This window comes from Cibotium barometz, chromosome 38 (assembly GCF_041138505.1).
Source record: "Cibotium barometz isolate CiBa-2024 chromosome 38, ASM4113850v1, whole genome shotgun sequence".
In the NCBI taxonomy this organism is placed as follows: Eukaryota; Viridiplantae; Streptophyta; class Polypodiopsida; order Cyatheales; family Cibotiaceae; genus Cibotium; species Cibotium barometz.
The window spans coordinates 35,953,047-36,054,677 of NC_141083.1; the positions used below are offsets into that span (position 1 = coordinate 35,953,047).

The 101,631-nt window shown below is 42.8% G+C and overlaps 1 protein-coding gene and 1 pseudogene across 2 annotated transcripts; both read left to right on the forward strand.

Moving 5' to 3' along the window:
• Positions 1-31,320: 31,320 nt before the first annotated feature.
• On the forward strand, positions 31,321-96,371 carry RSH1 (RELA/SPOT homolog 1). 2 transcript variants are annotated; one of them, XM_086777716.1, is made up of 25 exons: positions 31,321-31,355; positions 31,519-31,887; positions 32,494-32,636; positions 32,904-33,074; positions 61,184-61,249; positions 67,069-67,161; positions 67,333-67,464; positions 67,639-67,740; positions 67,979-68,056; positions 68,687-68,758; positions 71,967-72,074; positions 72,200-72,297; positions 73,391-73,451; positions 73,584-73,646; positions 73,741-73,797; positions 73,887-73,988; positions 74,066-74,212; positions 74,315-74,446; positions 74,588-74,674; positions 74,820-74,891; positions 94,540-94,626; positions 94,787-95,276; positions 95,392-95,453; positions 95,549-95,617; positions 95,703-96,371. In XM_086777716.1, the coding sequence occupies exons 2-25, from the start codon at positions 31,863-31,865 to the stop codon at positions 95,799-95,801; spliced, it is 2,616 nt and encodes an 871-aa protein (XP_086633842.1). In that variant the 5' UTR covers positions 31,321-31,355; positions 31,519-31,862; the 3' UTR covers positions 95,802-96,371. The 2 variants fall into 2 exon arrangements, with proteins under 2 accessions (XP_086633842.1, XP_086633843.1); XM_086777717.1 differs by having other exon boundaries at positions 31,355-31,423.
• On the forward strand, positions 52,530-53,448 carry LOC147616653 (uncharacterized; annotated as a pseudogene).
• Positions 96,372-101,631: the final 5,260 nt, after the last annotated feature.

Consider the following 101,631-nt stretch of genomic DNA (forward strand, 5'->3'; position numbering starts at 1 on the left):
ATGCTATTGTCGTCAGAGGGCAAAGAAGAATATGTTGGGAAAGGGGTCATATTGTTGGCCTTTCCATATGAGGCCGTTAGTTAAAAAAATTAAGTACTTTTCTTTCAAAATTTGTGGATCTTCTCCTAGCATTATTTTAGCTTAAATTTAGTGAAATTACCAGTCATCGAAATTACCAAAATTAATTTTTTTCTTGTTGGACACGATCCAGATCTGGAGCTGGTTTGGACACACTTCTCTTAGGTTTTCTAGATATGGATTTGGACACACTTTTCCTTTAGGAGGACATGCTTGTCTTGCTAGTTCTGGCATTTTTTGTAATAAGGCTTCAACCCGTACCCATTCACCAGTTTTCTTAAGCTTTCTCCATCTAGACTTGTCATGTCAAATGTTTCTCTCCCCTTTTCCTAACAATTTTGAATGGGCATGTCCGTCTCATTTTCAATTTTCCTCGATGGGGTCCCATTCTTGATGAGAATAGCAAGACTGCATCTCCTTCTTCAAAGATCTTGAATTTCATGTTCCTATCCACCTACAACTTTCTTCTTTTCTACACGATCTCGATTGTCCATGCACTGTTCAATCTCCTTTCATCCAACTTAAGGAGTTGTTTGATCCTGTGCATCTCTGATTCTTCCAGAGAGAGTCTTTCTGCCACATCTATCCTAAGACTCTATGTTAGGAACTCCATGGGCACCAGGCCATACACCATGTTGAAAGATGTAAGTCATGTTGCATTCTTATATGCTGTTCGAAATACCCACAATGCTAAGTGCAGCTTTGTGTCCCAATCGGTCCTATTCTCATTCACTGTCTTGACCACTATTCCCTTCAGGATTTTATTTGTGGATTCTGCTTGCCCATTTGCTTGTGGCTACGTAGACTGTTGTCTTTCTATGTCTTATCATGTGCTACTCTATTAGTTTCTTGATCACTTCATTAATGAAGTGGGTCCCTTGGTCACTGACTATCTCAATTGCGCATCCAAATCTTGTCATAATAGTCTCCTAGAGAAACTTCGCCACTAATGATGCCTTACAGTCTTTCAGGGCCTTGGCCTCTACCCATTTGATGTAGTAATCTGTGGCCACTAGGATGTATTTGTTTCATGTTCTTTGAGCTACTGGCTTGAATGGGCCGACAAAATCCATACCCCACTTCTGGAGCGGCTCTAGGGGTAACACTAGGGTGTGCGGCATTCTATCAACATCGTTCAGTTGCCTCAGCCTATGGCACATATCACATTTCTTTGCGAACTTATACACATCTTTTAATGCAGTCAGCCACCACAAACCTGCCTGGAACACCTTCTGCCTTGTGACTTCTTCGAAAAAGTGTCCACTGCTTATCCCTTGGTGCGCTTCTGCCAGCACATCATGTTGCTCATGTTCGGGGACGCATCTTCTCAATATCTGATCAATGCCCATCTTGTAGAGCTGTCCAACCCTACCACCATGAATGACTTCCTTCGGAGAGTAAGCTTCTTTCTCTGATCCCTAGACATGTACTCCAAAAAGGACAAGTCAGACATGAATTGCAGCATTTTGTCACAAGCTAGGTTTTTCTCGTTTTGTGAGAGGAAGAGCTGCGCATACGGGAAATCATCTTCCACCCCCTCTAGTTCCTCTCCTAACTCCAAAATTGATAAGAAGTCTATTGCGTGCTCGTTCCTGGGGGTGTGCCTTATGTTGAACTCAAAATCTTGTAACAAAAGCATCTATTTGGCTAATCTTCCTGCTAGGTCTGGTTTGTTTATTAGGTACAAGAGAGCTTTGTGATCTACATTAAATTCAAACATTTTTCCCAATAGGTAGTGCATGAACTTCTTGATGGATTATATCATTCCAAGTGACTCCTTTTCTACCTCATGAATCTGCTATGCCACTTGATTAGCCCTAGGAATCTTGTAAGTTCTTTGGCGTTCTTGGCAGCTAGAGCTTTACAATGATTGCGACCTTGGCCGAATCCACAATTAGCCCTTTTGCCAGACACTATATGCCCTAAGAGGGATCCACTTGTTACAGCAAAGGCACACTTGGCTGGATTCAGGCTCAATCTGGCTGGATTCACGCTCAATCTGGCTGGATTCACGCTCAATCTAGCCTTCCTACACTTCTCCAGGCACATTGTGAGGTGTGTTATATGGTCTTCTTTCTTTCTAAACACACTAAAACCATCCACAAACACCCTCATGAAGGTGCTCATATATTCATAGAATATTTCCTAAACCATCCTTGGGAATGTAGCAGGAGAATTTTTCAGCTCAAACGTCATTACATTAGAGGAAAATTTCCCCCATTCTGTTACGAAGGCTGTTTTTCTTTATCTTCTGGGACCATCCATACCTGGTGGTACCCGTTGAACCCATCCAGGAAAAAGTATGTCTCGTGCCCGGCTACCGCATCCAGCAATGAATCTATGAATGGTAGCGAAAACGGATCCAATATGGCGAAGGTGTTCAGCTTGCAAAGACCCCCTCAGCTTCCCATTTTTCTTTGGAATAATGACTATTGGTGAAAGCCATTCTACCCTATCCACACTGGATAGATGAACCCAACTCTCAGCAGCTTGTCAATTCTACCCTATCCACACTGGATAGATGAACCCAACTCTCAGCAGCTTGTCAATTTTCACCTTCACTTGTTTTACGTAGTTGGGGTTCATTCTATATCTTCTCTACCATAATAGGGGTTGCATCCTCTTTTAAGTTGATCTTGTGTTGGTAGAAGCTAGGATCAATCCCCTTCATGTCTGAGTAATTCTAGGTGAACACATCTTTGTAGGACTTCAACAATTCAAGGAGCCTTTCTCTGAATTCCTAATTCAGCTGGGCATTGATTTCGACTGTTTTTGTCTCTTGGTCGTCTCCCAAGTTTTCTTCTTCCAATTCGTCTTCCTGGACTCTGATGTTCTACTTCCTAAGTTGGGCTTCCTCTTGCTTGAGGACCATTATTGCTTTTTCCTACTCAACTTGTAGTTATGCCACATTGTCCTAAGTGTCCTCCTCCTCTTCCTGTGCACTTTCTTCATTTAGTAGCACTTCAGGATGAGCCACTAGGACTTATGGATCGTATCTTTATACAATCCTTTCTATCTCCACCTTAAATAGCAACAACAGATCTGGATTTTCCTTCATGATCTTCTCTTCATCGTCATCTTCTACCCCTTCCAAGTAGTTTAGGCCCTCTGCATGCATCGGTTGGCTAGCCGGGCTTAGCTTGTCTTTTCCTACGAGACTCGAATAATGTAGACTTTATTTTTCCCTCTCCTGATTGTGATCTTGTCCATATCCTAGTTGTGCTTTATCCTTCCACTCCTAAGCCACGGTTTTCCCAACAAGAGCATGGGATATGCACCCACTATCTCAGTCGTTTTGAGAACTATGAACATGGCAATGGACATGCATCCTACCACTTCTATTTGTTCTCGTCTAATTATTCCAACTAGTCAGACCCTTCTCTGGTCAACCATGTAGATCTGGAACGGATCTGGCTGCATGTTAGTATTTCCTAGCTTTTTAGCCATGCAAATCTAGAATGGATCTGGCTACATGTCAGTACTTGCTAGCTTTTTAGCCAAACTATCTAATATTATGTTTACTCCTAACCCTCCATCCAGAATCACCCTTGTCACTATCTTTCCTCTGATCTTAATGGTCACTTTCGAAACAAACGTGTCACAGTCCTAGACTGTTTCCACATTCCTGCATTTTGCTGCTGAGTTTTTCGGTTCCTGCTACAAGGGCATCAACACACCAGATTCTCATTTGGCACTATGGCTTGAAGCAGCTTTTGCTTGTAAATTGGGAACCAGATTCAGCAATTGATCCTATGTGATGTTCAATTTCATCTTGTTGAGATCCTCCCACAGGTCATATTCCTTCACAGGGTTACTGCTTTTCTCCTTATTAGTTGGCATGCCTTAGTTTCTGTACATCCTTCCTTCTTCCTCTTTTGCTTCCCTTTCCTTTTCCTGACTGTCCCTTGTCAGTTTTTCAATCTGGATTCCTTTCAGATTTCCTTTCTTTTCTTCTCTCAAGATGCTTCTACTACTTTATGCTATAATTGGCTCCAATTGGCACTTTAGCATTAGCTTCTTTCTTGCAGCAATCTCTTCTCTTTTCTTGACCATGTTTTTCCTGTCCAGATTTCCCTCTCCCAAGGGCAAGCTTTCTTGAATTGTCCTCACCATCCCTTATAATCTCTACAGGGTGATTTATTCACGGACTCTGTAAGATTCCTCCCCAGCCTCTCAAAATGTCCAGCATATTCCCCTGTAATCAATTTCCTTTTCTGAAATATAAGAGATCTTGTCTCTGCCTGTTTTGGCATAGAGAGAGAGAGAGAGAAAATATTCTAGAGAGAGAATATTCAGGTTATGAATATTTTTGGATAAAAAAATAACTCATCTTATTAAAATAAGTTCCCCTGAAACAGAAATTCAAAAAGAACTTTCCAATGTGCAATTAGAATTAATTGAAAATGGATATGAAGGACCTTAGCCTAAGGGTCTAGATTTTCAGAAATTTTTGGATTATGGTCCAATTAAGGTTCCTATGGGCCAATAGCATCAATCCATGTGTAGGGAGGAGATAAATCCTATTTGTAAAAGAAGATACCCAAAAATGAGTAAATGCTCACATAAGATGAAGAGTTGAATATGTACAAGGTTTATTAGTAAAAAACTATGAGTAATATCAAAAAAATGAGATAAATTGAGTATCCAAAAATGAGTAAATGCTCACATAAGATGAAGAGTTGAATATGTACAAGGTTTATTAGTAAAAAACTATGAGTAATATAAAAAAATGAGATAAATTGAGTATCCAAAAATGAGTAAATGCTCACATAAGATGAAGAGTTGAAAATGTACAAGGTTTATTAGTAAAAAAACTATGAGCAATATTAAAAATATGAGATATTTTGGGTATAATCATTCCATTTTGACACATATGTAAGGAAGGGGAGTCCATTAAAGGAGGTGCATATTTCACATGCTTGAATGAGTTTTAAACTCAAAAATAATGTGATATTTTTATCTCTCCTCTCTCTTAAACCAAACCAAATCAAAAGGGAACCAAACCGAATCAAAAAGGAACCAAACTAGGTCCAAATCTAGTCCAAATTCAACCAAACTGAAATTGGAAAATTCTAGAAAATCAGTTAGCTTTGGTTAGAGCCTCCCTCTCCTATAAATAGAACATGAATCCTTTGAAAAAAAGGAGGAGAATTTTACTATTCTAGAACTATGCTGAAATAATGCTAATATTTACTATTCTCTAAAATTCTCTCCAATTTGTAAGAAATTGGAGCTTCCCTCTTTCTTCAATCTCCATTGGTAGCTCCTTCAACATACTAAACCAATTGATTGGTTGGGGGCCTCTACCGTGAACAAAGAATCAAGCAATTTGTAAAGTAAGTGGTGAATTTTGATCTTTTCTATAATTTCTCAATGTTTCTCTCTTCTCAACCCCTCTCAAGCTTGAGAAGCTTAATTGGAATGGTTTTTGAATGCTATTGAAGTAATTAATGAATGATAGAAAAGAATTACATAAATTTACATTTATGCTTAATTCTAATGGTTTTTATGTAATATCTCTCTCTCACTAAAGAAATGGTCATACTCATGACCTATTCTCAATCCAAATGAAGCTTTTCATAAAGCTTTTCCTTAATCCAAGATTAATCTATGCTTAAGACCAAATTAATGGCTTTCCCTATGCTTTTAGTTTATGAATATTGATGATTCAATCCATTATGGGTTAATGATCCAATTAGGAATCATTCTAATCATTCTCTTAAGGATAAGCTTTATCTTTTAAAATAATTGAGATTTATCAGTCATAGTAGCAGAGCTATGGCAAAGTTTTTATAAAAATTACTCATAAAATAATTTCATTCAAAGCATGAAAAGAGGACTTCCTACCATATTCTAGGAACTATCATCCTAGATTAATTAAAAGAATTTTATTATGCATGGAGATGTGGATGTATGCATGTAGATGTAGATGTATGGATGTGTGTGAATGTGGATGTGGATGTATGCATGGAGATGTGGATGTATGCATGTAGACGTAGATGTATGGATGTGAATGTGAATGTGGATGTGGATGTATGCATGGAGATGTGGATGTATGCATGTAGATGTAGATGTATGGATGTGAGTGTGAATGTGGATGTGGATGTATGCATGGAGATGTGGATGTATGCATGTAGATGTAGATGTAAAGATGTGAATGTGGAGGTGGATATATGCATGTAGATGTAGATGTATGGATGTGAATGTGAATGTGGAGGTGGATGTATGCATGTAGATGTAGATGTATAGATATGGATGTGAATGGAGATGTGGATGTATGCATGTAGATGTAGATGTATAGATGTGGATGTGAATGGAGATGTGGATGTATGCATGTAGATGTAGATGTATAGATGTGGATGTGAATGTGGAGGTGGATGTATGCATGTAGACGTAGATGTATGGATGTGAATGTGAATGTGGATGTGGATGTATGCATAGAGATGTGGATGTATGCATGTAGATGTATAGATGTGGATGTGAATGGAGATGTGGATGTATGCATGTAGATGTAGATGTATATGTGAATGTGAATGTGGATGTGGATGTATGCATAGAGATGTGAATGTGAATGTGGATGTGGATGTATGCATAGAGATGTGGATGTATGCATGTAGATGTATAGATGTGGATGTGAATGGAGATGTGGATGTATGCATGTAGATGTAGATGTGAATGTGAATGTGGATGTGGATGTATGCATAGAGATGTGGATGTATGCATGTAGATGTATAGATGTGGATGTGAATGGAGATGTGGATGTATGCATGTAGATGTAGATGTATAGATGTGGATGTGAATGTGGAGGTGGATGTATGCATGTAGATGTAGATGTATGGATGTGAATGTGAATGTGGATGTGGATGTATGCATAGAGATGTGGATGTATGCATGTAGATGTAGATGTATGGATGTGAGTGTGAATGTGAATGTGGATGTGGATGTATGCATGGAGATGTGGATGTATACATGTAGATGTAGATGTATGGATGTGAGTGTGAATGTGAATGTGGATGTGGATGTATGCATGGAGATGTGGATGTATGCATGTGGATGTAGATGTAAAGATGTGGATGTGAATGTGGAGGTGGATGTATGCATGTAGATGTAGATGTATGGATGTGAATGTGAATGTGGAGGTGGATGTATGCATGGAGATGTGGATGTATGCATGTAGATGTAGATGTATAGATGTGGATGTGAATGGAGATGTGGATGGATGCATGTAGATGTAGATGTATAGATGTGGATGTGAATGGAGATGTGGATGTATGCATGTAGATGTAGATGTATAGATGTGGATGTGAATGTGGAGGTGGATGTATGCATGTAGATGTGAATGTACGCATATAGATGTGGATGTATGGATGTGAATGTGCATGTAGATGTGGATGTATGGATGTGGATGCATGAATGTGCATGTAGATGTGGATGTGAAAATAGATGTATGGATGTAGATGTGGATGTATGGATGTGAATGTGGATGTGGATATATGTGTGGATGTGGATGTGGATGCATGAATGTGCATGTAGATGTGGATGTGAAAATAGATGTATGGATGTAGATGTGGATGTATGGATGTGGATGTGGATGTGGATATATGTATGGATGTGAATATATGATATGTGATGTGAAGGAATCTGAAGTGATGAGATGGAAAATGATGTGATGGGATGAGTATACATATAAATGGGATGAGTATACATATAAATGGAATATGGAATAAGTAATGTGGATTGATGAGGGATAATGTGGAAAAATGAAGGTTAATATAGAAACTGTATTGTAAACTGTTTGTAAATGCTGTTTGTAAATGACTGTTTTATGTCAAGAATGCTGGGAAAGCATTTTGACCATCTTGTGATTAAGGTCGTGGAGACCTAACTGATAAAGTTGCAACTGCTGACGGAGAGTCAATGGAGGACGTCTCGTGTAGCAAGGTCGACCGAGGTCTTGACCAGCCTCGGTTCGATTAAAATGGTGAGCTTCCGGTACAGTGGATGAGGGACCAAGGAAGCGGCCTATGAGTGAAGCGCTAGGTCACCTGCGAAGGATCCTAGAGGGTGCTGACCATACGGTGCTCGGACTCTGGGTTGCCTAGGATACCCACGCATGCGTCGAGGAATATATTGGAACAAGGAGTAAGAGTTGTTTTGTGAAACCGGGCATGGATCTGGTTGATTGACCTTGCTGGTCTTCAATGGATGAGTCCATGGCTCTTTATATGGATTTGTTGGTTGATCTTGCTGATCTTCAACGAGAGTCCATCTGGATTTTTATAAGTGATTATATTGTCGAGTATTATGGACTAGGAACTATTGAAAAGGCCCCTGAGTGGACAGGTGGTGAGCGTTCTAGTTGCCAATGATGCCATAGATACTCTGATGAAGGAATGATAGGAAATTAAGAATCAACCGGATAATTTGGAAGATTGTGATCAGTGATACTATGGTTTCATTAAAGGATTATTTTAAAACTGATTGAATCTGTGAAAAAGGCAATTTCATATTGGGTGTGTAAGTGATGTGACTAGTTTTATTTTTGCATGAATATCCGGCTAGGGGGCCTGGGAACTCTTTTCCTTGGTACCCGAGACAAAACCTAACCAAATTCCTAATTGGATCCCATCACTACAGTGGTTGGGCGGTTGGCTAACCCATGGGACTGGATGGGGTTAGGCTGGACTGATGGATCCGTAAATCGAGACTCAATTTCTGTTATTACGATAGATAAAGTAAATCCCGGATAGTAATTGTTCTATGGATAGGAATCAACGGGTGTGCCTCTTGATGGGGAAAAAAGCGTCGATCCCAATGATCCAAGTGCAAGTTTCTTCCTTGATCTGACCGAGTATCTTTATAGGTATAATCGGATCAGCTTGATCAGTAATGGTCTTGACTACGTGAGAGAAAAAAGTTATCCTGGTGGAATCGCCCGTGCTTTTCGGGTAAGAGAAGTTTTTCCGAGTCCGATTTTTGGAAAAATCGACGGATTAGTCTCTTGTCCGGATATCCGTGGACGAGGCCCCGAATGTGGGACCCCTGTCCCGCACGAGAAGTGCTACTTCCGCTGCTAGTATCCCGAATCTGTTGCTCGGTGGGAACAAGGATCTCACAGTTGGTATCAGAGCAATTTGGCTAATAAAGATCAACTAAGAAGACAAATATGTCAAAAATTTATCAAGAAACACAAAAAGGTTGTAATTGTGTGATATAAGTCATACAATTTGATATTCAAACTGAAATTCGTAATTTGGTGATTGGGTCTTCAGATGGAAGTACCGCAATTATATAGAATCCCTGACTTGCTTGAGGCCTAGACATGATAGTATTTACCTTATAGTTCCAAGTACCATGACTACCCGTATATACCGAGGGTATAACTGCAGCTCTTTACCGGCAGTATATACGAGTAAATCTAAGACTTGAAATTATAAGCGTTAATGCTATCCAGATGATGATTTTGAATGTGGTTGATATGATTTTTAATTTTGTTTGAGAATTGATGGATGCTGATTGAAAAATGATGATTTCTGAAATTTAGTTGAAATATAATAACCTGAACGAAACCACAATGAGGGTGAATGGGACGAGTCCCTGTGATGATATTCATAACTGGAATGATGATAATGAATTCAGCAAATCACTATGAGATTAGTGGGTTGTGCTATCAAATTATTACCGTTAACACTTGACCGGTAGATCAAGTTAAGGGATGACAAATTGAGAACTTGCTTGACTGAAATTCCCGTGGAGGAATGTTCAGAAGGAAATTTTTCGGTCTAATGGACCATTATCATGTTAAAGATATGAATGATATGATCTGAATGAATTGTTATTTAATGATGAGTTCTATATAAGGGATATTTATCCCAGTGTTCTGTTGGGTTGACCAAAATATAAGGAACCCCAGAATAAAATTGGATCTTAAGAAAAAGAGTTGTCCTCTACCTTGCGAGATGAGGACATCTCGCACTTTTTAAGTGGGGTAGAATGTAAGATTCCTCCCAGCCTTCGAGGTATACAGGAGTAAGAATCTCCCTTTCTAATCTTATAATTATTCCCTCTCTAAAATAAAAGAAAAATTTTATTTTTTTTAAAAAAAAGGAAAACCCTTTCCCTAGAATACTTCTCAGGAGTCCCACCTGTTTTAAGGATTCAGAACAATGAGTTCAGAAGTAAAAATCGGTGTTTTAGATACCAAGGTTTTGGTCTTCATTCGAGTACGGCCCAAAAGGAGTTCTTTATCTCTTGGGGAGTATAAGTAGTTATCCCCCAGATATTGTGGACCAAAGAAAGTAAGTGACTTAGCCTACGAACTTCTTTTACCTCCTCATCTCAAAGTTCTTAATGTATTTCATAGAAATATGTGCCAAACCCAAATCATGGAAAGACGGTAAAACTTCAGTGACAAGATACCGTTAGCTTCTAAGTTACGCTAGCTCCTTCCTTTATATAAGCCGTAACTTTTACCTGTCACTCACAGTAATCTTACTTCCATCGATCTCCCTTCTTCTTAATCTCCTTCATGGCTTGGCAACAGGAATTAGTTTTATCCATGATGATTTCTCACCTTCAAGACGCAAGCGAGTCTGTGAAGAAAGATTGTATAGAACAGTATGAGCGCTCACTTTTTCCTCACTTGGGAACTTCTGTAGCTCAAACCAAATGGCGGACCTATCAAGACATAACTAGGGTAACACCCTGGGGCAGCAGCACTTTCGTAACAATGTCCGCTTGGCCATGGTTATTGAAGCTTTGGGTTTGGGTCCCCGATACTACTGCGTCATGAGATCAAGGCATCTTGGGTTTTCTGAGCGAGTCTTCTTACTGGCGTGTTTTCTTCCTCATCAGAAGATATGCCTTTACCCCGTTTTTGGCTTGCCTCTCAGAGGTCCCTTGTTAGATCACCTCATACCACTGAGATAGGTGCGGCAATAACCAACAGAATTATTCCCATAGATGAGTTACCTTATACGTGCGCAGCTTGTGAGTGCTGCTTTTGTGATCATATGATGGACGGGCTTATGGAAGTGTAAAGAGTTCTTCTATCTTTACTGTATATGTTTCAAGAATGAATAAAGTTTAAATCTTGTTCTTATCTCGAATCTTACTCTCTTTGAGACTTTTTTTTGTGGTTAATCTTAATTAATTTTTCTCTAAGTCTCATATTCGTGCATCTTGCGAAATTATCCCAAGTTTGCGAGATGAGGACATCTCGCGTTTTTCAAGTGGGAGTGAATGTAAGATTCCTCCCTAGCCTCTCAAAATGTCCAGCATATTCCCCTGTAATCAATTCCCTTTTCTGAGATGAGGACATCTCGCGTTTTTCAAGTGGGAGTGAATGTAAGATTCCTCCCTAGCCTCTCAAAATGTCCAGCATATTCCCCTGTAATCAATTCCCTTTTCTGAAATATAAGAGATCTTGTCTCTGCCTGTTTTGGCATAGAGAGAGAAAATATTCTAGAGAGAGAATATTCATGTTATGAATATTTTTGGATAGAAAAATAACTCATCTTATTAAAATAAGTTCCCCTAAACCAGAAATTCAAAAAGAACTTTCCAATGTGCAATTAGAATTAATTGAAAATGGATATGAAGGACCTTAGCCTAAGGGTCTAGATTTTCAGAAATTTTTGGATTATGGTCCAATTAAGGTTCCTATGGGCCAATAGCATCAATCCATGTGTAGGGAGGAGATAAATCCTATTTGTAAAAGAAGATACCCAAAAATGAGTAAATGCTCACATAAGATGAAGAGTTGAATATGTACAAGGTTTATTAGTAAAAACTATGAGTAATATCAAAAAAATGAGATAAATTGAGTATCCAAAAATGAGTAAATGCTCACATAAGATGAAGAGTTGAATATGTACAAGGTTTATTAGTAAAAAACTATGAGATAAGAATACAAGAACTCTTAGCCTTAGAGAAGAAAGGCAAATTAGCTCTCTAAATGCAGAGATAGTGCAACGAAGAAGAAAGGCTTGGACTGATAGGTATCTCAAGCACAGGATTTTTGAGAAAGGAGATCTTGTATTGGTCTACAATTCCAAGCTGGGAGCTCACCCACCCAAAAAATTCAAAATTTGTTGGATCGAACCATTTATAGTGAAAAACCCGATCAACCAAAATGCCTTTACCTTAAAAAACTTGGATGGTACACCTTTTCCAAAGATAATAAACGGCTTCATATAAAAAAATGAGATAAATTGAGTATCCAAAAATGAGTAAATGCTCACATAAGATGAAGAGTTGAAAATGTACAAGGTTTATTAGTAAAAAACTATGAGCAATATTAAAAATATGAGATATTTTGGGTATAATCATTCCATTTTGACACATATGTAAGGAAGGGGAGTCCATTAAAGGAGGTGCATATTTCACATTCTTGAATGAGTTTTAAACTCAAAAATAATGTGATATTTTTATATCTCCTCTCTCTTGAACCAAACCAAATCAAAAGGGAACCAAACCGAATCAAAAAGGAACCAAACTAGGTCCAAATCTAGTCCAAATTCAACCAAACTGAAATTGAAAAATTCTAGAAAATCAGTTAGCTTTGGTTAGAGCCTCCCTCTCCTATAAATAGAACATGAATCCTTTGAAAAAAAGGAGGAGAATTTTACTATTCTAGAACTGAAATAATGCTAATATTTACTATTCTCTAAAATTCTCTCCAATTTGTAAGAAATTGGAGCTTCCCTCTTTCTTCAATCTCCATTGGTAGCTCCTTCAACATACTAAACCAATTGATTGGTTGGGGGCCTCTACCGTGAACAAAGAATCAAGCAATTTGTAAAGTAAGTGGTGAATTTTGATCTTTTCTATAATTTCTCAATGTTTCTCTCTTCTCAACCCCTCTCAAGCTTGAGAAGCTTAATTGGAATGGTTTTTGAATGCTATTGAAGTAATTAATGAATGATAGAAAAGAATTACATAAATTTACATTTATGCTTAATTCTAATGGTTTTTATGTAATATCTCTCTCTCACTAAAGAAATGGTCATACTCATGACCTATTCTCAATCCAAATGAAGCTTTTCATAAAGCTTTTTCTTAATCCAAGATTAATCTATGCTTAAGACCAAATTAATGGCTTTCCCTATGCTTTTAGTTTATGAATATTGATGATTCAATCCATTATGGGTTAATGATCCAATTAGGGATCATTCTAATCATTCCCTTAAGGATAAGCTTTATCTTTTAAAATAATTGAGATTTATCAATCGTAGTAGCGGAGCTATGGCAAAATTTTTATAAAAATTACTCATAAAATAATTTCATTCAAAGTATGAAAAGAGGACTTCCTACCATATTCTAGGAACTATCATCCTAGATTAATTAAAAGAATTTTATTATGCATGGAGATGTGGATGTATGCATGTAGATGTAGTTGTATGGATGTGAGTGTGAATGTGGATGTGGATGTATGCATGGAGATGTGGATGTATGCATGTAGACGTAGATGTATGGATGTGAATGTGAATGTGGATGTGGATGTATGCATGGAGATGTGGATGTATGCATGTAGATGTAGATGTATGGATGTGAGTGTGAATGTGGATGTGGATGTATGCATGGAGATGTGGATGTATGCATGTAGATGTAGATGTAAAGATGTGGATGTGAACGTGGAGGTGGATGTATGCATGTAGATGTAGATGTATGGATGTGAATGTGAATGTGAAGGTGGATGTATGCATGTAGATGTAGATGTATAGATATAGATGTGAATGGAGATGTGGATGTATGCATGTAGATGTAGATGTATAGATGTGGATGTGAATGGAGATGTGGATGTATGCATATAGACGTAGATGTATGGATGTGGATGTGAATGTGGAGGTGGATGTATGCATGTAGACGTAGATGTATGGATGTGAATGTGAATGTGGATGTGGATGTATGCATGTAGATGTAGATGTATGGATGTGAGTGTGAATGTGGATGTGGATGTATGCATGGAGATGTGGATGTATGCATGTAGATGTAGATGTAAAGATGTGGATGTGAATGTGGAGGTGGATGTATGCATGTAGATGTAGATGTATGGATGTGAATGTGAATGTGGAGGTGGATGTATGCATGGAGATGTGGATGTATGCATGTAGATGTAGATGTATAGATGTGGATGTGAATGGAGATGTGGATGGATGCATGTAGATGTAGATGTATAGATGTGGATGTGGATGTATGCATGTAGATGTAGATGTATAGATGTGGATGTGAATGTGGAGGTGGATGTATGCATGTAGATGTAGATGTATAGATGTGGATGTGAATGTGGAGGTGGATATATGCATGTAGATGTAGATGTATGGAGGTGAATGTGAATGTGGATGTGGATGTATGCATAAAGATGTGGATGTATGCATGTAGATGTGAATGTACGCATATAGATGTGGATGTATGGATGTGAATATGCATGTAGATGTGGATGTATGGATGTGGATGCATGAATGTGCATGTAGATGTGGATGTGAAAATAGATGTATGGATGTAGATGTGGATGTATGGATGTGAATGTGGATGTGGATGTGGATATATGTATGGATGTGAATATATGATATGTGATGTGAAGGAATCTGAAGTGATGAGATGGAAAATGATGTGATAGGATGAGTATACATATAAATGGAATATGGAATAAGTAATGTGGATTGATGAGGCATAATGTGGAAAAATGAAAGTTAATATAGAAACTGTTTGTAAATGCTGTTTGTAAATGACTGTTTTATGTCAAGAATGCTGGGAAAGCATTTTGACCATCTTGTGATTAAGGTCGTGGAGACCTAACTAATAAAGTTGCAACTGCTGAGACGGAGAGTCAATGCAGGACGTCTCGCGTAGCAAGGTCGACCGAGGTCTTGACCAGCCTCGGTTCGATTAAAATGGTGAGCTTCCGGTACGGTGGATGAGGGACCAAGGAAGCGGCCTATGAGTGAAGCGCTAGGTCACCTGCGAAGGATCCTAGAGGGTGCTGACCATACGGTGCTCGGGCTCTGGGTTGCCTAGGATACCCACGCGTGCGTCGAGGAAGATATTGGAACAAGGAGTAAGAGTTGTTTTGTGAAACCGGGCATGGATCTGGTTGATTGACCTTGCTGGTCTTCAATGGATGAGTCCATGGCTCTTTATATGGATCTGTTGGTTGATCTTGCTGATCTTCAACGAGAGTCCATCTGGATTTTTATAAGTGATTATATTGCCGAGTATTATGGGGTAGGAACTATTGAAAAGGCCCCTGAGTGGACAGGTGGTGAGCGTTCTAGTTGCCAATGATGCCATAGATACTCTGATGAAGGAATGATGGGAAATTAAGAATCAACCGGATAATTTGGAAGATTGTGATCAGTGATACTATGGTTTCATTAAAGGATTGTTTTAAAACTGATTGAATCTGTGAAAAAGGCAATTTCATATTGGGTGTGCAAGTGGTGTGACTAGTTTTATTTTTGCATGAATATCCGGCTAGGGGACCTAGGAACTCTTTTCCTTGGTACCCGGGACAAAACCTAACCAAATTCCTAATTGGATCCCATCACTACAGTGGTTGGGCGGTTGGCTAACCCATGGGACTGGATGGGGTTAGGCTGGACTGATGGATCCGTAAATCGAGACTCAATTTCTGTTATTACGATAGATAAAGTAAATCCCGGATAGTAATTGTTCTATGGATAGGAATCAACGGCTGTGCCTCTTTGATGGGGAAAAAAGCGTCGATCCCAATGATCCAAGTGCAAGTTTCTTCCTTGATCTGACCGAGTATCTTTATAGGTACAATCGGATCAGCTTGATCAGTAATGGTCTTGACTACGTTAGAGAAAAAAGTTATCCTGGTGGAATCGCCCGTGCTTTCCGGGTAAGAGAAGTTTTTCCGAGTTCGGTTTTTGAAAAAAATCGACGGATTAGTCTCTTGTCCGGATATCCGTGGACGAGGCCCCGAATGTGGGACCCCTGTCCCACGCGAGAAGTGCTACTTCCGCTGCTAGTATCCCGAATCTGTTGCTCGGTGAGAACAGGGATCTCACAAACTCTCTACTGCCTTGCCCACCATTCTGGCTTTTGTTTTTGTTTTGGCTCGGCATTCCTACCTATCAACGTCTTGACAAGTCCTTGTGATCTTGTCACATCCATCACCCTTGGTGGCTTTTCTTGTTCTTTTCCTGCCCCATGGTCCACTTTTACCATGTTCAAACCTTCATCAGCTCCTACCGGGCTCGCCTTCCTTTGTGACCTCGCCTCTTACAGTTCCTCCTGATGGGGCTGAAATATGGGGCAACCATTTTGTCCATGTCCTAGACCATTGCAATAGAAGCATGCTCCCCTTGGTCCAAATCTACCACCTCCTCTTCCATAAGGTCCTATGGTGACCTAGTTAATAGCCTGATGCTGCCTTTCCATCACCTTGGATTCCTATTCCGAGTATTATAAGGTCATGTGGTGACCTAGTTAACAACTTTGCTGCCTTTCCATCACCTTGGATTCCTATTCCGAGTATTATAGTAACATGTTTATGTAGTGTGATTGTTCCTCCCGCATATAGTGCATATCTGCTGAGTGTTCCTTAATTGTCACTCCTCCTTCCTGTGCCCTTGATTGTTACATCTTATGCACCAAACGTCTAGTCTAAGTCCAAATCCTGCATATCCTCTGGCACTCTTGGCTAGGGTGGCATTTAGTTCTTCATGATTATTTACTGCATGGTTCTTGCCTTTCTTTTTCCGGTGCTTTCACTCTTCGGCATCTGACTCATGACTGGATTCTAATTCTAAGGTGTCTTCTCCGAAATCTAATTTTGAAGTTTCTTCCTCCTTCTTCTTCCTTTTGTCCTTCTTCTTCTTGTTTGCTTCAGGATCCCTTCAGCTTTGGTAGCTCCTGCCAACCACATATTAAAAGATAAGGGCATCCAAGTCATATAAGCTACTGCTATTTGGAGCTTTTTCCTCAATCCTCTCACAAACCACTAGCTCAACGTGGCTGCAAGCAGGTGGGTTGGTTGATCCAAGTGCATCAGCATTGCTTGGAATTTAGGTACATAGTCTTCTGTTGGCCTCTTTTTGTTAATATCGTGCACCGATGAAACTATGCAAAACAAAATGGGTTAGGAAAATACAAAGTGCATTATTCCTCAAGGAATGACTCGGATAGTGACATCATTAATTGGTTATCTACATATAAAGAATGGACAACTGACTGGTTAATGATAGAAAGTGTCATGGAATATAGAGTGTTTGGGAGAATTTAGAAATTGACGATAGAGAGTGTGAGAGAGAGGAGAAGGAGGAAGTGATAGTGCATGTGAAAGATGTTAGGAGTCCATTCGACAGCTATGGGGAGAATCATGAAGTGTTGGAAGAGGAAATCCTAGAGGAAATGATGTTCACATGAAGAGTGAAGGTAGTGAAGATCTTAGTAAAAAACGATGCATGGATGATAAGAGTCAAAAAGTTAATTTAGATAACGACTAAGGTGAAATCGAAAACTATACTGTAAGCGAGTTAGGGAGTTTTGTGTTGAGTTAGGAGAAGAAAAGATAGCAGTCGAAGAGGAATGAAGGAGACCGAGAGTGGTAATCTCATGTCTAGGAATAGATAGAGCGTAAGCTTTGCGAGAGTTACACCAGAGCAATGAATTACAAGTGATGGTAGATGTCTATCACAAAGCAAAAATTGCCTCGTTGGACATGACACTAGAAGAGAAAAATCTAATTATAGAAGAATGCAAGCTACTTATACACCAACTTTCAAAATAAGGAATATGCCCTTATTCAACAATTCGAGGAAGAGAAACAAGAGGCTATATAGGCTTTAAAGAAGGCAGTAGCCCTTAATGAGAGTTATGTTCACACTTTGAAGGATGAAGTGAGTTTCTATAGATGGGAAAAAGAACATTTGGAAGCTAAACCCATTAACGTAGGGCATAAGAGACAAAAAAAATTAGACATAAACAAGTAGCTAGGGGTTTGAAATCACATGAGTTTGTATGTAAGAAGAGGAGTTTTGATGTCGCATAGAGGGAAGTGATAGTAAAAAGCAAGAAACTGAACTTAGTTGTTTTATGGTTGAATTATTGGATATAGAGGAAGAAGAATTTTACGAACGTCTTAAGATTGTGCCATATGTACCAATGACTATTGTAAACAAAAGATAAAGATACAGAAATAGCTAAGTCAAATTGACACAGTCTTCTAGAACCTAGATAAAGTAGTTATGGTCACATGAGCTCTATTCCTTTATGGATGGTTTTAGTGGTTATAAAACCAAGTGTTAATCCATCCTAGATCAACCTAAAATAACCTTTACTATTGAGTGGGGAACCTTTGCTTATAAAGTTATGCCATTCAAGTTATGCAATGCCCTATCTACTTTCCAACGTGTCATGATTGTGGCTTATCGAGATTTTCTTAGGCATTGGATGGAGGTTTTTCTAGATGATTTTTGCATCTTTGGCACTCTTGGATATGCCTGATAAGTTTGAACAAGTATTCAATCAAAGTATTAAGGTCATGATATCCTTGAACCCAAAGAAATGTGTCTTTGGTGTGGAAAGTGATACATTGTTTAGCCATGTAGTCTCCAAGGAAGGGATAGCTATGGATGAAGCAAAGATTAGAAAGATTAGTGAGTTACCTTCTCCTACTAGTAATCTTAAACAAATACGAGGATTTCTAGCCATATGAACTACTATTGATGTTTTATCGTCGCAAATTTTACCATTATCACTTTACCTTTAACTACATTGCTGTGAGGAAAGATTATCCTTTTATCTGGACGAAGGAATGTCAAAGAACTTGTGAGCTCCTTAAATAGATATTAGTGAAAGCTCCAATTTTGGTACCTCCAAATTGGACTAAAGAATTCCATATTCACAATGATGCTTCGATTATGGTAGTTGGCTCAGTTAAATTTGCAGCAAAGTGATGAGCTATGATGGATCAAATGCAAGAATCAACATCATTAGTGAGTGATTAGATGATGATAAGGATGAGATTAGTGAGCAATTAACTGATATCTTAATGTAGGCATGGATACTCAAAAATACTCATTAGGCCAATGCCTCAATTTATAGTGTTTACATCCATGATCTGCTCCTTGATTTGTGCCACCTCCCCTACATCTGGGGGGACCTCATCCTTGATTCACTCCACCTCTTTTGCCTGATTCTCTCCACCTCTTCACTTTTTCCTAGAATATCTCCACACATCCTAGATCTTCTCATGCTACCCTTTATTCTCTCCCAGTAGATTCCACCCATCTTTTCATTGCTACCCACTCATTTACAAACTCTCTTTTACAACCTCTTGCTAAGGGCTTATTCCCACACACACACCCATTCACTTGTATATTTTAACACCTCCCCTCAAGTGAATAATCCTAGCACACCTAGACCCTATACCAAGTTTCCCTCTTACTTGGTAACCCGCAATCATTGCCTCGAGTCCCTAACTCATAGTCCTTGACACTCTCTCTCTCTATGTGTCCAAGGCTTACTAAACAAGTGCCCCGTGACATTGACTAAAGTGGTCACACATACATCTACCACATGGCCTACATCATCGATAGCTCAAAGGTGGTCTTACTCTGTTGGGGCAGGTTACATTGGTGGGTTGTGAGGTTTCTCTCTCTTTCTCTCTCAGAAAAGATGATCTCACTCCACTTCCTTAAGAGTCTCCATGAAGTTTGCCGATGTCGATCCTTCTTCATTGGGTTTACTGTAGCAGTCTCTTGCCATGTGTCCTAGCTTTCCACAGTTGTGGCAAGTGAAGGTCCTTCCTCCTCCCCTGCCTCTTCCTCGTTCTCATCCTTATGAGAATCCTCCTCAGGTGAAGAATGTTTTTTCCTCTCCAGTTGTTGGGTCCACCCCTTTCTTCTCTTTGACCTTGATCTCTTGCTCTAGTAGAGCTCCTTCTATCTCATGTAGCTTCAATTTTGGTACATTATTTAAGGTTGCCATGATGTTTTCATATTCTCCTTTGTCCACACTCTTTTGTCCACACTCTTTAGAAGCACTGCTAGTGCCTTATCATCCTATACCTTCTTACCAATGGCTGCCAGTTGTTACTTAATGCTTTTATATTTGTTCAAGTGTGTGGTTAGAGGTTCACTTTCCTTCATGTCAAGTTTGTATAATTGCATTAGTAGATTTATCTTTGATTTTTTTGCTTAAGTGCCAATAATTTATTGAGTTCATCCCATGCATCTTTAGCCCGTTGTATCCTTGTTGTGATGTGGTGAATGATTTCATCATTTAAATGATTTCATCATTTAAACTGAGTGCAATGAGTCCTAATGCTTTCTCATTCCTGATCTTCCACTCAATCTCCCCAATCACCTTTGGGCATTCATCTCTTCCCTCATGAGCAAATACATGGTCTTTGTTTGCCATGTATAAAACCGCTCCCTATTAAATTTGGTTATTTCTTGTTTGCCATGTATAAAACCGCTCCCTATTAAATTTGGTTATTTCTTGTGCCATGCTCATGATGATGTGAAGGGATTCTTACCTCTTGATCCAATTCAAGATTCAAGGGCAGTGTCTACCCTTTTACAACTCAAATTTGGTGTTAAATGATGATTACAACATATTTATCAGCATAAATTTACCAAAAATTATATAAAGCCAAGTGTAGCTTATCTCTGTACTGAATGGTTGGAGTATCAAACCATCTTATAAAACCGCTCCCTATTAAATTTGGTTATTTCTTGTTTGCCATGTATAAAACCGCTCCCTATTAAATTTGGTTATTTCTTGTGCCATGCTCATGATGATGTGAAGGGATTCTTACCTCTTGATCCAATTCAAGATTCAAGGGCAGTGTCTACCCTTTTACAACTCAAATTTGGTGTTAAATGATGATTACAACATATTTATCAGCATAAATTTACCAAAAATTATATAAAGCCAAGTGTAGCTTATCTCTGTACTGAATGGTTGGAGTATCAAACCATCTTCGAATTGCAATATGAAGTGATAGGGATCTATATCAGATACCCAATGGTAAATTTGAACCCTCAATTGCACCAAAATACAGTGGTTAATGCTGATTAAAATGAAATAATCTCATGTTTTGTGTGTGCAAAAAATACACTGATTTGGAGGGATTAATCGGGGTAGTGATTGTGATGGAAAAATCAATTTGAACACATAAACATGTGTAGCACCTTCCCAATGTCGGATTAGATCCACTAATGCCTAATTAACACCTTGATTAGGTGGATTAATTAAGCAATTTGCGAAGATACTCACTGTTCATGTGCAGAAGATTGTCCCAACTTGGAGTCTTCAATTGATCCACTTGCACAAATCTAATCTCAAAATTCTTCAATACAATAGTAGATAAATGTATCTAGATATGTTTTAAGCCCGCAAACATCAAGATTGAAGCTTTAATGAAGAATTAATCAAGTGATTAGCAAAGGTACTTCCCTGACCGTGCACAGTGCTGGATCTCACTGTAGACTTTATGAAATCAAAAACCACCTTTACCAGCTTGTAAAGCATGCTTGAAAACCCCCAGGCCTAGTTGAAATTAGGCAAATTCAAAGCGGACGCGTTGCTTGAAGCTTTTTTCCCAAATTTTCTAGCGCCTGAAATTCACGCCGCCACCACCTTTCTACGCTGAAATCGCCCGATTCCTTTGAGTTGTGTGTAGGCCCTTGAGTCTAGTATGAGCCTCTAAAAGGGCTCGGCAAATGGGTGTGTGTGAAGGGAGAGAGAGCTCCTCCACCAGTTGGGGGTAGAGTGGCTAGTTGAAAAAGAGCTAAAAATTGGATTATCTCATAATTATAATTAGTAGAATTATTAGTAGGGTACTTAGGCTTAGAAACCAGATGAATCCTAAGCTTGGCTCTAATACTAAGTTAAATTTTCAGCAAAGCGATGAGCTATGGTGGATCAAATGCAAGAATCAACATCATTAGTGAGTGATTAGATGATGATTAGGATGAGATTAGTGAGTAATTAATTGATAGCTTAATGTAGGCGGCATGGATACTCAAAAACCAGCAAACACTCATTAGGCCAATGCCTTAATTTATAGTGTTTACATCCATGATCTGCTCCTTGATTTGTGCCACCTCCCCTACATCTAGGGGGACACCTCATCCTTCATTCACTCCACTTCTTTTGCCTGATTCTCTCCACCTCTTCACTTTTCCCATAATATCTCCACACATCCTAGATCTTCTCATGCTACCCTTTATTCTCTCCGAGTAGATTCCACTCATCTTTTCATTGCTACCCACTCATTTACAGACTCTCTTTTACAGCCTCTTGCTAAGGGCTTGTTCTCGCACACACACCCATTCACTTGTATATTTCAATAGGCTCAATATTATGCCAAGTAGATAATAATAAAGTGGATCATCCTACATATTATGTGGAGCTTAAGCGATGTGGAACGAAACTATACGACAAAAAAGGAATGTCTCTCAATGTCTCTCAATGGTATTCTCTGTCGAGAAGTTTCATCATTATCTTCTGGGAATACCTCTTGACTAAGACAGAATTATCAGGACATTAGATTGATGATTTTATTTGAATAGTTTGATTTTCAAGCCAGAAAGTCGCATGTACTAGCCAATCATTTATTTAGGTTATTGACTGTCAAGATATTTGGGATAAATAATGATCTACTAGACTCTCAGTTATTTTTAATAGAAACACAAGTGCCATGGTATGCTCACATTGCTTAGTTTTTTAGCATGGCTCAATATCCACCTATGACCAAATAGGAGGGAGAAGAAAACGATTTTGTTTCAATCAAGCTTTTATAGTTTATTTGGTGGATATCTTTATAAGTAATTCTCTCATTAAGGAATTTATCACCATTGTATGCATGAAGATGAAATTCCTCCTATTTTAAAAGCTTTACACGATGAACCGTGTGGTGGAAATTTTTGTAAAGATTTAATAGCTTGCAAGGTTCTCCTTTTATTGGTTATTATTTATTTAAAGGCTAACATTTTTATTGTCATAAATGTGATAAATGTCAGCGATTTTGCAAACCATCTAAAAGTTTTGCAAGACCATGCCTATCTTAGCGTTGAAACCATTTGAGAAGTGGGGAATCGATTTTATAGGGCTGATAGATCTCCCATCACGTTATAGATCCAATTGATGCATTTTGGTATGTACAAATTATGTGACTAAATGGGTAGATGAAAAACCTATAAATAAGGACAGAGTGGTGGATGTGGCCAAGTTTCTTTATGAGAACATAATTACACGGTTTGGTTGTCCATTAAAGCTAGTAAGCGATCGGGGTTCTCATTATTAAATGAGACCATTAATGAATTAAAAAAAGTTTTATAAGATTAAACATTGTATTATCCTTGAGCGAATGGTCAAGTGGAGGTTACCAAAGAATTATATGTGGACTATTAGCCAAGACAGTAGCAAAAAATTGAAGAGATTAGGATGAGCGGTTATATAAAGCGTTATTATGGACTTATCACAGAGCTTATAAAGTCACTACACAAAATACTCCATTCACTTTAGTGATTGGAATAGATGCAATATTTCCCATTGAACACAAAATTCCTACTTTGAGGGTAGCGTTAGCTATGCGATTAGGTGACAGTGTTGCATTGAATGATTGGTTGTTGAAATTAGTAAACTTGGATGAGGAGAGGTTTTCGGCTACTCAAAGTTTGGAGGATATGTAAAAGCATAGAAAGGCTTGGCATGACCCGAATAACAAAGTGTGAAATTTTAAAGAGAGTGACTTAGTGTTAGTCTACAATAGTAGGTACGATAAGTTTCCTAGTAAGTTACGAATTAGGTGGTTAGGACCTTTGAAGGTATTAAAAGTGTAATGATTCTTTGAGTATACAAGATTTACAATATTTACAATAGGAGAATGAACCATTTAGGTAAATGGATTAACGAGTGAAACATTATGTTACTTGAGTATGAAGTAGTTAGTGTATTTGAAGGTATAGTTGCTATAAGGTATAAGAGTTGTTGTTTGTAACTTATGGTGTTGTTGTCATGTTTAATTCGGGATGAACAACTATTTTAGATGGACTTTATATGGACTAATACGAGTACACCAGTTGTGGACGAGAGTAGGACGGATATTCGCCATCAGGGTCCCTATAGCATTCCTTCACTTCAAACTCGTTCTCGCTACTTGTATGCATATAGGGGTGAGTTATGTTGTGCTTCTCATTTTGTCCATTTGTTTCTTCTTTAGTTCCACCTTATTACATCATGTAGATGTTGTGAGAATCACTCTCTCTCTCCATTGTTCCCTCTCTCTCTCTCTCTCTCTCTATGTAATCTCAACACTCGCGTGGGTATTTAAATTGATTATAGTGAAATTAGACCCTTGAAGCCAATAATAGCCTTCTCCTGGAAAATCAGGTCAATAACCGTAGTCTTAGAAACGTTACATTGCTACTTTACATAAGATAAATTTAAGTGTCCATACAAATGTGAACTATGCGACATTGCTCGACAAATACATATAAGACAAAATGGGCTATAAATCAAAGCCATAATATATCTAAATACTTGCTGGAATACCTCAATGAGTCCCCTCCATTCATTAATCCTCAATTGCGCCTTAATCGAGCGATTCCTCACACTATTCCAACCTAGTCACCTATGCTTATTAACTGTATTAGTTATCACAATTATGTAAAGCCAAAATGGGACATAAATCAAAGCCAAAATATATCTAAATACTCCTCGAAACACCTTAATCCATTCATTAATCCTCCTCAATCGAGCGATACCTTAGTTGATAAACCTTGCACTATTCCACCCTAGTCACCCATGCTCATTAAGTGTATTAGTTATCAGGATTAACTGAAATCATCAATTAATCCTAATATGAATGCTCATCCAGTGCATGAGTTATCTCAATTAAGTGAAATCCATCAATTAATCGCAATGATCGAACATAAATAGCCAATAACACTAGTGACATCAATATATGAACATGGAAATAACCCACGATCCTAGCATGGCATACTACCAATAACACAATAATCATACTATAATGGTAACTAATAACCCTAGTGTCGCAAGTATTTATTATGGCATCACCCATGATACCCATTACTAACTATCATGGTACACACAGAGTCTTGCTAAGCATCTCCAACTAAACCAAATAAGTATCACACCATTGATGAGAGAGAGAGAGAGAGAGAGAGAGAGAGAGAGAGAGAGAGAGAGAGAGAGAGAGAGAGAGAGAGAGAGAAGAAGAAGAAGCAACTTTCTTTAATGCCGTAGGAATGATCCCAAGAGACCAAATATGATCTATCTGACGAGAGTGAGATTTGGAGAGAGAGAGAGAGAGAGAGAGAGAGAGAGAGAGAGAGAGAGGTTTAAAAAAATATGCTTGTCATAATATAAGAACTTGCCAGGACTTGCTCGCCTTAGTACTTCTTAGTACAATTGGCATATAAATATAAATTATCACAAAGAAGCCCTTCTTTATACAACACATATAATGCTAGCATATGAATATACATGACAAAAAAGGAACTTGAAGGGACATGACAACTTCTTTGTGCATCTCAATATTCATGTAGAATGTGTATCACCTCCCTTGACTAATATGATTACCTTGGGATCAAAAAATAATGTTTGTTTATATAACTTGTTATCACACTAAAAGTTTTTGAAAAGCAAGATCATACTGACATTTACACCTATAAATATTGTATTTTGGGGAATATCTAGTTTAAAGATGCTAGGATTTCAATCATTAGATGCATCAATGTGGACTCTAAGAGAAAAATCATTAAACTTGCATATGTTTAGTTTGTTGTTTCATGCCTTGGATTTGCTTTGTGATTTGTGATCGTGAGGCATGGTTGACATATATTCAAGGGGTGGTTGGAGTTATCCATGGTTAAAAGAGTATAAGAGCATGTAGTTTTTACGATCTTATGAAAATTGAAGGATATAATAAGGTTCAATGTTATCTCTCTATGATATTTTGATGTAGTGTATGATTTGATTTCTTTAGCTTAACATGTCTTCTAATTTGCCATTTTTAATGTAATGACCTATTTAGATTGTGGAAATCTTATAACAGTTTGCAAGTTTGATGTTGCTTATTAACACTTTCTGATAGTTAGTGGTTGTCATGAAATCATAGTTTATATTGGTTCAAATTCAAACATACTATGACATGTCATCACATTCTCCCTTAAGTTGAAAATAAAGGTCCACTTATACTTTCATAAGACACGTGCTATCGGAAAGACACTAATCATGGTCACCAATTATTAAGATCTTTAGGAGAATAAATCAATTAGGTCACGTATATTAGTTGAACAAAAGCGTAGACTTTCCACAAATTAACAAGACAAACATAGCATAAAACAAATTGCAAGAAGGAAAGATAAACATCACCCGTCGATGCCAATTGGGTCAATCCCCCCCCCTCATACGCATATCTCCGGAAAGATAAACATCACCCGTGATACCAATTGGGTCAAATTTTCCCCCCTTCACGATATCAATATTTTAATATTGTATTACAAAATTAGCCATTGAGCTAATATAATAGATGGTTCGTACAAAATTGGGCTTTGCTTTTCCACTTTAACAAAAATAACAAGCACTAAGAGCTTGTTCACACAAAACTAAAAATCCACTATCGCATGCACTAATAAAATAGTAATGTCACACATAAGCACGAATAAATAATATGTACAATCATTTGGCTCAAGGCCAACCTTCTCCTTGCCCTTGATTTAAATCCTTGATCCAACGGTGAATAAAATTCATCAAAGTCCTTTGTCTTAAGGTCTTCACCTCTTTGCCTTCTTTAACCTTTGGGTAATAGTGAACTTTCCCTTTTCTCCCATGCATGTACCCTAGCTTTGATATCATTGTCAAGACCTCTTTTACACTTAGGAGAATAAAACAATTAGCTATGATACCATTGTCAAGATCTCTTGTACACTTAGGAGAATAAATCAATTAGCTCTGATACCACTATCAATATCTACTGTACACTTAGGAGAATAAATCAATTAGTTCACATATATTACTTGAACATATTAGTTGAATAAAATCTTAGAATTTCTGCAAATTAACAAGACAAACATAGCATAAAACAAATTGCAAGAAGGAAAGATAAACATCACTGTCGACATCAACTAGGTCAAATCTTCCTCCTCATCTACGTAGCTTCCTTTACAATACGAGTATTTTAATATTATATTGCAAAAATTAACCCTAGAGCTAAAAATAATAGATGATTCATACGAAATCGGGCTTTGCTTTTTCACTTTAACAAAAATAGCAAGCACTAAGAGCTTGTTCACACACAATGTATAAAACTAGAAATCCACTATCGCATCCACTTTAACAAAAATAACAGCACTAAGAGCTTGTTCACACACAGTGTATAAAACTAGAAATCCACTCTCGCACACGCTAATAAAATAGCGATGCCATGCGTAAGTGTGAATAAATAATATGCATAATCATGTGGCTTAAGACCAACAAAAAATAATAGTGTTCACGTGTGGGAAATACCCGCACTGTCAAAATCCATACGTCATCTCAATCGCTGACCATCGTATAGTGTAACATCTTATTTGGTATCCTTGCACTACTCATGGTTAGTGTAACATCTTAGTTAGTATCCTCAATTGCTGACTATCGTACATTGCAACATCTTAGTTGGTTTCCTTGCACTACTCATCATAACCCATGTGACACCTTAGTAACTTTGCACACGTGCGACACCTCCATTGGTATCCTCACACATATCACCTGAATCCATAATAACAATTAGGTGATAAGGCACAAACAAAATGCACCAAAATACACTAGCATAGAATCAACACGAAAAATATCACCCGCAATACATAGTCACTAGTTTGGCCCCGCTAAGTATATGTCAACAACCCTAACAGATTCAGTACTTTTATTGGTGAAATCACTCACAATACTAATAAGTTAGCATGATACAATGTCTTCTCAGGTATCCCCAATTAGCCATAGAGGATGTTGGCTAACACCAAATAGTCATCATTAATGATGAAAGTGTTTATAATATTGAATGGGACTCATTAAAGTAGGTAGTCACACAAGGTAAAGATTCATCTTCATCATGCAAGGCACAATAGTGTTGAGTGTCATTTAAAGCTTGCAAAAAGGCGATTACCTACAAGTATTCACCCCCGTAACATTGTACTCACTTGTGCATGGCCACAATATTTGACCCTCGATAAGACAAACAACCAACATTTTATTCACAATTCATAAGTAGCCTTGTTTTGGAAATTAAACCACCAAAGCTTACATGAAAATGGCCATGTGAGATTACTTGAATAAGGAATGTTTCATATGCATCCATTTTCAAGACATCATTTGTTAAATAGTTGTCCTCTCCAAAAGTATCATATCTAATGGTGACCTTTTCAAGACATCATTCACTAAATAGTTGTCCTCCAAAAATATTATATATCATGGTGACCTTTTGAGCTGTGCACACTTGCCATCATGTGAAGAATTTCCATTATGAAAAAATTGTAAACCGAATAATCAACACGACAACATCTATGTTTTTCTTTTTCAAACGATAGCATGTTAACTAATTATTGGCTATCTTTATGAAGTGTATATACTTGGAATATTTTCTCATAGGTTCATACATAGTGAGTTAAACTTATGTTGTAGATCATCTCTTTACCATTTCACGACTATCTTAAGCTAATGAGACAATTATGATAAAGTTAATTGCCATACCATGAACAATTGTGTTGTGCATTGTCTATGATATGATAATATTCCACATGCATCGTGGATGGTACTCTATACAAAGGTGGTCATTCCTCGTCATTCTTTCTCGCTTGTGTTCCCTCTTTTGAAGGAGCCATGCCATGATCATGTGATTTTGGGGATGGGGAGCCAATATCTAGAGGCTAGTTTGTCTTCTAGTTTGTGTAGGTCCCTCCATGCACAAGCACTCGTCATAAAATTTTTCATGTGGTATCAAAGCCCATGTTTAGCTTGCCCTCCTCAATGCTTGGTGCAAGGGTAATGTTGGAGATGTCAAGTGTGCATTGGCTCTATCATATGGGAGCTATCCCACATGGATGCGAAGCATTATGGATGGGACCTTATATAAGAGAGGATATGTATAATCATTGCTTCATTCCCCCAGGCACCCCTTGTGACTATGTGACACACCATGTTTCAAGAGGGATCTATGGTTGGAAAGAGGCATTGCGATCGGTATTGAATCTCCACCGTCGAATTCTAAAGTGAACTCAGGGTGAACTAGGGTTAAGTGAACTAAGATGAAAATTATCCAACAAAAAAATGAACTAGGAGTGATGAACTCAGGGTGAACTAGGGTTAAGTGAACTAAGATGAAAATTATCTAACAAAAAAATGAACTAGGAGTGATAGAGGAATAAACTTGAGGTGAACTAAGGGGGGGTGAACTAGGGGATTGGAAGATTAGTTTCTTAGAAGAATAAAGTTTTTTTTGGTGATCCTAAGTTCTTGCTAGAAAGTATAGTATAGTGGTTAGACATTTCACTTCCAAAATGTAGGTTTTGAGTTTAAATCCTCTTTTGAACTTTCTCAAAAATTTTCTTAGTCCCAAACCCATCCCCCCCCTCCCCACTAGTTCACTCATAGTTCACCCCTAGCTCACCTGCAAGATCGCTTCCCCTCAATCCTAGTTCACTTCCGATAGCAAATCAACGGTCCAAAATTGTCGTGAGCGCAACGCCTCTTTCCAACCATAGATCCCTCGTGAAACATGGTGTGTCACATAGTCATGAGGCTAGGCATCCACTTAAAAGGGATGGTGGCATGACTAGGTGGTTATTGAGGCAAGACCCCACCCTTGGCCATGTGGGTCCTTCATGGCTCTCATATGAATTAAGCAATTCTCATAGCAAGTTCACTCCCCTAGGCACCACTTTAAAAGGGATGGTGGCATGACTAGGTGGTTATGGAGGTAAGACCCCACACTTGGCCATGTGGGTCCTTCATGGCTCTGATATGAATTAAGCAATTCCCATAGTAAACACATTGGAAGAACAAATAAGTTAAATATCAACCATCCACATACCTAACAAAGATTAGTTATATTTTATGCTTAATCATTTGAATACTTTTTTACTTCAAATCTTCTAGCTCAAAAAAGTACGCACGAGTTAATGGTCATATTAACTATAGTTTCATTTAAAAGTAACAATACTATGTTTAATGCTCTTCTATAATTTGGCAAGCATGTAAATATCTAAAACGCACTTATAACCTCTTAAAGTTATTTTTGGCACCTCGTATAACAAGTGGAGGGTTTATATGATTTACATACTATCATGGATTATATTTGCTTAAACAAACTTTGGCATGGTTTTAATATTTGTACAACGTATAATGTAAGACAACCTTGTATTAGATAGGGCCAATATAAATGTTTCAACAATCACTTGTCTTCTCCACTCTAACATTATGAGATGAGTCCTTTTTGAGAGAGAGAGAGAGAGAGAGAGAGAGAGTTGTGAAACTTCTGAATTTTCGTAGTCTGTTTAACCCACTTCCTCAAGATATTGCCCTTTTGCCATGAACATCATGTGGAAGCACAGGAAATCAATTTAGTAAACAAGGTGTTAGTGCACTAAGCCCCTTGCCAACTCCATAGGGATCAGGCTTTAAGAAGTGGTCCAATGAGGAGTGTTGGGTTATCATTTCCATGTGCATGACTCATGGTATATTTCTCATGGTGTATCGTTTGTAGAGCATGTTCCAATTTAAACACATTTTCATGGGCATGTTGGCATTAAAAGGCGAAATGGAGCAATTCACTTCTTTGAGTTTTGCTAGTGAAGGAAGAAGTGCATTTCACTTGATTATTTTAAGCAAACAGTTTGTGCAATGGGTTGTGATTAGGAGGACAAGGGCCGAACAAAGCCAATCGAGAGGTGCGAAAATTGTCCACATGAATGTGTGAAATATTGACACACAAAGTAGTGAGATAAATAACAAAACTAACCAACAAGGTGTGGACTAGACCCTAAAGGGTTTCAATTTAGTATTGCTAAAAAAAAAACCCCTAATGAGCTCATTCATAGGGCTATCCTATGTTAAATAAAAATAAAAATATCCTATGCTAGAATATTACCAAATAAAAAAAATGAAACGAGAAGATATTCAAGAGAAAGTCCGACGTGGCGAGATGACGTGTAACGAGGAGTGGAGGAGGAAGGATTTAAAAAAAAATTAAATAATTGGGAAAAAATGGGGATATGCTAGGAAGCAGAGAAGCCACAAAGGTAGTCTCTCTCTTTCTCTCTCTCTCTCTCTCTCTCTCTCACATTCAATTCCAACACAATCACAAGCAGTAAGCTTCCCCTACCCCCCGTGATCTGAAACCCTACTTTGGCCTCTTCAGCTCGCCATCGCTTCTACAGTTTTAAGCTCCGGGTCGATTTGCAGGTCTTTTTTTCCGTGATCTTCTCGCTAATTCGCCTCTCGAGCAAGGCGAACGATCAATGGTTTTCCGCTCTCTCTGGAAGCAGACGCTACGCAGCGCTCTTCGTTCGCATTATCCATAGCTTCAGAAGCAAAAGGAAGGAAAGGAGGCTTTTCTTCACCGTTCTATCGCATTCTCCATAGCTTCTGTAACTAGGTCCTGCGATAGGGAAGCAAGGAGAACAGATTGCCGTTTGCCGCATTTCTGTGAAATAGGGTAATGAAAGTAAATCGTTGCTGCAGCTCTGCCCATGGGGACTCCCTCCTTGCACCCTGCCATTGAAACCAGCCTGTGATCTCGTTGGAGCATGGCATGCAGCAATCTTATTTCAGGTGAGTATTCAATTCTTTCATGCATGTCATTGGTAGGTCTTGCAGCTCAACGGTTGCGTTTATCTTGTCTGCGTAGTTACTTAACTGGGTACTCTTCCTGCATCTGAAACGATGTTGATATGTATGCCATTCAGCCTTGAGGGAAAGATTTTTTGCTCCAGTATTTTGGCTTTTCCATTTAGTGCCAGCCTTCATCATGGCTTCTTTATGTGCATTTGAATGGTGACATGCATCATTCGTGTGATTTAACCTAGAGGCAAAGAGCTGACTGCTCAATTCATCGGCTTTGCTACTTAGTGGGAGCCTTCACCAGGCCGAGTTTGCTGTTCTTCACAGGAGACAGTGGTAGGATTTTTATTATTTAGTGACCTCTTGTGCGATACTGAGGTGCACATGCCTGTATACATAGGAACGTGTACCTACTCTTAGGCACTGATTGCATGAGTAGCAGTGTATTGCTATGCAATGCACGGTAAAGTTTACAGGCTTAAGGATTTTGTAAGTAGATTTATGAAGACCCTTCCCCTTGTCCTCTTTACCAATAACCTGAAATCATATGAATGTTACAGCGCTCATGTTCTGACTTTGTTGTATTGCTTTTGATAGAGTGTGCTTTTCTATCTTGTTCCGAGAAGGCACCTCGGGCTCTTAGTGGCTGGCATGCAAGCACTACTGAACCGGAATGCCTCTTGGACGAATCTAGATGCAGAAGATTTGTTCCACGGGGTTGTTTTCTCTCCTTTCCTTGGGTATGTGCCAGGCAGCAATGATTTGATCAATTATCTTTCTGTTTTACAAATTCCTTTCATTGCTTTGTGAAACAAGAAGCTGTGTGCCTTCTGAATTGAGCACATGGTGACAAAAAAAGGAAAAATAACCCTGATAATTTTTCATATGAGGAAATTTTGATTTGATCAGTCTCATATAGCTTAAACTGCATTATACTTCCATGGAGTATTCTGAAATTCATAAGGCATGCAGGCTGATGGCTTTGTTCTCTCATGTTTCTGTGGCAGGTAAGGTTGAATGTAAACATTTCCGATGATGTCTGCAGAGGCCAGGTCTATGATTACCATGGGGCTAAAATTCTTAGAAAGCAGAAGCATAAGCTGGATCCTTTGAGATGCCATTCGAGTGAGAAGACTCCTGAATTATCAAGTGTTGTCACCGAAGAGACACTATGGGAGGTAAAGAGCATTTGTTTATTATCTGATTTGGAATGCTTTTCTGGTGTATGCTTGGGAAGAGCTTGTTTTGAAGATTTGCATTACTCTAACTATCATTAAAAGGTTGCATCATTTTACACATCGTAAATTAAGGTTTTGGTTTTGACGAGGAAGATTCAACAACCCAGCAGCCCAAATGTGAGGTGGTTGTATTCCCAGAGAAGATAACGAAGGAATTTTTAACATTAAAATAGCAAGTGCATAATTTAGAGTGTGTACGTACGTGCACATGAACCATGAGTGGATTAGGGACTGTATATAGTGACCAAACATTTTCACATTCTAGTCTTCAGTGTCATGGTGTAGCTTGTCTTACCCTGGAACCTTTGTATACCTATGTGAAGTTAATGCTATGTACACCAGCATGTATAAAATAATACAATGACTCTGAAGAGTAACCTGTGGTTGAGATCGCCTTTTTTATTGGAACTACACGAAGCTGTCTTGATATGTCTTCAATGGGAAAATCTCGTTAAATTGATATTACTAATGGAAGTTGAGGAACTATAGAGCCTTGCTGAGGTGAACTGGAAGGCACCAATGTAGGAGTAGTCCCATGGCAGTTTGGACTTGTATGGAGCCTCACATGTTGCCAAGTGCCAATTGTAGTTGGAAGAAGTGTAATGAGACTTTGGTCCAAGGGTGAAACCGGCCTTTAGAAATCTGACGGCGGGCGGTGAAACAAACACTCGCACACAAAACACTTCATCACGCATGGGGACCTGGAAAAGGAAACAAACAACAAGGGGAGCTAGAGTGCTCTTGCAAATAGTACAAGGACACCGATTAGCCCCAAAACGTAGTGGCACCCCTTGCGGTATTTCTTTACTTGATCAAAATTTTGAGTACAAAGTACAACTTGTAGAATCCTCTACCAATAAGATCCCTCGAAGCTTTCACCCAGGACTTCCAAAAAAAGAACTCTCGTTATTACAGCAAAGCATTCCATAGAGAAGGCTCACCTAAACAACACCTTCCTGCTTGAAAAGGTCTTCTTCATCTTTACCATGGATCTCTCAAACTCTTCCCCAAACAGCAGTAGGGCTGTACCAAACCATATGTCCTCCCCTATAGTCACAGCTTGCATGTAACCTCGAGAAAACTACAACATGTTCACATGAATCCAGAGACATGTTTTCCACATGAAACCAAAGACCTGAATCCGATAAACCAAAGACTTGTATCCCATAAACCATAGGTGTGTTTCCTCGATACCAATGTCCTGTTTCCTCTCGAAAACCAATGTCCTGTTTCCATGATAGATATACCATCAAATCACGGTTGCCAAAACCTAGAGAGAGGAAGATAGAGGACGTGTCAAGCAATCCTTGAATACACATAAGTCCAAGATGAAGAGCAACAACACATCTCTTCCAAGAACATCATCCTGTGCATCTTAGCTTGATCCTCTGTATCCCAATCTCGTCACAAGGCGTGCAATCCATGATGAGAGAGAGAACAATATCCACGCACCAGGGCCTGTAATCCATTGAGAGAGAGAGAGAAAAACTGATCTCTAGTCTCCACCCCTGCTTCCATCATCGACCGTGCACTCCTCTACTCGCGAAGAGAAGATGAAAGAGAAGACTGCACTCTGAATTTGGTCCACGCTGCAGAACACTGCCCGCCTGGCTGCTTCCACACGCGCAGCCGCCTGAACTTCCACACGTGCAGCCGGCAGCACCTGCACGTAGCCTGACACCCATGCTAGAAAGAGCCTCCCACCTGACGCCCTGTAGAGAATCTCCTGCCTAACACCTGCCTGGCTGCCCGACTGGTTGTAGAGAGTCCCCACCTGGCTGTAGTCCATACGCGTAGCCCGTCTGGCCCCTCTTTGCTGGTTGTAGTCCGCCTTGTCGCCCATTGCGTAGCCACCTGGTCCCCCGTACGCACAGCCTAATGCCCATGCTACAAAGAGCCTCTCGCCTGGCTGTAGCCCACACGCGTAGCCCTTTGCTGGCTGCAGACCGCCTGGTTGTAGCCCATGCGCGCAGCAGCGCCCGCTTGTACCACACGACAACCACATGACAACTCCCCGGCGACCTGCTCTAGAATCCGCCACCCTTTGCCTTTTGTAACCATGCGATTCGCTTTTTTCTCCAAAAAGCCAAAAGCAAGTAGCAAAAACGCATGCTTATAAATATAATAATATTTTAAGTCTTCAAAGGTTATAAAACCTTATAAACTCAAAATCCCTTTTGTCCCCTTTCACACTTGGGCTGGCCACACATGGGTTTCTTTAATTGATGCCTGTTCACATTGTCCATCCCGTGCCCGTGCCCACCTGCTTGTTGTCCAGAGGGAAAAACTCAGGGTCGTAACATACCCCCCTCTTGAAAAATAGCAAGCGTCCTCAATTGCACCCAATAACATTGTAAGCATCCAAGAAAGAGTCCCCATATGACAAAAGCAATGCCCCTCCAGTGCATCTGGGTGATGAAACAATCATCCTGGACAATAAGGCCATACCGTCACGTCAAAGTGACAAACAACTCTTGCTTGTTCTTTGAGAACCTGCATCAAAAGTCTAAAACCAAGTGGAAACACGTAACATGTGTTAGCCAAAAACAAAACCATGCATCATTCTACATATGACAAACATATGCATGACACGTATATGCATTCGCAAACAATATGCTCCTCAAGATGCTCTACGTACTCCAAAGTAATTGTCTTAGGGCTGCTCGCAAGCCTTACACCCATGGGTATCCCCTGCAAGACCCATGACTGAAGGTACAACATGAGCGTATGAAAGCACTCAATGCATCTAAACTGGTGGACTGTTAGAGACTGTTCGGGAAGAGGAGAAGCAAGAGGACGGCGAGCTGATTTGCTGGACAGCCACTTGCAGGTGTAAGTTCTTCTTTGTTCTCACCCACCCACCCTTTTTTAGATTACATCCCCGCAATGGCAGATTTGTTAGAGATGGCTGAGAGGCATGTGAAGATCCCTACACTCCTCACGTTCCCGGTGGACCGTCAGTTGGATGGGAACAACTACGGCATATGGAAGGTTCTGATGGAATCTGTTTTGGAGTCTTACGACCTTGCTAATTTCATCGTTGTTGGGGTTCCACGGCCGGAAGTAGAGGAAGGGGAGTTACCGTCGATTTGTAAGGACCGGGAGGCACAGGCACAGTTGTGGGATCGTGTCAACGCCAGGGTCTGTTCATTTATCTTCCTCAATTGCACACCACATGTAATCAATCATGTAAAGCATATGACGCTAACTAGAGGTATATGGCATCATTTGGCTTCTCTTTTATAATAGGGTATCACCCATGAAGAGGATTTCCTTGGAAGTACAGATGCGGGTTTTGAGCCCTGCAAAGTCGTCGACGATGGGGGAGCATATTAACAAGCTGCAGGCCCTTCAGCAAGAAGTTCTCCAAGTTGGGAAGGAGATATCGTCAGAGGACATGGCCATAACGTTGCTGTTGCATTTGCCCTCTCAGTACTCAGCATTTTACTCGTCTTTGATTAGCAGTGGCAGACTTAGTACCATCACGTGGGAGGAGCTTGTGCCCATGGTCTTGGACCAGGAGGAACGATTCACAAATTCTCCATAGGGCAGAGTTCGGAGGCCTTAACTGGCCAACGGTCGAAAGGCCGTAACACGGGCATAGGGAAGGCTTCATCGGAGAAGTCTTATGAGAAGAAGTCCGACGCTGACTGCGAGAAATTAAAGGCAGAGAGGACCTGTAATGATTGTGGCGAGAAAGGCCACTGTTGGAGGTAGTGTCCCAAGCGGAAGATTGAGAAGGATGAAGATTCCTCAGCAGCAATCATGAAGACTCTGGCATTTGTGCACTTGGAGGTGACGGACACCGATGTTTCATTTTCTTCAGGAATTAATGTTGGGTAAATGTTAGGAGCAAGGGGGAGTGTCACCCTCAATTAATGTTGGGTAAATGTTAGGAGAGCAAGGGGAAGTGTTATGGGCTACCGCACCTCCCAAGAGGGAACTCCACACAACCGCAAACAAGAGAAGCAACAGACATGAAAATCGTTGGGTACTTACCAATCCTTCGAGCTCACATCCCTTGAGGCGCGCCAAGCTCGCTGTGGAAGCTCTACTCCTCTGAATTCCATCTCCACAATGTCACGGCGGAGTCGCTCGCACCACATATGCAAGGAAATCGACCTCTCACTCTCTCATACACATGTGTGCATGAAAGCGACACGTGTACTAGAGCACACACTCTCTCTCTCTCTCTCTCTCTCCAAAGCACAAGAGTTCTCATAGCACTAAGGGAGATTGTGTCATTTCATTAGGGAGGAGGTTGGAGGACTCGCTGCTACGGATACTTGGGAGTGGATTCTAGACAATGGTGCTTCCAGGCACATTACTCCTTCCCGTTCAAATTTACAGGATCTCTGCAGGTATTCTGGTCACATTCTTACTGGGGATACATCCACTATCCCAGTTCACAGTGAGGGCAGGTTGGAGATAATTCCTGATGGTAGAGGGGGGAAGCATTCCTTCCAGGTGTTGTATGTTCCATCCCTTGGTTTTCATTTGTTGTCACTGCGTTAGGTTTGCAAGATTGGCGTACGGGTGGAGTTTGATGAGCATTTTGTTGCTCCCCGGGACAAGGCAACAAGCCAAGTAGTTTGGGAAGGCGGAGTGGAGAATGGAGTTTACAAGCTTTCAGCACTCTCTCTCCTAGGTCCTCAATTTTGTGATGAGTTGCAGTCTGGTAATGGCCACTTAAGTGTGGATACGCTGCAGGTGTAAGCTTTTCGGGACCAGATGGAGGATAGCTTGCTAGTTGATGGCAGCAGTTTGGCAGGAACTTTCCAATTCTGATGCTGGTAGTTCTTGTGTTCGTCAGTCAGAGGAAACTTTACAGGTGACCTATGCTCTGATGTCTCTTAGCATTCGAGACAAAGAAACGCCTGTAGATGAGGATGTTCTTTCCATGGGGACCTCTTGGAAAGCGAGGCAGGTGGTAGTTGATTACTTGCAGAAGGAGGTGGTTGTTGCACATTCTCCAGGCTTTGTGGTTCCGGATTCAGAGGGGGTGTTTTACAGTTATGAGAAGGCCTTGCGTGGTCTTCGGCAGGTTTCCACGACTTGGCTTCCCACCGTAACATGTGTTGATCCTTGTGAGGAGTGTGATGCCTCTTTGACTTGGAAGCAGAATGGTTCATTGATTTGGTTGATGGATACCAGATTGGACGGGAGCTTTCTGATGAGGCAGTTGAGCTCATGATTGCAGATGACTCTTTGGGAGGTAGGATTGCGTATCTGGTGGTTTCTGCAGCATGCGAAGGATCGTGGACTCTTTTACATGGGAGGGGGATTGATGGATGGAGTCCGACTCCACGGTTGGAGTGACTTAGATTGGGGAGGAGATCCAGACACGAGGAGATCTACTTCAGGCCCAGGAGCAGTTTTACAGAGCAGTAAGAGGCAGTTATCTTTTGCCTTGTCGTCGACAGAGGCAAAGTACCGGGCTGCGTGTGATGCTGCTTGTGAGGTTGTGAGGTTGCAGAGGTTGCATGGCAGGATTGGGCTTCCACTGGAGGAACCCACGGTCATCCAGAGCATTTATTTTTTTATTCAAGCAATTCTGCAAGCGGAGTTCGCCGTACCAATTCAATCTTTTTTCTTTTACCAACTTATCGGAATACCGTCCAATAAAACGGATGAGTTGTGTTCGTGAACAGATTGTGCTGATGACATCTTGCTAGAGTTCTGTTCGACGGAGGACAGTACGGTGGACCTCCTCATGAAGTCGCTATCTCAGGATTTGCTCAGGCGGCACCTCAGCTCCCTGTGGTTGGTTTCACAGCCAAGAGCTGAGAGGGGGTGTTAGAAGTCATCTCCTGTCTTTCTTGAGACACCAGGGCCTCTGTTGTGGGTGTGCCCGCCCATTATAGGTGTTTTCTCATTTTTCCTCACTTCCCGTATTTTTCCCCATATTTTTTCCATTTTTTCTTGGCTTGGGGTCGTAGTCGTGTGTTGGCAGCCAGTTGTTCTCTTGTTTTTCTCTGGTCGACTGTACCCGACCTTGGGACAGTGCTGACCGACTGGCCTTTAGAGCAGGTCGTGGAGAATTGGACCCAGTTGGTTGCCTATGGAGCAGGCCGACTGCTGCCTGGGGTCCATATATAATGGACCCCCCACTCCCTTGCCATTGTATCTTGTATCTTAGTTTCAGGATCTTCTTTGTGTATATAGAGCAGAGTTAGACGCCTCTATCTCTCTCTCCTTCTCTATTGCTGTTTTCTGCACTGTTTGCTCTTGTGTTCCCAGATTTGGTCATCATCTCCGCTGTGCATTCTGACAGTACTTCCCACATATGTCCCTCTTGATGCTTTACCCACTCTGCACATGGCCATCCCGTAGGAGCCACACTCAGTGATGCATCCATGAACATAATAAAGTACTTGATGTATCATACCAATATACACGCATCTCATCGTGACACATCCAAAGTATTACCCAATGTATTTCTAGTTGTACTAGGATCCAATGGCACCAGAATACAATAATACCTCAAAAAGTGTATGCACAAATAGAGTTCGATCCATATATCTATGAACCAAACGAACTCTAGGACTGCTCGCAAGACTTACGCCCTTCATAGAGTCTTGAAGTGTTAGCTCAGGTTGCTACAGACTTTGAACTAAACCAAACCATGCCATTCCAAAGAAGACCAACTCCAGAAATAGCATCATCTCATGTGACTAGTACACAATATCATAGAAGTCCCATAAGCAGATGTACTGTCAGCCTCAATACCTCGGGTGAATACAAAGATGTCACCAAGCGACTCCTAGATGAAAAACTGAGCTTGTCTATAACAAGGGAGCGGAGGTGCTACCCCCCTCTTGAGCATCAGGCAATGCTCCAGACCCATGCTCTGCTGAACCTGAATGAGCCGTCGCAAGAGTCGGCTCCAACTCAAAGGCATCAAGATAAAGTTGCAATACCTTAGGTGAATCTGCTAAGTCACCCTCCTCCATCCACTTTGCATCCATTGGTGAATAGTTCTTTAAACTTCACAAGATAGTGACGGGAAACTTTACCCTGTACCTTTCTTTTCTTATGTGCCAGTATCTGCTCGGGAATAAGAACCTCATCAAGTTCCTCCACTTCCATCTGAACCTCATGTGATACATCCACAGGCACCCAAAACTTGCTTGCACTCCACCCAAGTGGTAAGCACAAGTCCCAATGAAGCATAGTAGATCACCACTGCTAAACATAGAAAGAAGTTGCCTTCTGAACCCATGAAGCCTCCTTGAAGATACCACTGGTGACAAAGTGTCGAAAGTCATAGCCTTCAACCCATCTTTTGCACCATAACACTTCAACTGCCTTTTGTTCCTGGTTGACTACTTCCTGTCCTTGGTGTCTTTTCTCCTGAGTTTCATCTTTATCTTTTGCTCTTAACCTCATATAGGCAAAGACACGCAATCTGCACTTTCTCCTGTACTTCCTTTTCACTTTCCTCATGTAGAAGCTTTTGATGTGACAACCACAGGCTCGCCTCCTTGAGAAAGTCGACAATATCCCGGCAATGGAACCATGAAACCGGCCTTCAAAAATCAAACAGGTGATGAAACAAACACTCACACACAAAACACTTCATCACCCATGGGGACCTGGAAAAGGAAACAAACAGGGGGAGCTAGAGTGCTCCTGCAAATAGTACAAGGACACCGATTGGCCCCAAAACGCGGTGGCGCCCCTTGCGGTATTTCTTTACTTGATCAAAATTTTGAGTACAAAGTACAACTTGTAGAATCCTCTACCAATAGGATCCCTCGAAGCTTTCACCCAGGACTTCCAAAAGAAGAACTCTCGTTATTATGGCAAAGCATTCCATAGCGAAGGCTCACATGTACAACACCTTCCTGCTTAAAAAGGTCTTCTCCATCTTTACCATGGATCTCTCAAACCGTTTCCCAAACAGCAGTAGGGCTGTACCAAACCATATGTCCTCCCCTATAGTCACATCTTGCATGCAACCTCGAGAAAACTACAACCTGTTCACATGAGTCCAGAGACATGTTTTCCACATGAAACCAAAAGACCTGTATCCGATAAACCAAAGACCTGTATCCCATAAACCATAGGCCCGTTTCCTCGATACCAAAGTCCTGTTTCCTCTCGAAAACCAATGTCTTGTTTCCATGACAGATATACCATCAAATCACGGTTGCCAATACCTAGAGAGAGAAAGATAGAGGACGTGTCAAACAATCCCTGAATACACATAAGTCCAAGATGAAGAGCAACAACACATCTCTTCCAAGAACATCATCCTGTGCATCTTAGCTTGATCCTCTGCAGCCCAATCTCGTCAACAAGGCCTGCAATCCACGATGAGAGAGAGAACAATATCCACGCACCAGGGCATATAATCCACTGAGAGAGAGAGAGAGAGAGAGAGAGAGAGAGAGAGAGAGAGAGAGATTGATCTCTAGTCTCCACCCCTGCTTCCATCATCGGCCGTGTACTCCTCTACTCGCGAAGAGAAGATGAAAGAGAAGACTGCACTCTGAATTTGGTCCACGTTGCAGAACACTGCCTTGCTTCTACACGTGCAGCCGCCTGAACTTCCACATGTGTAGCCGCCAGCACCTGCACGTAGCCTAATGCCCATGCTACAAAGAGCCTCCCACCTGAGGCCCGCTTGGCTGCCCGACTGGCTACAGAGAATCTCCTGCCTGACGCACGCCTGGCTGCTCGATTGGCTGCAGAGAGTCTCCCACCTGGCTGTAGCCTGTTTGGCCCCCCTTTGTTGGTTGTAGTCCGCCTGGTCACCCGTACGCACAGCTTGACGCCCATGCTACAAAGAGTCTCCCGCCTGGTTGTAGCCCACACGCGTAGCCCGTCTGGCACCCTTTGTTGGCTGCAGACCGCCTGGCTGTAGCCCATGCGCGCAGTAGCGCCCGCTTGTACCACACGACTACCACATGACGACTCCCCGGCGACCTGTTCCAGAATCCGCCACCCTTCGCCCTTTATAACCATGCGACTCTATTTTTCTCGAAAAAGCCAAAAGCAAGTAGCAAAAGCGCATGCTTATAAATATAATAATATTTTAAGCCTTCAAAGGTTATAAAACCTTATAAACACAAAATCCCTTTTGTCCCCTTTCACACTTGGGCTGGCCACATGTATGGGTTTCCTTTTCATATCCAAACTGATGCTTGTTCACACTGTCCATCCCGTGCGTGGGCCCGTGCCCACCTGCTTGTTATCCAGAGGGAAAAACTCAAGGTCGTAACAAAGGGTCGGAATAACCATCATTTGTGCCATCGTGGCTCTTGCAACCCAAGAAAGATGACATTTTCTCCTTAATTTGTTGTCTTTGGATTGTGGACCTTGAGGAAGGTATGCATTTGAAGTAGCTTTCATTAGGAGATGTATGTACAGGTCCTGGGAATGGCCAATGGATGGATGACAATCCAATAGATTGATCTTTTAGCCCTTGGTGCCCTTTGTAGGGTGGGCACCCACACATGGACCATGGTGGGGAGGGAAGCCCTCCCTTAACCGTATGTGGGTGGTGGTGGGTGCATGGCCACCTAACCACACCCCCCCCCTTTGGGAAGCCTTCAACTAGCCGCCCCCCATGCAAAGGGTGAGTCGGCCAGCTGTACGTGGTCGGCCACCTTTGCCCGCAAGCGATCCGCTCCACCTTGGGCGTGCAGGCAATTTTTCCTTTCGCTTGCCCACAGGCGACGCACTGGTGATTCTGCTATTGCTCGCAAGCAGCTGCGCCCAGGCGCCACCCTCTATTGCTTGCAGACGGCTACGCAGAGGTCTCACCTTTCTTGCCCGCAGGTGGCTGTGCCCAGGCGCTGATCATCTCTTGCCTTGCAGGCGGCTGCACACAGGTCTTCTCTTTTCTCTTACCCGCAGGCGACTGTGCTCACAACAGGCGACTCTTGCTCCCCATATTATCAGGCAGCTGCTGGCGATCCATTCTCTACCCTCAAGCAGGCTGCAACAGGCGACACTTTCACTCTCTTGCTAATTGGCGGGCAGCAACCAGGCTGTTCTCTTTCTTGCTGGCTATTGGACTGCTGTTCAGGGCTTTCTCCCGTGCAAGTACAGCCGGTCAACAGCAGTCTGCAGCAGCCCATCTCTCCATCAAACCCTGGGTATAGTACCACGAACTCACACATATATTGGCCAGCCTTTAATCTGTTGATACCAAAGGTTTTTGCAAAGCTTATTGAAAAAGGATTCAAGCAAAGGTCCTTGGTGTAAAACATTCGAGGGATATTCACTGCTGCTAACACCCGTTCGGTGCCGGGTAGTCCATGCTTTTGGAGAACCACGGTCCGTGGGTGCCGAGATCGGGAGAGCTAGGCGTTAGTACGGGAGCGCCTGTTTGTGCGTGGTCCTGGAACACGAGTGGGGCGCTCTTTGCGGATTCCAGTGAAGGCACGGGACCGTAGAGACTAGACTTCTTCAAGTGGATCGCTCTCCTTCGAACGTCTACTTCAAGTCTTTTGTATGGTAACTGTATTCATCTCAGTTGTACATGGACATCATCTGGTTCATTGAACCCATGGAGCATTGTATCACTTAAATACTCCCAATAATATATCATATATTGAGGGGGGGGTCGGCCCGTTCCGGCCCCAGTGCTGGTGTCCATTGATCATCATTTCATTTCATTTCAGTTTTCAGTTGTTATTGAGTTGTCCATGCATATTGTGATATTTAAGTTGTGCTATTTACGCGTGTGGGTGTCCAACGGAGTCTATTCCCACTTGACGGGATCGGTTTCATTGGTATCAGAACACGGTTATTTCCCTCTTCTTAGTGGGGAAACGAACCTGTGTATTGGACACCCCGCTTCTAGCACACTTAACACAATGGACAGCCAAGGCAACCCTTTGGAAGTGCCTAATTTGAGGGGCCCATCAAGTGCCTCGCGTGGTTCTGATGCTTTACAGGGAAGGCACAAGCCCCTTGAGAGGGTGAATGATAGTGATTCGAGGGGACAACTGTCTCGTGGAAAGACAGTTATGCAAGAAGAAGAGTCTAATGCAATGAGGGCTGAATTGGAGCATATGAGAAAGCTTTTGCAAGCACAAGAGCAAGAGCTGAAATTTTTGCATGAAGATCCCCATGTGCGAAGTGCCACTGAAGCAAGGAAAGCCGATGCAATGGTGGACATGACTTTTGAGTCCATGGCACGAGAAGTGGGCAAGAAGCCAAGGGAGTTGGCACTTTCCTACCTCCTCCGCAAAGGTGACATCAAAGAGGGGGAAGATGGAGAGCTGAAATTCAGAAATCCACCTCGCTTGAAGCATGGAGATTCCGCATCTCAAAGGTTGAGGTCATTTATGCAAAGGGAAGAGGTGACAGCCACCTCTCGTCATGCATCTTCTCCACAAGGCACAAAGGGTGACAGGTATATGTATGCTAGTGCTCATGGAGGGCATGATGGTCACATGTATTCAAGGCATGTATCCCATGGAGGGGGTGACAGGTCTGCCACTAGAAGAGCTTTGCCTACTGAGTTGTCTCATGGAGAGACATTGCCTCATGAAGGTCACATGCATCTGATCCTCAGGTTCGTGGAGCACATGCCACCGTGCTTCATGAAACTTCCATGATGGCCCATGGAGCCCATGCAGATAGGGCTGCCCCGTTGGATAAGGGGAAAAGAAAAAGAGAGGACCATGAGCCTCATCCCAGAAAGCTCAAGGAATTTAAAGCAGGTGACAAGTCCGTTAAGTTTGATGTTTTTCATGGAGAGCATGATGCTTCCAAGGCGTTAGCATTTGTGGCACAGTTTGATATTGCTTTTAGTGATGAGGACTTCATTGAGAAGTCTAAAGTACGGCATGCTAGCATGTTCTTGAAGGGGACAGCCGCTCATTGGTGGATCACTGAAAAGACCACCAAAGACCCCATTTGCACTTGGAAAGAGTTTAAGGACAGATTTTATGCCCAGTTCTTGCCACCTAATGCGGAGCATTCACCCAAAAGTGGGATAGACTTGAGCAAAGAGATAATTAGTGTGTGCAACAGTATGTCAATAAGTTTTGATAAGTGTCGCTTGAGGTAACTCCTTCTATGCAAATCACTGAGGATGAAAGAAAGAGGAAGTTTCGCTCCGGATTGCAACCAGCTTATCGTTCGGACATTGAATTGCACCCGAAGCACACTTTGTAACAGCTTATAGCCTCTGCTCTTGCTACGGAGCAATTGGTGCTCAAAATTAAGCAAGATCAAGAGGGTTCAAAGGGCAAAGATAAGGCTGTCCCAAATCTGGAAAAAGGTGGACAGCCACCTAAAAAGAGCTTCCGGGAGATCCAGAAGGGAGGTAAAGCTGAAAATACCTCATCTAAAGATCATGGGCCAAAGAAAAACAAATTTGGCTTGACCCCCGAGCAAAGGGAGCAATATGCCAAGGAGGGAAAATGTTTTTCTTGTGGCAGCCAAGAGCACATGTTTAGACAATGCCCTGACCGCAAACCAAAGCATGAAGACAAGCAAACCAAGGCTAATGTGCATGCAATTTCCGATGTGCAGGGAAACACAAAATATGATGCAAAAGAACGGATGGTATGCAAAGCATGGGGTCAAATCAAGGATCAGTCCGCCTTATTTATGTTTGATGATTGTGTAACCGATAACTTCATCTCTATTCAGATGGCAGCTGCCTTGGGTATTGAGGTTGAGAACATGGGACCTCAAATTGAAGCAGAAGCTGCCTTTGTTGGTAAAGAGGTGCAGGTTACCCCACTAATAGGAAAGTTGCGCATACATATCCAAGGTTACCTTGATCATGAGCATTTCTTGACTGCACCACTTAATGGATGTGATGTATTGCTTGGCAAGCCATGGCATCATAGGCTTGAGCCTTGCAAAGAGTACAAGACAAACATGATTTCTTTTATGCATAGAGGTCGCATGCATGTCATTGATGCTGGCAAGGAAGGGGATTCCATCCCACTTGTATCTCACATCCAGATTAATAAAGCAATGAAAAAGAGTCTTTCTGCGTACTTGGTTTTTGTTCGTGATAGCATTGACCCAAGTTATCAAAATGTGGATGCTTTGATTCACGACAGACTGAATTTTCTTCATGCATTCAACGATTGTTTTACTGATGCATCGCCAGGTGAATTACCTCCTCAAAGGCCCGAGGATCATTGCATAGATCTTGTGCCAGGCAGTTCTCCACCTAACAAACCCACATACCGTGTGAGTGCCGCACAACAAGAAAGATCATGAAGCAGGTAAATGAGCTTTTAGAGAAAGGTTTGGTTCAGCCAAGTTCCTCACCTTATTGCTCTCCCGTGCTTCTTGTTCAAAAGAAAGACGGGTCATTCCGCATGTGTGTGGATTATAGAGCTTTAAATAAGCTCACCATCAAGAATAGATTCCCAATCCCGCGTATTGATGACATTTTGGATAAGCTTGATGGCTCGGCTTGTTTCAGCCGTCTTGATTTGAAGAGTGGTTATCACCAAATACGAGTGGTGCCACAAGATGTCCACAAAACTGCATTCAGGATAGCTTTTGGATTATATGAATTTTTGGTGATGTCTTTTGGTCTCACCAATGCTCCCGCTACATTCAATCGTATGATGGATAGGATATTCTGATCCCATCGCAAATTCATAGGTGTATTCTTTGATGACATCTTGGTTTTCTCCAAGAATGAGCAGGAACATATAACTCATTTGGTCACAGTGTTCGAAGAGTTGCGGAAGCATAAACTTTTCATTAATGCCAAGAAAAGTGAGTTCTTTCTTTCAGAGATACATTATTTGGGTCACATTGTATCCAAGGATGGAGTAACAATGGATCCTGCAAAGATAGAAACCATTCGGAATTGGCCATAGTTGCAAAATGTACATCAAGTACGTAGTTTTCTGGGATTATATTCATATTATAGGCGTTTCATAAGGCATTTTGCTATGATAGCCACCCCTCTACATGATCTCACAAAGAAGAAAACCACTTTCAAATGGACTCCAAAGGAGCAGGATGCCTTCTTGCAACTCAAGCATGCTATCATACGTGGACTCGTATTGATTGTTCCCGACTTGCAAAGGTCATTCATAGTGGAATGTGATGCTTGTGGCGATTGTATAGGGGTTGTCCTAAATCAAGACGGGCATGCAGTTGCATATGAGAGCCGTCGTTTGCATGATGCTGAGCTTCATATGGATATGCTTCTTGATTGTAGTTCATGCCTTAAAGATATGAAAACATTATCTTCTTGGGGCTGAATTTGTAGTCAAGACAGATCATCAAAGCTTGAGATACTTTCTATCTCAAACAAAGCTTTCGGAGAAGCAGATGAGAATGGCAAACTTTCTTTCCATGTTTCATTTTCAGATTGTGCATACTCCGGGAAAGAAAAATGTGGTGGCAAATGCATTATTCAGGAGGCCTTATGTGGATGCAGTTTCAGTGGCCTCTCATGGGGACTTATCTGCTATGCGAGATTTGTATCATTTGGATGCTGATTTTTGCCATATATGGACTGATTTGATGGCTGGTCACTCACATGCCTCTTATGTGATCAAAGAGGGTTATCTTATGAAGGATAACTGCTTATGTGTGGTGAAGGATATGCGTCCAAAGGTTATGGACGAATGTCACGCTCCACCTTATGCTGGTCATAGAGGTATCATGCCCACTACACGCATGATTGAGAGAGAATTCTTTTGGCCAAGCATGCGTAAAGACATGGAGGCATATGTACGTGCATGTATTACTTGCCAAAAAGTGAAATTTGACAGGCAAAAACCTCCAGGTTTGCTTTAGCCATTACCTATTCCCTCGCAACCATGGGAAAGTATTACTATGGATTTTATGATGGACTTGCCTAGATCCCAGCATGGGAATGATGCTATTTGGACCATTGTGGACATTAGCAAGCAAGCTCATTTCTTCCCCGTCAAGAAAACCATTAAAGTTGATCATATGGTGAAGCTTTTTCTTGCTAATATTTTCAAGCATCATGGTATGCCTAAATCCATTGTTGGGGATAGAGATTCCAGGACTACGAGCCTCTTCTGGAGGGCTTTATTTGATAACATGGGCACTAAACTTGAGTTTTCATCAGCTTATCATCCCCAAACAGATGGCCAAAGTGAAGCTGCAAATTCAGCCGTGTTGGATTTGTTGAAGTGTTATGTGGCAGATCAAAAGACTGCATGGGAGAAGCAAGGTTGCAGCCGTACGTACTATACGGATCGATCCGTACCGTACGGATCGATCCGTACGTTTATTTTTTAAAAAAAACCCCTTTTTGACCTTCAACGTGCGAATTTGGCCTTATTTCGGAATTTCGCCTGTTTCGCCTGCAGTGCTCTGTTTCGCTCTGTCTCTACACACTGTGCACATTGCAACCAGGTAATTCTCACGCTCTCTCTCGCTCATGGCCTTGGTCCCTCATGATGCATTTCTGTCTCGTACTGTACTCTCTCTCCATTGAGGATATCCGCCATCGACCGATGAGAGACATCTTTGGATAGTGATGTGTATGATGCTTACCTTTGTTGCTGGAGTTTTCCTCCTAGATGTTATCCATTAGGAGTTCCTGGTACCGTACTTTTCCTCATAGTTGTTTCAGTTTCAGTTAGTTGTTTAGTTGTTTTTAGCTTTCCTTACACAGACATTGTATCAGATCCACCAATTGTTGTAACCTTTTTGGTCTCATAGGTCATTTTGGCCTTTTGAAGACGTTAATATATCATTTCATTTCATTTCATTTCATTTCTCTCTCTCTCTCTCTCTCTACCGCGAGCGGCCAATGTACTACATGATTAATCTCGTCTCTCTCTCACTCCCTCCTGAGTCCGGGGTCCCTCTCCCTCTCTCCCTCTCTCTTTCCTCCTTTGGAGTATGCTCTAAGCTCTCCCTCTCTCTCTCTCTCTCTCCCCTTTGTTGTTCAGCGTTGGCCCCCCTCTCTTGCCCTCCCTCTCCCTTTGCCCCTTTCTCAATGCCGCCCTACCCTACCTCTTCTCCTGCACCTGCACCTGCACCTGCACCTGCCCCGCCCCCCCCTTCCTTTTCTTTGGTGCAGCCTTCCCTCCTTTGCCTCCCCCCCCCCCCTCTCTCTCTCTCTCTCTCTCTCTCTCTCTAGTCGGTGACGACCTCTCTCTTCGCTCTTCGCTCCCCGCCTGCGCCCCGCCCTCCCGCCCTGCCCCCCCTTCACTTTCGCTTTTGCCGCCCTGCTCGTTTTCGCCCCTGCGCCGCCCTTCCTTGCCCTCCGCCCCTGCGCCGCCCTGCCCTGCCCTGCCCTGTTTGGTTTTCGCCCCTGTGCCCCCCTCCGCCCCTGCGCCGCCCTGTCCTCTTCACCCTCCGCCTCCCTTTTCCCACCCACCCTTCTTCAGGCCCCCAAGGCAGAACTCTCTTCCCTACATGACTTGACCCCCCCCCCCCCCCTGTTGCTGCTGTTTTGCTCCTGTGTCATGGATTAATTTTCAGTCCATTGGCTGTGGGAATCTGCAAAGTCATGGCCAAGATCGGGTTTAAAGAGGAGCTCGTGAAGGTGGAGGACAAGCTCGGCACAATTATCAAAGAAAACAAGAAGATGGTCGACTCTTCCGTCACCGCAATCATAAACCGCCTCTCCAAACTCGAGAAGGGATTTGACAAAATCCAAGAGCTCGAAGACAGATCTTCCAAGCAAGAGGCTGAGATTTCAGCTTTAAAGGAGGAACTAGTGGAGGCCAAATTGCATGCTAAGAGTCAAGCGGCTGAAATCTCAGCCCTCAAAAAGGAGTTGGCAGCCACTTCAAAAAGCAATCTTGAGGATGGAAAATTTCAGCCCTCCTTTCTTGAAGAGCTGAATACCATCAAGGAACAAATGAGGATCATTCGAGAAGAGGAGGAGAAACATAAAGAGAAGACATCTTCATGGGTGGAGGTGATCACAAAGACACAAAAGAAGATGGACGAGGCGGAGAAATGGATCGAGGTCGCCAAGAAAGGGAAAGGTAAAGAATTGCCACCCATCCCCACTCCCACCATCATCAACATGACCCTTGAAGAGGAGCAAAGGAGGAAGACCCGGGCCTTACATGTACGAGTGTCCGGTCTAAAAGACCGTGATGATGCGGAAGGGGAAACCAAGGAGCTCTTCTCTATGATGGGCATTGAAGCCACGCACACAAAGGCATGGAGAGTGGGAAAGAAGAGAGAAGGTAGTGGTGGCGAATCTTCTAAGGAGAGAGCACTTATCATTCGTTTCCCCTCCATGGAAGCGAAGGAGGACTTCTTGAAGAGACGTCCTACACTCAAGAAGACGGGAATATTTCTTGGAGATGACCTCACGCTTTCGCAACTTGCCCACATGAAAGAAGTTATGCCAGAGATAAGGGCAGCCCGAGAGAAAGGGAAAGTGGCCTTCTATAAAGATGGTAGAGTGGTGATTATGGAGAGGCGCTCTTCATGACGGCGCGAGACCTATGGGACTACACTCAAAGTTGCTACTTGGAATTGTAATGTATCTCTACGCCTTGATGTAGGGGCTTTTGAGGATAGTTTCACTGGGAGGGACATCATCTTCTACTGTGAGACGCATCAGGCTCCTGGACAGTCCATGCCACATGTTAGTGGATACCGATGGGAGACAGCTTGTAGAGAGGAGACTCGTTCAGAGCATAGAGGACGGGGCTCATGAGGAGTGGCAGTATTGTTTAGAGAGGAGCTACAGCCACTGATACATATAGTCCGCAGAGATGAGCATACATATAGTCCGCAGAGATGAGCAGGCTAGGTACATGTGGGTTAGACTGAGGGCAGAGACGGGCAGATATCTCTACATTGCTATATGCTATTCTGCTCCTAGTACATCAGTGTATGCATCCCTTTTCTATTTTTGATGATGACATTTGGGAGTTCTCCAAGGATGGTGACATCATTCTCCTGGGGGACTTCAATGCCAGGACCGCCCATAACCAGACAGTATTTTATGATACCTCAGAGGAGATGTTGAGGGAGCTTGATGTTAGGGATATGGGCCTATCTAGACTCTCACAAGATGAGGAACATACAGTGTATGGGCGGTATTTGATAGACATGGGGATTGCACATGGATTGGCCATCCTGAATGGCCTACAGAGATTCCCGACATCGGGCGGTTTCACTAGCTTTCCACATCGGCATGGTGCTAGTACAGTGGACTATGTTATGGCTCAGTCGAGTCTCATTCCCTCTTTTCAGGATTTTATGGTAGGCACTAGGCCGGTTGGAATAGCAGTGGATCATGCTATCTTGTCCTTCACACTCACATTTCAGTTCAGCACCGCTCCATTGGGACAGGTCTCCACACACACTCGTTATACCTTTACGAGGGAGACTGACACCATGTACACGGATGAGATATATAGACGCTTATGTGCGGAGGAGCCGGGACGGCAATTAGATGAGCTCACTCAGATATTGATAGAGACGCTTCATGCTGCAGCATCAGAGGCATATCCCCATAGTCAGCCTACACGGAGAGGATATGGGAACATGCGCCAGAACAGTTGGTATGACGAGGAGTGCAGAGAGATGAGGATCAGACTATAGAGAGAGGTGCTCATGGGTGTTACCACTCACAGACAGTCACGGATTACCTTCCGGCACTAGTGTGACGGAAGAAGAGGGCTTATCTTCCTCAGTTAGAGAGGGATTTGTATCAGTTATTTATGAGTCAAGACTCAGGCGAGGCATGGAGACTATTCCATGAGCATTCACCATCACCAGCCATTACCTCCACAGAGATTTGGGGTGAGTAGGTCGGAGCCATGCCCAGAGACATGTGCTTTCTTTACTGCTGAGATGGTAAGGAAAGCTATTGACAGGATGAGGACTGGGAGAGCATATGATCATGATGGTTTGGTTGCAGAGCACTTTATTCATGCCAGAGAGATGCTTGCAAAGCTTATTGCTATGATGTTTAACCGAGCCATGTGTGAGGGTTTTCCTGAGACTTGGAATATGTCCACGATTGTGCCTATCTTCAAGTCAGGGGATCCCATGCTTCTTGGGAATTATCGTACCATCATCATTGGTCACACATTGGCTAGATTATATGCATCTATTCTTGAGCAAGAGTTGAGTAGATGGGCAGAGAGAGAGGGCATACGTGCATCAGGGCAGGCAGGGTTCAGGAGAGGTTTCTCCACTTTTGACCATATCTTGACACTCAGAGCAATTATTGAGGAGGGCAGATTATATGGCAGGAGGATTTATTGTTGCTTTGTGGATTTCCGCAAAGCTTTTGACACAGTACCGAGAGCTAGACTGATGCGCAGACTACAGGAGATGGGAGTGCCCACAGAGCTGATTTAGGGAATCATGGCTTTATACAGGACAGTTGTGGGGCAGGTACGTACTACTCCGGGTATATCTGAGATGGTTCACTCCACTATTGGGGTGAAACAAGGCTGCCTCCTTTCTCCCACCTTATTTGGGATGTATGTGGATGAGGTTTCGGACTATGTAGAGCGGAAAGGATAACAGAGGAGCAGAGCTAGCAGGGACATCGATTCCGTTGTTATTGTATGCTGATGATATTGTGCTGATCTCAGATTCTCCAGAGGGGATGCAGCGTCATTTGGATGCATTGCACACGTTTGCACAGGACAATGGATTGTCTGTTAACCTTGGTAAAACCAAGGTGATGGTGTTTAACACCACAGCAGAGTGGGTTAGGAGGTCAGTACCCACCTTTACATATGGTCAGGAGACAGTGGAGTATACAGATGCATATACTTACCTTGGTGTGGTTTTTAGTGGCCCACTATTTTCCTTGAGGAGAGCAGCGGAGACCAGATTGACCAGAGCTTATGCAGCATTGGGGAGACTAGAGAGGATGTGTTCGCAGGTTCAGTTTCAGGAACCTCGAACAAAGCTCTGGCTCTTTGACACTTTGGTCACTTCAGCCATGCTGTATGGAGTGGAGATATGGGGACCCTCAGTGGATCACCACAGCCGAGCTGGTAGCACTGATGGTTGGAGACATATGGAGAGGCCCTTGGTTTCTATGATTTCCCGGATGATTAGGGCCAAGGCCTCCGTACCACATGATATTATCCGTGCAGAGATGGCTGCCCCCCCATTGGTAGTAGAGGCACTCACTCGATCAGTCTCCTTTATACATAGCACTTGGGCTCTCCCTAGAGACAGATATGCTCGCTTGGCCCTGGAGTCTTCACGACAGTTGGCATCACAGGGAGACGGATCATGTTGGTATGCACAGATGACAGCTTGGTTCCAGTTGCATGGCTTTAGTATGGAAAGGCTACCTCCATTTCAGTACTCCCTGGATGCACCCTCCCTCTCTCTCACACGGGCAGAGATTACCAGAGCAGTTGATTCAGCTGGACACTAGGAGGACATGGATACAGCCGACACAGGAGCTTGGTACGAAGATGACTTTCTATAGAGATCATCTTCTCCAGCTCACGCACGATGGGTTTGTGATTAGACCCAGCTACATGGATACTCATCTTTCTCATGGGGTACGGTGTGCTATTGGTCAGATGCGCACATCCTCACACCAGCTAGAGATTGAGACTGGCAGATTCAGAGGAGTACCAGCTGAGGCCAGGATTTGTCAGCTGTGCCAGATGGAGCCAGAGACAGAGTTACATTACATATGTCACTGTCCAGTATATTATGAGATACGAGGCCGTTTTCACTGCCTGTTTAGAGAGGGTTTCGGACCACTTTCTAGAGTCATGAGATACCAGGATCAGAGATGCCTCGGATTATACTTGCTGGAGCTTCGTAGACATAGAGAGAGGGTCTCTTGAGAGGGAGGGGATCAGAGAGGGAGAGACACCTACAGAGGCAGATTACAGACTTCTTTCGACCAGAGATTGAGCAGTCTGGCTAGCAGGCATTGCAGCTAGCCCCAGAGTATAGCCGCACTAGAGGTACACTGATTGATCGGGCTATAGAGCTGGGGCGGTCCAGGCGGCCCAAGATGAGAGGCCCATCTCGACACCAGCGGAGACTACAATAGAGGATCAGGACCATACTAGCACGGCATGGGAGACGTCCAGTCAGAGTACTCACCATGGAGGACATTGAGGATATCCGCCACCATCGACCGATGAGAGACATCTTTGGGTGATGTGTATGATGCTTACCTTTGTTGCTGGAGTTTTCCTCCTAGATGTTATCCATTAGGAGCTCCTAGTACCGTACTTTTGCTCATAGTTATTTCAGTTTCAGTTAGTTGTTTTTAGCTTTTCTTACACAGACATTGTATCAGATCCACCAATTGTTGTAATCTTTTGGTCTCATAGGTCATTTTGGCCTTTTGAAGACGTTAATATATCATTTCATTTCATTTCATTTCTCTCTCTTTCTTCCTTTGGAGTATGTACTATGCTCTAAGCTCTCTCTCTCTCTTTCTTTGTGTCACAGAGCTTCCAGGATCCAATATGCCGAAGCCATGCAACCGCTCTACTGGCAGGAGCACACCAATGTCATCCGTGTTATTAATACGCCGACCCAAGCTGGTTCTGGCATGCGTAGATGGCAGTGCAAGTATTGCAACTTCGAGCTCACGAGCATAATTTCTCGTGTCGTGATACACTTGACAGGTATTGGCACCACCGGCAATTGTGGTGGGTGCAAGCAGGTGCTGCAGGATATCAGAGACAAGCTCATTGCTGAGAATTCATCAACAGCAAAGGGTTCAAAGAAGGTAAGGGGCAGCCAGCACACTCAAGATGCACTTCATGATGCGCTTGTGGGGGTGATGGGTGATTCTTCCACACAGGATAGCCAGCCTACAGGGGGCAGAAAGAGGGCCCGTGTCATGCAGGAGGGTGATGAGGATGATGATGCACATGTGCTGAGACAGAGTACTTTGCCTTCACGTGTGTCATCTCTTTCGTGGGTGAAAGAGAGACAAAAAGTGGCTGAGATGGAGATTGCTTGCACTCTTGTGGAGTGCAACATCTCCTTCAATGTACTGAGTACTGATCAATGGAAGAGAATGGTGAGGGCCATAGCAGAGGTTGGCCACACAGACTCGTGGTCCGGGGTGGAGTATAACAAAATGCGTACCACGATGCTTGAAGAGCAGAAAGCCTTGATAGACAAGGCATTGGTACCTGTCAAGGCAGGATGGCAGTCTTTTGGGTGCACCATCATATCTGATGGTTGGAGTGATATGCGTAGACGACACATTATCAATATTTTGGTGTCCTCATGTCTTGGCACATACTTCTTGCGGGCTGTGGATGCAGGAAAGGCAGGAGAATCCATTAGTGCTGAGTTTATTTATCACCACATCAGACATGCAATTTTGGATGTTGGGCCAGAGAATGTGGTCCAAGTGGTGACAGACAATGCTTCAAATTGCAAGCGTATGGGTGAATTGGTCGAGGTAGAGTTTCCTCGCATTGCTTGGACTCCTTGTGCTGCACATTGCTTGGACCTGCTGATGAAGGATATTGGAAAGTTGCCATGGGTGCAACCTGATGTTGCAGATGCCATGAAGATTACTACATTTTTTCGAAAAAAACATCAGGCTTTGGCCATCTTCAGGAGCCATAGTGCACTTGATATGGTGCGACCCTCGAAGACCAGGTTTTCTTATATGTTCCTGGTCTTGCAGAGGCTTTTTAGATTGCGGGACCCACTACTACAGACTGTGGTGGACCCGAAATGGAGGTTTATGCACCATGCGCAGACAGAGGCCACTAGATACATTAAGTGGAAAGTGCTCGACGAGGCCTTTTTGACAGAGGTACAGAGCTTGACGGTGGCATTGCAGCCTATCCATGTCCTCCTCCGAATCACAGATATGGAGGGCTCTACTCTTGGACTGGTCTATCATCTCTTCATGGAGATGAAGCGCCATATTGCCGCTTGTACGACATTGACGGAGTCTCGGTGAGTGTACACTTGGATATTGTTCTTGGCTGATTATATTAATATTAAATAATATGCACATTGCAACAATATGTTTAAAGTTATATTATATAATGACTGTTGGAATGTTGGCTTGTCAATTTGTAGCCGGGGTGACATCCTGGCTATTGTAGAGCGGCGATGGACATTTATGAGCCGTCCCATTCAAGGGATGGCTGCATTGCTTCATCCCTTCTACAAGAAGCCAGAGCTGTTTAGTGAGAGCATTCTGCTCACGCAGAAAGACCAGTACATCAACATAATGTACGACTTGGATGAGCAACTTGAGGTTGATGCAGAGATGGTGAGTTTTATGAACAATCTAGGACCATCCTTTGCTAGAGCGGTGGTTTTGAGAGAGGAGGTGATGAAATTTCCTCTCACGTGGTGGCAGAGCTATGGAGGACAAGGTCTTCCAAAGCTCATACTACATAGCAGGAGCAAAACTACATCATAGAAATGTCCTCAAAAGGCCCATAAGGGCTAGTCCAGAGTCTAGACTCCACAATGAAACGTGATCTAAGAGTCAAAACTCCTCATCAGATGATGATGATGATGACGATGCACCAGAAGAGAGCAAGTCCCCATCTGTCAGGACATTGCCCTCGTCGTCATACTCAGGCTCTGCCATCACGGGCACATGTGATGATGTGAAAGATGTATCATGAGATCCATGTGCTACATCATCATCTCCTGGCTCACTCTGAGTATGAATGAGAGTGAGCCTCATTCGCCCGAGTCCGCTGCGTACGAACAGGCAGCTTCCCCCGACGAATGCTCCTCCGTCTAGCGCTCTCTAAGTCTGCAGCCTCCTCACGCAAAGGTATCGCCAAAGCCCGTGCGCGTGACCTTGTGACACGGCGATCGATGCTCTCCAACTCTCTATGAAGGAGTCGTATAATATCTGCCTGCTCACGCTGCTCCACGTCGTCCTCAGTAGAGGTTGGCACCATCTTCACACGGGTCGGATCTGCATGTGGAAAAGCAAAATCCGACAAGTCAGAACCACAAGAAATGACTTAATTATATTGAAATGTGTCAAAAGACGTACGACAGTTAAATATACCTGCTCAAAACAAACTGGGTTTTGTTGAAATTTGAGAAAGCTAGGCTTCGGAAGAGGCCAGGACGAGAAGGATCATATCCCTTTCTCCTCGCTATTATGGACCCTTCAAGGTGATTCAAAAGATCAATGAAGTGTCATACAGGCTTGCTTTACCTAGTCATTGGAAGATTCACAATGCATTGCATGTGAGTCTTTTGCGGAAATATGTCGGGCCAGATCCTGACGAGCCTGTCACAGAAGATCCGCCAGAGATTGATGAGCGTAAGGAGATCCTCCAGCTAGAACAGATTGTCTTTCACAAGGAGAGAAAGCTACCTGCAGGAAAGCTTTCCAGGAGATACATTGTGAAGTTCAAGAATTATTTACCCATTGATGCAAAGTGGGTAAACGAGGATTATTTTGTTGATTACCCACAGTTGTTGCAGGCATATCTTGAGGCTTTTCAGTTGAGGACAACTCTTTAGAAGCCCGGGGGGATGTCACCAATTGGCCAACCATTTGGTCCATCTCCAGATTTGTGTCTCGTTCGCTTGAGGCCAGGCCGGTGTCTCATGTGAAGGGGCCAGTTTTTTGTTTTGCATAACATGGACAAGAGCCAGACTAGTGCCACCCGTGTGTTAGCATGATGGTGTCGTATGGACGGGAGCCAGACTGGTGCCACCCGTGTATGACCTGGACTGTGTTCTATCCATGGGATTCACGCCATGGAAGAGCCAGTATTTGTGCCGTGTCTTGCCTATGGGATTGTCACTCCATAGGGAGGCTCGTGCCTGGATCTGTGTCTTACCTATGGGACTGTCACTCCATAGGAAGACCGGGATTTATACTTACTGTCGTGCCATCACTGTGCCCGACAGGAATGTTTAGTACTTGTTCCATGAACGGGAGATATGTCCATGATATTGTTTGCACATGCATTCATGTTTTGCATGCCTGGAACTGTCTTCGTGTGACTTGTATTCTTGTGTTTGCCTGTTTGACGTGCCACTTACTGAGCGGGGACACCTGCCAGTGAGTCGTGAAGTTTGCTCTGTCTTCTGACAAGTTTTGTTGCGTGTGAACAGGTGGTAAGTGTATTCCATTTGTTTATTTTATGGCATTACTTCTAACCTTTGTTTTTATAAGGTTGCAGGTTCACACCCATTAATGAGTGGGTGGCCTCAATAATTTATTTTTGCCCTTTGTAGGGTGGGCACCCATTATGGGCACCCACACATGGACCATGGTGGGGAGGGAAGCCCTCCCTTAACCGTATGTGGGTGGTGGTGGGTGCATGGTCACCTACCCCCCCACCTTTGGGAAGCCTTCAACTGGCCGCCTCCCATGCAAAGGGTGAGTCGGCCAGCTGTACGTGGTCGGCCACCTTTGCCCGCAAGCGATCCGCTCCACCTTGGGCGTGCAGGCAATTTTTCCTTTCACTTGCCCACAGGTGGCGCACTGGTGATTCTACTTATTGCTCGCAGGCAGTTGCGCCCAGGTGCCACCCTCTATTGCTTGCAGACGGCTGCACACGGGTCTCACCTTTCTTGCCCGCAGGTGGCTGTGCCCAGGCGCTTATCATCTCTTGCCTTGCAGGCGGCTGCACACAGGTCTTCTCTTTTCTCTTACCCGCAGGCGGCTGTGCTCACAACAGGTGACTCTTGCTCCCCATATTATCGGGCAGCTGACTGGCGGGCAGCAACCAGGCTGTTCTCTTTCTTGCTGGCTATTGGACTGCTGTTCAGGGGTTTCCCCTGTGCAAGTACAGCCGGTCAACAGCAGTCTGCAGCAGCCCATCTCTCCATCAAACCCCGGGTATAGTACCACGAACTCACACATATATTGGCCAGCTTTTAATCTGTTAATACCAAAGGTTTTTGCAAAGCTTATTGAAAAAGGATTCAAGCAAAGGTCCTTGGTGTAAATCATTCGAGGGATATTCACTGCTGCTAACACCCGTTCGGTGCCGGGTAGTCCAAGCTTTTGGAGAACCACGGTCCGTGGGTGCCGAGATCGGGAGAGCCAGGCGTTAGTACGGGAGCGCCTGTTTGTGCGTGGTCCTGGAACACCAATGGGGCGCTCTTTGCGGATTCCAGTGAAGGCACGGGACCGTAGAGACTAGACTTCTTCAAGCGGATCGCTCTGCTTTGAACGTCTACTTCAAGTCTCTTGTTTGGTAACTGTATTTATCTCAGTTGTACATGGACATCATCTGGTTCATCGAACCCATGGAGCAAATACTCCCAATAATATATCATATATTGAGGGGGGGGTCGGCCCGTTCCGGCCCCAGTGCTGGTGTCCATTGATCATCATTTCATTTCAATTCAGTTTTTAGTTGTTATTGAGTTCACATTCATATTGTGATATTTAAGTTGTGCTATTTACGCGTGTGGGTATCCAACGGAGTCTATTCCCACTTGACGGGATCGGTTTCACCTTCACTCCAATGAGAGGAGGGGAGTTGCTGGTGGGAAGGCTCTACAATGATGTTATCATCACCGAATATATTGTTTGGTATATGCTTTCATATTTCTTGTTTATGGAAAATCTGGCTTGAAAAGCCAGTGGACCATTGTACAAAATAAAATTTGGTAGGGGGGGGGGGGATCAACTTGGTTCCGGTTCCAATGTGGTTGGTCAGTATGCAATTGTTCATTTTCAGCATTGTCTTTGTCTTGTGATGTTTCCATTTCATAAGTGTTTAAGTGTTATTTCCATTTCACAAGCATTAAGTGCTAAGTAAAGTAGTGCTCATACCCGACCAGGTGAATTACAATGATAGTGACTCTTTAGATTTATCTTGTTAAAAATTATAGCAGCATCTAATCATTCTAGGATTTGATGCGGTGGAAAACGGTTCTTGATTGTCAGCTTGTTAAGAGCACGATATTCGACACAAAGATGTGTCGAGCCATCCTCCTTGACCAAGAGAATTGGAGCCGCAAATGGTGCAACAGTTAGTTGGATAAATCATGACCATAGCAACACCCTCCTTGACCAAGAGTATTGGAGTGGCAAATGGTGCAACAGTTGGTTGGATAAATCATGACCATAGCAACACCTCAAAGTGACAATCCAGGTCTGCCTGTTGAGGTGATAGCTCGGAGGTTCCAAGCTTATGAAGAGGGAGTAGAGGAGAGAGACAGACTTAATGAAGAGAGAGTAGAGGAGAGAGAGAGACGGCATACCTCGTTGGATCCCAATCCAAACCATGCCACTGTGAGTGGTGTATTTGCTTGTATTACTGGTAACTGAATTATGCAGAGCACAAAGTGACGGGTAACAAAACGTAGACTTGCTGGAATGCCTTTGACCTATGTGATGATGTGTTTCGGCTGGTTCTAGGCTAAGTATTGGCAGTTGCGCACCGGGCTGCTGGACGTGCGGGGGTGGATGATGTGCTTGGCAGCGGAGAACTTTGCTCTTGGTACTTGGTGTTCTCCTTTGCTTGAGTGCTTGAATGAAGGCTGGTTTTCAAATCTGAGAGATGAGAATGAGGAGATCTAAGCACCCGTAATGTAGGAGATGGGCTACTCCCTTGAAATGGCCGAGCAGCCCTACTCTTCCATGACTGCTGTGTTTTTTTCCTTGTAGGCCTAGCTGACCAGCCAAGATCTTGTTTGGGCACCCTCCATATGTAAACGAGCCACCTATTGGCTGTCTCCACTGCCCATATACTGTCTGCCCATGCCCGCTGTCAAAAAACACAGCCCTTACCGCTTGCTTGCTGCCCAGAACTTGGGGGTATTCAGCATCTGTCCAGCATCCGGCTCTTGGCCTAATAAGCTGCCAAGACCTTTGTACAATGCATAAGCCAAGTGGGTTGTGATTGATGTGCGGGACAATGCACAGGCTTGACACCACCTATAACCCAGGCTGGATGGCAACTGATGGCTTGTCCCTGGACTAGGGCCCACTGCATGTTCTGTGCCCATCCCGAAAGGTAACTTGATGTTGTAATCGTGTACAATTATCTCTACATGGCACCCTAGTACAACAGGTGCATGTGACACCGGGACATTGAATCCTTTTGACAGCATCGAGCCTTTTTCATCTCTGAATTAAAAGATTTATTATGTGTATTTTTTTTTCTGATACTGGTTTGTTAAAGCAAAGCAGTTGCTAATTGGTGCTTTCATCTATCCAGGATTTGAAGCCAGCAATTTCCTACTTGCTCCCTGTGCAACTTGGAAGGGTGCAAAGTGCTTTGAAGGTACCACATACTGGAAAATTTTGTTGAGAATAAGAAAGCTTGTTTTCTTGCAACTATACACTCTCATGCTATCCAATCATTTTTTTAATTGAACTCCACTGGCTTTATCAATGGCTATGTACTTGATTTTAACTTCCTATTGATCAAGATTTTAGAATGGATATGACAGTCTTTTATTTGCCTGTATGAATGAGCATGGACTAGCTGTTCCTTTCTATTGAAAAACTTTAGGCGACTATGGGTAACACTCGGCTTTTGACTTTGTTTTTATTGGGAACTTTGAATGGAATGGATAGTTCCGATTTGGCTTGTTATGTTCAGCTCGGAATCTTGTAATCTTTGATGGGGTACTATGTGCATTGATGTTGGCTCTCTTTAAGAGAGACTTTGTTGAAGAAACTTGATGTGGACTCAAGTTAGGTTTTGAACGACTTAGCCATAAGGAAACACAGTTGTGGTGTTTGCAGCACAATACTCAGATAACAGGTTTTAACTATGCTCTTGAGCCAATAAGGTGATAGCTCAAGTGGTAGAGATGTTTGACTAGGGCCAAGAGGTCTTGGGTTCAAAACCCCACATGGCGGCATCGCCTAAGGGCGGATAAAAAAGTGCCTATGGGCGGTAAAAAATAGTAACTACAGGAGGATCTTGGACCTAAGGCTAGTTGGGGAAAAAAAGCTATGCTCTAGATTGTTTCAAAATCTCCTGTCAGTTTCAGCCATTGTTGGGCTTGGCCTAGCTATCCGCCTTTTTGAAGGACTCCTCCCAAGGATCACCCAATACACAGGCATAAACAAGATTAGAGAAACCAAATAAAAGGGGTGCAAGCAAGCTCACCACCCAATCGTAGGTTTACGTCCACAAACCTCCCCCAAGCCAGGGGCTAGGTTCCACTCCCACAAGTCCATGCTAGTTAGCCTTGACGTCCCATACTACCAGTGCCTGTCCATAGGGGCCCTTGGCAAGATTATCTGCCATGTTCATGGCATGAGTAAGCCTCTTGGTCTAGGTCCAGACCACACTGAATCAATAATAACCCAAGACTCACTTACACTTCAATCATAAATAGTGAATAATCTTGGAGTTATTAAATTTGAACATAAGCCACCTATATCCGCTTGCTTTTTCTAATCCTAGGGGCTAGGGTGCCCCTAACCGTGTTGGATTAGTCCCTAACCCCTACGGTTAGTGCTAGGTACGTAACATTCCTCCCCTGCATCAATTGTCTTCGAAAGCAGGCTTATGCCTGGCTATCAAATCCACATGGCCATGTTTCCAAGAACCATCTCAACTGAAGTTGCTATTCCTCTAGCATATGATGACTGTGGAACAAGACAAAAGAAAACAGAATCTTCTCAGGTCCTTGAAGAACATAAACCATCCTTCAATCCTCCAACTCCCCGTGGAATTGGAAACTTGAAATCCCTGAGACAACCATCTGCAAGCTGCAGCATAATAACCCACCCTTTTAGGATGTGGTAAATCTTCGTACCTAGGGGATATCATATGTCGAGGAAAGTAGAGAGTTGGAGCTAGCATGTGGAGGCGAACACCCAGGGGCACCCCCCTTTAGCACTAGAGCCCATGCACGACCTATTGCAATCATCACTAGGGGCTTTGCGATTCATAGGTATATCTTGCATAAATAGGCACCTTGAGTACCAAAGCCTATGCACGACCTATTGCAATCATCACTAAGGGCTTTGTGATTTGCAAGCATATCTTGCATAAATAGGCAATCACAATAGCTAGCACCTACACCAAGCCTCATCATCGACAACCATCTAGGTATCATCGAGGAGGGTAGAGCATGCCATTGGAGGATTCTGCTGCATTGTGGATTTCCAAGCTTTTGATATTGTCCTACATCGTCTACAGGTGATTGGAGTCTCATTTGACATGGTTTGGAGCATCATCGCCCTCTTTGAGTCCATCATTGGACAAGTGAGAGTCCGAGGAGGTACATTGCAAAAGATAAACAAGGCTACCCTCTATCACCCACTCTTTTTGGCCTCTACATTGATGAGGTATCGAGTTTATTGATAGATTAAACGGGGCTGATCCTGCTACTCCATTAAGATGACATCGTCCTCCTTTCAGATTCAACTGAGGGGCTTCAGAGACATTTGGATGCTATATAGGATTTTTGCACTCAGCGGTACCTCAATGTTAACCTTGGTAAAACCAAGGTAATGGTCTTCAACACCTGAAAATGACACCAAGGTAGACATATGATAACACAATCTCCATAGGATATCCTCGCTTCACCATGGTTCCCGCAACACATGCCAGATGGCTTCCATAGCAGTGAGCACATGCCAGAGTGACACGGGGATCTGCAGCCTTGAGCTTACTTGAGCGGAAGTGCTTCCACACTCATTTCTAGGAGCCTAGGACCAGAGGTTGGCTTTTTGGCACTAGCCTTGATGTATGGAGCAGCCTTCTGGGGACTAGGTTTATACAATGAGGGTTGGCAATGAGTTGAGAGGCCCCAGGTTATGAAGTTCAGGTGTATGATCTGCAACAAACCATCAGTCCCACATGAGATTATCTAGGCAGAGTTTGTTGCAGCCCCAATGGTAGTGGATGCACTCTTTTAGACAGTCACATACTTCCTCTCATCAGTCACATAGATCCCCATAGGTACCCAAGGCTTTCCCTAGAGTTCTTGAGACAGCTAGCACTTGAGGGCTAGGCCACCCTGGAGTTTCGTATGCCCGAGATTCCACTTGGTTCTCAGGGTATGGGCTCTGCATGGACCGCCCCCACCCCTTCAGTACAATTTCGACTCCCCTTTTCTCCAGCTCTCCCATGAGGACACTAATCGGGTTATCCGGTTAGATCTTCTCAACTTGTACACCCACTACACATGGATCATACTTTTGGAGCTCCCATCGAAGATGCACGTCTTTAGAGATCACTTTCTCAAGCTCATTGAGGATGGATTCATCCAACAGTCGGGCTACTTGAGTGTTCCCATGTCCAATGTCATGTGGATTGCAATTGGCCAGATATAGGCTTCATCCCGCCGCCTCAGAGTGGAGATAGGGAGAGCTGAGCATGTCTTTAGAGCTGACCCTCCCTCGTTTGCCAACCATCACTTGCTTCTTCCGGACTGATGAGGAGGACACCCATACAGTGGATTCTTGTGGACCGACCTCGGGCTGCCATGGACCCACCATGCTTGAGAGGAGTTTCCTCAGACCGACATTCTAGTGTGCTTTGACGCATTCAGACCCTTGGACGTCGGCTACGATCCCCTCATCAGCTCTAGATCTAGGACATGCTCCATCGCCATTGAGCTACCCTTCCACGTGATGTAGGTGAAGGAGACCTCTCGGCCATACTCATTAGCCCCATGCTTGATATTTTGAAGAGTGGTATACCATCTATTGGGGGATGATGCTCCTCTCATTTTCTTGCTTCATGCTCCTGGTATTCCATGGACAATTTTGTATCACTTCAGTGAGATAGTTTTGATTTGTTCTGTTTTATTTTCCGTTCCATAATGAGACGTGACATGGACATTATCGTATCACTTTGGTCTCATAGGCCCATTGGGTATACTGAGTATGACCACTCGGCCATACTCATTGGCCCCATGCTTGATATTTAGAAGAGTGGTATACCATCTATTGGGGGATAATGCTCCTCTCATGTTTCATGCTTCATGGTCTTGGTATTCTATTATGAGATTTCCGTGGACAATTTTGTATCAATCTAGTGATACAAAATTGATTTGAAGAGTGGTATACCATCTATTGGGGGATGATGCTCCTCTCATGTTTCATGCTTCATGCTCCTAGTATTCCATGATGAGATTTCTGTGGACACTTGTGTATCACTCTAGTATCAAAACTATCTCACTCTAGTGAGATAGTTTTGATTTGTTATGTTTTATTTTTTGTTCCATAATGAGATGTGCCATGGACATTATTGTATCACTTTGGTCTCATAGGTCCGTTGGGTCTTTAGTAGACACTTAATATATCCTTTATCTCTCTCTCTCTCTCTCTCTCTCTCAATAACATGTGGAGATCTTATCATAAAGGGGAGTTGCTTTGCGTTCTATTTTGGAGGAGGATGGTATCACTATGTGACCACACATTTGTAGCACCACATAGATACTTTAGCTTATGTGGCTAGTCTTGTACATTTTCTCTCTTTTCCATGGTTCCGGTTTATCATGGATATGTATTGTACTACCTTTTGAAGACGTTAATCTCTCTCTCTCTCTCTCTTTCTCTCTCTCTCTCTCCCCTCTGCATTCAAGTTGAAGAAGTTGTAATCGGCAAGGCATGTTACATTCTCCTTGTGGGTCCGGGACTCCTGTTGGTGGTTTTTGCGGCTCCTTGGTGTTGAATATCCTCAAGTGCAGGTGCAAGTTCACTGAATAGTCATTGATTGGCTCACAAGAGTGTGGGAAATCAGCATAAGTTTTTGAGATGAAATGTGGTTGAAATGGGCATTCACAGAAGTATACGTTTTGGCCAAGAGATAGAGCTGTAATAATGTACTGAAGGTTTTTTGAAATAGGTTTTAAGTTGGAAACTAGGGGCAACCTTTCTTGCAACTAGGTTGTCCTCTAAAAGTAAAATTCACACCTCGAGAATTGGATGGCTTGCCCTCATTTTGGCATTCAGGCTGTTCATTCTTTGGGGCAGGTCAGATTACTTAGAGCTGCCAACATCCTGCCATGCATGAGAGGTTTGGGTTGACAAGTAGCTGCTGTAGCTTTTGTTTAGTTTGTACATAGCTGGTACTCCAGCATTTTTCGTACAGTAGGCAGCAAGATGAACGAGTGTGTTAGATATTTGAGTTTTTCTGCGATTTGAGTGAGTTTGTGCAAGTCTTCTGCAGTTAAACTGTGGTATCCTCTGAAAGTGCAATTAGCCCAGGTGCTGTTGCATGAGATGATTATATGCCTTGATGGGTAGGAAAATAGTTTTTGAGATTGTGCAAGTGTTCTGCAGTGTCTCAAATCTAAAGTGCAAGAAGGCTTCCAGGAATTGATACATGATGTGATTACTATGTCATGATGGACACAATTATCATAGTCACAGGGAATGGGCATTTTTGGACTTGGGAATGTTGGGGATGGCAGCATCTTCCTGTTCCCATTCTTGTCCCATGTCACTCTATAGTCACAGGGAATGGCCGTTCTCAATCTTTTCCGTCCCCGTCCCTATTTTGTGTCCCATGTGACTATGACAATTATAGCCGTTTTTCATTTGGGATTGAGAAGTCCAATTATAGCCGTTTTTCATTTGGGGTTGAGAAGTCCAATTTTCCAATTCTTCCAATGGGGTACAACCAAGGAAATGTTGTTTGCCATGATCAGGTCTTTCTTTGCTCTTTTTTTTGGGGTCAATTTACTCGTGCATTTCTTTACAGAATATATTCCATCTACACAATTTCTATACATCTACACAATTTGTATAGAAGTTCAGTTTGGTCTCTAAACGTGTCCGTTCTTAATATGTCTTCCTGGCAGTGCAGTATAGAAGCTCAACCTTTAAACATTTCCATTCTTAATATGTCTTCCTGGCAGTGCAGTTCTTTTGAAAGCTCTCACTGTATGCATCCTTTTTCTAGAACTTCTAGTTTTAAAATGATCTCTAGAGCGCTGTTGTATTGGTCAGTGTATTATGCACGGTTAATATCAATAGTCAGTTGTAGCTTTGCTGGAAAGGCTTAACTATTTGGCATTTTGCCTCAGCTTTCAATTTATATAACTAATGGTTGATTACTATTTTTCAAGTTTTATTTTTTTGTTTCAAGGTTTTGGCTGACTTGAAGCTCTGCTCTTCAATATACAGCTGGCGTTTGAAGCTCACGATGGCCAGAAAAGGAAAAGCGGTGAACCATTTATCATTCACCCTGTAGAAGTAGCACGCATTCTAGGAGAGCTTGTATGTATTCCCTTGCTATCATTTTACCTTTTAAAAAAATGGTATTTATGTGCTTATCTGCTTATAATGTTTAAACTTATACTTTTTCTTAGGGTATTCCTTCTTACTTCTGAAATGAAAGAATGAAAAGCTTGAGGGGTATTTGAATATTGTCTCTAAATCTGTTTGCAGGAACTAGATTGGGAAACACTGGCAGCCGGTCTACTGCATGATACTGTTGAGGATACAAATGTGGTCACTTTTGAGAGGATAGAGGAGGATTTCGGTCCTGTTGTGCGGCGGATTGTAGAAGGCGAAACGAAGGTAAGAGTTTATTGATGCCTCTGTAGAATATCATTTTGCAATGGGCTTGTCTATCAAAAGTAAATTATTTTGTAAGATTAGTTTTATTCCAATCTTTACGAAAGGATTAACATTGGTAACTTTTGTTTTCTGTCCACTTCAGTGAGTGAAATTGTCTTTGGTCTGCTCCTGCAGGTCTCAAAGCTAGGGAAACTGCAGTGCGCCAGCTCAGATGCTGTTTCACGTGATGTTAAAGCAGATGACCTCAGGCAGATGTTTCTCGCAATGACTGAAGAGGTTAGCTATGCTCACTATGTTGCTTTTTTCTATGATGTATGTGTATGTTGTTATCTTTTTTTGCCCTGTGCATTAAAAAACAACGCTGGGCCTGTATAAGTGAGTAACCCAGTATGTTGCCATGTGTATTCCCATATCTTCACATGCGAGACACATATCAAAATCATCCATTCTATATTTTACCTGCTTTGCTTTGATTTCCATCTTACTTTCTTGACATGTGAAAACTCATGTGCAGGTCCGCGTCATTGTTGTGAAGTTGGCAGACAGGCTGCATAACATGCGAACTCTCATGCACATGCCTCCTCACAAACAGGTATTATTTGCAGTTTTTGTGAGCCGAAGGAATCGCATTGCCATCTTTGAGGAAGCTGACCTTAGAGTTATCAAAAAGTTATCGAGCAAGGAGTGACCTGACACTTCATTAATTTTTTAATTTGAGCTTAAAGACTATTCTACAGTTGCCCAACATCGCCCATTTCTTGAGATAAAAACCAATATCCTTGGGATGTTTGTGCCCATATGTGGTTGAGCTTATCTTAGTGAGCCTAATATGATAAAGTTGCTAGACCTTCAGACCTGTTTAAAGCTAGCTTTTGAGAGGAGAAGGTAGTTTTATCTTGAATAGAAACCCAAGAGTCTCCTGCAATACATGCAATTCCCCATTCTATTCATGCAAGCTCATATTCCCAACAAAGCTATCAGAACTAGGTTTACTCTTTTGCTCCCCAGTCACTTAGTGCTCTCAAGTGTGCAAACTGTAGCATTCTTGTCCAATAACTCCATAGCATTTCACACAAACTTGTGCATGTTTTGTCCAATAACTCCATATCATTTGACACGAACTTTGTGCATGTTTGTTGATGTTGTGTTGTCTGCTATCACATGTTGACTTTTTAGAGTATTTCTAACTTATTTATTGGTTTTTCTGTCAATTGTTTGGCAGAGTTACATAGCTTCTGAGACTCTTCAAGTGTTTGCACCATTGGCAAAGCTCCTAGGAATGTACAAAATAAAGGTAATGCATCTGTTTTGTTTCCGCCTGTTTGTCTGACCTTAAATGTTATGCTTACCCTTGGTGCTTGTGTTATGGGAGGAGAGGCTTGAAATATGTGAGAACAATGGGACAAAAGGTCTTCGTTATTTTTGAATTGGTAAAAGTTTTGGAAGCTTAGGATGCTGGCACTTTTTAGTTGTTCTTGTATGTGATATGAAAGATATTTTAGAGACTGTGCTGCTGATTCTGTGGTGTGTTACGTCATATTCTCCCCTTCGCTATTCTTCCAGCTTCTAATTTTGAAGTGATAGATGTTTTAGACATTCCATTGGTGGTTCTTTGGCACGTTCACCCATTTTCACGCAGAAAATTTTGCCTGTAAGCTACTGATATTGTTGAGCATTTCAAAGTGTTCGGGTCTTTTGGAAGCTTTTGAGAAAAGTTCGCTTTTCGACTGGAAGAAAGCATATTTATTTCTGTAGTCTTCTGAAATCTCGAAGTCATTTCTTTGGCCAAATGTCTGCTCTTGAACATGGGGAGTTGTTTCAAGCATTCCAACAGACCTATGGGTGATCCTGATTGAGCGACATAAGATGAATAGCCACAGGGACATTAAGCAGCCACCAAGGCAGACACATGGCACCAGAAGGAGAGACATTTGACTTGATAACACTGACCGAGTTGCAAGTGCAAGTTGCAACCCAAGCAGGATGAGATATTTTGCATTGAATCAAGCTCCTTGACAAACATCTTAACCTTGGAACTCTAGAAAGTTTTTCAACACACTCCTTTTGGTTCCTTCTTTGAATCAATTGATGCTCTTATTAAGTGGGAAAGCGAATTTGTGGTCCTTGATACTGCTAACAAGATTGCAAACACGGAGAATTGTAAGCATTTTCAATGGGCAGGTGACTTCAAGGTGATAAATTGTGTACTTGGGTCTTTGGATGATCAAGAACAGTCCTTTATACTTGTCTCAACAAAGTTGAAATGAGCTCGCGTTGTAGCTTCCCTGTCTGTGCACCTGTCGCCTTCGCGGTCGCCCAACTCCCTCTGTCTTGTGCTGTGCTCCATCTCCTTGCTGCCTGGTTTCGCTCCCGGCTCCTGTCCTCCGCCTTCGACCTCCTCCGCCCTGTTGAGCCCCTGCCTTCAGCCTGCCATCTGCCTTCACCCCCTCCAGCCCCCTGGCTGCCTGTATCCCATCCCCCCCCCCCCCCCCCCCCCCCCCCCCCCCCCCGCGCGCCTTCCTCCTCCTCCGCCCTGAGCTCCGCCTTTTCTCCTTACGGTCTGCTGCCACTTCTTCTGTTTTGTTTCGCTTCCACTCCGCCAGTGAGTCCCCCGCCCACGGCTGAGCCTCTTCATCGCCCAAGCCCTATCTCTCCTTCGTAAGGTCAGCTTTCGGTTTATTTTTCTCTTCGGCGAGGGTCGGCATCTTCTGGGCTTGACATCTCTAGGAGAACTCCATGGCAGCAGTTCGTCATCCCCGACCGAGGCCGCCATCCCTCGCCTCCTATTTGTTGATACTTATGATATGCCTGGGGCCACTTACATCACTGGCGTGTTTGGTAGGATGCTGACATGATAGATCTTCGCCAGTGATTCTACAACTGGACTACACCAGCTACTAGTCCACCATTGAGTAATGGCATACTTACCTTGCCAGCTCACTCACTTAGCGTGTTCACATTATGGACCGCATGTACATAGTACTTTAGTACTTATATTGTATTTCGCTTATCTTTTGGTAGAACCCTTCTGTTGAGAAGAAGAAGAAGGATAATTTTCAGCCTCTTATCTTGTGTGTTCTCTTCTAGGGTTTGTGTGAGTGTGTGTGTACTTACAAGAGCTCAAACTCTCTTCCTTCTTGCATCTTTTCACTATCAGCAGCTGCGGGAGAGTCAAACTTCACTTGTGTTGGGTGGCTCTCCACGCACTTGCAAATCAATAAAGTGGTCACGAGGTAGGCGACTGTCCAAACCAAGAGCTCGAGGTGTCAAAGGTTGGCGGCCTCAGTAGGGGACGAGGGAGGGGCTGCCATGGAGTCCTCCTGCAAGGGTGAAGTCCAGAGAGAGCCAAACCTCACCGAATAAACAATAGCCCATATGCGAAAACCTTGTAGGCATAGTAACCAGAAACAGCCGTTTCCTAGCTCGAAAATGTGAAAACGTTGTTTCCTGAGAGTCGCCATTTCCATTTCTCCGTTTCCTAATCTCCGACAAATTATCACCCATTGATTTGTCTCATCTAGAGCTTGCTTAGTGATTTTCGACAAAGTTTGCTCACTGTTTATTTCAAATTATGATGGTGTACATTTTCCCAAGTTAATAATTTTCTCATTATATTTATATATTAAGTATCATACATCCACCGCTTCCTAGCTGTTTCCATCCTAGTTTTGAGCCGTTGCCATTTATAGAGGCCGGCCGTCGTTGTTGCAATTTCCGTTTCATGCAACTATGCCTGAAGGGGTGAAAGGGTGGAAGAAGCTAGGCGAAAGGATGGGAGGGCGACGTGAGGAGGGCTGGGGGCGGAAAGCGGAAAGGGGTGAGGTGCAGAAGATGGGGAGCCGGGAGGAACTGGCTGAAGGAAAAGGCCGAAGGAAAAAAGGTGGCAAAAAAGCTGGAGGAGGGTGAAGAAGATGGGCGCAGAGAAGAAGAGGCGGGGCACCCAAGAGGCAGAGGAACGGCTGGATGTTGAGAAAGCAGGAGGCGAAGGGTCACAGAAAAGGGAGATGGAGCAGGGCAGCAAATGTGCAGAAGGTGGAGATGGGGAGCCGGTGGGCGGTGAGTAGAGGGGCAGGCCGAGAAGGGGCGAAGGAGGGGGTAGCTCGGTGGCCAATAGAGGGCGGAGGGTTAGTGCAAGGGGGGGGGGTGCAGAGCTCCAGCTCCTTTGCCTTAGCAATCATACTACTTACCCACAAGAAGAAAATTGGATTGAAGTTGTGGAATGGGTTTTGTTAGTGTTTTCACTCATGCTATATGTAAGATTGTAAGTGCACATGACGTGTACCCACTATTTTATCCGTATATCTAGATTTATGCACAATCTCTTTGTCACAGGTTTCTGTGTATGTTGCCAGCAGGACAGCAGCCTCTTTTGCTCGCTTGCAATTTTGTCCTATAGAACATGGATCATAGTAAACAAATCGTGATGTGTACAATGACAGATAATTATATTCATTTGGATCAATAATTAAGTTATCTAAGCTTTTGATCCTTTCTGTCTGCAGTCAGAGCTGGAGGATCTGTCATTTATGTATTCTCATCCAGAAGATTATGCTAAGCTGAAGAAAAGGGTTGAGGAAGTTTTTAATGAGCATGAAGAAGAAGCGCTGGAGGTGATAGTGACAAAAAGTAGTGGTCAATTGAAGTGTTTTGGTATATAAGTACAGTTGAGGCAATTTCTAGGAGCATTTAGCCTAACTCACTGTGCCACAATTCCAACTATATCTTGATATTGCAGGCCAGAAGGTTTTTGCTGGAACGAATTGCCAATGATCAGTTTCTTAGTTTGATGGTGGTGGATGTGAAGGTGCAGGCTTTATGCAAGGAGCTGTACAGGTATCACACCGTACATCCGAACATGATGTATAACTGCATTATAACAAGAAGCACATAATGTAAGCCAAGCCTGCGGATTGTACGGGATCGCTTCGGTGTTATGTAAATCCAATGCCACATAATGGATGCTGACCGCCAGGACGTTAGAGGTGGGGTCCTGAGAGCATATTGTTAGCTGCCGCTCGAAATTGCGGAAAACTCCCTCCAACTTACCCCCCAGCCGCAATGAAATTCTAGTTCATGCTTCTTTGCTTTTGAATTTGTTTATCCCTTCCGCCGTCAACATCTTGCAACAACTCATAGGGCATGTGTTCTAGTGTAGTCCACTAAGCTTTAATTATAAGTTAACATTTGCGAATGGGTCTTATAGGATCCCTATCTTCTCTACATGACTTGCTGCTCTTAGTAGGGATGAAAGTACATCATAATATCTACTGGTTGTAGACAAATGATGCATGTGATGTCCGTGTCAATTGGACAAATGACAATGACACCACTTCATCAAGTGGTCATATAGGCCATGAGCTACCCACATTGAATGGACTGACAAGCCACAAAGTTAGAAGGTAGCAGGGTTCAATTTCTTAATTTGATCATGGGACAGAGCTCAGGTGCCATGTTGGGGTGCATGTAAACTTCATCTTTGTTGATGGTTGTCTAATGTGTTCCTTTTAGGAAGCTGAGGTGCACTGGGCTGCTAATTAAGCAACCACTTACCTGAACTGCTCCTTCAGAAACAATCTGATACATATAATAATAACCAATCCTGTCTCTTCAGTCCAATTAGTTGTCTCAGAAGGAATGGCTTGGCCTAAGTTGTATGTCTATCAGTGGGAATCGAGACTGCTTCAGTGGTCCAAGGACGTCTAGAGTTCTTTCAAGAACCTGCGAGTCCTTACTCTGTGAAAAAGGGGTCAATAGACTGTTTCTCTGTGCATTTTCCATCCCTGTATGTGAGGCTAAACAGACTTCAATCTTTTTGTCAAAACAATGAAGGCCTGAATGTGTATTTGGTGAGACATCCGAAAAGAAGTACATCCCGGTTGATGTCCACCATGATTTTAACATAAGAAAGTGAAATTTTTGTGTCCAGCATTTACAAGAAGCTGGTGGAGTGCAAGGGATCAATAAACGAAGTTCGAGACATCGCTCAGGTTTTGTTTCTTGTTCAAAGCATTTGGTCGATACGAACTTTTTCTTCTCTCTGCATTTTGGTCTGCTATAGCTACTTTTTCTTCTCTCTACATTTTGGTCTGCTATAGTTACTTAACAATTTTGTACTGTAGTTGCGAATTATCCTTACACCAAAGCCACATGCAAGAGTGGGACCTTTGTGCAATCCAGGGCAGGTAAGCTAATCTAATCATGAATTAACGGTTCTGCAGTAACAAGGCAAACTTTCACCATGCTTAGAAGTGAAGCTTACAACTTGCTGTGATACAGATTTGTTACCATGTACTCGGGTTAATTCATCAGATGTGGTCCCCAGTTCCACAATCGGTACAATTTCAACATGGAAAAACCTTCGTATCTACCTTTTCTTACTTCGAAGTCATTGATAACACTGCTTAGTGTGTTTGTGTCTGCAGGTGAAAGACTATATTGCCACTCCAAAACCCAATGGGTATCAGAGCCTTCATACGAAAGTGCTCCCATTTTTATATGAGAATACATTTCGTCTAGAAATCCAGGTGCTTATCTGACCTCATGCTCAAGCTGTTTGGCATCTCTATTAAGTTTATGCTTCTAAGTGACCTTTACTTGGTAGATTCGGACAGAGGATATGGATATCTTGGCTGAGCGAGGAATTGCAGCACACTACAGCGGGAGATCTAGCTGCACATTATTGCCTTGTGAAGTAGGGTCGCGCAAATCGTCGAGCAATTTCATGAACAACGTTGATCTAGCACGCAGGGTAGGTGATAAAATGTGTCAAATTTTGCAATTTCATTATTCCTCCTGGTAGGTGGCAAAGACACAACAATACTACGCTCACAATGGTAAGTTTTCCCTGCAGGTAAGTTGGCTCCATGCCATACGGGAATGGCAAGAGGAATTTGTGGGCAACATGTCTGCCCAGGAGTTTGTTGACACTGTTACTGGGGATCTTCTGGGGAGCCGGGTTTTTGTCTTCACACCCAAGGGAGAGGTACAGATCTTTTCTCTGACATTTTTAAAATGCTCTGCAGGTTTGTTTGAGGACCAGGACATGATTTTGAGTGTAAAACATTGTGTAAAGGACTCCGTAGCATTTTTTACATTCACTTGTGTGCTTCTGTTTTTTCTACAGATTAAAAACCTGCCTAAAGGCGCGACAGTGATTGACTATGCATATCAGATACACACAGAGCTGGGCAATAAGATGGTAGCTGCGAAGGTGATTTTTTTGAAAAGAAAGTTCGATTGCTTCTTGTTTTAGATGCCTGTTGTAGTTTAGAAAGCTCGCTTGCTTCTTGTTTTAGATGCCTGTTGTAGTTTAGTTCAGAAACTCACTAGCAACTTCTGTTTTGATTTTGTTGTAGGTGAATGGAAATTTAGTTTCACCTGCACATGCTTTAGCCAATGCTGAAGTGGTTGAAGTTATAACCTATGATGTGAGTCTATTTTAAACTGCAAGCAGCAAATTCTAGTCTGGTATTTTCTGATGTTTTTCAGAATTGGTGGTTGGATTGTCGCAGATGCATGAACAGGCCCTGTAGGTTAATTGTGACATAATATTTGAGGGGATCTATTTATGAATTCCGCAGTAGAGAGGCCATGCTTTTCTGGGGTAAATGCTGGAGTTACTTTTTGAAACTGATTGAGAATGTGTCTTGCGAAATAGGCATTTTTTTTTTTCTCTAGATACTGTCAGAGAGAGCATTTTTGAATCTTCTAAGCTTCAAGGATTTGTATCTTTAGGCAAAATTTACAGGCCTGAGTGGAAGTCTATTTATGTTTGGTTGCTGTTGGGAATATTCACATTCATGATAGTGAAAATGTGTAATGGGTTAGTAAATAAAAAAGTGCGAGGTGGTTGTGTAAACTAGCACTTGTTTATGTGTGAATTAGGCCTTAAATAAAGCGGTTCTAGTGTGTGCGAACAACCGCTAGTGTGTAGGTTCATTTAGGTGTGGGAACAGCCCCTCAAAAGGATCTTCTGTTAGCAATGATGTGTATAGTTGACACCTCTTAGGAACACTTGGTATCTTGCCTTGACACGTGGCATGGTTGGTGGCAACATATGCACACACCTTGTAAAGGGGGGTCTCTGCTGTAAAAAGGACCATTATTATAATGCAAATTATGTTTCCCACGCATCATCTCTTCACACCCGTAATCCCTAATTAACCTTGTTTGATTGTGCTGTAGTTGTGACTCCTCTCTCTCTCTCTCTCTCTCTCTCTCTCTCGGACCTAATAGTTGCATCCCCAACCTTCCTTTCTAATTGTGTCTTAGTCTCTCTTGTGTCTTATGCAACTTGTAAATGGAGAGCACTGATTCATGGAACTTGTATCTCTGATTGGAGAGGGGTTTCACAAAACACTTGAGCATTAATGCAATAAACACTTAAATTGACCACAACCTTTAACATATGCCACTTAATTCCACAAAACTGGGACCTAATAGTTGCATCCCCAACCTTCCTTTCTAATTGTGTCTTAGTGCACCTACTCTCTTGTGCCTTATGCAACCTGTAAATGGAGAGCACTGATTCATGGAACTTGTATCTCCGATTGAAGAGGGGTTTCACAAAACACTTGAGCATTAATGAAACACTTAAATCGACCACAAACTTTAACATATGCCACTTAATTCCACAAAACTGGGCCCATCCCCCCTCTTTTCCTCTTCTTGGAGTAGTTTATTACCCAAGGAGAATATCATGTACAAGCTGTGGGGGAGCATGGCTTATGTAAAAGCCCAGATAGCTTCCCATAAACCCATGTGGCTAATTCATAAGTTCATAAAGCTTTCCATAAGCTAGTATGGCTCATCCATAGACCAATAAAGCTGTTTATAAACCAATAAGGCTAATCCATAGACGCCTAAGGCTGTTAAGGCTTATCCATAGACCTGCAAAGCTGTCCATAAGCCAATATGGTTGACATACACTACCCCATGGCAATAGCAAGTGCCCAATGACTCAATTTCATGCCCAATGGCAATAGCAAATGCCTTGTGGCTCAAATACATGCCCGTTTGCTGTAGCGAGTGTCCAATGGCTGCCCATACATAACCAATTAAAAAGACAAAATGCCCAATGGCTGAAAATCATAATATAATGACCACAGGAGCATTGGAAAGTATTGAAATGGACTTTATCTTGTTTTTATCCATTCTCAGCAAGGCCATGATGCTATTTGGACCATTATTCACAGGTTTAGCAAGTAGGCACGCTTCTTGCCGGTCAGAAAGACCATTAAGCCTGAGTGTATGGTCAAGATATTTGTGGCACAAGTGTTCCAAACACCATGGTATGGCTAAGTCCATTGTGGGGGACAGAGATCCGAGGACTACGAGCCTCTTTTGGAGAGCTTTGTTTGACAATATGGACATTAAGCTAGATTTTTCGTCGGCTTATCACTCTCAAACGGATGGGCAAAGTGAGGTTGCAAATTTAGCTATGTTGGATTTTCTCAAATGCTATGTTGCAAGTCCAAAGACTGCTTGGGGAAGTATCTACCGCTGGTAGAGTTTGCATATAACAACATAGTACATGTCTCTGTGGGAAAGGCCCCATTTGAGATTGTATATGTCAAAGTGATATTGAAACCCATTCTACGCACTAGGACGATATGTTTGCAACATGTGAGTATGTCAGAGACCTTGATGTTGCCTTTGCAAAAGTACGGTAAGCCATTGCTTGTTCATAGGATGAGATTTTTGCAGCAGATGAGTATGTTAGAGACCTTGATGTTGCCTTTGCACAAGTGTAGTCAACCATCATGATAAGCATAAGAGGACTGCCGTCAAGCATAGAAGAGAGGTGGACATCAAAGAGAATGAGTGGGTATTGTTGAAATTTGAGAAAGCAAGATTGTGCAAGAGGGCAAGGAGCATGCCCTAAGCTCTCTAGTAGGTATTACGGACCTTTAAAGGTATTCAAGGAGAACAATGAGATTGCTTTCCAACTTGCATTGCCTGATCATTGGAGGATTCACAATGCCTTTCATGTGAGTCTATTGCGGAAGTACGTGGGGCTAGAGCCAAAAGAGCTCGACACAGGAGAGCTGCCAGAGGTTGATGAGCTGGTGCTAGAGCATAAGAGCCCGACACAGGAGAGCCGCCAGAGGTTGATGAGCTAGAGAAAGTTCTCCAACTTGAGCAGATTGTGTTTCACTAGGAGAGAAAGCTACCTGGTGGTAAGCTTTCCAAGTGATACCTTGTGAAGTTCAAGAACTACTTGCCTATCGACTCAAAATGGGTTGATGAAGACTATTTTAAAGATTACCCACAACCATAGTTACTAGGAAATGGGAACGGAGGAACGTTTTGGCCCCTAAGAACGAGAATGTTTTGAACCCCGGAATGGGAATGGGAACAGGAACGAGGGAACACCACATCAGCAAACAGAGGTAATGGAATTCTGAAAAATGCCATTTCAAATAGGATAGGCTAAAACTTTGAAAATTTATGTTATGTATGCATAGTTGAGTGGAAAAAATAGAGGAAAAATGCTATTTTTTTAACATTTTGCTCTTTTTTAATGGGTTTTGTTACCACGGGGAACGTTTCCCCCTGGCCTGTTATCATTTGGCCTCCCAAGTGGCTTTCCCCTATTTCGTGCCAAGGTATGGGAGTCTAGGGAGCTTCGTGTTGTCCGTATTGAGGCCAGACTCGTGTCACCTACGACGACCTCTTGTGGCTGGTTATGGGCTGCCCATCTTTAGAAGATGGTGGATGCCATGTGGTTGGGCAGCCACGTGACACGTGGTGGGCTACTGAGACTCTTGCCAACTTGTGTGCCCAAACATTATGTGACTTGACATGTCATGGGCTGTCCGCACTTGTAATTAATTGGATGCCCAATTTATAAGTTGTCTGCTAATTGTGAAGTGCCATATGAATTTTCCACTTACGCACTACAAAACCTTGAACAGATTAATGCCTTCGATCCTTTGAAAAGCCTTCCTTTTTTCAGTTTCACTGTTCAGATTGCCAGGCTTCTCCTCACTCGACAGATGCATAGGATCCCTACTCTCAGGCCTCATTGGGAGAGCTATGATATTTCTCCAGTGATGCAGCGCAGATATTGGCATAGACTTTGGCACTCATACAGAAGGAGCCAGATCTCTCATTTCTTTTGGTTATTCTTACATGGTGGTCTCCCCACCAATCAGTGGAGATCGGTTTTCGCTGTAGCACCTTCCTGTCCTAGATGTGCGGCAGATTCTGAGTCCGTACAACATTGTCTATGGGGATGCGGCATTGCACAGCAGTCGCACCACCACACAAGGCAATCTCTCTCTCACTCTTCTACACATACATGTATAGAAAAGGTACATACACTCTCTCTCTCTCTCTCTCTCTCTCTCTCACACACACACACACACACACACACACAAAAGACAAGGCAAGAGATCTCATAGCACAAGGGGGATTGTGTCCATTCATTATGAGAAAATGACTTATATACAACTGGCCCTTATTCACACTTGGACGTCCAAAACTTACTAACTAAGGCCTTGGGTGGCCAGTATCTCATAATGTTACAACTTTTATAGTGCCTTTACATGACACTTATTAATGTCCTCAAATGGAGGAGCATAATTGTTAATCCAAAATGGGATTAACATCAAGACTCAAAAATTTCTAGTTACTTTTGCATTCAGGGGCCCTCTCGTTCTGCGCAGGCGAAGCATGTGATATTTATGCGGGAATGGGACCATAACATCTTCTTTTCCTCTAGTACCACAGGTCTTACATGGCATCATGATGCTCCTGAGTGGTTGAAATCACCTTACATATTGGGGTGATTCTATTCTCTTCCGGCTTATAGCTGTGATAAAGTCTCTTTCTTTAAAAAAAAAAAAAAACCTTGAACATAATAGAATGGACCTTGGAATCATACTTACCACCTAGAAAACCCATAAAAGACACAGGTTAAGTCTACAATACATTGATGAGGTTTGTGGCATCCCTGGTGGACATTCAATGGCTGTAAGGGGAGCATGAATCTTTGAATACTTAACTGTTCACTTGATTAATTTCAATAAACATGAAAGATCAAATCACGGAATTGCAAGACCATCATCACTTACCTTGGGGCTGTAGGTCATAGTGCACCAAAGGGGTATTCGTTTTCTACAAGCTAGAGAGAATGATGGGCAGCTCTGATGATGAAAATAATGTAAACAATATATTTTTTCTCCCAAGAGTAGATCATTATGTAGTTGCAAGGTTTGGCACCCGCCCAAAGGTGTCTTGGTCTTTCCGCCGGAAGGTGTTACAACTCGTGGTCACAAAGTGGCTACAATACCATCGCACATAGCTCGAAAAAGTGATGATCAAGGATGAATTTGGGGTCATATAGGCCTATACGGATCTTCCACCAGGGAAATGATGGCTGTACAGTAATGAGGGGTGCCAAAGGTGTGTTTAAGCGCCATTTTGCAGTCGTGGTGTATAGACGAAGAAAAAGGTGGCTCTTGGATGAGAGTCAATTAAGGTTGGAGGCAGCCCCCCGCTTGCAATAGTGGGTGTGACTTCAAGGGTTACTTTGCCGTAGTAAGTCTATAACCACTTTAGGTGCATTGATGTAGTAACTCTTGCTTCTATAGGTGCCTATAGTTAGTGCCACAATTCAAAGATGTCTTGCTATAGTAAGTGTGGTGATCTATAGCATGATACTTGCCTTGCTATAGTAGGTGTCTTGCTTGTATAGCTGCCTTGCTAAAGTAAACACCATAATCACCATCTCTAGAAGTGCTATATTGCTGGTCCTCCCATCTGCTGACAAGGTTGCAAATTCGCACTCTTATTATGAAGTGGTATATTTTTGAATACCCTGCCTGTGCAACTAATTCAGCACCATCGTTCTCAAGAAGCCGCTCACAAGCATCAGCATTGTGCACCTGTTGTGCAACCCGATATGCAATACTACCATATCCCCCTACATTGAGATGATTATATTGACCGTTTGATACCGTTGTTTTTGTATATCTGCCTTGCTATTGCATACATCTCAGACAATCCAAAAACTTGATGAATGTATTTTCCCAATGTCTAAGTAGGGTGCCTCGCCACACAAGCTTGGGTACTCATTAGAGTACTTCATTGCCAAAAAATCCTGGATACATAAGGGATGAATATGCCTCTTGGGTTCAAGCAAAAATATAATTGTTTAATGAATCCATTCAAAATTAATGCACCGCAATGTCCTCGAAACCTCGTTATCTGTACGGTACTTTGTGTATTGTACTTGTACTGTACGGGACGGCTTGTATCACAATTGGAATAAGAATAAACTTCTACATAAATTTTGAAGTCCATGTTTGTCCTAGACCTTTATAGGTGGTCCTTATGCCGCACCCATGCATCCATGCTGCGTGCACGCATTATGTGTACACAATTGTTTTGAACATGCTATATTTTATTTTTGTATTTTCAAACTAGATAAAGAGTATCATCATCTTCCAATTCTGGCATATCGGAGGTACCATGACAATGCGACTGTGCAACATACAATCACCTTGTAACTGTAATGCAGCATCCTCTTGTGAGGGATCCAAATGTTGTGCCATCGGAGGAGAATCATTGATCCAAAAACCAACTGATTGGTGTGCTCATGAGATTTTGGAGGACCGCCTAGCTCCCCGAACCCTGACCTGCGCCCCTCCGCCTCTGTGGCTGCTTCGCCCCCTCCTTCCTCCGCCTCCCTTCCTCCCTCCATCGCTGCATGCTTCGCCCCCATCCACACTTCGCCTCCCATCCTTCCTCCATCGCCATTCGCCCCTGCCTCTGCCCGTCCTTCTTCGCCTCATCCTTCCCCACTGTTCGCCCCTGCCTCTGCCCACCCTTCTTCGCCCTCCAGTTTGCGTTGTTTCGCCTCCCCTCTTTCCCCCGCCTCTTCCCTTTGCGCAGCCCTGTTGTGTTGCCCTTCCCCCGCCCTTCTTTGACTTTCCGTCCAGCCATCTCTCCCTTGCTTCCCTTTCCTTTTGCTTTTCCCTCTTCCACCCTCCCTTCCTTTCCTCCTCCTCCTTGCCTACCTCTTCCCCTTGGTTCGGATTGCTCCTCATCCGGGTTCAAGTCGGCCTTTTTCTTCGATTAGCATCATGGCTAATCATTCTCCCTCGGCCGGGCGAACCATTGTTTTTTCCGAAGCCGAGCTTGCGGTCCTCTACGCCGAAATAGAGAAAGACTCCAAAACGACCGTCATTGCCAGAATATTTGGATCTCACCCGTCCTATCTCCAGGCTCGAGATTGGGTCCTGGCGGCTCTACCCTCCGACCTCGCTCTACACTTTCGAGATGTCAGGTTGCTTGGAAGAGGTTTCTTCCAAGTGGATTTTGATTGTGAGGACGCAGCCTCAGAGGTTTTGAAGGGCAGCCCTTTGCCATTGGGCTCGAGGAAGATATTCTTTCTTCCCTACTCAAGCTATTTTGACCTTGTTGAGGAAGACCGGAATCGTTTCCCGATTACTCTCAGATTCCCAGGTCTTCCTCGCGCACATTGGTCTATGTTAGAGGCCATCGGGTCTGTCTTTGGGCTGGTTCTTCAAGTGCCCCCACTTCACGCCTTGCCGACATCTTTTGCCTAGGTGGTCACTGCCTCGGCAGATGCTGTCCCCAGGGTCATGGTTCTTGCCCGTGACATTGAGCTCTTTGAGGACTATGTTTTGCTTCCGGGCCCTTGTGGCCCTTTGAAGCAACGTATGGAGATTGCAGGTAAACCCGATCAGTGCCGGGTTTGTCACCAACATGGTCACTTTGCTCGAGATTGTTCTTAGGCTCGAGGTCGCAGGAGGCCTCGTAAGTGTGCTTCTCAAGCGCCACCTCCCTTGGTTCCTTCCCGTCCTTCAGTCCGCCAGGTGTGGCGAGCTGTCTCTCATGCCCGCCCCCCTGGTGTGATTGATGGGAAGGCCTCCTCGGATCATGTACAGATAGATGATGTTTCTGGTTAGACGGATATGTCAGCTGATGCATCTTTGCAGAGAGATGATATCTCAGATCAGGATGATTTTGTTGAGTCCTCTCTACTTGGAGGGGGCAATATGCAGGATGTTCAGCACAGTGGGGATCATGTATTGCAGGATTTTCAGCATGATGCCATTGCCCTTATGCCCCGCAAGGCAAACAGGTTTCTCGTACATATGTAGGTAACTGTGCAGGACCTCGGACAAGGGCATGTCAGTGGACTTTGCCCTGTGGATTTTCCTGTCCTCCAGCATTATGAGAGGCGTCCTCAGGCTGCCCATCATCTTCTTAGATCGGGGGTGAAACCCTCTTCTCTTCCATGAGAATCGTCTCATGGAATGTTCAGGGCCTTGGAGGGCTTCCCACCTGTGGTAGGAAGCGCCTTCTGAAAGGCTAGCTTCACCCTGCTGTTACAAGAGGGTCTATGGATGTGCTTTTGTTGCAGGAACACAAATTGGATAGAGCTCAGTGTGGCAAAACTGGTAAGATGCTTTCTGGCCACACCTTCTGGTCCTCGACAGTTGCGACTAGAGGGGGTGTATTTTAGTGGCAGCATCTATTATACCTCATGTTATTGGGCACGGTGTTATCATCCCTGCTAGAGCGCAATGGATCTTGATCATGCATGAGGGTCAGAAATTGGGAATCTTGAATATCTATGCACCTAATGTGAGAGGTGAAAGGGTGGCCTTTTGGGACACCATTACAAATGTCATTCCCCAAGTTGATCATTGGATAGTGGGAGGAGATTTTAATATCGTTGAGCAACCTTTTGACAAGAAGGGTGGATGCGAAGGGGGTTTTGTCAAATCCCCACGGATCCCCTCGTGATCGATCTTGGTTCAAAACTCGAATCCTGCAAACAAACGAACAACAAACAAGCAAGGGGGTGCAGGCCTAACTCACCTCCCAACCATGACAGCCCTGGGCGAGCCCACAGTCTTGGCTGTCCCCACCGAGCCACGAGCTGAGCTAACTAGGATGACGTACCGACCAATCTCCTCCTCGCGACGTCCCATACCGTCACGAAGCTGCCTCGCGGGCCTCGAAATTGCTGTCGGCCTCGGCTGCGTAAAGCAGGTGCACGTCTGCACTAGATCCAGGCTCCAAGACCATAGAGCTCTCACAAACTCGCGAGACTCTCTATATATAATAACTAACCTTGGCCACCCTTTTATAGGCTCTTGGCCGGTCATCGGGCGTCCACACTTGGGTGCCTGCCCGTCCATACTTGGGTGCCCGCCCGTTAGTATTTCCCTAACTCAGCTCGTCAATGAGCCTGCCTAGTTCCAAGCTGAGCTAACTAGGATGACGTACCGACCAATCTACTCCTCGCGACGTCCCATACCGTCACGAAGCTGCCCTCGCGGGCCTCGAGATTGCTGCCGGCCTCGGCTGCGTAAAGCAGGTGCACGTCTGCACTAGATCCAGGCTCCAAGACCATAGAGCTCTCACAAACTCGCGAGACTCTCTATATATGATAACTAACCTTGGCCACCCTTTTATAGGCTCTTGGCCGGTCATCGAGCGTCCACACTTGGTCGCCCGCCCGTCCATACTTGGGTGCCCGCTCGTTAGTATTTCCCTAACTCAGCTCGTCAATTAGCCTGCCTAGTTCCAAGCTTCCCTAAGCCTCGAAACTAGTCTTGCATGCGTATAGCACACGGTAGATACACACTGTGCACATGACAGGTTTACACCCTTTGGAGAAAACCTCATGGGAGAGGTTCACGCTTTCCTTTTTTGGCAGGGATTGTTGGACTGAGGATGATTTCCAGAGAAGACCAAATTCCTTATCTTTCTCTTGGCATAACTGCAGGAGCGGGCATGAGAGCATCTTTGTACGTCTGGACAGGTTTTATGTGGATGATTGGTCCTTGGACAGAGGAGGCACCATTGCTATTATGCCTGGCACCACCAAATTCGATCATTGCCCCATCGTTTTGTGTCTCAGGGAGCCTGGGGCTCGCTCGGCCTCTCCCCATGTCTGTATCCCTGACTCTCTTTATCTTGAAGTTGACATTTCCCTTGAGATCAGAGAGATATGGAGATCTTGTGATGGTCTTGATCCTCGTCATAATATTGCGCTAGCTCTTGAGAAGACCAACCATCATTATCATAGCACTGCCTTGTCTAAGAAGAAGGAGGCTTTGGACAAGGAGAGAGCTATTAGGCGTAGGATTGCTGCTCTTCAGAGGGAACATGAAAAGCATCCACATGCGACTTGGATTACAAACCTCTTGACCACAGTTAAAGCAGAGCTGCAGTTAGCCATGGACAAGAGGGCTGAGTCTGCCTTTCATGTGAACGAGGCCTTTTGGACTCAGATGGGTGGCAGATGCAACAAAGAGTTTTTTTCAGCGCACAGGCCTTCCCATAGCAGGGATTCTGTGACGTACTTGCAGGACTCACAGGGTGAGGTTCAGATTGAGCCTGATAAGGTGAGGGGTATTGCTTCATAATTTTATCGGTCTTTATTGACTGCAGAGGTGCCCTCTCCTCAGAGAGATGTGGCACGGCAGAAAGTTTGGGAGTGCATGCCCAGGCTCATTACAGATGCTATGTGTTCTTCCCTAGATGCCCCTTTCTCGAAGGATGAATTCCTTCATGCACTGCATGCTCTTTCTAGTGGTTCATGCCTAGGGGATGATGGTCTTTCTCCCGCCTTCTTTATTCTTTCTTGGGATCATATTGGAGATGCTATCACTGTTGCCCTTCAGGAAATGTGGTTGTCAGCTATGATGCCTCTATACCTCACGGAGGGCCTGATTCACCTTATCCCCAAGCGTGGGGACAAGACTGACATCAAGCAATGATGCCTCTATACCTCACGGAGGGGCTGATTCACCTTATCCCCAAGAGTGGGGACAAGATTGACATCAAGCAATGTAGGCCCATCACCCTCCTTGGATCTACATATTAAATCTTAGCTAAATTCTTGAGTATAAGGTTGCAATTGATTCTCCAAAGGACTATCCATGATACCCAGAATGGTTTCCTCCAAGGAAGGAGTATATTTGATAACATTTTTTCTTTCTGGGAAGCTGTCGAGTGGGGAAAGTCTAGTTAGTAGCCTCTTGCCATTCTTTTGCTTGATTTTGAAAAAGCTTATGACAGAGTGGATTGGGATTTTTTAGAGGGCACTATGGCACACATGGGGTTTTCCCAAAACTGGATCAGAGCGGTGTCTTGCCTATACAGGGAGGCTCATAGCACTGCTTTAGCTTGTGGGGGGCGCGGTGAGCGTTTTCAGATTTCCCGTTCAGTGAGGCAGGGTTGTCCCCTCGCCCCTTTACTGTACCTCATTGTAGCTGAGGCTATGAGCAGGTTTCTTCGGGCTGCCCCTGGTGTTGTGGGTCTCAGGCTGCCTTTATGCACGGAGGAAGAGTTTTTGGACTCTGAGTTAGTAGATGATACGGCGTTGTTCCTTGAGGCTTCACATGCTTGTTTATCTTCTTTCCGGACAGCCTTGGAGGCCTTTTGTTTGGCAGTAGAAGCTACTATCAATTGGCATAAGTCAGTTGGTTTTTGGATCAGTGATTCTCCTCTTGCAGATTGGGGTATAGATGTTTGTTTTACTTGGATTGAGAGAGGATGCTCTGCGGAATACCTTTGTTGGCAGGTGGGCGTTGACATCTCCCCTGCACAACAATTTGCCACAGTGCTCTTAAGCATTAAAAGCAAACTTCATCACTGGAGTAGGAGGAAGCTCGACTTGGCCTCTAGAGCTTTGGTGGTTAACCAAGTTTTGCTAGCCATGACTTGGTTTATCGCTTCATGCTGGAGTTTTCATAAGGGCTGCATTTGCCAGCTTCGTCGCCTTATTCAGAACTTTCTTTGGTCACGGCTTGACGGAAATGCACACACCAAGGCTAGAGTTGCTTGGGAAACCATTATCAGGCCTAAGCAAGAAGGGGGATTGAATATCATTGACCCTGAGGTGCAATGTAAGGCTTTGCTTTGTAAGCTGGTTGTTAGGGGCTTTCTTCCAGGCGCTGAGCCTTGGAAGGACTTTCACAGGGCAGCAGATCACGAAGTGTGTCCCTGTTCGCGGAGGTGACTGGACTCTCAGCTCACGCTTTATTTTTTCGGATGCAGTTCACCGCTCCCCTTCATCCCCCCTGGTTAGGTCCCTCCTTACGGGTCTGGGACTGCCTGAGGAGTTTTTTGGTACACATCCCCCCTGCGTTTAGCGGAGGAAGTTAACCGGCAGCCCATTCTGTGGAATGATTTGATTTTAGATGTGCATGGTAGGCCTTCTTGGGGTAGCTATGCATATTCTTTGGGTTGGCTGGGAGACCCTATGCCCCACAGTGCTAGCTTGGAAGAGGTTTCAGAGCCTCACCGAGGTACAGAGATTGGATTTCACGTAGCATTTCAAAGGCTCTAGTCGGAGGATTGCACAGATTGATGCACCCATTCCCAACCACTGGATTACTGGATCTTTCTTGGAAGGCCGTCATCATTCTTGGTTTGGGGTTTTTTCTGGGAGAGGTGTTCCTCTTCAGGTTATGGGTCTCCCCTTGCCTAGGGAGGATGATGTACCGGTCTTTTTTTCTGTACAGGATGGATGGCAGCTAGAGAGATGTGACGTGCAGGACCTGATTGAGGGCCCTGAGATACGTCCAGTCAGAGTTGTTGGCAGGTTAGGGAACCACGTCTTTGTTGACCCCCCCTAGGGATGATCACAGAGAGTGTTAGCCTTTGGTTGTATGGTGGCTGCCTTATCAGACATTTGCATTGGGACCCCGGTGAGTGGGAGTGGAAGGATGCTTGTAACCCTTTGAAAAGCATGTCTTTTTTCAGTTATACGGTGCAGAATGCCAGACATGTGAGGATTATGTTGTTAATCCTTCATATTGTGTACTAATTACTACTTAAGTAATTAACTTAGAACAAGAACCTTCAGGAGAACACTTGAGATAAGATTGAATTGACTTGTTGTTTTAAATTGAGTACAATAGGTCTCTTATATAGGAGATGAAGAGAGATTTGAAGAGGCATGTCCTTTGACGAAAGGACATGACCATGATCTTTAGGCTAAGGGATGTGTCTATTCGATGTAGAGGCACAACCATTCATCAAGGGATACAACCCTTCCTCGAAGGGATGTGGCTATTCGATGAAGAGGTACATCCTTTGGCGAAGAGTCGCAACCAATCGAGGGTAGGGGTTCCCTTTGGCTGGTTACTCTTTGCATCTGCAAGGGTAATCATTATTGGAGAAGGAATCTTATATGTATACACACATCACAATCGTGACATTCCCTCCCATTTAAAATAAAACCCAGGGGCAGTTGTTGAGACTCTAGAAGAAGGGAAATGATTGTATTGCTTCTGCATCCAAAGCTCTAGCTGCTAGATCCCATGGCATTATTGTTGACCATAACAATCTTGCACATACCAAACTGAATATTAACTGCATCTGCAACTTGTCTCATCTAACCAAAAGCATGAGAATCATATCTGTAACTTGAGTAGAACTTTTGTTAACATCATTGGTAACTTCGAGCTTTGTCCAAGAAAAGACTGAATCTTCATTTGCCTTTAGAGAAACCATAAGCAAACTGTCTTGATTCTCCAATATCAAGGATTGTGTCACCAAACTTTGCATTTGGTTAGTGACCATCATTTGGAAATCTGAAAGGGATTCCATTGGAACACGGATGTCCTCAAGGGTTGTCGTAGATGAAGAAGAGGTATTGTTTAAAGGCTCTTCCATATGCAAAGATAGTGCATCGAGACTAGGACAAGTATTGTCCAAAGAGTCATGTGCAGTGACTGAAGTCATACTGCAAGAGTCTATATGAGAATTATCCTTTGTACCATTCAAGGTAGGAACTGGAGCCTTCAGACTTGAAGAATCTTCATTCACCATTGCAACTGCATCGGTTATTGTGTTAAAGACGAAGACTTCATTCTGCAGGGGCGGTGACAAGGCTTTTGTTTTTGCCTGGACCACAGCCAAAGAAGTTGTGTGCATTTGGGATGCTACACATGAACTAGAACCTCTTGAATCTTCAGCTTTATCAGCGGGTATTAAGGCTTCCAGAGTAGGAGGAGCATGGCATGGCTCGCAAGGGGGAACTTGTCCAGCGTTGCGGCATTCACGACCGAGTACTCGACTAGGGTCGGAAATATGTGCCACTATGTGAGCCCACTTCGAAGAGATTGATGACTCTTCAAGGGGGGATCTTCTGAAAGCTTCATATTGCTGCTTTGGCTTCTACTGATAGTGATTCAAAGATGGATCTTTCTCATAACTGTTGTAATGCTGAGAATGTTTGCGAGGAGCATGCAGAGACTTGAACGAAGGTATTTCATGTCTGGTGGTCTCTACAGAACTGTGCTGAGGACAAGAAACCTGTTGTTGTGGGTGTTGTACGCCGAGAAGTTGCTTGCCGGGAGCTTGAGGAGGCTTTGGCTCACCATGGATCAAGTGTGACGAAAAGGTAGCCAGAGAAGGCTTCAAGAGTAGTTGAAATGCCTTCATTTTGATTGCGCTAGTAAGAACCATTCAATGGAACATGTGCTACCACGAGCATACGCGCCAAAGAAACCATGGAAATAGACAAGGTAGCCGGAGAAGTGTGAAAGGTAGTCAACATGCATGCCAAGAAAGCCATTGCCGGAGACAAGAGGGGCGTAGTAGAGGCCTTTCCGATGCTGAAAATTGATTTCTTCTTTTTTTTCTTCACGGCTGAATTTTCTGGACAGCAATGGAGTATTCTGATTTTTAGGGTTTTGGGATGCCAACGAGCACGAAGAGAAGGCCCAAGAAGGCATACAAAAGGAGCGCCATCACCATGGAGGACGGGGCTGAATTTCGCGCGAGGAGAAGAGGGAGGCTGATATGCTCGCGCGTCAAAGAGGGGGGCTGAAACGCACGCCCGTTGGGTTTTTTTTTTGTTTTGAGAAACCCACATGGCAATAGTACGTATGAAATTTTTTTTGTTTGTTGTTTTCTTGGTGGTGTAAAGGTGACGCTTCGAAGGCCGTCGTCGACTGGATGTGCAAAGGTGACGCTTCAAAGGCCGTCGCCGACTAGGAGGTGCACCGCTTCGAAGGGCTGGATCACGTTGCCGGCTGGAGGGTGTGTCGCTTCAAACGGTGTGCCACCAGCAAAGTGAAGAGGCGGGCAGTTGCTAGTTGGCGGGTGAACTCAGGGTCGGCCGCTGCATGTATCAACGAGGGCTCACGACCGGCAGCTGCTCCCAGCAAGCAAGGGCTCACGCTGGCAGCGAACGAGGTGAAGAGAGGGGGGGGGCTCCATATTCAGCAGCGAAAGGGGCAATTCCCGCCATGTTGCGAACGCTTAACACCACCAGCTAGCAGGGAGGGAGAGTAGTCCAGATATACAGCAAGGGTTCCCTCTCTGCTATTCACACAATGCGCGTGTATGGGTGTGAGACCTTTTGTGTTTGTTTACATCACTTTGAGCAAGGATTTACTCCAAGTCCACCATCGCTTTGCTTCTTCCATACAACACCGAGAGGAGAGGTGGATGAGGGAGTGCCGTGGAGAGGGTGAGGGCTTGACAACCCACGGGTAGGGAAAAATTTGCTCTGATACCACTGTGAGGATTATGTTGTTAATCCTTCATATTGTGTACTAATTACTACTTAAGTAATTAACTTAGAACAAGAACCTTCAGGAGAACACTTGAGATAAGATTGAATTGACTTGTTGTTTTAAATTGAGTACAATAGGTCTCTTATATAGGAGATGAAGAGACACATTTGAAGAGGCATGTCCTTTGACGAAAGGACATGACCTTAGACGAAAGGGTACATCTTTAGGCTAAGGGATGTGTCTATTCGATGTAGAGGCACAACCATTCATCAAGGGATACAACCATTCGTCGAAGGGATGTGGCTATTCGATGAAGAGGTACATCCTTTGGCGAAGAGTCGCAACCTGTCGAGGGTAGGGGTTCCCTTTGGCTGGTTACTCTTTGCATCTGCAAGGGTAATCATTATTGGAGAAGGAATCTTATATGTATACACACGTCACAATCGTGACAAGACATCTTATCTTGGGACACATTCAGAGTGTCCCTACTCTTAGACCCCATTGGGAATCTTATGGCATTTCGACTGACATTCAGAGGGTTTTTTGGCAGAGATTGTGGCATTCTTATAAGAAGCCACAGATTTCCTCCTTTATCTGGGTTTCTCTTCATGGTGGTCTGGCCACCAATTAGTGGAGGTCTGTTACTGGTGCTTGCCCAGCATGCCCTAGATGTGCAGGAGTTTCGGAGTCAGTTTACCATTGTTTATGGGAATGCAGGGAAGCACATAGGGTTTGGTCTGCGATTGCACACCTCTTTGGTAGGATTAAGAGGGATGCTATCATTTCTTTTGGTTCTATCATTTGGTTGACACAGTCAGGGCCTCAGCTGAGATTCGAGGGGACTGACAGGAGCTTGGCCATTATGGTTAGGCAAGGAGTTGCTCGGCAGTGGTGTCTTCAGGATTTGCCACTTCAACACTTTGTCCCTCCGGCACAGAGGTTAGACAGCTCTTGGGAGATTATTGCTAGCATTCAGCCTGGAATATCTGGAAGGCTAGATGCACCGAGGCCATTGAGGCTACTCCCGTTCTTGTTTCTCAGTGTCTTTGCAGGATTTGGAGTGCACACCATCATGGCTACTTGGGCCAGAATCTAGGGATCTTCGAGGGCTGCGGAGAGGAAGCGCGGCCAGTTTATGAGAGAGTGGGACATTGGTATCTTTTTCATGTCCTCTCATTCGGGATCCTATTGGCAGCATAGGGCTCCTGATTGGTTGAGATCTCCACCTTACTTGGTGTGAAATCTCCATTTTGTAAAATTTTTTCATACTTAATAGAAGTCTCCTTTTTGAAAAAAAAAACTAGATAAAGAGTGCTGTACTTTACCTACTTTATCTTATGAGTTGTTTCCGTACTCGTTTCGAACATGCATTGTATGTGTTGTACCTACCGTTTGTAACCACCTTGGTAGGCGTATTCATTACCTCTGCAGGTGGCTTGCTACAGTTGGTGTTATATTCTTAGGCTTCTACATTTAGCATTTTGCATTTATGTGGTCTTTGCTACCACATTTGAAGCACCTTCCTTTTTTGAAATAATAGTCCTTGTGTGGCCTAAAACAAGTTCCCCAAGCTTGGTACTAGCAAGTTAAATTCTTCTTTAAAGTTATTGATCTCATTCAAAGCCCCTCAACTAAAACTTGTAAGGTTTTCTTGAGAATGGTAGGTTCATGGTTGTTGTCTCGTATGTGAACGATCAAATCATAATGAGAAATCATTGTGGAGAAGATTATTCATGTACTTAGATAAAAGCTTGAGATGATAGACCTTGGCCTCGTGCATTACTGCCTTTGGCATTGAAATCTAGAGTCAAGTAAGATCTCTCTTAGAGAAAAAAGTATACTACAGAGATACTAAAGTCATTTGGCATGATTGAGTGCAAAGCACACCTGCTCCAGCTCCAGCTCACTGATTTCTTCCAGAGATATATCCCAGTGCCTACCCTGACACAAGAGGGGGTTACACTTCAGCGCGTTGCGGACCTCCGAGCCAGACGGAGACCGAGAGCACCAGGCTACCAGACTCCCAGACTACATCAGAGGGAGATCACAGAGATACGGGCTCGACATCAGCACCATATCCAGGAGCGGTTAGCTCACTTACACTCACACCTGGAGATCATGCTCCGAGTGTATCACATATTACACCCCCATTATGGTACTGGTTGGAGCTAGACAGATCTGCATTGCATTCTTGTATACCCTGCGCATATAGGTTGCATACTGAGCCTCTTGTATACCCTGCACATATAGGTTGTATACTGAGCCTCTAGCAGAAGTGCTCCATCCATCACACCCCCTCACTAGCTCAGTACTTTCATAGTTTATTTCATGTTCATTTTGTCCTTTTTTTTCAGGACATCCAGAAGACATTGACAGTTGTACATTGATTTGTTTCATAGGTCGAGTTCGGCCTCTAGTAGACGTTAATACAGCTTTCTCTCTCTCTCTCTCTCTCTCTCTCTCTCAGATGGGTAAGCGGCGTCAGTAGATGCTCAGCTGCTAGCGCCTATACAAGTGGTATCAGAGCTTACTTATTAGGGTTGTTTTTTTTGTATTTCTGCAGCATCAACTCATCACCATCATCCTCTGCTCTCCGCTGCCCGTTTCATGCTGTCAGCCCTGCTCCTCTCCAGTAGCCCTATAGCACCAGTGAAGCTTCTGCTGACGACCACTACCAGCGCAAGTACCTGTCTTCAGCACGCACTCAGCTATCTCCGCCTTATATTAAGACTTTAAATAAAGCTTTATGTTAAGGATTATAAAAGGGTCTTTGACAAGTGCCAGTCGCCTCTACTCGACGCTGCCATACACTCTTCGTGCTGCCTTCTGTGCTGCCAGGTCATCATCTTCTTCTATGTCACCTCGTCTTCAACTCGCCACCTGCTGCAGTGCCTGCAAATCTCCACGACAGCATCAAAATTAGGGGCTTCCATAATGTAGTAAAACTCTTCAAATTAAAGCAAACAAAAACTGGGGCATTTTAAATTTTCAACAAAATCAGCAAAATTGGTAAAAATTGAAGCTCCTGCACTGTACAAAAATTTGGGGGTTTTGCCCAAATTGACTTCCAGAGCCAAAATTGAAATACCAGCCTACAACATTATGGCTCTATCAATGAGTACAATCGACAGGTTCTCTGGTGCTAGGTTCTCTACCTGGCAGACCAAGATGCGGCTCCTCTTGATGAGGGAGGGTGTTTGGAGCATAATCTCTAGAGATGACAAATACCCAGGAGACAATGAGTTTGAAAAGCAGAAGCTGTGGCGACAACGCAACAGAGGTATTGCACTAATTGGCCTCAATTTGGCAGACACTCTCGATCATCACATAGACTTTATTAAACCGCCAAGCAAATTTGGGACAAACTAGAGACTCTTTTTGGAAACAAAATCACTAATTAATCAAACCCTCTTTGAGTCATGCAACTTTCTCTCACTTACTCTCGCGACAGTCTTTCTCTCTCTCTCTCTCTTTCTCTCTCTTCCTCGGAGATGGGTAAGCCACTGGCGCCCAGAAGTTGGGCTTAGCTCCATAGAGATCTACAGGACACGCCGGTTTGCCTCCACACCCTGGACAACCACAGGTTACCGAGACTTGTATGGGAGTTTTCTCGAGAGCTAGTAGAGCAAGGGCATTATCTGGTATAGTATTCTAGTTACCCGCACTGTTTCCTCACGTGGAGGCGCTTCACATGGATTGTCTACCACCTTTCTAGTATAGCCGTCCTTCTGTCTCACCCTTTAGGATACCAACTGGATCATTTGATCTGATCCCCCTAACCTACACACCCACACCACATGGCTCGTACACCGGTACTACCCACAAAGATATAGACCTACACAGATGATTCCTTGAGGATCATACCAGATGGATTCATCCTGAGGCCAGAATGCGTGCATGGGCATATCAATGCCATGTAGAATGAGATTGGGCAGCTTCGGTCTCATCCCACCACATTTGAGTAGAGACAGGGAGAGCAGAGGCGATTGCCAGAGAAGACATGATTTGTAGAGTTTGCACTGTGGAAATGAAGCTTTTATCGATACAAGGTTCATCTATAAAATCAAGCATAACAAGTGGAGATTGCCAATTCTGAGAAGAATGGAAAATCAGGAGTGTGCGTTGACCTCAAAAAATTTAATGCAACAAATTTAAGGGCAAACTATAGAAGTGACATCTACTGTGGTGAAGTAACGACGGCATACATGAAAGTGGACTCAGATGTTCCAGCAGCCATCACGGTTTTAAGTAGCCCAAGTAAAATCATGGTTTGGGTGAAAATGTCTCCTCCAATTACTAGCAACATTGACCTCTAGTTTTGGAGTGTGGTAAATATGATCACTAAAAATATTTTAGCTAATTCAACATTTCCCATGGTCTGTTCTTCTTTATAAGTACATTCTTCCTAAGAAGCTTCTGTGACTGATACTATCTTCGTGCAGTGTAAAAATCAAAATGTAAAATATGCCCAGTAAGGGTTAGCTGTGTTTACTTTTTTATTCTTCTTCTGCATGTGATTGTTAAGCTCTCTTTACTGTATATGTACATGCAGGGTTTGTCCGTAAAATCAGTTTTCCATCGCCACAGACAGTGGTTGCAGCATGCAAAAACACGTAGTGCCCGCCATAAGATCACTAAGGTGTGTTTTATTGAATTTGGGGTTTTTGGTTCTTTGAGCTTGGATGTGATTGTGTGTGAAAGTTCAGCAAAAGAACAGAGGGAAACGGAGAAAAATGAAACTAAAGGTGCAAAAGAATTTACTATTTTTTTGATTTTTTAAATCTGGGTGCCCCTTGCAGTTCTTGAAAGACCAAGCTGCTTTAGCCGCTGATGAAATAACTGCCGACAGTGTGAAGAGTTTTGTATTTGAGTTGGATGAAATGGACAAGAAGCCGCATGGTGATTGGGCAATTGGATCGATCATAGAGAAAGGTTCTAACTGGGAGTTCTCTGATACTAGTATTGATAGAGCCAAGCATCTCAGCTCTCCTTTATCTATTCCTTTCAGGGACTTGAGCATTAGAATACCTGAAGGAAACAGAAGCTTTATCCCTCGTGTAAATGGGAAGACCAATAAAAAAGTTGAGGAGATTGCAGTATCTTTGACTGGAAGCTCAAATGTTCTTAGTAATGGATCACTGGCAAAACCTGCAGCTAGAAATCTTCTTTCCATGCATAGAGAAGTTCTGGCGAGCTTAGAGACTTGGCAAGCTGGCAGAGTAGCTTTCTGGCATGGATCTGAGAATCAATCCATTCAATGGCTCAGTGTGCTTTGTTTTGATCGCAAAAGTAGGTTTTCTTCTATGACATGTCTTGGTGGTTAAATCATTGTCAAGTAGGAAGATGCTATCCCGAAGTGCAATGTTATTTGTATAATCTTTGCATGGAATGTTTGCTATTGCAGGCATACTTGCAGAAGTAACAGCAGTTCTTGGAGCAGCTGGAATTCTAATTTGTGCATGCGCAGTAAGTAATCACAGGAATTCATCATGTAGAAGGCATTAATGTGTTTGTAATGCACTATTTATAACCTCCTTTTTGGATCATGTTTTTACCTTCAGGCTGAAACAGACAAAAGAAGAGGACTTGGAACCATGCTATTTCATGTCGATGGCAGTACCAAGAACCTTGTATGTACTTGACTGCTAAATACAGAATCATTGATTTTGTTCCTGAGAAAGCTGTCATTCTAACATGTGTTTTTACTGCCTCTAGATGAATGCTTGTGCTAGTGTCAGCTCTATTGAAGGAGTTATAAGCTGGTCAACTGGATGTAGTTGGCAAAAGCAACAAGCTTCAACACAGTATATTTGAAGATGTTACATCAATTTTGCAGTTTTGTGAGGGCAGTCATATATTGCTGCATTGTGTTTGCATGAAGAAATCGATGGTGTCACTTGTAAATTGACAATTTCGAAGAGGTACTATCTCAGAAGCTGAATTCCAAGTGAGGGGGATGGTTTTGAAGATGAGAGGAGACCTATGAAGAGCCCTCTGCTTTGTATACTATATTTGAGGAAAGTTCTTGGAGGAAAGTTCTTGCCAGTAGGGGAGACCTGCTTTTACAGGAGGATCAGTGTGTTATTGTTGCGAAGTAATAGTCGAAGTCTAACAAGCCTAACGTTTGATGCTTCCCAACAGAATGAGTAGCTCTTCATGGGGCCCATATGTAAAATATTGCCATTTTTAAACACGTCAGGAGTTAGTTGTCTATAGAGATATAGTCCAGTATGCCATCCAGCGGTGCTTTATTCCAACATGCTGTAATAAAATCCAAGTGTGTTATATCATTTGAGGTAACATGAGTTTTGAGGTGAGGCTTTAAGAATATATCACATTAAGGATGGTCTTTATGGGTTGAATCCAAATGCATGTTTATTGTAATCAGTGTATTCTAGCTAGCTATTCTGCTTATTTTTTGAGAATGAGGAATTCTTTAATGCTAGCCTTGGTTTCGGAGGGGGCATTTTTTGTGAAACACTAGTATATTTGTTCTTTCCTTGATAACATTTTCAGTTTGCATGCATGGTTAAACTTCTTAGTGCTTCGATAATGGATTTTTTTTTTGTTAAGTTTAAGAATCATGAGCACTGTTACTTTGTTTTCCTCCTTTTTATCCACGGAGTTGTTTTTTTTGTTGGTTGCATTTTTTGAGGAGGATTAGAATGTGTGGCAAACCCAGGCCTTAAAAACGAAAAAACAAAAAATTAGAATGTGTGGCAAACCTAGGGTCTGTAATGAAGATGTCTATGGGATCTCCTCTTAAAACAAACGAAAAGTAACAATAGGTCAGGTGGTTTGGCGCCATGCCCTGGGGTGATTGGGAAATATGTAGGGGGTTAGAGATGTAAATTGCAATAAATTAGGAGCCGAGCATGAGGAAGAGGTCTATAGGGCCAATCCCAAGGAGCTTAACAAGTTGGAAAAAAGTTGTTAATAATAATAACGGTAATGGAATGTGTTTTCCAAGATTGGGAAATTAATATGATGACCTTAGCAAAGGAAGATCAATTTGTCAATCTAAATTATGATGCATGAAAAGCCTAGTCCAAATTACTCCTATAGATGATGGGCAACATTACTTGGAGATTGTCGTAGCTTGATGAAGGGATAATGCTAGGCCTTACAAGTATGGTTAATTGGATGCATGTCTTGGTTGTCCATTTACGTATATGAGCATATTTGCTTAATTGCCTCATGATATGAACATTATGTAGGCTAGGCAAAAAGACTAGTCTTTCCATGAACACCCCCGTAATATGAAAAGTATGGGGTGGGGTATTGGCCATCTTGGCTAGTGGCACTCTAGCCAAGGATGGTGCGAGTTCAGATCGCCCATTGCCTAATGCAAGGTTTTGCTCAAAAAGTTTTCATACTTTCTCTCTCTTCCTTTCCAAGTTACTTCCATTATCTTACTTTCCAAGTTACCCTAATGGGAGTGGGGAGCCAGAAGTGTACTATATGGCACTTCTTTTGAGCTCTAGCTGCTTCATTGGCTTGTAATGCTATGAGCTATGAATTGCATTCAACTCTAAAGGCAGAGAGAGGACTAGCGTTAATGATAGTGTATTTCTAGAAATTAATATAGCAAGCACTAATAGCCCCAGATCTGATGATGTTTCAATAAGGAAATCCGTGCTAGTAATATGTATAGGCAAGATCTCTTCCTAGGATAGTTTGTAATTGTGCAGCAGCTTTACCAACACATTGATAAAGTCCCATAAGTCACATTTTTAGCTTGACTTGCATCTAGGACAAATTTCAATTCCAGTATTTAGCTTTTTGCCCATTCCATTGGGCTTAATGCATTTTTAACCATAAGAGTCAGCATTTTGTTTATGAGATGAGTTTTTGCCAAATTCTGGAAATGTTTTGCTTGGGATCAAGAAGGAATGTTCATTTGGCATTGAGGGAAAGGTCTATTGATAAGGATAACCTTTTTCCTTGTCAAATCTAGAATAGTGGTGTCATCCTTGTGTTTCTTGGAGAGGCATACATCAATAATCCCATAGAGTATCCCCAATTGGTGATACATTTTTTGGTGCATAAGGTATACATGATAAAAACGATGAGTTAAGAGGTTGATTTTCAGTACTCAATTTGGAATAGGTGAGTACCTACTGGAATGAGAATGCTGTAGTCTCCTCATGAAGAGATTATTAAGAGACTAGTAGGCTCTCAAAATTGACCTGCTTTGTTACTGTTTGCTTGATTACATTTGTCTCTAAGAATTTGGCAGAGTCACCACTCTAGAGAAAGTTCATGCAGAGAGATTTTAGAGGGTTGTCTTCAATAGGTCCCCCGCATGAAAAGAAAATAGATGAGGTTTTTCTCATAAAAGGAAGATGCATTTTCTTTCATGCTCCAGCATGAAAGCAAATAGATGATGAATGTGGGGATGGGGAAGAATGTAAGAATGAGTGCCAAGATTTTCCTCGTAAAATGATATGATGCATTTCCTTTCATTTGTCAATTCTTTCTTGGCTTTTTCTGAGACCTAGACCCATCATTGGGGGAAAGGAGAAGGGGAGGGGTGACTATGGAAAACTATATAGCACCATGCATTTAACATACCTATATATTACATATTTAAACACAATTGGGTTCCTTCATTTATACAATTCAAAATCTCCCTTTATAAGTTTACATTAATCAATTACATTAAATAACTAATTGTTTAATCTGGTCTTGTATGTATATGACATGTAAGTTTCACAATTTAAAAAAAGAAACATCTTCATGTACTAAGGTGCTATATTGTAGATGTATAAAAAAGGTCAACATGATTATTAATATAGAATAAGCAAAAAGCCCTCCCAACCAACAAATGTGTAGCGGCACAAAAAATGCTCCACATGCCAACATCTCTTGTCCTTAATTTTTCAAGTCAATGGAAAACCTACACATTTGATATAACATTTTCTTTGACAAATATTGATTACCACCCTATAAGTACTCATAACTTGAAATTGGTGTGACAAGCTAGGAGGATTATTCCATCCAATAAGAGGTTTCCCACCTACATGCATAATCCCTTGCATTGACCTAATAAATATTTTTAGCCAAATCAAATAATAACACATCTTGCAAGAAGAATTGTGAGAAATTGGCCCTAGTTTGTCTCGGATACATATCTAGTGCATCATGGAATTTATGGATAAACATCCACAAAGCAACCTTGTTATCACACTTGTTATTACTAAAGTATATTGCCTTTTCCTATGTGCAAAAGGAAACAATGCAATGACATGTTGAGCACTGAATAATTGAAAGAACTTGTTCTCGCCTTTTGGACAGAGCAATGCGTAACAAGATCTGTCTTTTAAAAAATGGATGGAAGCTGTATGTGAACCTTAGCTATATGACTATCTCCCAAGCATGATTCATAATTAGTTCTAGTTTTTTAATTAAGTAGTGGCATAAGTATTTGTTTTGCACTAGCCTGCTATATAACAGTTTGAGATAGATAGTGCTATATAGTAATATCTATGCTTTGTATTTATATATATATAGTAAATTGAGGGTTATATAGAATTGTCTATGCATATAGCAGATTATGTAATATATTATTGCATTGACCATGCTTCATATTAGTATATCTAGTAGTCTCAGGCAACTTTATATAGTGTTATCTATGGTTTATATCAATATATGAAGTAGTATGAGGCAGTGCTATATAACACTTAGACTAGCAAACCAGTTAGGTAGTTGTTCTCTATAATCAATCATTAACTAATCATCTAGCTAGCCTATTTTCTAGCCAAAGTGGGTAGTTGCTTTTTGTCTACCCCAGGATAGATTTCAGTCCCCTACATTTGTCTTATTGACGCATACAGGGGCGAGATGAAGCCACCTGTAGGAGGAATTTTTTAAAGTGATCTCACCCTCACATGTGAATAAGATTTCGCACCTAGTTAGTTGGTTGATTCTCTGGAGGAATGAGCTACATGGTTTTTATAGATCCAACTTGCTAGCTGATTTTACAACTATGTAGCTAGTTTTCTTAGATTGTGAACTGCGAAACGCCACCCACACATGACACATTTTGACAATCAACAATACATCTTAGATATAAGAAATTGTAAAAAAATGAGAGGCAAAAAGGAAAGTCTCTTTTATTATTGAAGCATCCATAATTACATTTGATACCATTTTAACCTTCATCTTGAAGGCCTTATGTAAGGGAGCTTAACAAGTTTTTTTTGGCTAGATAATTAAGAGAGGGCTTCAAGTCGCTTAACATATCTTTTGTTTCCCACCTCTTCTTCATAATAGTGCTAGTAGGGATGTACAACTACTCCATGACCTGGGCAATGGCACCTGATAAACTTTACATTGAATCAATATTATCTATGATGTAGAGGGTGACTACAAAGGGTACCACTCACCTTAGAGCATTAGAAAAAATCTATGATGTGCAGGATATTCTTCTGAAATAGCAGTTTTGCTATGATAAACGGTTGTCCTACACTACTCTTTAGCAAGCTGTAATTTCTTGATAGTTTCCTTCCTCGTCTAGAGGACATAATATTGTCCCTTAAAATCTCCACAAACTCTCCACATCCTGCTTGCTCCTGCCAGTTTTGCAGTTGCTTTATCTGGGTTCTTTGGTTGTACTTTCATATTTTTCCCATGCTGTATATGCCTGCTTACTATTTGATTTGCTATATAATTTGCTAGTAATATAGCAAGCAATAGGTTACTACTATTAGCAATCACATGTGCTCTATAAAAGCAGAACTATATAGTAGACATAGGATTTCTATTTGATTGCTGATTTGCATAGTTATATAATAAGAATTAGATATGACTTATTATATAGTAGCCATGTGTGCTATATAGCAGTCAAAAAAAGACTTATTTTTCATTGTTATATATAACAATAATATAGTAGGAAACCTGTATGGCTACTATATGATAGACTTCTATTTGATTGCTATCAATCATAGCAATCATATTTGTTGGCAATTAGAAAAGCAAGCATGGCTGCTTTCTATCATTGCTTGATTTGATTGCTATAAAATAAGAAACAATTAAATAGCAGCCGAATTATAATGTTGGAAGTATTGTACTTGTGAGCTTGATATTACAAAATGTGCATATTACTATGTACATTTTTGTGGAGGATAAGAGGTCCGTTTATATAGAAATTTTGTCTGTGGATCCACCCAAGATGTATTTGCTTTGTTAGGTGCCTTTATGCCCTGAGATGCCCTCTTATGATCCATTTCTGCTATAATAGGCGTACATTTTGTATTATTTGTAATTATCAATAATAACTATGAATTTTTTAGACCTATTTTTTGTTGTGATAATCTGTCGTTGATATTTATATGTCTGCTGGTAAATTTCTTTTTTTTTCTCTTCGTACACACCCGGGGCCCACTCAAGTGGGTGGAGCCGATTTCTACTGGTAAATTTTATTGCATGACAATAACTTTTATTTTTTATCATTTTTTTTTGCTTTTTGAAATGATTTTTTAAAGTCATATAGATAGGAATTAACAATATAATAGTAGTAAGACAATTATTGATGTTATGGAACAATAACGTTAGGTATGATTGCTATATAATAGTTAGAAAAAGGAAGAAAAAGGATGCTATATTTATTGATTGTGCATATAACAGTAATATAGAGATACTA

Bases quoted from the DNA above. Each gene is read 5' to 3' on its own strand.
- RSH1 (XM_086777716.1), top strand. From the start codon at position 31,863: ATGGCATGCAGCAATCTTATTTCAG. The intron at 67,741-67,978 runs GTTAGCTATGCT...ACTCATGTGCAG, and splicing joins TTCTCGCAATGACTGAAGAG to GTCCGCGTCATTGTTGTGAA. The intron at 68,759-71,966 runs GTAATGCATCTG...TTCTGTCTGCAG, and splicing joins TAGGAATGTACAAAATAAAG to TCAGAGCTGGAGGATCTGTC.